General features: G+C 51.3%; 2 pseudogenes; both read left to right on the plus strand.

Moving 5' to 3' along the window:
• Nucleotides 1-26,453: 26,453 nt before the first annotated feature.
• LOC140428877 (uncharacterized) lies at nt 26,454-64,820 on the plus strand (annotated as a pseudogene).
• Nucleotides 64,821-80,880: 16,060 nt separating this feature from the next.
• Nucleotides 80,881-88,144, plus strand: LOC140428878 (nucleosome assembly protein 1-like 1; annotated as a pseudogene).
• Nucleotides 88,145-144,179: the final 56,035 nt, after the last annotated feature.

Here is a 144,179-nt window from a genome sequence, read left to right on the forward strand (position 1 = left end):
CTCAGTTTATTCAATCTCTCCTCATAGCTAATACTCTCCATTCCAGGCAACATCCTGGTAAACCTTTTCTGTACTCTCTCCAAAGCTTCTATGTCCTTCTGGTAGTGCGGTGACCAGAATTGGACACAGTATTCCAAATGTGGCCTAGCCAACGTTCTATATAACTGTAACATAATTTTCGAGCTTTTATCCTCGCATGCCCATCCTATGACTGGGTATCCATTATAGGGGCTAGCACAGTGGGCTAAATGGCTGGCTTGTAATGCAGACCAAGGCAGCAGCGCGGGTTTATTTCCCGTACTGGCCTCCCCAAAGAGGCACCGGAATGCGGCGACTAGGGGCTTTTCACAGTAACTTCATTGAAGCCTACTTGTGACAATAAGCGATTATTATTATCATTATTATTATGAAAGCAAGTATGTCATATGCTTTCTTTACCACCATTTCCACCTGTGCTGCCACTTTTAAGGACCTGTGGACTTGCACGCCCAAATCTCTCTGTGTCTCTATGCTCCTGATGGTTCTGCCATTTATTTTATCGCACCCACTTGAATTGGATCGACCAAAATGCATCACCTCGCATTCGTCTGGGTTAACTTCCATCTGCCATTTCCCTGCCCAATTTTGCAGCCTATCTATATCATGTTCTGTTCTCTGACAATCTTCATCACTATCCGCAACTCCTGCAATCTTAGTACCATCCACAAACTTGCTAATCAGACGAGCTACGTTTTCTTGCAAGCCATTTATATATATATTACAAAGAGCAGAGATCCCAGTACTGATCCCTGTGGAACACAATTAGTTACAGACCTCCATTCGGAAAAACACCCTTCCACTGCTACCCTCTGTATTCTATGGCCAAGCCAGTTCTGGATCCATCCAGCTAGTTCACCCCTAACCCCATGCAATCTAATCTTTTGCACCAGCCTGCCATGAGGAACTTTATCAAATGCTTTACTAAAGGTCATGTAGACAACATCCACAGCCCTTCTCTCGTCAATCATTTTTGTCACCTCAAAAAATTCAATCAAATTAGTGAGACATGACTTCCCTCGTACAAAACCAAGCTGTCTGTCGCTAATAAGACCATTCACTTCCAAATGCGCATAGATCTGGGGTGGGATTCTCCGCCCCACCGTGCCACATTTCTGCACCGACCGGTCGGTGGGATTCTCCGTTACGCCGGCCAGTCAATGAGGTTTCCCATTGTGGGGCAGCCCCACGTCGTCGGGAAAACTCCGGGCGCCAGCATAACGGAGAATCACGCAGGCGGAGAATCCTGGCCCCTATCTCTGAGAATCTTTTCCAACAATTTCACTATCACTGATGCCAAGCTCACTGGCCTGTAATTACCCAGATTATCCTTGCAACCCTTCTTAAATAACGGTACAACATTGCCTATGCTTCAATCCTTTGGGATATCACCTGTGGCCAATGAGGACACGAAGATTTCTGTCAGAGGTCCAGCGACTTCGCCTCTTGTCTCCCTCAGTAATCTGGGACAGATGCCATCTGGCTCTGGGGATTTGTCTACCTTAATGCTTTTTAACACAGCTAACACTTCCTCCCTCATAATAACGACCTGTTCTAAAGTGTTTACACATCCCTCTGAGACACCACCAATCAACATGTCCCTCTCCTTTGTGAATACCGATGCAAAATACTCATTAAGGACATCACCTACTTCCTCTGGTTCCACACATAATTTCCCTCCTTTGTCCTTGAGTGGACCAACTCTTTCTCTAGCTAACCTCTTGGTTCCTAATATACATCTTTAGATTGTGGGGGCGAGACCCAAGCAGACATGGGAAGAATGATCAAACTCCACATGGACAATAACCTGGGACCAGGATGGAACTCGGGTCCTCGGCACCATGAGGCATCAGTGCTAACCACTGCACCACCGTGCCACTCCTAGTGTTCTGGACGGTTTCCTTTTTTGTTTATTCTTAAAGCTGCAGCACTGCTCTCTAGTGCCAGCCAATGTTTAAGCTTTTGAGCTTATTTTAACAGCAGAATGGTTGCCTTTTATCCAAATTCCTTCTTTGTAAATTTGAAGTGGCAGCTCTTGCCCCACAGCGTTCTTTTCTCTATGTTTCTTTTTCAAAACTTTTGAGTCTGCTGGCCAATTTTGCAGGGGATTTTCTGCATCGGTTTTTCCACTTCTTTATTGCGCTGAGCCTCCCGGACCGCTACCTAATCTGCAACGTAAGTACAGGTACTTTTCTGTACTTCACTCACCCTTCTTGTGGATTTTGACCAAGGGGTTTCCCCATATTTTGTTTGTTGCTCAGCCATCTTGTAAATGTCCATGTTTTCTGATTCTACATCACTCAGGGTCTGACAATATCTCAAATGGATACATTCGCCCAACGAGAGGCATTCTGCTGAGTATATTTTTTTTTCTTTTTCTCAGACTTAAAACAGGTTACTCATATGTGCCAGGTCAGAGGATAATTCATCCTCATCGCCAGATGTAATGATGCACTTTAAGAAACCTCATCAGTGAACAGTAAAGGATTTATTTACAAGAGTCTGCAAGAGCAGTAGAATATCTGCAGCTAGTTTTGGAATGTCCCCTGCCTGGGAGGACTCCTTCCCCTGGGGTGATTCCCCACGCTGAGTCCCGATTGGTTCCCGGGGCCAGGTGGCCCTTACTCTGCTGTGTTGAACTTAAAGGGACAATCACCACATCTCACTTCTCACACACTGCTCTGCCTTCTCACCAATAGCTAGCCCATGTCCCTCTCTTTCATTTCAGGTCTTGAAGATGTGGACATATCTCTATCCTTTATGGAAAAGGAGGTTATTCTTTATGGAAAAGGAGGTTACCTTTCTTATAAGCCAGCATCATGCTCACAAGCACCAGTTGAGATACAGGCACCCCATGGATTAGAGGCTAGAGTAAAAGAAGGGGCATCACATAGTAAATCATTGGACAGAAGTGTGCAAGCGCAAGAATGGGGGAATGGAGGGTGGGGCGTTGGGGAGGGTGGGGGGGTGGTGGTGGGGGTGGGGGGGGAGAGAAGGGCCACATCCCATTAATATTTTGCTCCAGAGAGCTCAAACACAGTCTCTGAGGGTGCAGCCTATCGAAAAAAGCTAATGGGTCTATACCAGGAAATGCTGACTGCTGGGCAGCCGACCAATGATCTTGCACTCAATGTTGAAGAGTGTGAAGGAGTCAAGTTTAATTTGTGTGAGAGTTTCAGGCAGAGTATGGAGACTATACTGCTCAACATGAGCCAAGTAGTCACTTCCACCAATATGATGGCATCCACTGGCATCCATGAAGGAGCCCATTAATTTTTAACTTACTGTAAAGTAGTTCTGAAAGGATTTAATTTAAATAAATTTAAGTTAAAATTACAGAGCAGAAACTCATGGTTGCAAAGTTTAATTTATTTTAATATCTCATTATGTATATTTTCAAAGGATGAAAGCTATTTTGAACAAGTTAAACTGAAAACTAAAAATATTTTTTTTCCTCAAGATATAAATCCTCCCCCCACCTATTTTCCATGCCAAGTCTATCTGCTTGGAGCGCATGTATCCTGAAGGCGTAAGTGATAAGGGCCTGGATTCACTCTTCAGGAGAATAATGCTCCTGCCAGCAGAGAATCGGGATTGGTCTCCACTGGCACTGGAAGCGGTGTCCAGGTGTGAGTCTCTCTCCTTTACCATGCAAACTCATGCATGGAGGAGAGCTCACTACATTCCGTTGTTTTCCAGTATTGGACCGCCATTTTGAACGGGCTGCAGCAGGTCCAGCGACAGGCCCCGTTCCCCCTGCTCCCCCACAATACAAATCATGTCCTTCACTGACCAGCAGGGGCATCCACTCCCCACAACAGGAATAACAGGTCACCCCACCACCCCACAGCACACATGCATGAGGGTAACCCAACCCCCTCCACTGACATCCTCCACCCACCCCCCAGACCGCTCCATCAGACCCCTCCATCAGACCCCCCATCAGAAACCCCTCATCAGAGCCCCTCAGCAGAGACCCTCCAACAGAGACCCTCAACTTGTGGGACTCTTATTTTACCTCCTAATAAGAATCAGTAGTCCGGTTGGTGGGAGGTGTCACAAATATGACTTTATTATTGTAGATTACTCACTGGTATACATTTGAATCAGAACTGAATAAAAACTTAGAAACAAAACATCAAACAATACATTAAAATGTCAAGCACAAAACATGGCAAAAAACATAAAGCAAAAAGGGAAATCACTTTAATACAAACAAACAGATAGATTATTCAATAATTCAGGAGCAAAGAACTCGACTATGAGGTCCTTCTTTTAAGGGAATCTTTATCTCTGGTTTAACCCCGCATTTACTTTCAATGGCTTCTAATTCTCAGCTGAGAATTCCTGGTTTGTTCAAATGAATGTCTGTTACTTAGAGGATGATTTGTTTATCAAAAATTGGACCGTACTTGGGATTGACTGGCGCCTATCAAAAGTAGCTTAACATCTGTCGGCACTGTGGTGTTATGCATCACTGTAAATACACAAGGGGTTAATGCAAATACACTAAGACTAAGTAAACACTAGAGGGAGCACAGGAGACACCATGACATGCAGACATACAGCTAATGAACACATAGAATAGGACAAGATCAATGGGCAGTCAAGACACCCAGAGGTGACATTACCACAAGGGGGCTGCCCATATAAAAGGACTGGGCACACATGCTATTTCTCTTTCCATAGGCAATACTCAGAGAGAAGGACAGGGGCAGATCGGAAGCATCACACCCACCGCATGGCTTAGAGCAGGCTGGTTAGTTAGATTGAGTTACTATAGAAAGGAAGGTTCAGACTTGGAGATAGGTTTAACACATTTATTGAACAGTTAACAATTCTCCTACTTGAGTTCGACTCTCCTGCTAACCTTGCTATCGTAACTCAATCTATATAACCAGTCTGCTCTAAGCCATGCGGCTAATGCAACGTAATGCTGTGTGAAATTGAATGGAAGATTTGCATTTCTGGGGGGCTTTCTAATGGAATTTGGGGTAGCCTCAGTTATGCACCAGCCCCCTTGACCCACCATGGGATCCTCTGCATCAGGGCCATACTTGGGAAAATTTATACCAAATTGCGCTGGGAGGATTTCCCGCTATGGAAGTCAGTGCATAATGGTGGGGGGTGGGGGGGGGGGGGACCTCTGGGAATTCCCATCGGGCGAGGCTGGTAGTGCATTGAGGTCGCCAGCGAGGAATCGGAGCATCGCAACGGGCAGGCGACAAACCCTTTTTTCCCTCGACGTTCCATTCTCCACCCTATCAGGATACCGGCACAGGCAATGGAGAATTGACCCCAAGATAATGACCAACCTGCTCAATTCCAGCTATGCCACTTAAGAACCAGTTACTGAGAGATACTCCCTCCAATTATCCATCACCCTTGTCACACAATAACTGACTTTGCGCTATAAAGCCTTGCTGTAGATGAGTCAAATTATGGCAGAAGCCTGTTAACCTTGTAGAGAATGAAGCTTTGTTTTATCCCAGCTAAGCTTTGGTTTGGGCAGTGTGCCATGGGGCAATGTTACCACCCACCAAATTGAAATGGGTTTTAAATTCCAATTTGGTTATTGAATGAGGAGGAAAATGGTGTTGAGGCAGATCAGCCACGATCATATCGGATTGCGGAGCAAGCTCCAGTGATGAATGGTCTATTCGTGCTGTTTCTGATGAATGTGCCTGTTCCTGTAGCAGTTCTGTTTAAGAGTCCACGTGTTCTCTCCAAATCTATTAACTGATCTTGTGCTTGACCTGTACTCCTCCAGTTTCTACAATTAGTATTTTTAAAACTGTGAATTAACAGCTTAAAATAAAGACAATTTGAAGTAAGGTCCAGACCACTTTCAAAAATTTAAAGCAACTATTTTGAGCCAGCATACTTAACAGCTTATTAACAAATGATTACCTCGAACCAGGGCTAAAGATGTTTCCACAAAACCAAAAAACTAAAAGAATAATTTCTAATACTCACATCACCTCCCATGAATATGAAACAATTCTTTCCACTGTCACTGAACAAATCCTGCTGACAGAATGCATTCATGTTAGGCCCCATCTGGATAGGTTGAAGCAAGGAGTATACACTCAGGAGCTAATTCTTGACATTACTTCAGATAATAGGTAATGCTGAGACAGTCAAAACTAATCAGCTCCCTACCAGCCTTTCAGAGAGCAGATTGCTACATTAATACACATTTCATGTTGTTAAACAGCGTGAAATATCAGTTGAAAACCACATGCAAGTTCATTACTGCTGTGTCTTGTGAGACATTAAATTAAAATTCTTGCTGCAGGGAGAATGGGTTGAGGTCAAAGTAATTAATGTCAATCAAATGTATTAATAAAGACAAAAGAGTTAGGGGCCAAGAGTTTCTGCTTTGGCCGCAATTGGCGATTGTACCCGCAATTGTGCTCATTTATGATAACGTGGCGCAGTTTTATTTATACAACTGAAAAGGGGTTTATTACCAAAAAACACTGTGCTTACAAATATAGGCAGAACCATTTCCTAGTTATATTTAGATACAGTCACGAGTAGTTTCTTAGTACCTTTTTTAAAACTATATTCAAAACCTTTTTAAATGTTGAGTATGAGAGTTTTTTTGCCCAGAGAATCAGTAAGAGACTCCTCAACATGACAGAAACTCCCAATGGTGATGAATTTGCCCTTTGGGATGTATTGGATTTGGAGTGGATTTGTTTAATGCCATGTGTACCGAGGTACAGTGAAAAGTATTGTTCTGCGTACAGCTCACACAGATCATTCCGTACATGAAAACAAAATACATAGAGCAAATATAAAATAATCTTCTTCTTTCTTATTGTCACAAGTTGGCTTACATTAACACTGCAATGAAGTTACTGTGAAAATCCCCTCGTCGCCACACTCCGGCGCCTGTTCGGGTACACAACCAACCCTCTTATGGATCAATCTGACTAATACTACACTCCTGTATGCTTCACCCGATGTCTGTGTCTAGGTATATACACTGTGTACCTTGTGTTGCCCTATTATGTTGTATTTTTTATATGATCTGTTTGAGCTGCCTGCAGAAAAATACTTTTCACTGTACCTCGGTACATGTGACAATATCCAATCCAATCCAATGTAAATACATAGACACAAGCATCGGGTGAAGCATACAGGAGTGTAGCACTATTCAGAAGAGAAGCTGTGTGAAGTGATCAGATCAGTCTATAGAGCATTGTTTAGGAGTCTGGTAACAGCGGGGAAGAAGCTGTTTTTGAATCTGTTTGTGCGGTTTTCCCAGATTTTTGTATCTCCTGCCCAAAGGAAGAAGTTGGAAGAGTGAAGAAGCCAGGTGGGAGGTCTTTGATGGTGCTGCCCGCTTTCCCATCGCAGCAGGAGGTGTAGACAAAGTTAATGAATGGGAGGCGAGTTTGTGTGATGGACTGGGCGGTGTTCATCACTCTCTGTAGCTTCTTATTGTCTTGGGCCAAGCAGTTGCCATACCAGGCTGTGATGCAGCCAGATATGACGCTTTCTATGGTGCATCTGTAAACGTTGGTAAGAGTCAATGTGGACATGCCGAATTTCCTTAGTTTACTGAGAAAGTACAGGCGCTGTTGTGCTTTCTTGGTCATAGCGTCGACGTTGGTGGACCAGGACAGAATGTTGGAGATGTGCACACATATGAATTTGAAGCTGTCAACCATCTCCACCTCAGACCCATTCATGCAGACAGGAGTGTGTATGATAAAAGTATATTATTGCGGATGCTCGAATCTGAGAAAATGCTGGAAACGCACAGCAGGTCTGGTAGCATCTGTAGTGTCATGCGAGAGTGCCTTTAAGAACTGTTTAAGCAGTTAAGAAGATGTTTAAGCAATGCACCTAAAAGAAAACAGTGATGTCATAGAGTGGGTGGAACTCAGCTCAGTTCAGCCATTTTGCAGTTTAGTTTTGCAGATTTTGCAGGTTGAAAAGCAGCTTGTTTTGCAGTGAGCTGGAGTTGCTGTGACCTCTGCCATAAAAGACCGTCTCTCTATAATTTGGGTGATTTAAACTCATAATAGTAAAACCTTTAACTTGATGTGATTTTGTTTAAAGGTGTTAAGTCTCTTGGAAGTTTGAAGGAACATTTTAAGGAATTATTTACTGTTGCAATATTTTCTGAGTTATCTTTGAAGTAAGGAGCGTTAAGAGATCCAATGTTTATTTAGATGTTAAGTTGAGTTCATGGAATAAACAGTGTTTTGTGTTTAAAAACCCACGTGTCCATAATTGTAATCCCACACCTAGGGGACAAGCCGTGTGCGAGGAAAAGCAACAAATCCATTAAATGGAGAGATTGATTGAACTCGATGATACATTTTGGGGTTCTGAAAACGCCTCGTCCATAACAATTGGGGGCTCGTCCGGGATAAAAGTCTATCTATTGGATTGGCTTTTGTGAACTTAAAGACAGTGAAGGATTGTTGCTTTTCCGGTGTGGTATTTTAGTTTAAGTGGGGAGAGTGTTGTGTACAATGGCTGTTTCAGAGGCTCAGAAGTTTTTGGGGGTGTGGAATGTCACACGTAGTACTTTACGGACAGAAACGAAAGGCAGACTGTTAGATTTGGCAAGAACTTTGCGTTAACATTACCTGACAAAATGCGAAAAGATGAGGTAATTATGGCAGTGGTTAAGTATGTAAAGTTGCCTGAGATAGAGTTTGACTCATTGGAAATGGCAAAAATTCAGTTGCAAATTAAACAAATGGAACATGAGAAAGAATTAAAGCGGCTGGCATACGAGAGTGAGAGAGAGGAAAAAGAAAGAGAAAGAGAGAGAGAGGAAAAAGAAAAGGAGAAAGAAGAAAGGAGAAAAGAAAGACTAGCCCGAGCGGAACAAAAAGAAAAAGAAAGGGAGATACAGATCAGGGAAAAAGATAAAGAGAGGGAGTTTGAACTTCAGAAAATGGCCATGAAACATGACAATCAGTTAAAATTGGCAGACGCAAAGGGAAACGTACAGTTGGATGATAGTGATGAGGATAGTGAGAAACAGCATCATAGTCAAAGGCTTGGTGGGAATCTATTTAAATATGTCCAAGTATTGCCAAGATTTGACGAGAAGGAAGTGGAAGCCTTTTTCATTTCATTTAAGAAGGTAGCTAAACAAATGAAATGGCCACAGGACATGTGGGTGTTACTGATTCAAACAAAGCTGGTAGGTAGAGCTAGTGAAGTGTTTGCATCACTACCGGAGGAGGTATCTGGAACGTATGAGGAGGTGAAGAAATCCATCTTAAGTGCATATGAGCTAGTGCCTGAAGCTTACAGACAAAGGTTTAGAAATTTAAGGAAAGAATTTGGTCAAACCCACATGGAGTTTGAAAGGCTCAAACAGGGTAATTTTGATAGGCGGATAAGGGCTTTGAAAATAGACCAAATGTCTGAAGCTCTCAGAGAAATTATACTCTTGGAGGAGTTTAAAAATTCAATTCCTGATGTAGTGAGAACTCATGTGGAAGAACAGAGGGTTAAAACTGTGAGATTAGCAGCGGAAATGGCAGATGATTATGAATTAGTTCATAAATCAAAGATTGGTTTCCGACATCAGTTTCAGCCGGTGAGGGATAGAAACTGGGGACATGAGAAATACTCAAGTGGTAAAGGTAAAGGTGATCTGATGGGAGGCAATAAAGAGAGTGTACCTCAGATTAAAAAAGAAATCCAGGAGGGTGGAAAAGAAATGAAAAGTTTCACATGTTTTCACTGTAATAAACTAGGCCATGTAAAGTCACAGTGTTGGTGGTTGAAGAAAAGCACTGGGAAGGCTGATGTGGTAAAACAGGATAAGACAGTGGGGTTTGTTAGAGTGGTAAAGGAAAGCCTAAGGGAAGCGAAGGAGGTGCAAATGATTGTACAGCCTGTTCAAGAAGTAATTGTTAAGAAGGTGCCAGATGTCATTAAAGAATTTACTTGTGTGGGTAAAGTTTACTCATGTGTATCAGGAGGAGCAGGTAAAGAAGTCACAATTGTAAGAGATACAGGGGCTAGTCAATCTTTAATGGTAAAAGATGAGGAATTATGTAGTTTGGGTAGAATGTTGCCAGAAAAGGTGGTGATATGTGGAATTCAGAGTGAGAGGAGTAGCGTTCCATTATATAAGGTAAGGTTGTAAAGTCCAGTGAAGAGTGATGAAGTGGTAGTAGGAGTAATAGATAAACTATCTTGTCCAGGAATACAGTTTACCTTGGGTAATGATATAGCTGGATCGGAGGTGGAAGTGATGCCTTCTGTGGTTGTTAAACCAGTGGAAAATCAGCCAACTGAAGGGTTGAAGGACGAATATCCTGGGATTTTTCCAGATTGTGTAGTAACAAGGTCGCAAAGTCACAGGTTAAGACAAGAGGAGAGATCAAAGAGTGAAGATGAAGTTGAAGTGCAATTATCAGAAACGATTTTTGATCAGATGGTTGAAAAAGAACAAGAACAGGTGGAGGATAAGGCGGATATTTTTAGTTCAGGAAAATTGGCGGAGTTACAGCAGAAAGATGTAGAAATAAAACGGATATATCAGAAAGCATATCCGGAAGGGGAATCTGAGAGTATATCAGAGTGTTCTTACCGTAAAAATTATGTCTTGATGAGAAAATGGAGACCTGTGCATATGCAGGCGGATGAAAAGTGGGCAGAAGTTCATCAAGTAGTGTTGCCGGTAGGGTATAGAAAGGAGGTGTTGCGAGTTGCACATGAGGTACCAGTGGGAGGTCATTTGGGAATAAGGAAAACTCAAGCTAAAATCCAGAAATATTTTAATTGGCCTGGACTACATAAAGATGTAGTTAAATTTTGTCAATCATGTCACACATGTCAAGTGATAGGGAAACCTCAAGCAGTGATAAAACCAGCACCCTTAATACCCATTCCAGCATTTGAGGAACCTTTTACAAGGGTCCTAATCGATTTTGTAGGACCGCTTCCTAAAACAAAAAATGGGAATCAATATCTTTTGATGATAATGGATGTGTCTACTAGGTTTCCAGAGGCCATTCCAGTACGTAATATTACAACTAAAAGGATTGTGGAGGAGTTACTTAAATTCTTTACTAGATATGGATTACCCACAGAAATTCAATCGGATCAAGGAACAAATTTTACTTCAAAGTTATTCAAAGAAGTTATAGATAGCTTAGGAATAAAACAATTTAAATCAACTGCTTACCATCCAGAATCACAGGGAGCATTAGAAAGGTGGCATCAGACATTAAAGACAATGTTGAGGGTGTATTGTCAAGATTATCCCGAGGATTGGGAGAAAGGAATCCCATTTGTATTGTTTGCAATTAGGGATGCACCTAATGAGTCTACCAAATTTAATCCTTTTGAACTAATTTTTGGTCATGAGGTAAGAGGACCACTTAAATTGATTAAGGAAAAATTGGTGGGTGAGAAATCGGAAGTTACACTATTGGATTACGTGTCAAATTTTAGGGAAAGATTAAATAGAGCAGGCGAATTTGCTAGACAATATTTGAAAGTTGCACAAAATGTGATGAAACAGGTAGCGGACAAGAAATCCGAAGTTTGTAGTTTTGCCAGTGGGGATAAAGTTTTAGTGTTGTTACCAGTGGTAGGGGAGCCTTTAAAAGCTAGGTTTTGTGGACCGTATCAGATTGAAAGGAAATTAAGTGAGGTGAATTATGTGGTAAACACACCAAATAGAAGGAAGACTCACCAAGTGTGTCATGTGAATATGCTTAAAAGATACTTTGAAAGGGAAGGAGAGAAAAAGGAGCTTTTAATGATTCTAACTCAAAGTGACGAACCAAATCCAGTTGACTGTGAATTTGACATACCTCAAATTAAATTGGAAAATGAGGATGTTCTTAAAAATTGGGATGAATTGTTAAGTTACCTTCCAGAGGAAAAACAAACTGACCTGAATGAGTTATTGATATCACATGGGCAAGTTTGTAGAGATAAATTGGGAAGTCCTAAAATGGCTGTACATTATGTAGATGTGGGAAATACTGTTCCTATCAAACAACATCCATATAGACTTAACCCTCTAAAATTGTCACAGGTAACAAAGAGATTGAGAGTATGCTTAAAAATGGCATAATTGAAGTGGGTTGCAGCCAATGGAGCTCACCCATAGTGATGGTACCTAAACCAGACGGTACCCAATGGTTGTGTGTGGACTATCGAAAGGTGAATGCAGTTACAAGAACGGACTCTTATCCTGTCCCACCATTGAAGGATTGCATGGAGAAAGTGGGACAATCTGCTTTTATTTTCAACTTCCAGACATGGAAAGAACCTTTAAACCATCGTATGGAGTTCTTTGATCGACTTCAGGTGGCTAGTTTGGTGATGAACCTAGCCTAAAGTGAATTTGGAGAAGCCCGAATCACTTTCCTTGCGGAGTTTCCGATACCCTCAAGATGAAATAATGCGATTTCTTGGCATGAGTGGATTTGATCGAACACTTGTGCAACGGTTTTGTGGCGTGATTACTCCACTGATGGAATTGCTGAAGAAACGTAAAAAATTTCAATGGACAGCGGACTTTCAACAGGCATTTGACTGCCTGAAAGCTGTGATCACCAATGCTCTTGTATTGGAGAATTGCAAGGGACTCTGTGGTCAGATTGAACTGAAGTATCTAATTCTAAAGAGGCTGTTTAGCACAGGGCTAAATCGCTGGCTTTGAAAGCAGACCAAGGCAGGCCAGCAGCACGGTTCAATTCCCGTAACAGCCTCCCTGAACAGGCGCCGGAATGTGGCGACTAGGGGCTTTTCACAGTAACTTCATTTGAAGCCTACTTGTGACAATAAGCGATTTTCATTTTCATTTTCATTCTAAAGAGAATTGCCGAGGAGTAGAGGAACAGATGGATCGTGCAGAGACTTTGTTTAAAGAGACTGTCAATCGAGAAGGATTTTGGTTGGAGGAAGAAGAACAAAGAAAAATGGACTATATTATTATACCTGTTTGCGTGTGTTGTTTTCTTTAGATGAAAATGTATATTTACTGTGTGCAAATCTTAGTGGATGGTGCAAAAGTGAAAAATGAAACCATGTTGAAGTTGATGGTTTATTTTTTTTTCTTGGGGGGAGGTGTCATGCGAGAGTGCCTTTAAGAACTGGATGTTTAAGCAATGTACCTTTAAGAAAACAGTGATGTCATAGAGTGGGTGGAGCTCAGCTCAGTTCAGCCATTTTGAAGTTTAGTTTTGCAGGTTTTGCAGTTTGAAAAGCAGCTTTTGCAGTGAGCTGGAGTTGCTGTGACCTCTGCCATAAAAGACCATCTCTGTATCATTTGGGTGATTTAAACTCATAATAGTAAACCTTTAACCTGATGAGATTTTGTTTAAAGGTGTTAAGTCTCTTGGAAGTTTGAAGGAACATTTTAAGGAATAATTTACTGTTGCAATATTTTCTGAGTTATCTTTGAAGCAAGGGGTGTTAAGAGATCCAATGTGTATTTAAGATGTTAAATTGAGTTCATGGAATAAACAGTGTTTTGTGTTTAAAAACCCACGCGTCCATAATTGTAATCCCACACCTAGGGGACCAGCCGTGTGCTCGGAAAAGCAACAAATCCATTAAAGGTAGAGGTTGGTTGAACTCCATGATACATTTTGGGGTTCTGAAAACGCCTCCCCATAACAGTAGGGAGAGAAAAGCGCTAATGTTTTGAGTCCAGATGACCCTTTGTCAAAGCTATAAGACAGAGAAGGTTGGAAATATTTATAATGTGGAGTGAGAATGAAAGATGAGTCATAGCCACAGAAACCCAGGGAAACAGGGTGCTAATAACCACAGGGACTATGAGGAAAGAGTGCTAATGGCAGTCCCCAGAGAGAACAAAATGTGTGAAAGGCCTAACAGCAGAAAAACTAACATCAGATGGTAAACTGTGACAGATGTAGATGCGGGGGGAGGGGAAGCGGGAAGCAAAGGGGGAAAAGGGTAAGGAAAGGTGGATAAGCTGGGGGGACGTTAGATATATATAAAGAAAGACAAGAGAGAAAGAAATGGTTAAAGACAGTTAAAATGAAATGCGATGTAAACAAATGGGTCGAGGTGGGGAGAGCTAATCATCTGAAGTTGTTGAATTCGATGTTAGATTTCACATCCATGGTGAATAGGATGCGGTTAGGGCCCGAGAACTGGAAGCTGTCAAGTATATGATACTGTGCTTCCTGAGGTCAATGACCAGCTCTTTCGTTTTACTGGCATTGAGGGAGAGATTGTTGTCGTTACACCACTCCACTCGGTTCCCTATCTCCCTCCTGTATCCTGATTCATCATTGTTCGAGACTTGACCCACTATGGTCATGTCATCAGCAAACCTGTAGATGGAGTTGGAGCCAAATTTTGCAACACAGTCGTTTGTGTATAGGGAATATAGTAGGGGGCTAAGTAAGCAGTCTTGCGGGGCCCCAGTATTGAGGACATTGTGGAGGAGGTGTTGTTGTTTATCCCTACTGATTGTGGCCTATGGGTCAGAAAGTCGAGGATGCAATTTTTAAACATTAATAATCTTTATTGTCACAATTAGGCTTATATTAACACTGCAATTAAGTTACTGTGAAAAGCCCCTAGTCGCCACATTCCGGCGCTTGTTCGGGTACACTGAGGGAGAATTCAGAATGTTCAATTCACCGAACAGCACGACTTTCGGGACTTGTGGGAGGAAACCGGAGCACCTGGAGGAAACCCACACACACACAGGGAGAACGTACAGGCTCCACACAGACAGTGACCCAAGCCGGAAATTGAACCTGGGACCCTGGCGCTGTGAAGCAACAGTGCTAACCACTGGTCTACCGTGCCGCGCAGAGTGAGGAGCCAAGTTCTAGATTTTGGACCTTTGATATGAGCTTGGCTGGGATTATGGTGTTGAAGCCGGAGCTGTAGTCAATAAATGGGAGTCTGATGTAGGAGTCCTTGTTGTCGAGATGCTCCAGGAATGAGTGTAAGGCCAGGGAGATGGTGTCTGCTTTGGAATGGTTGTGGCGGTATGCAAATTGCAGTAGTTCTTGGTATTCTGGGTGTATGGAGTTGATGGGCCTCATGACCAACCTCTCAAAGCACTTCATTACGATCAATGTCAAAGCCACCGGACAATAGCCGTTGAGGCACATTGCCTGGTTCTTCTTTGGCACCGGTATGATGATAGTCCTCTTGAAGCAGGTGGGGACCTCGGAACGGAGCAGGGAGTTCTTGAAGCACTACATTACGATCGATATCAAGGCCACCGGACGATAGTCATTGAAGCATGTTGCCTGGTTCTTCTTTGGCCGGTGTGGTAGTCACCACTGATGTATATACTGTATATATAGGATGTCGATGTAGGTGCTTTACGGTAAGGCCCCTGTACTACACGTACGGGGGTAGATCCCTGCCTGCTGGCTCCGCCCAGTAGGTGGAGTATAAATATGTGTGCTCCCAGTACAGCAGCCATTTCATCAGCTGCTGTAGGAGGCCACTCATCTCAGTGTAATAAAGCCTTGATTACATCCTACTCTCGTCTTTGTGTAATTGATCGTGCATCAATTTATTACACTGAGTTTGTCAGAAGATGGACCCCCGCATCAAGCCGGATCGCGTGCAGCTGCATCCTCAAGCAGACAACGCCAAAAAGGACTTTGAACATTGGCTAGCCTGTTTTGAAGCGCACATCGGGTCTGTGCCAGACAAAATTCGAGAAGCACAGATGCTCCAGATCCTTTACACGCGGCTGAGCTCCAAAGTCTTTCCACTTGTCCAGGTCGCGCCGACCTACGCAGAGGCCATGGCGCTACTGAAGGAAAACTACGCTCAGTGGACTAACACACTCTACGTCAGGCACCACCTCTCCACGAGGCGTCAACTTCCCGGTGAGTCGGTGGAAGATTTCTGGCACGCCCTGCTCCCCCTAGTTAGAGACTGTGACTGTCAGGCCGTTTCGGCCACGGAACACCCGAATTTGCTAATGAGAGATGCATTTGTTACGGGCAGAGGGTCTGACTACATCCGCCAGCGCCTCTTAGAGGGGGCCACGCTCGACCTCGCTGCGACCAAAAAACTAGCGCTTTCACTTACGGTCGCATCCTTCAACATTCAGGCCTATGCCCCCGACCGCGTGGCCCACACCCCCTGTGCATCATGGACTCCACAGACGGCCTCCCCATCGTGGACACCATCAGCGACCGCCCTCAACCAATCCCACGCCTGTGCCACGCGGCAACCAACCAACCCTGGGGGGCCCAAATGCTACTTCTGTGGGCTGTCAAAACACCCCCGACAGCGCTCCCCGGCGCGGCGCATGTGGCAAGAAGGGACATTTCGCTGCAGTGTGCCAGGCCTGCTCAATCGCCGCTATTGTCCCGGCACCCCCCCATGTACAGCCAGTGGGTGCCACCATCTTCTCCTCCTAGGACCACGTGCGGCCAGTGAACGCCGCCATCTTGCTTGACTCACAACACGTTTGGGCCGTGGGCGCCGCCATCTTGTTCCTCCCAGGACCAAAGGGCGCCACCATCTTGCTTTCCCCACGACACGTGCGGCCCGTGGTCGCCGCCATCTTACCCGACTCAGGACCCGTGCCCATCGGGCACCTCATCCGGCCGCTCATCGCCCGCAACCGCCAACGACCAGCCGTGTCTCGCCTCGGTCGCGATTGACCAGTCTCGACCACACAACCTCGCGACTGCTCAACTAACGTGAAGGTCAACGGGCACGAGATCTCCTGCCTGCTGGACTCCGGGAGCACTGAGAGCTTCATTCACCCCGATATGGAAAGGCGCTGCTCCCTCGCGGTACACCCCGCTAACCAGAGAATCTCCCTGGCCTCCGGGTCCCACTCCGTGGCGATCCGGGGGCACTGCATCGCCATTCTCACTGTCCAGGGCGTGGAGTTCAGCGGCTTCCGCCTCTACATCCTCCCCAACCTCTGCGCTGCCTTGCAACTCGGCCTGGACTTCCAGTGCAACCTCCAGAGCCTAACCCTGAAATTCGGCGGGCCCCTACCATCCCTTACTGTGTGCAGCCTCGCGACCCTTAAGGTCGACCCACCTTCCCTTTTTGAAGACCTAAGCCCGGATTGCAAACCCGTCGCCACCAGGAGCAGACGGTACAGCGCCCAGGACAGGACCTTCATCAGGCCTGAAGTCCAGCGGCTGCTTCAGGAAGGCATCATCGAGGCCAGCAACAGCCCCTGGAGAGCCCAAGTGGTAGTGGTCAAAACTGGGGAGAAAAACAGTATGGTCGTTGACTACAGTCAGACCATCAATCGGTACACGCAGCTCGACGCGTACCCCCTCCCACGCATATCTGGTATGGTCAATCAGATTGCACAGTATCAGGTCTTCTCGACAGTAGACCTGAAATCTGCCTACCACCAGCTCCCCATCCGCAAGGCAGACCGCCAATACACTGTGTTCGAGGCACATGGCCGCCTTTACCACTTTCTTAGGGTTCCCTTCGGCGTCACAGACCGGGTTTCGGTCTTCAAACGGGAGATGGACCGAATGGTTGACCGGTACGGGCTGCGGGCCACTTTCCCGTTCCTGGACAATGTCACCATCTGCGGCCACGATCAGCCATGACGCCAACCTTCCCAAATTTTTCCACACCGCCACTCTCCTCAATCTCATGTATAACAAGGAGAAGTGTGTGTTCAGCACCAACCGCTTAGTCGTCCTCGGCTATGTGGTCCAGAATGGAGTTCTGGGGCCCGACCCCGATCGCATGCGCCCCCTCGTGGAACTCCCCCTCCCCCACTGCCCCAAGGCCTTCAAACGTTGCCTGGGGTTCTTCTCGTATTACGCCCAGTGTTTCCCAAACTATGCGGACAAGGCCCACCCACTCATTCAATCCACTGTTTTTCCTCTGACGGTCGAGGCTCACCAGGCCTCCAACCGTATCAAGGCCGACATCGACAAGGCCGCGATGCACGCGGTCGACGAGACGTTCCCCTTCCAAGTCAAGAGCGATGCATCAGACGTCGCTCTGGCCGCCACCCTCAACCAGGCAGGCAAGCCCTTGCCATTCTTTTCACGCACCCTCCATGCCTCCGGAATTCGGCACTGCTCCGTCGAAAAAGAGGCCCAGGCCATCGTTGAAGCTGTGCGGCATTGGAGGCATTACCTGGCCGGCAGGTGATTCACTCTCCTCACTGACCAACGGTCAGTTGCCTTCATGTTTAATAACACACAGCGGGGCAAGATCAAAAACAATAAGATCTTGAGGTGGAGGATCGAGCTCTCCACCTACAATTACGAGATTTTGTATCACCCCGGTAGCTCAACGAGCTCCCCGATGCCCTAGCCAGAGGTACATGTGCCAGCGCACAAGTGGACCGACTCCGGACCCTGCACGACGATCTCTGTCATCCAGGGGTCACACGTTTTTGCCATTTCAGCAATCTGCCCTACTCCATCGAGGAAGTCAGGGCGATCAACAGAGACTGCCAGGTCAGCGCGGAGTGTAAACCGCACTTCTACCGGCCAGACCGTGCGCGCCTGGTGAAGGCCTCCCGCCCCTTTGAACGCCTCAGCGTGGACTTCAAACGGCCCCTCCCCTCCACCGACCGCAACACGTATTTTCTCAGTGCGGTCGATGAATATTCCCGATTCCCCTTTGCCGTCCCATGCCCCGACATGACGTCTGCCACCATCATCAAAGCCCTCAACACCATCTTCGCTCTGTTCAGCTTCCCCGCCTACGTCCACAGCGACCGGGGATCCTCATTCATGAACGATGAGCTGCGCCAGTACCTGCTCAACAGGGGCATTGCCTCGAGCAGGACGACCACCTAGAACCTCAGGGGAAACGGGCAGGTGGAGAGGGAGAATGGGACGATCTGGAGGGCCGTCCAGCTGGCCCTAAGGTCCAGAAATCTCCCGGCCTCCCGCTGGCAGGAGGTCCTCTCCAACGCACTTCACTCCATTCGGTCGCTCCCGTGCACCGCGACTAATGAAACCCCCATGAACGTCTCTTTGCCTTCCCCAGGAGGTCCACCTCCTGGGTTTCGGTCCCGACATGGCTGGCAGCTCCGGGACCCGTTCTCCTCCGTAGACACGTTCGACTCCACAAGGCAGACCCGTTGGTTGAGAGGGTACAGCTACTTCACGCCAACCCGCAGTACGCCTACATAGCGTACCCCAACGGCTGTCAAGACACAGTCTCCCTCAGGGACCTGGCACCAGCTGGTTCCACACACATACCCCCCTCCAACCCGGCGCCACCCTCCCTCCCCCCGGTGCACCCCACCGCAATCCCCGCTCCAGGACAATCCGTCCTCCCCTTGCTCACACCCGGGGATGAAGAGGATTTCGACACGCTCCCGGAGTCACTGAAGACCAAGTCGCCGCCGGAGTCACCACCAGCACTGCGGCGCTCTCACCGACAGATCAAGGCACCGGACCGCCTGAATTTGTAATATTATCTGTACTTTTAAAACACAACTTTCTGTATATAGTTCTCCCCATCTCCACCGGACTCATTTTTTAAACAGGGAGTGAATGTGGTAGTCACCACTGATGTATATAATGTATATATAGGATGTTGATATAGGTGCTTTACGGTAAGGCCCCTGTACTACAGGTACGGGGGTAGATCCCTGCCTGCTGGCTCCGCCCAGTAGGCGGAGTATAAATATGTGTGCTCCCAGTACAGCAGCCATTTCGCCAGCTGCTGTAGGAGGCCACACATCTCAGTGTAATAAAGCCTCGATTACATCCTACTCTCGTCTTTGTGTAATTGATTGTGCATCAGCCAGTATGATCGTGGTCCTCTTGAAGCAGCTGGGAACCTCTGAACGGAGTAGGAACTGCAGACAGTTTTGCGAGGGGAGGGGAGGGAGGTGCTGTTTCTAGCCTAATGTTTTTGTAATTAGGGCAGAAGATCATAAAGATTGATTTGTGCTGAGTGTAGTTCACACTTAGAATTCTGGAACCTTTTACACCAGTTACAATTTTCAGACAAGCTGCAGCAAAGCACCAGTGAAACCAATCAGAAATTCTACTCTCAATACAAAACACAGATTAATAAAAGTGAAATACACAGGTTAAAATGTCCGGAGCGATTCTCCGGAAAGTGTGGTAGTGAGCGGGAACTGCCGCAAGCTTCCCGGCGCTCGGTCCAGTGAGGCCCACAATGCTATTCAATGTTAATTGGTCCACTTAACGAGGCCCATGGGCTTCTCACTGCAAATGAAGGCTCACCAGCCAATTCACTGGGACCGCGCTCGCCAGACCCCCGTTAACAAGGTTGATCAGCACTTAAGCTGCACTTGCTCAGCCAGCCCCCAGTCAGCTCACAACAATGCAGCCGAGGAGACCAGCCCCAAGATTCGGGGACGCAGACGTAGGGGCCAGGATTCTGCGATATCGCGGCCAAGTGGTGACGCCGCCATCAAAACCGGGGTGAGCAACGCTGTTGTCAACGGGCCTCCAGGCCCAGGGATTCTCCTCTTCTTCAGGGGCGAGCACGGTGCCAGAGTGCTGTGCGCTGCTCCGGCGCCAAAAGCCAGCGCAGGTCCGTGCATGCGCACGACAGCCGTCTCCGTAAAACATGGCAGAGCCCTACAGGGGCCTGGCGCGGAGGAACATAGGCCCCCCCCCTCCCCGGAGTGAGTGCGCCCGCCGATCGGTATCCCTCGGGGGTGCCACACGGCAGTCAGTGCTGCCTGGGACGAGGTGGCAGCAGCTTTAAGCTCTGGGAGTGTGATCAGGAGGACTGGTCTCCAGTGCCAGAAAAAGGTTAACAACCTACACGAGGCAGCATGTGGACACCAACACGCGCCCCCCCCCCCTCGCCTCCATGAGCATCCACCTCCCTCAACTCTCCATGTATCCCCAACCCCCCCTTCTCCCCACCTCTCCCTTGAACCCCCCCAACCCTTCCTTCGCACACTCCTCCCACCACTTGTGAACCATGCGTGTGGCTAACAATGCCCTCTCTGTGTCTCCACAAGAAAAGCTCTCCCACAACCATCAGGAGAGGGCCCAGACTGTTGGTGGTGTGCCAGACATAAGAATCCTCACCTCCTTCGAGGAATGGGCCCTGGAGGTGAATGGTGTGGCCGAAGACAGGGCGGTCACCCACGCAGAGGTTGGCTGAAACCGCAGAGGTCAGGAACCACTGGGCCCCACCCGGACAACCTGTCAAACATGAGTTGTTGTTATTGCCTCACTGACTGACCCATCCCTCCCACTGACCACATGTCCATTCTCCCGCAGATCCTGCAGCCAATGGTGCCAGCCCATCCCGAGTGGCCCCATCACTCCTGCTTCCCAGGAGACCACCTCGGAGGGGATCTCTGAGGAAGACACGATCGAGGCGTCACAGCTGTCATCCCCACCCTCCACCAGCGCAGATACACGCACCTTGGTGGTAAATGTTAGTGTTCAGGTTTCTGGGGCACAACCTGGTGAGCACCACACAGCTGCTGATGTACATCAGGATATTCAGAGGGCGATGTCAGCCACCCTCCAACAGGTCCATGTAGTGATCTGTACATCTGTACATACATCTGCACATACACCAGGGACTACAGACAGATGTAACAGCCACAGCATCACTAGGGGGCAGCATCAGAGATGGGTATAAAGGGTCCAGTGCAAGGGAGGATCCGCCTCTTTCAGAAGCACAGGGCTAGTGAGTAGCAGCAGACAGAGACAGCTCAGCATAGGCAGTTTACCTTAGCTTCCCTAGTCGTACCTCTTGACTCTATTATATGTAGTTAAGCTCTGGAAACAGAACAAACCCACTGAATAAAGTATTTGTGTTAACTGGAAGTCAACAATCTTTATTCAGACTTAGAGAATAACATATGGTACCAGGTGTGATTTCAGAAAGCTAGCTAGACACCAGCAAGAGAAGAAAAACTTAAACCGGATATTCGACTGTGGAAGACTTTGCAGCAAATGGATCCTCGATGACTAACTGATTCGATGGAACTTGTTGGAACTCCATGGTGGCTGGAAACAACCGGTAATTTAAGTTATAACTGGAAAGTGTTTGAACAGCTGTTCCAAATATTTATTACAGCTAATGATTTAAGCACTGCCTCTGATGCAACAAATATAGCCCTACTACTCTCAACAGGATGGCATGAAGCTGGGTAAATCTATAATTGCTTTAATTATTTAGAAGGTGAGGACAACACCAAAGTAGAAGTTATACTCAAAAAATTTGCTGAACGCTGTAACAGTCAGCCTGGTGAGATGCTGGAAAGATTTAACTCTTGTCAGAGAAACGGAGGGCCCATCTCTGATTTTATTACAAATCTCAAGTTAATACCACAAGGCTGTGATTATGCTGATTTCAGAGACGCTGTGATAATGCATCAATTAATTTCCGGACTATCTGATAAAAATTTGAGTGAAGAACTCTCACAAAATAAGTATCTAACTCTAGAAATCGCTACACGAAAATGCCTTGCTTATGAACAAAAACAAAATCAATACTTTGAGTCTCTATAAACACAGAATCATCATTTAGAAAACAAAATCGGTAAAAATGGCGTGAACACTCACCATGAGGCGGAGGCAGGGTTCAATCGGAGGAAAATGGAGGTTCTGGGCGGCAGCCATCTTGAGAAAGGAGCCACACATGCGCACAGTATAGGAAACTCGGAGTGTGCATGGGGAATCGAGTCCTACGCTTAACATCACGAGCATCATGACGTCAGATTACCAGGACCACACCCACTTAAAAAGGGAATGCACAAAAATGAACAAAAAGACATTTAAAGCTGCAAAACCCAATTTTCTTGCCTCAAAAGACAGAACAAGGCCCGAACTTACACCAGCAGTTGAAAATAACTTTCACAATACCCTGGAACAAGAAGTTAGCACCGCCCTAGAAGATGATATGGTCCTTGTAGACTACGACGCAGACGAAGATTTCATCTTGGGAGGTGGCTACCCCAGTACCATATCCGAACCGCAACTAGAGGTGTTATACCGTGAAGACCCCGACGATGAGTTCTTTGGATTGGGGAATCTTCAGCCCAGCATATATGACATCCCGACTCGTGAGTGCAGGATTATGCTGCCGCCTGACGGCAAGAAACTGAGAATGGTCCACGCACCACGAAGGGTCCCAGCCTCCACACAAGAAGATGATTTGTTCATTGAACATGAAGAGAACGATCACAACTCCGAAACAAAAAGCAGTGATTTGTCCAACGAACAATACACACAATACTGCTCAGACATGGCTGAGTTATTCGGAGATCCTGATCACAGCATCAGCAACATGGTTGAAAAGCTCAATACGACTCTTCTCATAGTAGATGAATCCAATACCAGGGCGCCATGGCAGATCGTCGATGCATGGGATGACAGCAATACCCAAGACGAAGACAACGCCACACATAGAGCACAGAAGGACTCCGTTGAGAGAGCACAGATCGACTCTACAGCGAGAACACTGCACGACTCCACAAAGAGAGCGATGACAGACTCCACAGAGATAGCGATGAAGGACTCCACAAAGAGAACAACACAAGCCTCCACAAACAGAACGACGCAAGCCTTCACAAAGAGAGTGACGCAAGCCTCCACAGACAGCTCGGTGACAGACTCAAAAATGGAAGCAAGCAAACACTCCATAGCGAACGCCATGCATGTACAAGACCATGAAGATCTATCAATCTTATTTGAGCCACCAGAAGAAGACACTGACTGTCTCCCCACTGTATATGAGACAAGTGATGAAGAAATCACAATTCCCATACAGGATGTGCAGGATCACAGCGAGACTGACATATCTCAGCTCGTCTGCACAGAAGCACTCAATAATCAGAGGACAACCACCCATGAGTCCAGAGAGACCACGTCAATTGAAATCTTGAAGATTTTGACTCCAGAAGATGAGCACCAAGAGTCCAGAGAGACCACATCAATAGAAATCTTGAAGATATAGACTCCAGAAGATGAGCACCAAGAGTCCAGAGAGACCACGTCAATAGAAATCTTGAAGATTTTGACTCCAGAAAAGGAGCACCACAACCCACAACAAAATGAAATCGTGAAGATTTTGACTCCAGAAAAGGAGCACAAAGAGATCACAGATAATTCAAGTGAACCAGAAATGACACTAGAAGAGGAGTATCAAATAAGCAAAGAAGAGGAATCGAATCCACCACAAATGACTGATGTCACCAACATCAATGCAACATCAGATCATTCTCACAATTCTCAAGAAGACACGCTCAATGTAGCAGATACCACAAAGGGCACTGACACCAATAACTGTGACAATGACTCAAATCAGCCACATGGCACACTCATTGAGCGCAACAAGAACAACAAAAACCGCAAGAAGCACGGCAGAAACAAGAACAACAACAGCAACAACAAAAACAACATGCAGCGCAACAAGAACGACAAAAGCACCAAGAAGCATCCCAGAAACAACAAGCATGACAAGAAAAAGAACAAGGATAAAAGCGAAAACAAAGAAAACAGAATCAACAAACGCGACAAAAAGAACAACAAGAACGGCAACAACAAGAACGCTAACGAAAACAACCAAGACAGAAACAACAAAAACAACAACAAGAACGACAATGAAAACAACAAAGACAGAAATGACAGAAACAACAACAATGAAACAACTACCTGCATAACATGGTACAACTCTGCACGTGAAGGACAATGCCACAGCACACTGCGAAACAATGACAAGATTACAAACATGCCATGGCATGATAAAGAATCTCACAAATTCACATCTGCTCCAGAGCAAACAAGCAAAACAGCTTTCACGAATGATGACATACAGAATCAATACCACAAACACAGGAACAAACGGCTCATCAGCAAAGCAGCCGAGTCACGGTCCAACATCAACCTAGCTCTGTTATCGTACCGAGCAACCCCATTGAGCTCAGGACTGTCGCCAGCACAAAAGCTCTTCGGCAGAGACATCCGGAAACCCTACCGGCAAAGCAAATCCGAGACCCTCGCAACGCACCGGTTCTCGATGACATGCGGGCACTATGCTCCAAACAAAGACTATACTACGATCAATATGCGATCCCACTCAAGCCACTGACACCATCAGAATCAGAGACCCAGAAGGCGGATGGTCTGAGTCAGCCACGGTGATCAGGCAGGAGGCACCGCGGTCCTACATTGTCAAATCGTCTGCGGGAGTACTTTTTCGCCGTAACCGCCGGGATATATTAGAGATTCGACCTACAATGCCAGTGTTTCCCACACTGGACTTGACCGAGACCATTTGTCCACAGGACGTTCCTCGCCACACAACGCCAGACAGTACGCTTGATGACATCAAACCATCATCCCTACTACCTCCATTAAGATGCTCCAGCAGAGGCCGCAAGGCACCCGACCAGCTAGATTTGTAACGACACTTCAACACACGCACAAGACGAATATGGACATTTCTCACGATGGACTCACAACACAGTTAATTGTTTCTGTATTACTTTTATCATTTTCATAGTGTGCAGATTTGCATATTCTCACCACTTGTTATGTACAGTTTTCTTGAGGTCAGTCTAGAAAACATGTCCAATAAAAGGGGGGGATGTAGTGATCTGTACATCTGTACATACATCTGCACATACACCAGGGACTACAGACAGATGTAACAGCCACAGCATCACTAGGGGGCAGCATCAAGGGCAGGTATAAAGGGTCCAGCCCAAGGGAGGATCCGCCTCTTTCAGAAGCACAGGGCTAGTGAGCAGCAACAGACAGAGACAGCTCAGCATTGGCAGTTTACCTTAGCTTCCCTGGTCATACCTCTTGACTGTATTATATCTAGTTAAGCTCTGGAAACAGAACAAACCCACTGAATAAAGTATTTGTGTTAACTGGACGTCTACAATCTTTATTCAGACTTAGAGAAGAACATAGTCCATAGCCGATTGGAGGAGTGTCAGAGGCTACAGGCGCTTGAGATGTCATTGGCAATGTGTGGCACCGAGGCCAACACTGCTGGTGTTCCACTGCAGTGTTGGTGTCCAAGGTGTCACGCAATTGTGGCGACAATGGCTGAAGGACTCAGTAGAATGTCCAACTCACTGGGGGTCTTCGCCTAGTACCAGGCTGACCTTGATGAGGTTCTGCGGGACATATCCTGCTCTCAGATGGTAATAGCCAAGGCTCTGCAAAGCTTGGCTCAGTCGCAGTGGACATTTACGGGGCATGGCCCAATCAATGGGCCATCTTCGAGGTCGTCAATACGATGGTGCAGACATTGGGGAGCCACCAGGGCTGGCAGAGCCAGATGATGCAGGGGCAGCCGGGGCTTGAACCAGCTGTCCCTCCATCCCAAGGTGGACCTCAGGTCCCTATGGGCACCGACCGGGAGGAGGGGGCGCTAAGTGCCAATCCCATGGTGTGACACCGGTGGCCACCAACTTTCCCGAGTTCAACCCCTCTGATGAGGTTGTGTCTCAGAGTCAGCACACAAGAGAGGGCCGCATGGCTGTGCGTGTGCCGTTGCACATCATCAACATCAGCCAGGGGCATCGAAGGTCAGGAGACAAAGTAAGCAACCGGCTGCCTCAGATGTGCATCCTGGGGAGGAACTTAAACATAGCAGTACAGCCATGAAGGCCAAGCACATCGAGGATTACTGAGGGCACCTGGGAAGTGGGGGGAAGAGGCGTAGGTCAGGGGTGAGGGGGAGGGAGGGAGTGTGGGGGTGAGAGGTGGGGATCAGCATCATCGGGTGAGTGGAGAATTATATAACACATTAAACACAACCAGTGTTACGCCTCTGTCACTTTCTTCTGCAATGCGGGCCGACCTCTGAACCCTTGGCCCATCTCTCCAGGCATCTCTCCCTCGGGCACACCGCGTGCAGGTGATGGTTGTGAGCGAGCACTCAGCAGACAGCAGGGGTCAGACTATGGCATAGATTGAGGAGCGCTGGCACCCAGCTCTTTGTGGGTTATTATCACCCCCCTGCCTTGACAATGACCTGCTAACAGTGTCAATACAATCCCAGCATCCTGGAGTGATGTGACTCAGACCCTGGGGTGTTTGGATGTTGGTGGTTGCTTGTGTGGTGTTGCCCCCCGCAGTCTTCAGGCACAATGTCCAAGCATCACGGTCTCAATGGGATGCTAGGCAATGACTCCCACATGCTACATGGCCCGCCCACCCACGGAAATCCACTTGGGATCTGTGAAGTGCTCACTTAACCACAATTGCCAATTCCCTATCAGCAATACCCTTCAGCCACACGGCCAGAAGCCTCGGCTGTCAGTGGGGATTATGAGTGGTTGGTGGGGCTGACTGGCGGGGACAGGGGTTGCCCCCGGAATGGGTACAGAGTTTGGCATGGTGGTTCTGCATGCGGTTGCCCCCCACCCCACCCCGATTGCCGTGCTACATGGCAGTGGCCACTCATGGACCCGGCCTGCGAAATAGGCCACCTGCACCGGACCACACCCCCACAGTGCCCCCAGCCCTGAATAATGTTCCCCCTGCCCACGGATCAGCCCTTTCCCTTCTCCCGGTCGGTGCCCATAGGGCCCTGAGTTTCACCTTGGGATGGAGGGACAGATGGTTTGAGCTCCGGCCACTGCTACATCATCTGGCTCTGCCAGCCCTGGTGGCAATGCTGGACTGAGTCCACTGCCGTCACGCCGAGTTCTCGACGGGTGAGACCATGAGAGACCCACGCCGTCGGGAACTCGGCCTGTTGGGGGCGGAGCATCGGGGGTCAGGCCTCAGGCAATGACCTGAGGCTATCGTTACAGCGCGAGGCTTTGGAGGGGGTGGAGCATCACAAAAGTAGCACCATCCTTGATTTCATTGGAAATTTAGATTCTCCGGCCGTTCGCCGAACGTGATTTTGCCGTCGGTGACCAGAGAATCCAGCCCCTGGTCTCACTGGAACTCTGACTTCCACACGAGGATTCCCAAACTCGGTCCGCAGGTAATAAATTCAAATGGCTCATTCAATTATTCTAACTAGCAGCTCCCTATTCTCAGAGCAGGCTATTGGACAACCCAACATGGTAAACTGAAAGTAGGCCCATTTCATATTTTTTTAAATTTAACTTGAAGAACACACTTGTGAATCTTCTACCACATAATGCTTTCGCCAAGGATACAGCTCCAGGATTTCCATCTCTCCTTTTGGTATTCCTCTGCCCTGGATCACAATGTGCATTCACGCTTTCACACAATCTCTCAGATATCCAGCCATGCCAACAGAACACCATTGCTTAATAGGCAGTATTAAGATGCCACCAACGTTCTGATTACCAATGTCAATGGAATTTTCCATTATAACCACCCCACACTGTCGCGAAACTCATTGGCAGGGGTGTGCGGCCGACGGGAAAATCGAATTGCAACGACCGGAGAATTTTGGACCTGACCATTCAACCCCGCACAGCCAAGACTATCTTCTCCACTGGTCCAAAGCAGCTTCTAAGCAGCCAGCAATTTCCCCTCCCACCTTCGATTGCTGCTAGCCTTGCAATGGTTTGATCTCCAATGATGATTAATCAGACGAGTTGCCTCTCACTCGTCACCTCGTGTCTGCTTCACAGAATAAAAGCCCGAAGCCCAATATTGGGAAGGCATCAGACCACACCCTTCATTCTCAGCGATCAAACCCTTACATCCAAATACACATCTGTACAAATGTTTAGACCTGTGATTTCAAATACTACCATGGTGGTTTGATAATTTGAATTTAGTTCGAAGAACCTGGAAAGAAAAAGCTGGTATCAGTGAAAGTGATTATCATGCTGTTTATTGTCATAAAAAAACAGCTGGTTTGCTAATATCCTTCATGAATGGTATCCTGTGCTTGTTATGGTGATGCAGGACTTCAGTTCCACAGTAATATGGCTTACTCTTACTCCTTTGAAATGGCACAATAAGGCGCTCATATATATCAAATTGTTACTTCCAGCTGTTCAAGCAGAAAGCCCATCACACCTTCTTAGGGCAACTAGAGTAATCAATAAATACTGGGGACTTGCCAGCGTTACAACATACCGATGATAAATAATATTTTTTTTAAAATAATTTTAGTAGACTTTGGTAGATTGAATCGGGGCACGACCTACTCAGTTGATGGTAGGGTGTTGGGGAAAGCTATAGAACAAAGGGATCTAGGAATATGGTTCATAGCTCCTTGAAAGTGGAGTCACAGATGGACAGGGTGGTGAAGGCGGCATTCGGTATACTTGGTCCCATTGGTCAGAACATTGAATATAGGAGTTGGGACGTCTTGTTGAAATTGTGCAAGGCATTAATTAGTAAGGCCACACTTGGACTACTGTGTACAGTTCTGGTCGCCCTATTATAGAAAGGATATTATTAAACTAGAAAGAGTGCAGAAAAGATTTACTATGATGCTACTGGGACTTGATGGTTTGAGTTATAAGGAGATACTGGATAGAATGGGACTTTTTTCTGTGGAGCGTAAGAGGCTTAGGGGTGATCTTATAGAGGCCTATAAAATAATGAGAAGCATAGATAAGATAGATAGTCAACATCATTTCCCAAAGGTAGAGGAGAATAGAACTAGAGGGCATAGGTTTAAGGTGAGGGGGAAGAGATGCAAAATGGTCCAGAGTGGCAATTTTTTTCACACAGAGGGGATGAGTGTCTGGAGTGAGCTGCCAGAGGCAGTAGTAGAAGCGGGCCCAATTTTATCTTTTAAAAAGCATTTAGACAGTTATATGGGAAAGCTGGGTATAGAAGGATGTGAGCCAAATGCGGGTGATTGGGACTAGCTTAGTGGTAAAAACAGGGTGACATGGACAAGTTGGGTCGAAGAGCCTGTTTTCATGCTGTAAACCTCTATGATGCTATGACTCTATAAATTGGAGTCTGTCTGGCACAATAATTTATATGATGATATAGTAAGTCCTCACTTAAAGATCTGGGGCGAAATTCTCCGGAAACGGCCCGATGTCCGCGACTGGCGCCCAAAACGGCGCAAATCAGACGGGCACCATGCCGCCCCAAAGGTGCGGAATGCTCCGCATCTTTGGGGGCCGAGCCCCAACCTTAAGGGGCTAGGTCGGCACCGGACGAATTTCCGCCCCGCCAGCTGGCGGAAAAGGCCTTTGGTGCCCCGCCAGCTGGCGCGGAAATAACATCTCTGGGCGGCGCATGCCCGGGAGCGTTAGCGGCCGCTGACGGCATTCCCGCGCATGCGCATTGGAGTCTCTTCTGCCTCCGCCATGGTGGAGATCGTGGCGGAGGCGGAAGGGAAAGAGTGCCCCCACGGCACAGGGCCGCCCGCGGATCGGTGAGCCTCGATCGTGGGCCAGGCCACCGTGGGGGCACCCCCCGGGGCCTCATCGCCCCACGCCCCCCCCAGGACCCCGGAGCCCGCCCGCGCCGCCTTGTCCCGCCGGTAAGGTAGGTGGTTTAATCTACGCCGGCGGGACAGGCATTTTAGCGGCGGGACTTCGGCCCATTCGGGCCTGGAGAATCGCGGGGGGGGCCCGCCAACCGGCGCGGCGCGATTCCCGCCCCCGCCGAATAACCGGTGCCGGAGAATTCGGCAACCGGCGGGGGCGGGATTCACGCCAGCCCCCGGCGATTCTCCGACCCGGCGGGGGGTCGGAGAATCTTGCCCCTGGTTGCGTTCCTGAAAATTGTGACTTTATTTGGAACAACTTTAACCGGATCGTGGATTCCCAAAAGAATCAATGTTAAAGCCGGAACTGGCTTCCTTCTGACATTTCTTGCCCAGAAAAAGCAATGTACAAGTTGAAACACTATATCATACATGTGCCTCATTGTACATTCCTAGATGGAATAACTTGCAAAACAAAATAGATCACTGAAGATAACAGAAGATCTCTATTAATATAAATTAGATAACATGAAGTCACACAAAAAAGGCCCTGAGTAATACAGCTCTGTGTCTGACCCACAACACTACTGGAACTCAGCTCAACATTTTCTTTGATTTCCTTTCCCACTCTGTTTCTCACTCTCTCTTTCCTTTCCCACTGTCTATCTTTCCTCTCTCCTTTCTCAATGTCTTTCTCTTTCTCCCTTTTCCCACTGCCTTTTCCTTGTTCTTTTCTCCCTCAGTCTTTCTCTGGCTCTCTATCCCCTTTCCTATCTGTGTGTGTCTCCCTTTCTCCTCTCCCACTGTGGTGAATGTATTATGGCAGCCATTCACCACTGTATTGCATTGTACTATGCTGTTGCCCTTGTGGGCTCCACCTATGGACCATTGTATTGTATTACACTGCATTGTATCATGTTGGTGCCCTTGTGGGCTCCGCTCCCTTTTGGGGGGTATATAGATCTGCTGCCCTGCAGGTGGCTCTCAATGCAGAGCAGTCGCAGGCAGGCACAGTTCTAGCTGATTAAAGCCACTGTTCACTTCAACTCTCCATCTTGTGTGAATTGATGGTCGCATCAATTCAATCAGCTACAACATCGCGATGGAAGCAGCCCTCAAACCTGATTGACTGGAACTCGACCCACAGGCCGCTGAAGCCAAAGGTATTTTGTCGCACTGGCTCCGCTGTTTTGAGGCCTACCTCGCCGCCTCCTCCTCGCCCTCCATCACCGACGAACAGAAGCTGAGCCACCTCCACACCCGGGTGAGCCATCGAATCTCCGTGCAAATCGAGGAAGTGACCACATACACAGACGCGGTCGCGATCCTGAAGCGGCAATACGTGAGGCCGATGAACGAAGTGTTCGCGCGGCATCTCCTCACCACTCGCCGCCAACGCCCCGGGGAATCGCTGGAGGAGTACCTACGTGACCTGAAAGTACTCGCGCGAAGCTGCAACTACGAGCCCGTCACGGCCTAACAACACATGGAACTCGCCATCCGGGACGCCTATGTGGCTGGAGTCCGGTCCAACTACGTCAGACGACGCCTGCTCGAGAAAGGCGCCCTCGACCTAGAAGACTGTAAAACTAGCCACCTCCATAGAAGTAGCGTTTCAGAACCTCAACGCTATCCCCTCCGACCTCCTCGTGGACACCCAACCAGAGAGTACCCCAGGCCTGTGCCACGCGGCTGCCCGCCCAACCCGGGGAGCTACCCTGCTATTTCTGCGGCCAGCACCAGCACCCCAGGCAGCGTTGCCCGGCTTGGAACGCGACGTGTAGCGACTGCGGCAAGAAAGGACACTTTGCCAAAGTTTGCCTGGCCAGGCCCAAGTCCTCCAAATCACAGGCCCGACTCTCAGACTCACAGGCCCGCAGACCCCGCAGCGTGGCTGCGTGTCTGCCGGTTCCGCCCCCTTAGGATGCGTCATCCGCCTCATGTTGTCCGTGGGGGCAGCCATCTTCCACAACATGTGCGACTCACGGGGGCCGCCATCTTGACCGCCGTCCCCCACGCGGCCCTCCATGTGTGACTCATGGGGGCTGCCATCATGGCCGCCATCTTCATCGCCGCCCGACAGGTGCGACCGACAGGGGCCGCCATCTTGGCCACCATCTTCAACGGTGCCCGCCAAGTGCAACCGACGGGGGGCGCCATCTTGGGACCACCCCGCCACCTCCGACCACGTCGGTTATGCGCAACTGGACGCGGTCATCCATGACCAGTCACACCCAAAGCACCTCAGGAACTCCATGATGACCATCTGGGTCAATGGGCACGGAACGCCCTGCCTGTTTGACTCCGGGAGCACGGAGAGCTTCATACATCCAGACACGGGAAGGCGCTGTTCTCTCCAAATCTCCCCCGCATCTCGAACAATCTCCCTCGCTTCCGGATTGCATTCAGTGCAGATCCAGGCGAACCTCGCGATACAGGGCGCCGAGTACGCAAATTTTAATCTATATGTACACCCCGATCTTTGCGCCCCTCTCCTGTTGGGATAGGACTTCCAGTGTAACCTCAGGAGCCTGACCCTGAAGTTCGGCGGGCCCTACCCCCCCCCCCCCACCCTCACCGTATGTAGCCTCGCGACCCTGAAGGTCGACCCTCCCCCGCTCTTCGTGAACCTCACCGCCGACTGTAAACCCGTCGCCACCAGGAGCAGGCGGTACAGCATCCAGGACAGGACTTTTATCAAGTCCAAGGTCCAGCGGCTCATGAGGGAAGGGATCATCGAGGCCAGTAATAGCCCCTGGAGAGCTCAAGTGGTGGTCGTCAGGACCGGGGAAAAGAACCGGACGGTTGTAGACTACAGCCAAACCATAAACCGGTACACGCAACTCGACGCGTGCCCACTTCCCCGGATAGCCGACATGGTGAATCAGATTGCACACTACCGGGTATTCTCCACCACCTGCTCCCAATCCGCCCGGAGGATCGCCACTACATGGCCTTTGAGGCAGACGGCCGCCTCTTCCACTTCCTCCGGGTCCCCTTCGGCGTCACCAACGGGGTCTCGGTCTTCCAAAGAACGATGGACCGAATGGTGGACTAGTACGGGCTGCGGGCCACATTTCCGTACTTGAACAACGTCACCATCTGCGGCCACGACCAGCAGGACCATGCTGCCAACCTCCAGAAGTTTCTCCAAACCGCCCAAGCCCTCGACCTCGCTTATAACAAGGAGAAATGCGTTTCCGCACAACCCGACTGGCCATCCTCGGCTAGATCGTGGAAAACGGAGTCCTAGGGCCCGACCTCGCCCGTATGCGCCCCCTCCTACCACTCCCCCTCCCTCACTGCCCCAAGGCCCTGAAAAGATGCCTCGGGTTCTTTTCCTATTACGCCCTGTGGGTCCACAACTATGTGGACAAAGCCCGCCCACTGATCAAAGCTACCATCTTCCCACTGGCGGCAGAGGCCCGCCTGGCCTTCAGCCGCATCAAGGCTGATATTGCCAAAGCCGCGATGCACGCGGTGGGCGAGTCCACCCCCTTCCAGGTGGAGAGCGACGCGTCAGAGGTCACCCTCGCCGCTACCCTTAATCAGGCAGGCAGGCCCGTAGCCTTTTCCTCCCGTACCCTCAACACCTCCGAGATTCGACACTCCTCAGTCGAAAAAGAAGCTCAAGCCATTGTGGAAACTGTACGACATTGGAGGCACTACCTCGCTGGTAGGAGGTTCAGCCTCGTCACCGACCAAAGGTCGGTAGCCTTCATGTTCGACAACACACAGTGGGGCAAGATCAAGAACAATAAAATCTTGAGGTGGAGGATCGAACTCTCCACCTATAATTACAATATCGTGTATCGTCCTGGGAAGCTCAATGATGCTCTGTCCCGCGGAACGTGCGCCAGCGTGCAAGATGACCGACTCCAGGGCATCCACAATGACCTCTGCCACCCGGGGGTCACCCAACTTCTCCACTACATCAAGGCCCGCAACCTGCCCTACTCCACCGAGGAGGTCAGGGCCATGACCAGGGACTGCCAAATCTGCACGGAGTGTAAGTTGCACTTCTATCGACCGGATAAGGCCCACCTGGTGAAGGCCTTGCCGCCCTTCGAGCGCCTCAGTATTGACTTCAAAGGGCCCCTCCCCTCTACCAACCGCAACGCGTATTTTCTCAACGTCGTTGACAAGTATTCCCACTTCCCCTTTGCAATCCCTTGCCCCGACATAGAACATAGAACATTACAGCGCAGTACCCACTGTCATTAAGGCCCTACATAGTATCTTCACCTTGTTCGGTTTCCCCACTTACGTCCACAGTGACCGGGGCTCCTCATTTATGAGCGATGAGCTGCGTCAGTACCTGCTCGGTAAGGGCGTCGCCTCGAGCAGGACTACCAGTTACGACCCCCGGGGAAACGGACAGGTGGAGAGGGAAAACGCGACGGTATGGAAGGCCGTCCTCCTGGCCCTACGGTCTGGGAGACTCCCAGTTTCCCACTGGCAGGATGTCCTCCCCGACGCGCTCCACTCCATTAGGTCACTTCTTTGCACAGCCACGAACGAGACCCCTCATGACGTCTATTTGTTTTCCCTTGGGCATCCACCTCCGGGGTCTCTCTTCCATCCTGGCTGATGACACTGGGGCCCGTACCCCTCCGAAAACATGTGAGGAGCCATAAGTCCGACCCCTTGGTCGAGAAGGTCCAGCTCCTTCACGTCAACCCCCAGTATGCCTACGTGGCGCACCCCGACGGCCAACTAGATACAGTCTCCCTCCGGGACCTGGCATCGGCAGGATCCCCTATGACGATCACCTACCCCCCCAACCTACACCGAACAGCACCCCCGCCCCTACATGGCCTACAACCCCCCTCCTACACCCCCTCCCCCCCATCGCCGACCTGCAGGGATGAAGCTCCAGAAGAGACGCTCCCGGAGTCAACACCCGTGCCCGCATCGATGAGTTCAACACACGTGCCCGCACCATCGAGTTCAACACCCGTGCCCGCAGCGAAACCAGAGCTCAGGCGATCGCAGCGCACGATCAGGGCGCCGGACAGACTCGACCTGTGAGCCACTTCACCCCTGCTGGACTTCAACTTTTTAACAGGGGTTGAATGTGGTGAATGTATTATGGCAGCCATTCACCACTGTATTGCATTGTACTATGTTGTTGCCCTAGTGGGCTCCACCTATGGACTATTGTATTGTATTACACCGCATTGTATCATGTTGGTGCCCTTGTGGGCTCCGCCCCTGGCTCTTCCCCCTTGGGAGAGGCATATAGGTCTGCTGCCCTGCAGGCGGCTCTCAGTGCAGAGCAGTCACAGGCAGGCACAGTTCTAGCTGATTAAAGCCACTGTTCACTTCAACTCTCCGTCTCATGTGAATTGATGGTCGCATCACTCACATTGTACTCCCTCTCTCTCTTTTCACACTCTGTCACCCTCTCTCCTTTCCGCATCTGTCACTCTCTTTCTTTCTCCTTTCTCACTCCCTCCCTCTCTCCTTTACCAATCTATCTTTTTCTCCTTCCCCACTCTCTGTCTCTCTCTCCAGACCTTGGACACCTTCCTGATAGTCTGCAGGGGCTGGCACTGATTGAGCTGAGCGGGGGGCTTTTTGAGCGGGTGGGGTCACAGATTGAATCAGTGGGGCTCGTTACCCACACTTCACCACACAGTCGACAGCTTCCTGTACTGAGCTGCCATGGTATCTCTCTGAGTGGGGGGGGTGACTGTCCCGGCTGGATTTCTATGTAAGACTCCCTGCCCTGCACTCTTGCTCCTGGATCTCGGACCTTGCTCTCTCCCCACAGCCTCAGCCCTTAAAGGGACAATTAGCCAGTGATTGACAGTTTTATTACTGCAGGGGCAAGTGCTTGGTGGATTGTTTATCTATGTTTCCCTTCATACTTCAATGCATTGCAAATATCCTGCTTTGATGCTGACCACAATGTTTGTAAAAACTTGTGCTATGATTGACAACTCTTCACCACATAAAAAGAAGCTAAGTGCTTTAGGTTGTGAAAAAGAGGAAGTGAAACCACTTAGCTTAACTGTCAATCATTGGCTAATGCATTGTATTGCTGTGTAAAATTGAATGGAAGACGTGCATTTCAAAGGTGGTCAAGGGATTTAAAGTATTTTGAAGTGTACTTGGCATTGGAAAAAAAATCTCTTGACACTTTGTTATAACCTGCCTGCTTACCATTGGCTGGGGACTAATGACAAACCCACAATCCTGTGGGAGTATGAGCTTCCCCAATGAGGGGGGGCGGAGAAACCATTAGTAAACTCCATGTATAAATAAAGCTGGCCAGTTTGGAACCAGCAGGAAGGAGTGTGCAGCAAGGGAAGTTGCTGCTGCTGTTTTATATATATATATATGTTATTGTAAATAAATGTTATTACTTTGTAGCCTTAAAACTCGTGCTGGATTCTTTGTGGCCCTCACAAAACTGGCGACGATTGTTAAAGTGAATAGCTGTCTACCTAGAAATCCCTGGATTTTTGTTGGATACAGGTTGGAAGTTGTTTTCTATTATACCATGCCTCTGTATGGACGTTTGGATGTTTTTGATGCTGCGCTGGAAAGCTGGAACCAGTATGCACAATGGATGCATTACTATTTCCGGGCAAACAATATCACCGAAAACGAGCGCCAGGTGGTCATATTGCTCACCGCCTGCGGCCCGCATACATTTGGGGTGATTAGGAGCCTTACGTATCCAGGTGCGCCGGACACCAAAACGTTTGATGAACTTGTGAATTTAGTGGGGCAACATTTTAACCCAACCCCGTTGACGATAGTCCAGTGTTACCGGTTTAATACTGCTGAGAGGACCCCAGGAGAATCCCTTGCTGACTTTCTATCCAGGCTACGCAGGATTGCGGAGTACTGTGACTATGGTGAGACCTTGTCAGAAATGTTACGCAACCGTTTGGTTTGCGGTATTAACAATGCGGCCACCCAGAGAAAGTTGCTAGCTGAGCCAACATTGACTTTTCAACAGGCCATTCAAATAGTATTGACCGAAGAGAGCACAGAACGAGGAGTGCAGGAGCTACAGGGAATGGAGGTGCATGCCTTGGGGCACAACCCCTTCCATCCGCAAACGTCCCCCCGCACTCCTGCGGTACCTTGGGAGAGGCGACGTCCGGATCGACGCCAGTGGCCATCGGACATTCCTCCCCGAAGGGAGCCTTCTCCAGAACCAATGGATGAGGAGCCATGTCCGTGTCAGACTTGTAGGCGCTGACCCCGTCGCGGACGCCGGTCCTGGGGGCGCCGTCGTTCCGGCCGAAACTGGGACCAGCCCAGGGGCCGTACCTTCCATGTGGATGAACCTGCGGCAACTACTCCTGAGGACGTGGAGACGGAGGACGACTGCCTGCAGCTGCATTGTGTGGCAGCTCCCCGTGTGGCCCCCATTAAGGTGACAGTACTGATCAATGGTCACCCGCTTGAGATGGAGTTGGACACTGGCGCAGCGGTATCCGTGATCGCCCAAAGGACATTCGACCGCATCAAGCAGGGTATACAGACCCTTACATTAACTGACTCACAGGCCAGGTTGTCCACCTACACGGGGGAACCACTGGACATTGCAGGAACTACAATGACCCCTGTTGTTTATGGACGCCAGGAGGGGCGTTTCCCACTTATCGTGGTGCGCGGCCATGGGCCCAGCCTGTTGGGTCGGGACTGGTTGCACCATTTGCGGTTGCAATGGCAGCACATCCTCCAAACAGTTTCTGGAGGGTTGACTGAGGTGCTAGGACGATACCCAGATGTATTCCAGCCCGGTTTGGGGAAAATAAAAGGGGCCGTAGCCCGTATCCAAGTCGAACCAGGAGCCACGCCGCGCTATTTCCGGGCGCGCCCGTGCCTTACGCCTTGCTCGAGAAGGTAGAAGGGGAGCTCACTCGTTTGGAGAGTTTGGGTATTATCAGGCCCGTCCGTTTCGCTGACTGGACAGCACCAATTGTACCCGTAATGAAGCCAGATGCCACAGTTTGCTTGTGTTGCGACTATAAACTTACAGTGAATACGGCTTCCCGACACGACCGATATCCAATGCTTCGCATAGAGGATCTCGACGCGAAGCTTGCAGGCGGACTCTCGTTCACAAAATTAGATATGAGTCACGCCTACCTACAGTTGGAGCTGGACCCTGCCACCCGACCATGTGTAATGATTAATACACACCGGGGCCTGTATGAAATGAAATGAAATGAAAATGAAATGAATATACACGGTTGCCCTTTGGAGTATCCTCTGCCTGCGCTATTTTTCAACTTGTTATGGAGGGCATTTTGGGAGGTTTACCGCATGTCGCTGTCTACTTAGATGACGTTTTGATTACAGGGACGTCGGAGCAGGAACATTTGGAAAATCTGGAGGCTGTCCTTAGACGCCTTTTGGAGGCTGGAGTCCGTTTACGTCGCACAAAGTGCGTATTTTAGGCAAAGGAAGTAGTCTACCGAGGTTATCGGGTGGACTGCGAAGGTTTGCACCCCGTCGCAGAGAAGGTGCGTGCGATTCAACATGCCCCCGCCCCGACTGACACTTCACAGCTTTGTTCTTTTCTCGGTCTCGAAAACTATTACGGGAAGTTCCTCCCCAATCTGGCAACTACGCTGGCCCCGTTGCACCTTCTGCTGATGAAAAATCACACCTGGGTTTGGGGGTCAGCCGCAAGAAAACGCTTTCCGGCGGGTAAAGCAACAATTGTCGTCGTCTGGGTTACTAACCCACTATGATCCTGGAAAGCCTTTGCTCATCACATGTGGTGCATCCCCGTATGATATTGGGGCCGTCCTGTCCCACAAGATGGAGAACGGGGCAGAGCGACCGATTGCTTTCGCCTCCCGCACATTGACTGCAGCGGAGATAAAGTACGTGCAGATCGAGAAGGAGGGCCTGGCAGTGGTTTTTGCGGTGAAACGCTTCCACCAGTACGTGTATGGCAGCCATTTCACTATCATGACTGATCATAAGCCTCTGCTGAGACTTTTCAGAGAGGATAAGCCAATACCGCCCATTTCTTCCGCACGGATCCAGCGCTGGGCTTTGTTGCTTGCTGCATACGAGTATTCTCTGGAGCACAAACCAGGATCGCAGATAGCGAATGCCAACGCACTGAGCCGATTGCCTTTAGCGACCGGCCCCATGTCGACCCCCACGACCGGTGAGGTGGTTGCAACCCTAAATTTTATGGACACCTTGCCTGTCACGGCATCACAGATCCGTGAGTGGACCCAGACGGAGCCAGTCCTGTCAAAGGTTCGGCACATAGTCCTGTATGGTGGGCAGCATAGACAGCTCCCAGGCGAGTTGCGAGCATTTTCCTCCAAGCTTTCAGAATTCAGCGTGGAAGACGGCATCCTCTTGTGGGGGACGCGTGTGATTGTCCCGGAAAAAGGGCAGGAGCTGATACTAAGAGACTTGCACAATGGGCATCCAGGTGTGGCCAAAATGAAAATGTTGGCCCGGAGTTATGTCTGGTGGCCAGGCCTCGACACCGATATTGAGAAGGTGGCCCAAAACTGCTCCATTTGCCAGGAGCATCAGAAGCTTCCGCTACATCACTGGGAATGGCCAGGGCGGCCTTGGGCGCGCTTGCATGCGGATTTCGCAGGCCCTTTTCAAGGATCCATGTCCCTTCTATTAATCGACGCCCAGTCTAAATGGCTAGAGGTGCATAAGATGCTGGGCACAACGTCCTGCGCAACAATTGAGAAGATGCGTTTGTCTTTTAGTACGCATGGCCTCCCCAAGGTGCTGGTCACGGATAATGGCACTCCATTCACGAGTGAGGAGTTTGCGAGGTTCATGAAGATGAACGGCATACGCCATATCCGCACTGCCCCTTACCATCCGGCTTCAAATGGGTTGGCAAGGCACGCAGTGCAGACATTCAAACGAGGCCGAAAGAAGCAGTCTTCCGGATCAATGGACACGAGACTGGCTCGCTTTTTGTTTTCGTATAGGACCACCCCCCATGCGGTGACTGGGGTAGCTCCCGCAGAACTCCTAATGGGCCGGAGACTTCGCACCCGCCTTAGTATGGTTTTCCCGGACATTGGCGCAAAAGTACGCCGCACACAAGAACGGCAGGGACAGGGTTTTTCTCGGCATTGGCCGATTCGGCAGTTTGTGCCCGGTGACCCAGTGTTCGTTCGGAATTTTGCTGGTGGTGCCCAGTGGGTTCCTGGTGTAATCTTTTGCCAAACGGGCCCTATATCTTACCAGGTGCAAGCCCAGGGTCGTCTCCAGCGCAAACATGCAGACCACGTTCGGTCCAGAAGACTATCCCTTCCAAAGATTCCCCGCCCCCGGAGCTCACTGCTACAGCCACAGAGACCAGAGACAATGGAAGGTAGTCCTCACAATCTTCCTCTGGTGCCTCACTCAAAGCCTGCGCAGGTCATTACAGAACCACGCGGAGATAGAGACGCCGAGATGACAGAGGCAGCAGACTCTGACTCCGAGATGGAGACACAGGACGCATCAGAGGGGGAATCCTCGGGCCCACGTGCCGTGGATGTACAACCGTTATGCCGTTCATCACGGAAGCGCCGGTCTCCATCTCGTTACACGCCGCCTGATCCAGCGCCGCGTGCAAATGGTGTCCGGCCTGCGGCAAAACGAGTCTGACGCCCTCCTTCACCAGGGTCTTCGGTGGATTCCTTGGACTTTGGGAGGGAGGGATGTTATAACCTGCCTGCTTACCATTGGCTGGGGACTAATGACAATCCCACAATCCTGTGGGAGTATGAGCTTCCCAAATGAGGGGGGCGGAGAAACCATTGGTAAACTCCATGTATAAATAAAGCTGGCCAGTTTGGAACCAGCAGGAAGGAGTGTGCAGCAAGGGAAGATGCTGCTGCTGTTTTATATATATATATATATATATATATATATATAAATAAATGTTATTACTATGTATCCTTAAAACTCGTGCTGGATTCTTCGGGGCCCTCACAAAACACTTGTAACAGCTGCTGCTTTAAACACAGATGTTAGGCAGCAAATGTTAGGTAAGAGTAAGTGACAATGAGGTGATTTTTCACTCTATTGCCTGGACTGCTCTTCAACTTTCTGGCAGGGGTCACTGATGGGGGGGTCTAACAGGAGAATTTGAAGGGAGGGTCTGATGGGGAATCTAAAGGGGGTCTCTGGGGGGCTGGGGGGTTTGTTGGGGTGATCGGGTCACCCTCATGCATGTGTGCTGCGGGGGTTGCCCTGTTATTCCGTGGTGGGGAGGGGGGATGCCCCTACTTATCAGGGGGGGCAGGATTTGAATTGTGGGTGGGAGGGGGGCCCATCACCGAACATCATTATCGGGCTAACTGCTTGTGGTAGTATGTATTGGGGGTCATGTGGGACTGGAAGCCCTAATGTCATTGGCTGACAGATCCCGGGTCCTGGTTGGCCGTTGACCTCATACTCCGCCCTGAAGGCGAAGTATAAGAAGCCGGTGCCTTCCCCCGCAGGCCAGTTTACTATCGGGCTGCTGGGGAACAGACACGCTTAATAAAGCCTCATCGACTTCACTCTATTCGTCTCACGGAGTCTTTGTGTGCCACACTGCTCAAAATGGCGGCCTGATACCAGGATTTCAACGGGCGAGCTCTCCTCTGTGCATAAATTAGCAGGGCGAAGGAGAGAGTCCCATACACTGGGCTCCGTTTATTGCACCAGCGGAGACCAGTAGCGATTCACCACTGACAGGAGCACGTAGGCTCCTGAACCAAAAATCCTGGCAGTTTTATACATTTTTACAAAACTAAAACTGCCATAAATCATTAATCCTACAATTTTTAAAAATAGTTTGACAAGAAGTGCCGTAATACATTCCATAGACTATTCAGCACAGAGCACAGAAACAGGCCACTCGCCTAACAGTGTTGATCTTCCACACAATCCTCCTTCCACCTCTCTTCATCCAACCATATCCGCTTAACATTCTATTCCTTTCTCCCCCTTCTGTTTATCCAGCTTCCACTTAAACACTCTTTTGTGAAAGAAGTTTCTCTTGAGAAAGACTCATGAATAGTTTCTGATAGTTATGTCCCCTGGTTTTGGACTAAACTGAAAGTCTAAACTTATTTGAGGTTAGTGTAAACAAAAGCAATTTAATTATTTGTTTTTATAAATTCTTTGAGCACCAAGTAAGCATTCATAATAATAATCTTTATTAGTGTCACAAGTAGGCTTACATTAACACAGCAATGAAGTTACTATGGAAAGCCCCTTGTCGCCACACTCCGGCGCCTGTTCAGCTACATGGCGGGAGAATTCAGAATGTCCAATTCACCTAACAGCACGTCTTTCAGGACTTGTGGGAGGAAACTGGAGCGCCCAGAGGAAGCCTACGCAGACACAGGGAGAGCACGCAGACTCCGCACAGACAGTGACCCAAGTCGGGAATCAAACCCGGGTCCCTGGTGCTGTGAAGCAACAGTGCTCACCACTGTGCTACCATGCTGTTATTCCAAGAGTAATAGACATACTACTCCAGAAACTCAAGCACAGAAACCTCGGTTGAGATTCTAGTCAAATTCTGAGGGAGTGCTGCACTGTCGATGGTGCTATCTTTTGGATGAGACAGTAAATGTCTCCTGTTTGCTCTTTCAGATGTATGTGAAAGATCCCAACACCAACATTATATTTATATCATGCCTTTAATAGAATAAAATATCACAAGGCACTTCACAGAAGGGCTATAAAGCAAAATTAGGAATTGAGTCACATAAGGCAATATAGAACAGATGGCTTGAAATTTGGTCAAAAACATAGGTTTGAAGGCGTATCTTAAAGGAAGAAAATGAGACAGAAACACTAAGAGCGGAAATTTCAGAATTTATAGCCTAAGCAGTTGAAGGCACGGGCAATAATAGAGGAGCAATTAACTTCATTGCTCGAGAGGCCAAAATTAAATGAGCACAGATATCTCAGAGAGTTGCGGGTCTGGAGGAAGTTACAGAGACAACTGGAGGACACTTCTGCTTGTCTAGTATAGGGTGTGTGGTGATTGTGCCTTGAAGGGCAACACAGCAGAGTAAGAATCACATGGCTTGGGTGACAAATTGGGACTCAGATTGGGAAATCAGCCCAGGAGCTGGAGTCCTCTCTTAGTCAGTAGGCATGCAGGGGACAAGGTGGAGCCATGCTGGCTGTTGTGCTGTTTTACCGTTCTTATTAATAAATACATTTGTGATTCTAATGAAGTCTGTGAAAGTGCATCTTTACAGGTTTACAGATAAGCAGATTGATAATTTAGCAATAATGGAGGAGTCAGGAGAGGTAGTAGTGAGGTGAGGTGCAGCTGGGTGTCACAGTGTTGATGTGAAAACAAATACGGTGGGTGGGATTCTCTGGCACGCCTGCCTCTTTTCCTGCAGGGCGCACCGCTGCCGGCAGCAAGATCCTCCATTCCGGCAGCTGGCCAATGGGGTGTTCCACGCTGTCGAGAAACCTGCGAGCCCTGCCGGCGAAGCAGAGGATCCCGCCACCGGAGAATCCCGCTGGGTGTTGTTGGATGATGTTGTCGAAGAGAAATAGTGTGGTTGTGGGGTAATGGGAAGGTAATGCAGGGATAGCACCTTGGGGGACATAACGGAAAATTATGCAGGAGCAAGAAGAGATGCAATTGCAAGTGATATTCTGCATGTCATGACACTATTTGAAAGAAGACCAGGGGTTTATTCCCCAGTATTTTGGCCAATATTTATCCGAAATTATCATCACTAAAACACATTGTAGTAGTCACCACTGTTGTATTGTATATACTGCATACGAGGGTATTACGGTAAGGCCCCTGTACTACAGGTACGGGGGTAGATCCCTGCCTGCTGGCTCCGCCCAGTAGGCAGAGTATAAATGTGTGGGCTCTCCGAGCTGCAGCCATTTCGGCAGCAGCTGCGGGAGGCTCCACATCTCTGCCTAATAAAGCCTCGATTACTCTCTACTCTCGTCTCGTCGTAATTGATAGAGCATCACACATTATCTAATTATGACCACATTACTGTTTGTAGGACCTTACAATGCTTAATTGTCATGTTTCCTACATTGATTGTGAAGCTTAGTCACTATTGACAAGTACTTCTTTGACTTTAAAGCACTTTGGGATGTACCAGAATGTGAAAGGTGCATTATGAATGCAAGACTTTCTTTTATTTCACCCTCCTCTTGCTTTTTCCATAATTCGTTGGGAAAGGCGATTTCTTCCCCAGTCCATTTTTGTCCCTTTGCAATGCTGCTCGTTGCAATCCAAACTCCTCAAAGTAGGATGATGTGCAGGTGTATCTATTAGCATTGGTAACTTAGTTTCATATCAGCCATAACAATCTCAGTTTTCCCTAATCCCATCATAAAATGCCAGACGCTGTAATTGGTGCTCCAGGCGGAACTTAATCACAGATCATAGAATTTACAGTGCAGAAGGAGGCCATTCGGCCCATCGAGTCTGCACCGGCTCTTGGAAAGAGCACCCTACCCAAGGTCCACACCTCCACCCTATCCTCATAACCCAGTAACCCCACCCAACACTTAAGGGCAATTTTGGATACTAAGGGCAATTTATCATGGCCAATCCACCTAACCTGCACATCTTTGGACCGTGGGAGGAAACCGGAGCACCTGGAGGAAACCCACGCACACACGGGGAGGATGTGCAGACTCCGCACAGACAGTGACCCAAGCTGGAATCGAACCTGGGACCCTAGAGCTGTGAAGCAATTGTGCTATCCACAATGCTACCGTGCTGCCCTGTAATGACACAGTGATTCTATGAATTCACAATGATATGAATATGACATTTTGGATGAGGCATATTTATTAACAAAGAACTTTTTTTTTAAATTAGATAACTACATTGGTTCTACATTTTACCAGGCTACAGTCCCAACCTCAGCTGGAGGCCAGCAATGTCCCAAAGAAAACAATGGGAGGGAATTTTTGGCCTTTGCCACCAGCGGGATCTTCCAATCCTGCCAAAGTCAATCCCCAGCGCGGGTTCCCGGTGGCAGACAGGCAAACCATTCAAATTGGCATTGACTTCGGTGGGATCGGAAGATTCCGCTGTCGACCAATGGTGAGCCGTCTCCACCAAGAGAAAAGATACCATGGTGGGAAGGAGCTGGACAACTCTGGGCGATGTAAACGGTCATTTCCATTACTTTCCCTGTGGCTAAAGTTGGAAAGTGAAAGAGCCTCTGTAGAATTTCATCATTTTGGTAGCATTTTCCACAATGAGAATCCATTGTCAATTCATTTCTGCTAATTATTTTAGACTAGCGTCAAATACATATAGAAGACCCTATAACATTTTATGGATCAATATTAGTTATCAACCAACTCAGTGAAATTATGTATTCAATCTTTATTTTGGTAATTTGTTTAAATAACTTAAAGACTAAACAGGCTGGGTTTCTTTTCTCCAGGAAACTACAGAACAAGCCATAAGAGATATTTTAGATAATGAAAGGATTTGATAGAATAGAGGAAGTGAAGATAGCTCAACTTGTGAAGGTGGCCAAAACTAGGAGCCATTATTTTAAGATATGTATTTAGATTTGTCAGGTTCTACTTGTGGATCCATGTCCAGTCATGGGTTATTTTGATCCACAGGTAGTGGAATTTAGTCTGGGTCAGTTTTAACGGCAGTCCCACCCCCCCAGCATTGCTCCTCCCCCTGTGGGTTCACAAGGAAGATTTCACTCTTACTCAGGTTAGGTTAGTCACCTGAGAAGGTTCTGAACTCCTTCAGGAGTTGCATTATTCCTTTCTTGCTGGTCAGGGGGTTGGAGATGTAGAGGAGCAGGTCATCTGTGTAGAGTGAAACTCTATGCTCTCTGCCCTCACTTTGGATACCTCTCCACCACTTCACCGCTCTGAGGGTGATCACCAGTGGCTCAATTGTCAGGGCAAACAGCAGCGGGGACGGCGGGCTACCCTGCCTCGTGCCTCTGTGCAGCTAGGAGTATTCAGAGCTAGTGGTGTTTGTCCGTATGCTCGCCATGGGAGCACTTTCATCCAGGAGGTGAACCCTGGCCCAAACCCAAACCGTTCCAGTGCCTCTGTGAGATACCTCCATTTGATCCTGTCGCAGGCCTTTTCTGGGTCCAGGGAGATGATCATGTCTGGTGTTCTCTCCCTGGATGGGGTCTACAAAACCCGTCTGGTCCTCCGCGACCACCTCTGGCAGGCAGCTCTTCAGCCGCCTTGCCAGGGCCATCATCAGGATCATTGTGTCAGTGTTAGGGAGTGAGATGGGTCTGTATGATTCGCACTCATCAGGTCTTTGTCTATTTTGAGGATCAGCCATATTGGGGCCTGAGCCAGTGTTGGTGGCAGAGTTCCGCTTGCTAGTGAGTCTGCAAACATCTCCCCAAGTGAGGAGCCAGTGCTGGCATGTATTTTTTATAGAATTCCGTCGGGAATCCATCCAGCCCCGGAGCCTTCCCCACCTGCATGGAGCTAATACCCTCCATGACTTCCCTCAGTTTTAATTGTGCTTCCAGGCCCTGTCTCCTATCTTCCCCCATGATCGGCATGTCCAGTCCGTCGCAAAACTGCATCAGCTTCGAGTCTCCCTCCGGGGGCTCGGAGATGTACAGTTCTTGGTAGAAGGTTGGGAAGTCTTAGTTTACTTTTTAAATTTCGAGACCCCAATTTTTTTGTTCCAAATAAGGAGCAATTTAGCGTGGCCAATCCACCTACCCTGCACATCTTTGGGTTATAGGGGTTGTGGTAGTACCAGGTATTGCGGTACCTAAGAGGCTGATGACCATTGGTTACACCCAGGAGTCTACCATTGGCTGTTGTAACGTAGCTCCGCCCTGACAGGCGGAGTACACGAAACGGCGCCGTCCCAGCAGCCTTCACTTTCTGTACCGAAGCTGCTGGGGAACAAGTTCTAGTAGATTAAAGCCTTCAGTTATGAAATCACTTCGTCTTGAGTGTAAGTGGTCGTGCATCAATTTAATCTACTAGACTTAAGCTAGAAGGATGGATCTCCGAATCAAACCGGAGTGCCTACAACTCAGCCCCCACGCGGAGAACTCGGCTGCAATATTTAAACACTGGCTGGCGTGCTTTAAAGGCTACCTCGAGACGGCCGGAGGCACGCCCTCAGAAGGACAGAAAATGCATCTTCTGTGCTCAAGGGTCAGCCCTGGGACCTACACCCTGATCGAGGAGGCGGAGAACTATGATGCCGCGATCGAACTGTTAGAAGGACATTATATCCGCCCTGTAAATCAGGTCTACGCACGTCACCTGCTTGCAACTAGATGGCAAAGCCCCGGGGAATCGTTGGAAGATTTCTACCGGGCACGACTGATGCTGGGACAAAACTGTGGCTGCCCGCAAGTTTCGGGGATCGAACACACGGAACTTTTCATCAGGGATGCTTTCGTAGCAGGTATGAGCTCCTCAGATGTCCGCCAAAGACTCCCAGAAAGGGACACCCTGGGACTTAGAGAGGCACGGGCCCTGGCAGGGTCCATGGACGTTGCCTACAAAAACGCGCAATCCTATGCGCCCGACCACGCAGCGACCCCCTGGGCTGCATGGCACCCCACAGCGGCAGCCCCACAGACCTTCCCCCTAACCCCGCAGGCCTGCGATACGAGACGGCCCACTAACGCCACCGGGCCCCGCTGTTTCTTCTGCGGGCAGGCAAATCATCCCCGCCCACGCTGCCCGGCCCGCACCGTCACCTGCAAAGGGTGCGGCAAGAATGGCCACTTTGTGGGGGACTGCCAGGCCCGCGCCATGGCCGCGGTCTCCAGCGTCTCCGGACCGCCGCGGCAATCCCCCCCTTCAGGCCCCGACTGGCCAGCATTCATCGCCACTCCCCTATCCTCGGGCCACGTGCGACCCACGGGCGCGGCCATCTTGCCTCCCAGACACCATGCTGGACGGGTGGGTGCTGCCATTTTGTCCATCACCGCCGCCATCTTCTTCATCCCCGGACACCATGTGCGACCCATGGGTGACGCCATATTGGATGGGGCCCCAGGCCCCCAGCACGGCCGGCTACACGCTGCCCGATCAGAACTCGCAACTGCTTCATCTGGCCTCGGTGACACTGGACCAAAGTCGACCCCGGACACTCGCAACAGCTACAACGACGGTCTTCATCAACGGCCACAAGACGTCTTGCCTGATTGACTCTGGGAGCACGGAAAGCTTTGTTCACCCCGGCGGCATAAGGCACTGTTCACTTGTAACCCAACCTGTAAACCAAAGGATCTCCCTGGCCTCCGGGTCACACTCGGTGGAGATAAGGGGGTTCTGCCTAGCGAACCTCACTGTCCAAGGCAGGAAATGTGACAATTTCCGCCTGTATGTCCTGCCGCACCTCGGCGCGGCTACCCTCCTGGGGTTGGACTTCCAATGCCATTTGCAAAGCCTGACCTTTAGATTCGACGACCCTATACCTCCCCTTACTGTCTGCGGTCTCGCGACCCTTAAGGTCGACCCGCCTTCCCTGTTTGCGAACCTCACCCCGGATTGCAAACCCGTCGTCACCAGGAGCAGGCGGTACAGTGCCCAGGACCGGACCTTCATCAGGTCAGAGGTTTTAAGGCTACTGGGGGAAGGGGTCATCGAAGCGAGCAACAGTCTCTGGAGAGCTCAAGTAGTGGTGGTAAAGACCGGGGAGAAGCATAGGATGGTCATTGATTACAGCCAGACCATCAACAGGTTTACGCAGCTGGACGCGTATCCTCTCCCCCGTATAGCTGACCTGGTAAACAGGATTGCACAATACAAGGTCTTCTCCACGGTGGATCTCAAGTCTGCCTACCACCAGCTACCCCTCCGTAATAGTGACCGCAAGTACACTGCCTTCGAAGCAGATGGGCGGCTCTATCAATTTTTAAGAGTTCCATTGGGTGTCACTAATGGGGTCTCGGTCTTCCAGCGAGAGATGGACCGAATTGTTGACCGGTACGGCTTACGCGCAACGTTCCCGTATCTGGATAACGTCACCATCTGCAGCCATGACCAGCAGGACCACGACACCAACCTCCGCAAATTTCTCCAGACCGCGCAAATCCTTAACCTGACATACAATGAGGATAAATGCATGTTTAGCACCGACCGTCTAGCCATTCTGGGCTACGTAGTGCGAGATGGAGTTATAGGCCCCGACCCTGAGCGCATGCGCCCCCTTATGGAGTTCCCCCTCCCTCACTGCCCCAAGGCCCTGAAGCGCTGCCTTGGGTTTTTCAGCGATTATGCACAGTGGGTCCCCAACTACACAGACAAAGCCCGACACCTAATCCAGTCCACAACCCCCTGTCGACGGAGGCCCGCCAGGCCTTCAGCTGCATCAAAGCAGACATTGCAAAGGTCACGATGCGCACCATCGATGAGTCCATAAGACCATAAGACCATAAGACATAGGAGCGGAAGTAAGGCCATTCGGCCCATCGAGTCCACTCCACCATTCAATCATGGCTGATTTCAAATCCATTTACCCGCTCTCTCACCATAGCCCTTAATTCCTCGAGAAATCAAGAATTTATCAACTTCTGTCTTAAAGACACTCAACGTCCCGGCCTCCACCGCCCTCTGTGGCAATGAATTCCACAGATCCACCACTCTCTGGCTGAAGAAATTTCTCCTCATCTCTGTTCTAAAGTGACTCCCTTTTATTCTAAGGCTGTGCCCCCGGGTCCTAGTCTCCCCTGCTAATGGAAACAACTTCCCTACGTCCACCCTATCTAAGTCCCTCCCTTTCCAGGTCGAGAGTGATGCGTCACCCTCAACCAAGCGGGCAGGCCCGTGGCTTTCTTCTCCCGTACCCTCCATGCTTACGAAATTCGCCATTCCTCGGTCGAAAAAGAGGCACAAGCCATAGTAGAAGCTGTGAGACATTGGAGGCATTACCTGGCCGGCAGGAGATTCACTCTCCTCACGGACCAACGGTCGGTTGCCTTCATGTTCAATAATGCACAGCGGGGCAAGATTAAAAACGACAAGATCTTGCAGTGGAAGATAGAACTCTCCACCTTCAACTACGAGATCTTGTACCATCCGGGGAAGCTAAACGAGCCTCCTGATGCCCTGTCCCGCGGCACTTGTGCCACTGCAAAGAGGGACCGCCTCCGAGCCCTCCACGAGGACCTCTGCCACCCAGGGGTCACTTGTTTCTTCCACTTGTTTTTTTTTAATAATATGTTTATTCAAATTTTTCCAACAATATTTTTATAACAAACAAACCCCCCATAACAAAAAGAAGAAAGAACACAAACATCACAATCAAAAATAATAAACTACTGACACATTGGGTTTCTCCCACATATATTAAACCCCCCATATAACATTCAAAAGTACCCTTGGGGAACCCCCCCCCCCCCCCACCTGCCCAGATACCCCCCCGACAGAGACACACACCCCCCTTCCCCCCCCCGCCCTCCCCCGGGTTGCTGCGGCTGCTGACCTCCTCCTAGCGCTCCGCGAGATAGTCTAGGAACGGTTGCCACCGCCTGAAGAACCCCTGCACAGACCCTCTCAAGGCAAACTTTATCCTCTTCAACTTAATGAACCCTGCCATATCATTTATCCAGGCTTCCACACTGGGGGGCTTTGCGTCCTTCCATAATAGCAAGACCCTCCGCCGGGCTACCAGGGACGCAAAGGCCAGGGTACCGGCCTCTTTCGCCTCCTGCACTCCTGGCTCGTCCATTACCCCAAATAATGCCAACCTCCAACTCGGCTTGACCTGGACTTTCACCACCTTGGACATAGTCCTCGCGAAACCCCTCCAAAACCCCTCCAGTGCCGGGCACGACCAGAACATGTGGACGTGATTCTCCGGGCTTCTCGAGCACCTCCCACATCTACCCGTTTTAAAAAGGCCTTGATAATCACAGTGGGAAAGCACTGGAACACAAAGAGAAACCTCGGGAGGACCATCATTTTAACCGACTGTATCCTGCCCGCTAGCGAGAGTGGCAGCACATCCCATCTTTTGAAATCCTCCTCCATCTGCTCCACCAACCGCGTCAAATTGAGCTTGTGCAGGGCCCCCCAGCTCCCAGCCACCTGGATCCCCAAGTACCGAAAGTTCCTTTCCGCCCTCTTCAATGGTAGGTCGTCTATCCCCCTTCCCTGGTCCCCTGGATGCACCACAAAGAGCTCACTTTTCCCTACGTTGACCTTATAGCCCGTGAAGTCCCCAAACTCCCTTAGGATCTACATGACCTCCACCATCCCCTCCACTGGATCTGCCACATACAGCAACAGGTCGTCCGCATACAGCGACACCCGATGTTCCTCTCCCCCTTGGACCAAACCCCTCCATTTCCTGGACTCCCTTAGTGCCATGGCCAAAGGCTCGATTGCCAATGCAAACAACAAAGGGGACAGGGGGCACCCCTGCCTCGTCCCTCAGTACAGCCGAAAGTACTCCGACCTCCGCCGATTCGTAGCCACACTCGCCACCGGGGCTCTATGTAGGAGCCTGACCCAACTGATAAACCCCTCCCCGAACCCAAACCTCCACAACACTTCCCAAAGATACTCCCACTCCACCCGGTCAAAGGCCTTCTCCGTGTCCATAGCTGCCACTACCTCCGCTTCTCCCTCCACCGATGGCATCATAATCACGTTGAGGAGCCTCCGCACATTAGTGTTTAGCTGCCTGCCCTTTACAAATCCCATCTGGTCCTCATGAATCACCCCAGGGACACAGTCCTCAATTCTCGTAGCCAGCACTTTTGACAGCAACTTAGCATCCACATTGAGGAGCGAGATCGGTCTATACGACCCACATTGCAGTGGGTCCTACCCCCGCTTCAGAATCAGCGAGATCAGCGCCCCAGACATTGTCGGGGGCAGGGTCCCCCCCTCCCTTGCCTCATTGAAAGTCCTCACTAACAACGGGCCTAGCAGGTCCACATATTTCCTATAAAACTCGACCGGGAACCCATCTGGCCCCGGGGCCTTCCCCGCCTGCATGTTCCCCAATCCTTTAACCAGCTCCTTCAACCCAATTGGTGCCCCTAAACCAGCCACCTCCTGCTCCTCCACCCTCGGGAACCTCAGTTGATCCAAAAATCGTTGCATCCCCTCTTCCCCCGCTGGGGGCTCAGATCTGTACAGCTCCTCATAGAAGTCCTTAAATACCTCATTTACTCTCTCCGCACTCCGCACCGTATTCCACCTGCTATCCTTAACTCCACCTATCTCCCTCGCTGCCACCCTCTTACAGATCTGGTGTGCCAGCATCCGGCTCGCCTTCTCCCCATACTCATACGTCGCCCCCTGTGCTTTCCTCCACTGTGCCTCTGCTTTCCCTGTGGTCAACAGGTCAAACTCCGTCTGGAGGCTTCGCCGCTCCCTAAGTAGCCCCTCCTCGGGGGCCTCTGCATATCTCCTGTCCACCCTTAAGATCTCCCCCACCAACCTCTCCCTCTCCCTGCTCTCTCTCTTCTCCCTGTGGGCCCTGATGGAGATTAACTCTCCCCTGACCACCGCCTTCAGCGCCTCCCAGACTACCCCCACCTGCACCTCTCCGTTATCATTGGCCTCCAAGTATCTCTCAATGTACCCCCGCACCCTCCCGCACACCTCCTCATCCGGCAGTAATCTCACATCCAGATGCCACAGCGGGCGCTGGTCCCTGTCCTCTCCTAACTCCAGCTCCACCCAGTGCGGGGCGTGGTCTGAGATGGCTATGGCCGAATACTCCGTTCCTTCCACTTTCGGGATTAGCGCCCTACTCAAAACAAACAAATCTATCCGGGAGTAGGCTCTATGTACATGGGAAAAGAATGAGAATTCCCTGGCCAGGGGCCTAGCAAATCTTCATGGATCCACTCCCCCCAACTGGTCTATAAACCCCCTAAGCACCAGTCTCTTCCCCAGCCTCTTCCCCGTCTTGGATCTGGAGCGATCTAATGCTGAATCCATCACCGTGTTGAAATCCGCACCCATTATCAAGCTTCCTGCCTCCAGGCCCGGAATCCGACCCAGCATGCGCTTCATAAATCCGGCATCATCCCAGTTCGGGGCATATACGTTTACCAGTACCACCCACACCCCCTGCAACCTACCGCTCACCATCACATATCGACCTCCATTATCCACTACAATATTCTTGGCCTCAAACGACACCCGCTTCCCCACTAGTATTGCAACCCCTCAGTTCTTCGCATCCAGTCCCGAATGGAATACCTGTCCTACCCATCCCTTTCATGATCTGACCTGGTCTGCCACCTTCAAATGTGTCTCCTGAAGCATCACCACGTCTGCCTTCAGTCCCTTTTAAGTGCACAAACACTTGGGCCCTCTTAACCGGCCCATTCAGGCCCCTCACATTTCAAGTTATCAGCCGGATTGGGGGGGCTTCTCGCCACACCCCCCTGCCGACGAGCCATCTCCTTTTCTAGGCCAGTCACGTCCCCGCGCCTCCCGCACTCTCCAGTCCCCCAGACGGCGGACCCCCGCTCCGACCACCTCTCCTATTTCCAGTTCCCCATTGGCCAATGCAGCAGCAACCCTATTCCCCCCCCCACCCCCCCCCCCCCTCCCCCGCTAGATGCATATCTAGCTCTTTTGCTCCCCCCATAACACTCCCATAAGTCAGCTGACTCCTGCTGACCCCGGCCTCTCACACCTTCCCATCGACCCCCCCAGTGTGGGAATCCCCCCTCCCCTTCAGTCAGTGTGCGCTCCTCCGACCCCCACCGCCGTCCTTCCCTAGCGCGGGAAAAAGCCCGCGCTTTCCTGAGCCGGCCCCGCCCCCTCTGGCGCAGCTCCTTTTACGGCCTTATCTCAATTCCCCTATCCCCGGGCCTCCCCTCCCTCCAACACCGGCGCCCACACTCTCCCACAGCCTCCCCATCAAATCCCTTCACCCATCCCCATCCAGCACCCAACCAAGCGAACATTCCCAACACGTAGTCAAAACCATCTCTACAGCAGACATCCCCCCCACAATCACAGACCCTCAATTTGAGTCCAACTTTTCAGTCTGTATAAAGCTCCAAGCCTCCTCGGGCGTTTCGAAATAGTGGTGCCGATCTTGGAATGTGACCCACAATCGCGCTGGCTGCAGCATACCGAACCTCACCCCCTTCCGATGGAGAACCGCCTTGGCCCGATTAAAGCCAGCTCTCTTCTTGGCCACCTCTGCACTCCAGTCCTGGTAGATTCGGATCTCCGTGTTCTCCCACCTGCTGCTCCGCTCTTTCTTGGCCCATCTCAAGACACACTCTCTATCCATAATGCGGTGAAACCTCACCACTACAGCCCTTGGCGGCTCGTTGGCCTTGGGTCTCCTTGCCAGGACCTGATGAGCCCCATCTAGCTCCAGGGGGCTCGGGAAGGTTCCCGCGCCCATCAGCGAATTGAGCATCGTGCTCACATATGCCACGGTATCGGGGCCCTCAACTCCTTCAGGGAGACCTAGAATCCGAAGATTCTTCCTCCTCGACCTATTCTCCAGGTCCTCAAATCTTTCCGCCCACCTCTTGTGCAGCGCCTCGTGTGCCTCCACCTTCACCGCCAGGCCCAAGATCTCATCATCGTTCTCCGAGGCTTGTTGTTGCACCACCCAGATCGCCGCCCCCTGGGCCCTCTGGGTCTCCACTAGCTTCTCAATTGCCGCCTTCATTGGCGCCAGCATTTCTGTCTTCAGCTCCTCAAAGCAGCGTTTAAGAAACTCCTGCTGCTCCTGCGACAACTGCGCCCATGCTGCTTGGTCTCCACCCGCCGCCATCTTGCTTTTTCTCCCTCTCACTTTTCGCTGCTCCAAGATCCCTTTTTTCACCGCTCCACTCCTGGTCCAATCCATATACTGTCGGGGGGACCTTGCTGTCACCTTCCCACACTGGAAGCCATCGACCAAGTGCCATTGGGGCCCCTCTAGAGAGCCCTAAAGTCCGTTCCCAGCGGGAGCTGCTGAACGTGCGACCTATTCAGGCATGGCCGCAACCGGAAGTCTGTTTCTTCCACTTCATCAAGACCCGCAACCTGCCCTACTCCATCGAGGAGGTCAGGACAGTCACCAGGGACTGCCAAATCTGCGCAGCGTGCAAACTGCACTTCTACCGGCCAGAGAGGACGCTTCCCGTCCCTTTGAATGCCTCAGCATGGATTTCAAAGTCCCCCTCCCCTCCACCGACCGCAACACGTATTTCCTGAACGTAATTTGCGAGTACTCCCGGTTCCAATTTGCCATCCCCTGCCCAGACATGACCACAACTACAGTCATCAAGGCCCTCCAGGGTATCTTTACACTGTTCGATTTCCCCGCGTACATACACAGAGATAGGGGGTCATCCTTTATGAGCGACGAACTGCGTGAATTCCTGCTCAGCAAGGGCATTGCCTCGAGCAGGACGACCAGTTACAACCCTCGGGGAAACGGACAGGTGGAGAGGGAGAACGGAACGGTCTGGAAGACTGTTCTACTGGCCCTACGGTCCAGGAATCTCCCAGTCTCCCGCTGGCAAGAAGTCCTCCCGATGGCCCTCCACACCATCCGGTCGCTGCTCTGTACAACCACAAATCAGACACTTCATGAACGTCTCCTTGTTTTCCCCAGGAAGTCCTCCTCCGGGACATCGCTCCCAACCTGGTTAGCGACACCCGGACCCATCCTGCTTCGGAAGCACGTGCGGGCGCACAAGTCGGACCCGTTGGTCGAGAGGGTCCACCTGCTGCACGTTAACCCCCAGTACGCCTACGTGGCGTTCCCTGACGGCCGGCAAGATACAGTCTCCCTTCGGGACCTGGCACCCGCCGGAACCCCACGCGCACCCGAACCATTGCTCCCACCCCCACCCCCCACAGCACCTCACTGGAGGGTCAGTACTCCCGCGTCTCCTGCCTAGGCCCGACCACCCACCAACGCCCCCTACAGGCGGCCCCCTCCCTGTCAATCCTTTGCCCCTACAGCGCTGCCTAGGGGTGACGAAGCTGCCAGGGAGGCCGAAACCACGCTCCCGGAGTCGCAACCACCGGGACCCCCACCAGAATCACCGCCAAAGCCCAGACGCTCCAGAAGGACGACCAGGCCACCCAATCGACTGATTGCTTCGCTGTGACTTTAACTGTGAACGAACACTTTGTAAATATCCTCGACAGCACGGTACCTCCATACCTGATCATACCATGTTAAAGGCGACTGTTACCACTGGCCACCACTCCCGCCGGACTCTTTTTTAACAGGGGGTGAATGTGGCAGTACCAGGTATTGCGGTACCTAAGAGGTTGATGACCATTGGTTAGACCCAGGAGTCTACCATTGGCTGTTGTTACGTAGCTCCGCCCTGACAGGCGGAGTATAAGAAACGGTGCCGTCCCAGCAGCCTTCACTTTCTGTACCGAAGCTGATGGGGAACAGGTTCTAGTAGATTAAAGCCTTCAGTTATGAAATCACTTTGTCTTGAGTGTAATTGATCGCGCATCAGGGGTGAGACCAACGCAGACACAGGGAGAATATGCAAACTCCACACGGACACTGGCCTGGGCCCGGGATTGAAATCGGGTCCTCAGTGCCGTGAGGCAGCAGTGTTAACCATTGTGCCACTGAGTCACCCTTGACTTCATTGATTTGTTCTGGTGCTGCGAATGGTTTGCCGCTCCTGTCCTTGAGCTATTTCCCTCATGGCTGACTGCTTTCTCAGCTGATGGGCCAGCAGGTTGGCTTAGTCTCTGGCAGAGCTGGTGCACTTTTCTCCTTGTGGAGAGCAGATCAAAGTCCATTGTAACTTTTTCCTCTCCACCAATAGTTCCCTGGTCGGGGGCAAGGAGTACCGCCAGTCTACCTCCAGTATGGAGTCGACCAACTATTGCCTAGCCACCCTCTCCTTCCTATCCTTGCACGCCTTGAATGCAATAATTTCCCCCATTGTCACCGCCTTCAATGCCTCCCAGAATGTGGAGGGCGAGACTTCCCCATTTTGGTTGCTGGTACGTGTCGATGGCTTGTGATATCTGCTCACAGAATGCCTTACTGGCGAGGAGGGCCGTGTCCAGTTTTATTGGGGGGGGGGGGGGGTTGTGCCTGGCCCGTCTGAAAGCTCACATCCACATAGTGAGGAGCGTGGTTGAAGATTACTATCGCGGAGTACTCCGCTCCCACTATCCCTGGAAGCATCGCTTTCCCCACTAGGAAGAAGTCGAGTCTAATGTCGAGCAAGGAGGGGACATGAGAAGTATTTGGCAGGAAGGATCAAGGAAAACCCAAAAGCTTTCTATAGGTATGTCAGGAATAAGCAAATGACTAGGGACAGAGTAGGACCAGTCAAGGACAGGGATGGGAAGTTGTGTGTAGAGTCTGAAGAGATAGGCGAGATACTAAATGAATATTTTTCGTCAGTATTCAATCAGGAAAAAGATAATGTTGTGGAGGAGAATGCTGAGCTCCAGGTAAATAGATTAGATGGCATTGAGGTACGTAGGGAAGAGGTGTTGGCAATTCTGGACAGGCTGAAAATAGATAAGTCCCCGGGACCTGATGGGATTTATCCTAGGATTCTCTGGGAGGCCAGGGAAGAGATTGCTGGACCATTGGCTTTGATTTTTATGTCATCATTGGATACAGGAATAGTGCCAGAGGACTGGAGGATAGCAAATGTGGTCCCTTTGTTCAAAAAGGGGAGCAGAGACAACCCCGGCAACTATAGACCGGTGAGCCTCACGTCTGTAGTGGGTAAAGTCTTGGAGGGGATTATAAGAGACAAGATTTATAATCATCTAGATAGGAATAATATGATCAGGGATAGTCAGCATGGCTTTGTGAAGGGTAGGTCATGCCTCACAAACATTATCGAGTTCTTTGAGAAGGTGACTGAACAGGTAGACGAGGGTAGAGCAGTTGATGTGGTGTATATGGATTTCAGCAAAGCGTTTGATAAGGTTCCCCACGGTAGGCTATTGCAGAAAATACGGAGGCTGGGGATTGAGGGTGATTTAGAGATGTGGATCAGAAATTGGCTAGCTGAAAGAAGACAGAGGGTGGTGGTTGATGGGAAATGTTCAGAATGGAGTTCAGTTACAAGTGGAGTACCACAAGGATCTGTTCTGGGGCCGTTGCTGTTTGTCATTTTTATCAATGACCTAGAGGAAGGCGCAGAAGGGTGGGTGAGTAAATTTGCAGACGATACTAAAGTCGGTGGTGTTGTCGATAGTGTGGAAGGAAGTAGCAGGTTACAGAGGGATATAGATAAGCTGCAGTGCTGGGCTGAGAGGTGGCAAATGGAGTTTAATGTAGAGAAGTGTGAGGTGATTCACTTTGGAAGGAAAAACAGGAATGTGGAATATTTGGCTAATGGAAAAGTTCTTGAAAGTGTGGATGAGCAGAGGGATCTAGGTGTCCATGTACATAGATCCCTGAAAGTTGCCACCCAGGTTGATAGGGTGGTGAAGAAGGCCTATGGAGTGTTGGCCTTTATTGGTAGAGGGATTGAGTTCCGGAGTCAGGAGGTCATGTTGCAGCTGTACAGAACTCTGGTACGGCCGCATTTGGAGTATTGCGTACAGTTCTGGTCACCGCATTATAGGAAGGACGTGGAAGCTTTGGAACGGGTGCAGAGGAGATTTACCAGGATGTTGCCTGGTATGGAGGGAAAATCTTATGAGGAAAGGCTGATGGACTTGAGGTTGTTTTCGTTAGAGAGAAGAAGGTTAAGAGGAGACTTAATAGAGGCATACAAAATGATCAGAGGGTTAGATAGGGTGGACAGTGAGAGCCTTCTCCCGCGGATGGAAATGGCTAGCACGAGGGGACATAGCCTTAAACTGAGGGGTAATAGATATAGGACAGAGGTCAGGGGTAGGTTCTTTACGCAAAGAGTAGTGAGGCCGTGGAATGCCCTACCTGCTACAGTAGTGAACTCGCCAACATTGAGGGCATTTAAAAGTTTATTGGATAAACATATGGATGATAATGGCATAGTGTAGGTTAGATGGCTTTTGTTTCGGTGCAACATCGTGGGCTGAAGGGCCTGTACTGCGCTGTATTGTTCTATGTTCTATGTTCTAATGTAGACCCTATGGACCTGGGAGAAGGAGAACTCCTTCTCTCTTGGACGCATGAACATCCAGGGGTCCGCTGTCCCCATCTGCACCATGAAGGTGTTCAACTCTCTCGCCATGTTTGATAGTTTCACCAATTCCAGGCTTGGCCTGTCCATCCGTGGGACCTGTACACAGTTAAAGTTCCCCCGCCCCCCCCCCCCCCCCCGCCCCCATAATGAGTCGGTGGGAGTCTAAGTCAGGGATTTCTGCCGTGGTTTTCTTTAAGAATTCCACATTGTCCCAGTTGGGAACATACACATTTACAAGGACCACTGGTGCCCCTTCCAAGACATCACTAACCATGATATACCATCTCCTTGGTCTGTACCCATCTTCGTCACCATGAAAGCTGTCCTCTTGTTGAGCAGTATGTCCACCCCACGAGCCCTCATCCTGTAGCATGATTGGTAAGTCTGTCCCACCCAGCTCTTTCTTACCCTCAGTCGGCCCTTCTACCTCAGGTGCGTCTCTTGGAGACCGTAAGACTTTTCAGGTGGGCGAAGACTCTGAGGCTGGATTCTCCGTTTCAGCAGCTAAGTGCCGGCTGAAAACAGAGCATTTGTGGGCGTTTTATGACTCCAAAATCGGTGCTGAAGCCGCATCGATTCCGGGACTGGTGAGGGGCTAGCAGTGGCACCAAGTGAAACACCCAGCTCCCGTGCCAAAAACAGCCGGAGAATGGCTGGGTCCTTGGCCGTGCATGCGCACTTCGTCAACCTGCAGCAGTCGCACCGGCCGTGAGCGGACCCGACCCGCCAAATGCGACCCCACAGGCCACCTCCTGGACACCCCCCACCAGTCCCCCCAGCCCTCACGGAAGCCCACCCGGCACACGGCATGGATCCAGGCCGAGTGTGACGGCGCTGGACGCAGTCCGCAGCCGACATGCCGGGGACCCGACCACTCAGACCACACGTCAACCGCACAGTTGGGAACTCGGCCCATCGGGGAGGAAGCATTGGGGAAGGGCCTTCCAGTGATGCCCCAATGCCGGTCCAATGGCGTGCACCGCGCAATGCGATGATGCCATTTCAGAAGGGGCGGAGACTTGAAAACCGACGTCAAACCGGTGCCGCCTCCGATTTAGCCATCGGAAGGAATTCTCCACCCAATTGCCAATTACAATATCGGCATGGGGCAACAGAGAATCCCGCCCTTGATCGTTTCACTGGGCCGTTAATTCCTCTGGCGTTCCAGGTGATTATCCTGATTGGGGGTTTCTGTCCCGCGCCCCTCCTGCGGAGTCAAGCATTCTTACTTTGTGGATGCGTCCCTGCACTCACGGGTTTCCCATTCTCCAGGGGCCGTCCAAGATGGCCATTGTTGCCATATTCACCATGTGGATGCGCCCCTGCACTCCGGGGTTTCCCTTTGTTTGGGGGCAATACAAGATGGCCGTTCTTGGTGCTCTTATTTCTGCTCTCCCCATGTGCACTCTTCGTAGCCAGCGTTCTACCTCATCCCCTCCTTCTAACCCCCGATTCTCCCCCTGGGCCAATCTATCCATCATGTCACCCCCTCCCCGTGCCCCTGTGGACCGCCCCTGCTATCCTCCACCCCCCCCCCCCCCCCCCATTGTCTTTATCCCGTCTTCTGCCCTATCTAGAGTTTTATCCCCCTCCTGCAAGGCACCCTCTTCACATTGGGAGCTGTGCTGCGCCCCCCACCCTTCGCCCATGGCTCCCTGTGTTAGCTTGCTCGCTAGTTTGGAGCCCCCCCGGGAGCAATCTTCACCTTACCCTCCTTCCTGGGACTCCTGACAGCCTGAAAACGAGGCAGCTCCAACCCGTACAATTGTCCTTTCTTTTATGAGTTTGTGTTCACTGCTGCTGCTGCCTTCCCAGCCCATGCCTGCGCACAAATTCATCCGCTTTGGCCGGTGCAGTGAAATAATGCTCCTTTCCCGGGAAGGTTGCTCAGAGCTTGGCCGGGTACAGCATCCCAAACTGTAGCTTGTTTTTATATAGGGCTGCCTTGACTGCATTGAAGTCAGCCCATCACTTGGCCAGGTCTGCTCCAATGTCTTGGTACACATGGATTGAGTGTCCCTCCCACTTACAGGACCATGTGTGTCTTGCCGAATTCAGGATCTTCTCCCTGTCCTGGTACCGGTGCAGATTTGAGATGATGGCCCGTGGCTGCTCACCAGTTTTGGCCTCGGCCGGAGTGACCTGTGGCATTTGTCTATCTCTGGCGGTTTGGGGAAGTTGCCATCATCACCAGCTCCTGCGTTAGGAGCTCCATCCACTGGCTAATAAGAGGTTAATCCTGCATGTGCCTCAGCGACCAGGCCTGTTTGGCTGTGACCAGCTCTGTCTCACTCTGCGTGTTCATCGTAATCTTGTTTTCCCTTTCCAGACTCTCGTTGATCCTGCCGTCTCGTCGGCTATTAGAATTATTTGCGGGCATGTCTTGGTAGCTGTGGCGATCTTGGAAGAGGGTCGGTGGGTGGGGGGTTTGCAAGTTGAGTGGCCTATTGCTGGGCTAAAAGTGTCAAATTCAAATTTCCAGGAGGACCGCCAACTTTCCTACATCCACTCAGCACATCCCTGTCACCAGAAGTCTGGCACATTAAAATAAAAACCATATCATCTGTATTTAGCAATTGTTTGAGGGATAAATGTTGGCCACTGAGGGGCCGTATTTAGCCTTCTTTGAATAGTGCCATTGGATCTTTTCCATTCCCCTGGGGGGTCAGCCAGGGCCTCACTTTAATACATATTCAAAAGACAACACATCGGGGCCATTACCTTTACATGCCCTGATTCATGCATTACTGTCGCTCAGCATCATTAAGAATGTAGTTATAACAATAGTTAGCTATTTTGAGCCATGGGACATTAGGCAGCTAATCGTGTGGATTAAACAGCTCAATCAGAGTAACCAGAATATTTAATGAGATGTGCTGTTAACGTGTTTTTGTGCAGCCCTGATATAACTTCTAAAATTGTTAATCATAAATTGACCTTGTATGAGATTGTCCTGTAAGAAGAAGATTGTCTCTGGACAGTTTCACCTCTTCTCTGCCGTCCTCTTTTTACTTTGCTTTTTCTCTCTCTGTATGTTTCGTGGAGTAATAGAATTGCTACAGTGCAGAGGGAGGCCATTCAAGTCCATCAAGTTTGCACTGACCCTCTGAAAGAGCACCCTACCTAAGCCCACTCCCCCCGAACCCCATAATTCCACCTAACTAAGGTGCAATTTACAATGGCCAATCCACCTAACCTGCACATTGTTGGACTGTGGGAAAAAAACGGAGAACCCGGAGGAAACTCACGCAGACACGGGAAGAATGTGCAAACTCCATACCGACAATCACCTAAGGTGGGAATCGATCCCCGCCACTGTGAGGCAGTAGTGTTAACCACTGTGCCAGTGTGCTGCCCCAAATCAAAATGGAGAATGTGGGCACCAACCCCACTACCTCTCACATGCGCTCTACCATTTGAGCTAATTCCCCAAGCTGGTTCTCCTACTTTCCCTCATTCCTGCCTTATATCTTTCCCTTTATCTCACAATAATTGTCTGGCAACTACTGATACATGAAAAAGAATGATAGGAAAATTGAGAGACAGGGCTGGGACGAGATAAGAGTTTCAGAACAGGACAAATGAGGAAATGGGGAACGCTGTTTCATGCATCATCCCAGAAAATGATCAAGCTATGGAATATGTGAATTTTCATTTGTTATGGGCCAGGATTTAGAGAACTCCAAAGTATATCATGGAGATCACCTGACCCATGACTTTTACTAGATTGTGGTATGGGGAGCACATGGCCCACTCTACAGGTGTGGTGCAGCAGAACTCTAAAAGTATTTTTTAAAGCAAAACAATATTTATTCTATGAACTCAGTTAACCTTTTTTAAAACATGTAGTGAGCATCTTAGCAACCATCAATTCAAATACAACCCCCAAAGAATACAACACTCTAAGTAATCCTTAAACTTTCCTTTTAACATCCATAAGACAAAAAAAACCTTTTTACAGAAGCACATCAGGTTTAAATTCTCGACTGAGAGCAGTTATCACTCTGAATTCACCAAATGATCTAGAGATAGTCATTAGATTGCAGAGAGATCAAAATTTCACCTTCTTTGGCTGGCTGCAGCTCCAACACTAAAACGAAACTAAAAAACACAGACACACCCAAACTTTTCCTCAAAGCGAAACTAAAAAGCAGAGCCAAAGCTCAGCTCCACCCACACTCTGATATCACTGCAGCCACTTGAACAGACAAACATTTTGTAAAGTAACATTCCCATGACACTTTATAAAAAGTATGTATATCGAACAAATTACACATCCGCAGTAAGATACAGTGTAGATACACTTCTTAACAAACTAGGTTGAAGCACTAATTAAATGACGAATTGAATTCCATAATTTCTGGTGCTCAAATCTTTCTCCATTAATCCACAATGCTACAGATGGGTGAAGCATTATATCAATTAACACTTATAATTCGGCAGTTTACACAATAAATATTACATAGACTGCTTCAAATTTCCTCCAGGAACAAAGAACAAAGAACAAAGAAATGTACAGCACAGGAACAGGCCCTTCGGCCCTCCAAGCCCGAGCCGACCATGCTGCCCGACTAAACTACAATCTTCTACACTTCCTGGGTCCGTATCCCTCTATTCCCATCCTATTCATGTATTTGTCAAGATGCCCCTTAAATGTCACTATCGTCCCTGCTTCCACCACCTCCTCCGGTAGCGAGTTCCAGGCACCCACTACCCTCTGCGTAAAAAACTTGCCTCGTACATCTGCTCTAAACCTTGCCCCTCTCACCTTAAACCTATGCCCCCTAGTAAGTGACCCCTCCACCCTGGGGAAAAGCCTCTGACTATCCAAACAGGTGCCTGACAAATGTGAACATCAGTATAAAGGTTTACTCACTAAAAGTGATCACTTAAAGCAAGCATTTCACAGCCTAATATCCAGTGTTGCTCTCATTCCCACAGAAAAGAAGTAAGGAAGTTTTGATTGCTAACTTAAAAGTAAATCCAAAGGGCTTCTACAGGCATAGTGATAGTCAAAGGGTTTTCAGAGGAGCAATTTGGGACCAAAATTCAGATGTTGGGTCCATATGATATGAAAAGAAAACCAAAACATTATTATTTTGTCATATTTAAAAATGGACTTTGCTGGACCACAAACAGATGGCTGCTATGTCACATGATTATAGTACAGGCCCTTTTATTCAGGGAGCTACCAATCAGAGTTACAAGATCAAAATAATTATTCTTTCAGCCTATGGAATCTCATACCTCTTGTACAGATTCCTTGTGGTCATTGGTAACAGTCGAAGTGCAAAGAACTGGCGCCCCACCCTGAATTATCACAAAAGCGAGAGATCAAAGCTTGTTATATCAGAAGACACACTAATAACAATCTTGACTCTCTCCTCGGGAGGAACAATGGAACTCTGTCCAGATGCACAGAAACTGATTGCCGAAGAAGTGTCTGGCAATGACCATCTCCAATAAGAGAGGATCTAACCACCACCCCTTTACATTCAATTCAATGGAATCCTCCATTATCAACTTCCTGGGGGTTACCATTGACCAGAAGCTGAATGGGCTAGCCATATAAATACTGTGGGTACAAGGACAGGTCAGATGCTAGGAATCCGGCAGTGAGTAACTCATCTCCTGACTCCCCAAAGCCTGTCCACCATGTACAAGGCGCAAGTCAGGAGTGTGATGGAATACCCCTCACTTGCCTGGATGAATGCAGCTCCAATAACACTCAAGAAGCTCAACACCATCCAGGGCAAAGCACCCCATCCACAAACATTCTATCCCTCTACCACCAATGCACAGTAGCAGCCATGTGTACCATCTACAAGATGCACTACAGGAACTCACCAAGGCCCCTTAAGCAGCACCTTCCAGACCCACAGGACAGCAGATACATGGGAACACCACCACCTGGAAGTTCCCCTCCAAGTCATGCACCATCCTGACTATAAATATATCGCCGTCCCTTCACTGTCGCTGGATCAAAATCCAGGAACTTCCTCCTAACAACACAGTGGCTGTACCTACACCACATTGACTCCAGTGGTTCAAGAAGGCAGTTCACCACCACCTTCTCAAGGGCAATTAATGAAGAGTAACAAATTCTGGCCTAGCCAGTGAAGCCACATCCCACAATAAAGAATTTTTAAAAACATGGGAAAGAGTTTTGTTTAGTAAACTCCTGTTGTGAACAGCAACTCTTCTATTATAAACTACTTCCAGATTCGATGGTGAACCATCAAACTGCGTAATAAGATTCTCTTATCTTTTAATAACTGATTTTAAAATACTGATTGGTTTATCTTCCAAAAGAAACACATATTCCTCTTCTTTGAAATTATTACTGTGCCTTCGATATTACAAGATTCAAAGGGCGCTTATTAGTTTATAGAATTCCATAAATCAAATGAGAAAGCAATTTTTGAAATTGCTGCTAAAGAAAGAAAACTATAATTTCCTTCAATGTTGAACATGAAAAGGTTTGAGAGTATCATAGAATCCCTACAGTGCAGAAGGAGGCCATTCAGCCATCAAGTCTGCACCAACCCTCTGAAAGAGAACCCTACCTAGGACCACGCCCCCACTTGATCCCTGTAGTCCAGTAACCCCGCCTAACTTTAGGACACTAAGGGTCAATTTAGCCAATGCACCTAACCTGCACATCTTTGGACTGTGGGAGGAAACCAGAGCACCAGGAGGAAACCCACACCGACAAGGGGAGAAAATGCGAACTCCACACAGTCACCCAAAACCGGAAATGAACCCGGGTCCCTGGCGTTGTGAGGCAACAGTGTTAACCACTATGCCACCATGCCGCCCTACAATAATAGCCCTCCAGTGACATTGCTCTTAGTCACATAGGGGCACAGGCTGAGGGAACAAGTGGAGGAGAATTCAATACACACAGCAAGCAGAACAAATGGGTGGAAGAATTGGGAGGGAAAGTTGATCTGATTTGAAGCAGGGCCAACCTCCTGGTCTGACAAGTGCGTACAATAAAATCTGAGGTAAAGATTCAGAATAAATGCATTCCTGGAGCCGGCAATGGAGTCCAGAAAGTCTCAGGAATGGAGAATCCTGCCCAGTATGTATAGGAACTCCTGGTTTGGGACTCGGACAATTCATCCAAAATGTTAAGATGTGAAGACTGCAAGGGAGCACAATGCAGCACATTGTTTTACAGTACCTTTGTTTTCCTTATATATTACATTTCAAGTCAAAGTTATCATCGAATATACAGTTCAAAAGGAACTACTTTAAGTTTTGGGAGTTAAATATTGCTCTGAAACCGATAATTCAGTAGCTCGAATAGTCCTATACATTCTTATCTGTATATTCCCAATTTTCATCTCTTCTTTTGTTATCCTAGATCGATGAGCTAGAATGGGAAAACTAGTTTCCGTCACCTGCATTTATTGTGTGAAATGTAAGTTGCAATGATTAAGACAAGGTTTAGTATTGGTCCAGTCAGCATCCTAACTAATGTTCTCAAAGGAAATCCTTTTTGAAATAACAACTGAAACTAGCTATTGTTTTGTTAAAATAATCTTTCACTTGCATCATAAATAAAAGGTAGTCTGCATCCTTTTGATCACGAGCCTGAAACTTATAAACTTACTGACTTTAATTCAATACAAAAATTTACACCTATAATTTTCATAATATCCACTCATGTATATAATGAGATGCAGACAGGCAGTGATTGACACACAGGATAACCAATGAACACACACGACACATAACAACCAATCACCAGACAGGTGTCACCACTATAAAGCACACAGGGCATTAAGACTCTCTCTCTCTCTACAGGACACAGCTACTGAGATAGTAAGAGTGCACAAGCCAGTGAGCACTATCACCATGAGGTAGAGAGTTCGTCTGGTCAAGCCAGTAGGAGGTTATCAGTTAGAGTGAGAGAGTGTCAACTCACAGCAGACTATATACAGCAATCAGGAAGTTCAATAAAACAGTGTTGGACCATCTCCTGTGTCAGAAGCCTGTTTCTAGTTTCACTGCATCCAGTTGCAGTCAACTTGAACCAACTTACTTAACACATCAATAATAATAATCTTTATTGTCACAAGTAGGCTTACATTAACACTGCAATAAAGTTACTGTGAAAAGCCCCTAGTTGCCACATTCCAGCGCCTGATCGGATACACAGAGGGAGAATTCAGAATGTCCAAATTACCTAACAGCACATCTTTCAGGACATGTGGGAGGAAACCGGATCACCCGGAGGAAACCCACACAGACACGGGGAGTGACCCAAGTTGGGAACCAAATCTGGAACCCTGGCGCTGTGAAGCAACAGTGATAACCACTGTGCTACTGTGCCGCCCATAGCACGAGACATCAATATAGAGCCGACTACCAGATTAGAGGTGGATGGATACACAGGCTGGCAAGGTCTACCAAGAACATGGCAGCACTGCATTGGGATATCTCAACATATGTTGGGAGGGGGGGGATGAAGGGGATTTAAGGTTGCACAATTGTGGAGGGGAAATAAGGTTTTATAGCACTGAGGTTTGGTCCCAAGGTTCATCATATGGAGCAGAGCAAAAGTAATGGGAAGGGGGTGTAGCGCACAATGACTTACGAGAGAGACGAGTAGTGATGAAGTCGATGAGGCTTTATTAAGCGAGACTTGTCCCCAGCAGTTCAGCAACAGAATGAAGCGGCGGGGAGAAGCTCAGGTTCTTATACTCCGCCTTCAGGGCGGAGCCAGGAGTCAACAGCCAACCAGGACCCGGGATCTGTCAGCCAATAGCATCACGGCTTCACAATCCCACATGACCCCTAATACATACCACCACATTCACCCCTTGTTAAAAAGGAACCCGGCGGGGTGGTGGTTCGCATGGTGGTAGGGGTTTACAAGGCTGGTCCTGGGAGGAAAATTTTGGGCATGTTACTACAGTTTTAGCCCTACACTGGGCTATGTACAAAGTTTGTGAAACTATTTACAATATTAGTAAGAGAAAAACATTTTTTTTTGTTACAATCCAACAACATTCTTGGTGTCACGCCGATGCCACGAGTCGAGCGGGCGGTCTGGTCTTCCTCGTCGATCGCCTCAGCCCCGGTGGTGGTGCAGGTGCTTGTTCAGGCGTTGTCGTCTCCGGGAGCGTTTCGGTGTTCGTTCCTGTTTCACTCCTGGGCGGGCACGGGAGGAGGACCGATCCTCCCGGGAAGGGGGTGGTCGCGGGGTGCGCCGGTGGTAGGGAGGGGATGATCGGTGTCGGGGGGGTGTGTGTGTTGCCGGCGGACGCCAGGTCCCGCAGGGAGACCGTGTCCTGTCGGCCGTCGGGGTACGTAGGCGTACTGCGGGTTCGCGTGGAGAAGGTGAACCCTCTCGACCAACGGGTCCGATTTGTGCGCCCGCACATGTTTCCGGAGCAAGATGGGTCCTGGGGCCGCCAGCCAGGTCGGCAGTGACGTTCCGGAGGAGGACGTCCTGGGGAAGACAAGGAGGCGCTCATGTGGCGTTTGGTTAGTGGTGGTACACAGCAGCGACCGGATGGAGTGGAGAGCATCCGGGAGTACCTCCTGCCACCGGGAAACTGGGAGATCCCTGGACCGTAGGGCAAGCAGGACGGTCTTCCAGACCGTGCCGTTCTCCCTCTCTACTTGCCCGTTCCCCCGGGGGTTGTAGCTGGTCGTCATGCTCGAGGCTATGCCCTTGCTGAGCAGGAACTGGCGCAGCTCGTCACTCATGAAGGAGGACCCCCTGTCGCTATGGATATATGCGGGGCAACCGAACAGTGTGAATATGGTGCCAAGGGCTTTAATGACTGTGGCCGCTGTCATATCGGGGCAGGAGATGGCGAAGGGGAAACGAGAGTACTCGTCCACCACGTTCAGGAAGTATGCGTTGCGGTCAGTGGAGGGGAGGGGCCCTTTGAAATCCAAACTGAGGCGTTCAAAGGGGCGGGAAGCCTTGGTCAGGTGCGCTCTATCAGGCCTGAAAAAGTGCGGTTTGCACTCTGCGCAGATGTGGCAGTTCCTGGTGACTGTACGGACCTCCTCCACAGAGTAGGGGAGGTTGCGGGACTTTATGAAATGGTAGAACCGAGTGACCCCCGGGTGGCAGAGGTCCTCGTGGAGGGCTTGGAGACAGTCTATTTGTGCGTTGGCACAAGTGCCGCGGGATAGGGCATCGGACGGCTCCTTCAGCTTTCCGGGACGGTACAAGATCTCATAGTTGAAGGTGGAGAGCTCGATCCTCCACCTTAAGATCTTGTCATTTTTAATTTTGCCCCGCTGTGCATTATCGAACATGAAGGCTACCGACTGTTGGTCCGTGAGGAGAGTGAATCTCCTGCCGGCCAGGTAATGCCTCCAATGTCGCACAGCTTCCACTATGGCTTGGGCTTCCTTTTCCACTGAGGAGTGGCGGATTTCTGAGGCGTGGAGGGTTCGGGAGAAAAAGGCCACGGGTCTGCCCGCTTGGTTAAGGGTGGCCGCCAGAGCTACGTCAGATGCGTCGCTCTCGACCTGGAAGGGGAGGGACTCGTCGATGGCGCGCATCGTGGCCTTTGCGATATCCGCTTTGATGCGGCTGAAGGCCTGGCGAGCCTCTGTCGACAGGGGGAAGGTAGTGGTCTGTATTAGCGGGCGGGCCTTGTCTGCATACTGGGGGACCCACTGGGCGTAATATGAAGCGGCGGGGAGACTGCTGGGGACAAGTCTCACTTAATAAATTGTAGCGCGCAATGACATACGAGAGAGTCGAGTAGTGATGAAGTCTTTTGTAAAGGCCCCGAAGAATCCAGCACGAGTTTTAAGGATACAAAATAATAAAGTTTATTTACTATAACAATATATACATAGTCGTAGCAGTAACTTCCCTTGCTACCTTCTCCTTCCTCCTGGTTCCTGGACTGGCCAGCTTATTTATAGTAGGAGTTTCTCCGCCCCCCTCATTGGGGAAGTTCATACTCCCATAGGATTGTGGGATAATCATTAGTCCCCAGCCAATCGTCAGTAGGCAGGTTATAACATCCCTCCCCCCAAAGTCCAAGGAATCTACCGTAGGCCCTGGCGAAGGAAGGCGTCGAACTCGTTTAGCCGCAGGCCGGACGCCATTTGCACGCGGCGCTGGATCAGGCGGCGTATAACGAGACGGAGACCGGCGCTTCCGTGATGAACGGCGCGGTTGTACATCCACGGCCTGTGGACCCGAGGATTCCCCCTCTGATTCATCCTGTGTCTCCATCTCGGAGTCAGAGTCTGCTGCCTCCGTCATGTCAGCGTCTCTGTCCCCATTCGGTCCCGTCATGACCTGCGCAGGCTTTGAGTGAGGCACCAGTGGAAGATTTGGAGGACTACCTTCCCTTGTTTCTGGTCTTTGCCGCTGTTGAACTGAGCTCCGGGGGCGGGGAATCTTTTGCGGGGATGATCTTCTGGACCGGACGTGGTCTACATGTTTTCGCTGGAGACGACCCTGGGCTTGCACTTGGTACGATATAGGGCCCGTTTGGCGAAAGATTACCCCAGGAACCCATTGGGCACCACCAGCAAAATTCCGCACGAATACTGGGTCACCGGGCGCAAACTGCCGAATCGGACGATGCTGAGACAATCCCGGTCCCTGCCGGTCTTGTGTGCGGCGTACTTTTGCGCCAATGTCCGGGAAGACCATACTAAGGCGGGTGCGAAGTCTCCGGCCCATTAGGAGTTCTGCGGGAGCTACCCCAGTCACTGTATGGGGGGTGGTCCTGTACGTAAACAAAAACCGAGCCAGTCTCGTGTCCATTGATCCGGAAGACTGCTTCTTTAGGCCTCTTTTGAATGTTTGCACTGCACGCTCTGCCAACCCATTTGAAGCCGGGTGGTAAAGGGCAGTGCGGATATGGCGGATGCCGTTCATCTTTGTAAACCTAGCAAACTCCTCACTCGTGAATGGAGTGCCATTATCCGTGACCAGCACCTCGGGGAGGCCATGCGTGCTAAATGATAAACGCATTTTTTCAATTGTTGCGCAGGACGTTGTCCCCTGCATCTTATGCACCTCCAGCCATTTGGACTGGGCGTCAATTAGTAGGAGGAACATGGATCCCTGAAAAGGGCCTGCGAAATCTGCATGTAAGCGTGCCCAAGGCCGCCCTGGCCATTCCCAGTGATGTAGGGGCGCGGCCGGCGGAAGCTTCTGATGCTCCTGGCAAATGGAGCAGTTTTGGGCCACCTTCTCAATGTCGGTGTCGAGGCCTGGCCACCAGACATAACTCCGGGCCAACATTTTCATCTTGGTCACGCCCGGATGCCCATTGTGCAAGTCTGATAATATCAGCTCCTGGCCTTTTTCCGGGACAACCACACGCGTCCCCCACAAGAGGATGCCGTCTTCCACGCTGAACTCTGACAGCTTGGAGGAAAATGCCCGTAACTCGCCTGGGAGCTGTCTATGCTGCCCACCATACAGGACTATGTGCCGAACCTTTGACAGGACTGGCTCCGTCTGGGTCCACTCACGGATCTGTGATGCCGTGACAGGCAAGGTGTCCATAAAATTTAGGGTTGCGACCATCTCACCGGTCGTGGGGGTCGACATGGGGCCGGTCGATAAAGGCAATCGGCTCAGTGCGTCGGCATTTGCTATCTGCGTACCTGGTTTGTGCTCCAGAGAATACTCATATGCAGCAAGCAACAAAGCCCAGCGCTGGATCCATGCAGAAGCAATGGGCGGTATCGGCTTATCCTCTCTGAAGAGTCCCAGCAGGGGCTTATGATCAGTCACGATAGTGAAATGGCGGCCGTACACATACTGGTGGAAGCGTTTCACCGCGAAAACCACTGCCAGGCCCTCCTTCTCGATCTGCGCGTACTTCTTCTCCGCTGCAGTCAATGTGCGGGAGGCGAAAGCTATCGGTCGCTCGGCCCCGTTCTCCATCTTGTGGGACAGGACAGCCCCAATACCATACGGGGATGCATCACATGTGACGAGCAAAGGCTTTCCCGGATCATAGTGGGTTAGTAACCCAGATGACGACAATTGTTGCTTTACCCGCCGGAAAGCAGTTTCTTGCGGCTGACCCCAAACCCAGGTGTGATTTTTCTTTAGCAGCAGGTGTAAGGGGGCCAGCGTAGTTGCCAGATTGGGGAGGAACTTCCCGTAATAGTTTACGAGACCGAGAAAAGAACGAAGATGCGAAGTGTCAGTCGGGGTGGGGGCATGTTGAATTGCACGCACCTTCTCTGCGACGGGGTGCAGACCCTCGCGGTCCACCCGATAACCTAGGTAGACTACTTCTTTTGCCTGAAATACGCACTTTGTGTGACGTAAACGGACTCCAGCCTCCGAAAGGCGTTTAAGGACAGCCTCCAGATTTTCCAAATGCTCTTGCTCCGACGTCCCTGTAATCAACACGTCATCTAGGTAGACAGCCACACGTGGTAAACCTCTCAAAATGCCCTCCATAACACGTTGAAAAATTGCGCAGGCAGAGGATACTCCAAAGGGCAACCGTGTATATTCATACAGGCCCCGGTGTGTGTTAATTGTTACATATGGTCGGGAGGCAGGGTCCAGCTCCAACTGCAGGTAGGCGTGACTCATATCTAATTTTGTGAATGAGAGTCCGCCTGCAAGTTTCGCGTAGAGATCCTCTATGCGAGGCATTGGGTATCGGTCGAGTCGGGAAACTGTATTCACTGTAAGTTTATAGTCGCCACACAAGCGAACTGTGGCATCTGGCTTCATTACTGGCACAATTGGTGCTGCCCAGTCAGCAAAACGGACAGGCCTGATAATACCCAAACTCTCCAAACGAGTGAGCTCCCCTTCTACCTTCTCGAGCAAAGCGTAAGGCACTGGGCGCGCCCGGAAATAGCGCGGTGTGGCTCCTGGTTCAACTTGGATACGGGCTACGGCCCCTTTTATTTTCCCCAGACCAGGCTGGAATACCTCTGGGTCTCGTCCTAGCACCTCAGTCAACCCTCCAGAGGATGTGCTGCCATTGCAACCGCAAATGGCGCAACCAGTCCCGACCCAACAGGCTGGGCCCATGGCCACGCACTACGATAAGTGGGAAACGCCCCTCCTGGCGTCCATAGACAACAGGGGTCATTGTAGTTCCTGCAATGTCCAGTGGTTCCCCCGTGTAGGTGGCCAACCTGGCCTGTGAGTCAGTTAGTGTAAGGGTCTGTATACCCTGCTTGATGCGGTCGAATGTCCTCTGGGCGATCACGGAGACCGCTGCGCCAGTATCCAACTCCATCTCCAGCGGGTGGCCATTGACCCGTACTGTCACCTTAATGGGGGCCACACGGGGAGCTGCCACACAATGCAGCTGCAGGCAGTCGTCCTCCGTCTCCACGTCCTCAGGGGTGGTCGCCGCAGGTTCATCCACATGGAAGGTACGGCCTCTGGGCTGGTCCCAGTTACGGCCCCTGGGCTGGTCCCAGTTTCGGTCGGAACGACGGCGCCTCTGGCGTCCCCAGGACCGCCGTCCGCGACGGGGTCGGCGCCTACAAGTCTGACACGGACATGGCTCCTCATCCATTGGCTCTGGAGAAGGCTCCCTTCGGGGAGGAATGTCCGATGGCCACTGGCGTCGGTCTGGTCGTTGCCTCGCCCAAGGTACCGCAGGAGTGCGGGGGGACGTTTTTGGGCGGAAAGGGTTTCGCCCCAAGGCATGCACTTCCATTCCCTGTAGCTCCTGTACTCCTCGCTCTGCGCTCTCTCGGGACAAGACTATTTGTATTGCCTGTTGAAAAGTCAATGTTGGCTCCGCTAACAACTTTCTCTGGGTGGCCGCATTGTTAATACCGCAAACCAAACGGTCGCGTAACATTTCTGACAAGGTCTCACCATAGTCACAGTATTCCGCAATCCCGCGTAGCCTGGATAAAAAATCGGCAAGGGATTCTCCAGGGGTCCTCTCAGCGGTATTAAACCGGTAACGCTGGACTATCGTGGACGGGGTTGGGTTAAAGTGTTGCCCCACTATATTCACAAGTTCGTCAAACGTTTTGGTGTCCGGCGCAGCTGGGTACGTAAGGCTCCTAATCACCCCAAACGTATGCGGCCCGCAGGCGGTGAGCAATATGACCACCTGGCGCTCGTTTTCAGTGATATTGTTTGCCCGGAAATAGTAATGCATCCGTTGTATGTACTGGTTCCAGCTTTCCAGCGCAGCATCAAAAACATCCAAACGTCCGTACAGAGGCATGGTATAATAGAAAACAACTTCCAACCTGTATCCAACAAAAATCCAGGGAGGTGGCTTCAGCAGTGTAGACAGCTATTCACTTTTACCTTCGTCGCCAGTTTTGTAAAGGCCCCGAAGAATCCAGCACGAGTTTTAAGGATACAAAATAATAAAGTTTATTTACTATAACAATATATACATAGTCGTAGCAGTAACTTCCCTTGCTACCTTCTCCTTCCTCCTGGTTCCTGGACTGGCCAGCTTATTTATAGTAGGAGTTTCTCCGCCCCCCTCATTGGGGAAGTTCATACTCCCATAGGATTGTGGGATAATCATTAGTCCCCAGCCAATCGTCAGTAGGCAGGTTATAACAAAGTCGATGAGGCTTTATTAAGCGAGACTTGTCCCCAGCAGTTCAGCAACAGAATGAAGCGGCGGGAAGAACCTCAGGTTCTTATATTCTGCCTTCAGGGCGGAGCCAGGAGTCAACAGCCAACCAGGACCCGGGATCTGTCAGCCAATAGCATCACGGCTTCACAGTCCCACATGACCCCTAATACATACCACCACAGGGGGTAGTTGGGGTTGGAGGAGCTGGGAGGAGCATGCAAAACCTGACTCATGAGGATATTTCTGGCATCTCGCAGTACTATGCAGGAGCAGGTTGATCTGTGGTCTGCCATTACTGGGGATTGTCATCCCACTGGTAACAATGCATTGGGTTGAGGATTCTGGGTCTGTACTCGTTGGTACGGTTGAGGACTGTACTCGTTGGAGTTTAGAAGCATGAGGGGGGATCTTATTGAAACTTACAGGATACTGCGAGGCCTGGATAGAGTGGAGGTGGAGAGGATGTTCCCACTTGTAAGAAAAACTAGAACCAGAGGACACAATCTCAGACTAAAGGGACAATCTTTTAAAACAGAGATGAGGAGGAATTTCTTCAGCCAGAGGGTGGTGAATCTGTGGAACTGTTTGCCGCAGAAGGCTGTGGAGGCCAAATCACTGAGTGACTTTAAGACAGAGATAGATAGGTGCTTGATTAATAAGGGGATCAGGGGTTATGGGGAGAAGGCAGGAGAATGGGGATGAGAAAAATATCAGCTATGATTGAATTCCAGAGCAGCCTCGATGGGCCGAGTGGTCTGATTCTGCTTCTATGTCTTATGGTCTTATGGGTTTCCAGCACCTTGCTTGTTTGTACATTTTGTGAAGTAGATTCCTTGGGCGGGATTCTCCATTGCCTGATGCCAAAATCGCAAAACGCGATTGAGCGGAGACTATGTTCCGATGCTAAAATCGCCACCGATTTGATGGAAAATCGCATTTCTCCGCCACCTCGACAATGGCGTCAATATGGTCCAGGGGGCTTCTGACAGGGTCGGGGGGAATAGCGGGATGGCCAGGAGGTGGGCTGTGGGGTCGGGGTGGACGGGCACAGAACACCATTGCCGCAGCCAACAAGGCAGCCATGCAGCTGCACACACCGTTAACAGGCCACTGTGAACATAGGGCCATGGGCCGTATTGGTGTCCTCCAGACCACCCCCTAGGTGCCCTTTAGTTGCAGCTGACCCATCAGCTGTATGGGTACACTCCAGTACAACCAGTGTGTCTTGTTGGCTGGGGTGAGTGTGTGTGGGGAGTGTAATGTGAAAATGCGGCTACAGCTTGTCAGCCTCCCAAGTGTCAATCACGGACCCGTGAATCCCGCACCATTTTGTATTGGAATCGATTGTGTTCCACTTGGCGCCAGTGTTAGCCCCTCCACCGTCCACGAATCCTGGGCGAAATTCTCCCCCAACGGCGGGATGCCCGCCGACTGGCGCCAAAGCCGGCGCAAATCAGAAGGGCATCGCGCCGGCAAAAAGGTGCGGAAGTCTCCGCATCTTTGGCGGCCTAGCCCCAACATTGAGGGGCTAGGCCGACGCCGGAGGGATTTCCGCCCCGCCAGCTGGCGGAAATGGCGTTTGTTGCCCCGCCAGCTGGCGCGGAAATGCGGCGCATGCGCGGGAGCGTCAGCGGCCGCTGTCAGTTTCCCCGCGCATGCGCGGGAGCGTCAGCGGCCGCCGAAAGTTTCCCGCGCATGCGCAGTGGGGAGAGTCTCTTCTGCCTCCGCCATGGTGGAGGCCGTAGCAGAGGCGGAAGGGAAAGAGTGCCCCCACGGCACAGGCCCGCCTGCGGATCGGTGGGCCCCGATCGCGGGCCAGGCCACCGTGGGGGCACCCCCCGGGGTCAGATCGCCCCGCGCCCCCCCCCAGGACCCCGGAGCCCGCCCACGCTGCCTGGTCCCGCCGGTAAATACCAGGTTTGATTTACGTCGGCGGGACAGGCAATTCCTGGGCGGGACTTCGGCCCATCCGGGCCGGAGAATCCAGCGGGGGGGTCCCGCCAACCGGCGCGGCTGGATTCCCGCCCCCGCCCAATCTCCGGGAGCGGAGACTTCGGCGGGGGCGGGGGCGGGATTCACGGCGGCCAACGGCCATTCTCCGACCCGGCGGGGGGTCAGAGAATGACGCCCCCTGTGTCTGCATCAACCCTTACTCTAAGAAACGGAGAATCCTGTCCCTTAATTCTGCCCTTTCTTGAGAGTTGAGCAATCCCTGCGTCTAGGGATATGGTGAGAAGTGAAGGACCAAAATTTGTACTACTGCCTCGCCTCCAGCCACTTTGACCCACCCTGACCTCTTGCCTGCTTTTGGGATCAGCTGTGGCCAGAAGCCAGTGAACAGTGCTGTACATGGTTTAAGCTGTGTTGAAGTGGGAAGCAAGAGGTCCATTGTCATACCATCAGCTTGCTCATCATACAGAATCGCAGGATGAGGGTAAAAATCTTCTCGATTCTTTTATGAGGTGCTATGGATCTGGAGTTGGCATGGTCTCGCCAATGGACCACGCTTCGGGACATCCTTTCCTACTACCTCATACGCTGCAGGAAAGGATGTCCTGAAGCGTGGTACATTGGCGAGACCATGCAGACGCTGTGACAACAAATGAACGGACATAGCGCGCGACAATCACCAGGCAGGAATGTTCCCTTCCAGTCGGGGAACACTTCAGCAGTCAAGGGCATTCAGCCTCTGATCTCCGGGTAAGCGTTCTCCAAGGCGGCCTTCAGGGCGCGCGACAACGCAGAATCGCCGAGCAGAAACTTATAGCCAAGTTCCGCACACATGAGTGCGGCCTCAACCGGGACCTGGGATTCATGTCGCATTATATTCATCCCCCACCACCTGGCCTACAAAATCCTACCAACTGACTTGGCTTGACACAATTCACACCTCTTTAACTTGGGGTTACCCCATCTCTGGATCTGTAAAGATTTAATCACCTGCTAATGCTCGTATTCCAAGCATTGTCTGGCAACTTTGAATCTGTCTATATATATGTTTCTGGAACATACCTCTTCATTCACCTGAGGAAGGAGCAGCGCTCCGAAAGTTGGTGACATCGAAACAAACCTGTTGGACTTTAACCTGGTGTTGTAAGACTTCTTACTGTGCTCACCCCAGTCCAACGCCGGCATCTCCACATCAATATCCAATGTAGTGATCAGAATTTCCGACTAAACTCCACTCGAAGTTTAGCTACTTGTTTTTCTAATTTTTAATCAGTAAAAATGTCCATCTGTTCATGTGCTATTTATCTCTATTTTAACTGAATCATGAAAATAAATGATTAGTGTTTTTATGAATAAATTGGCATATGTGCACAAGTAAATATGTAAAGTATAATTGTTGTCAAATACTCAGTAAAAGTAAGTGCTTTAATTATCCCCTCTCTCCCGCACATTTAATGAGCCAACCTCTCTCTTCCTAATGAAAAGTGAGCACGCTTTAATGGTTTCCGGTGAGAGTTTACTTCAAGAAAACATCTGAAATTCAGCCTGTTTGCAAATTATAATGGGGGGAGTTGATACATTCTGATGCAGTTCAAGGCAAGGAGATGCTGGGAAACATTTCACATATGCAGGTTACAACATCCTTGGAAGTGCAGGTATAAATGCAATTGGCGACTTCGTTGGGAAAAATAAAACAAAAGGCTTCTGAGAAAAACTGGGGTCTCCACTGTAAAAACTTCAATAGAAGTACTCGAGACACAAGACAATTCTGTTGGCAAATTTGAACACCCTGTGAAGTATGCAACTTCTATATCTAAACGATGTTAGAAACTTTGCTGCAGGTATTTTCTGAAATCGCTGGGGAGAAAAATGCCAAACCTAAACACTCTGCAGTGATTTCATTTGACTCAGTTTCTGATTCTTATTGGCAGATTTTCATTGCTGCTCATAGTTGCTGAATTCTGCTTTGTTCCACTGGAAAGTTTTATACTTCTTGATGGACACAGATTCTGGGCGAGATTCTCCAACCCCCCGCCGGGTCGGAGAATCGCCGGGGGCTGGCGTGAATCCCGCCCCCGCCGGTTGTCGAAGTCTCCGGCACCAGAGATTCGGCGGGGGCAGGAATCGCGCCGCGCCGGTTGGCGGGCCCCCCCGCTCGATTCTCTGGCCCGGATGTGCCGAAGTCCCGCCGCTAAAACACCTGTCCCACCGGCGTAAATTAAACCACCTGCTTTACCGGCGGGACAAGGCAGCGCGGGCGGGCTCCGGGGTCCTGGGGGGGGCGCGGGGCGATCTGGCCTGCGATCGGGGCCCACCGATCCGCGGGCGGGCCTGTGCCGTGGGGGCACTCTTTCCCTTCCGCCTCCGCCACGGTCTCCACCATGGCGGAGGCAGAAGAGACTCCCTCCACTGCGCATGCGCGGGAAACTGTCAGCGGCCGCTGACGCTCCCGCGCATGCGCCGCCCGGAGATGTCATTTCCGCGCCAGCTGGCGGGGCACCAAAGTCCTTTTCCGCCAGCTGGCGGGACGGAAATTCGTCCGGCGCCGACCTAGCCCCTCAATGTTGGGAGCCACCCCATATCCAAAGGCATCCCATCATTCATCGGCCTCCCCAGCAAGTGTTCATGCTGGCGCCGATTAATACTCCTTTTGAAAAATGTGAACCTGGCGAAAGGGCCTCTGTGGGGAGCCGAGGAGGTGAGTAGCCATCTTTGCTCACAGGCAAAGCTTGTCACCCTCATGCTCGGTGGGGTGTGGGGGACCCTCGGCTGGGGGTGGGGGACTCTCCGCAGGGGTGAGCCACCATAGGAGGCTGGGGTAGCAACCAGGGGGCAGCCGCACACGGCACCTCCATGCCAGCCCTGGATCATGTGTGACCATTTCCGAGGCAACCCTTGTCCCTGCCCGTCTGCCCCACCGACCACACATAACCCCCTCCGATTGCTAAGGCCTCTGGCCCTGCGGCTAAAGGCTATTGCTAATCGGGAATTGGCAATCGTGATGACACACAATCCAAGTTGGTTCCTGTGGGTAGGCAGGCCATGTAGCATGTGGGAGGCATTGGGTAACATCCTAAGCAGACCACGATGCCTGGACACTGTGCCTGAACACTGCGGGAGGCAACACCACACACGCAGCAGCCAACATCTGAACACCCAGGGGATGGGACACAGCTCCAGGGACACGTTCACGGCCAGAGGGTGAGTGAGTGCCTCTGGGAGGGGAGATGCCTGGAGAGATTTGCCAAAGCTTTGGAGATCAGTCCGCATTGCGGAAGAAAGTGACAGAGGCATTATACTGGTTGTGCACAAGGGTATTTATTGTGTGTAACAATTCCCCACTCTCCCAATGGTGCTGCCCCCTCCCCCCACCCCCCCCCCCTCCTCACCCCGTACCTACCCCACCCCCCCATTCCCCGGTGCCCTCAGTGATCCTCAATGTGCTTTGCCTTCCCAGCTCTAGATGTGTCCCCAGGACCTCCGACTGCTGTCTTGCCTGGGATTCCTGCCTCCACCTGATGTGCATCAATAGTTGTGTGGTGCTCACCAGATTGTGCCCCAGAAGCCTGACCACTAACATTTCCCACTGAGGTGTGCTGGTGGAGGGTGGGGATAACAGAGGTGATGCATCGATCGTGTCTTCCTCGGAGCTCCCCTCCGAGATCCTGGAAGGCTGGAGAGGGGGCTGTGGTGATATGAATATGCATAGCAATGTATATAGTTGGATGTACAACCTCCGACCAGCAGATGAAGACGGTGATACACCGTGTGACTCCACAGATCACAGGAGTTGGTAGTAAGTCGTACTAGAGAACTGTCACATTAGAAGAAGCTCCAGAAGAATTTAATTATTCATTACCATTTGTATTGTAGTTTGTTAGTTATCTTTCCATGTGTTCATTTTATTAATAAACTATCTTACTCATCAAAGAACTAGATGTTCTGTGTGCATCTTTACCACAGCCACAGCATAGAACATAACATGGTACTAAGAGTGTAGAGCAATTGAAGATAACAATGGAGACGACATGAAGAAAGAAAAAAGAAAATTCTTCCACCTACCTGGTAAACTACAGACAACTGGAACTCAACGCAAGGAAAACTGTGAAGTTAGAGATGGAAGGTCTGAAGGCACCTCACCAGCTTCAAGTCACCGATAATGTAGATGAGAATTGGTGTGTTTTTAAGCAGCAATTCAAACTCTATGTTGCAGCCTTTGGACTGCAGGCACAGCGTATTGCGTTGCTGCTCACGATAGCAGGTTCTCAAGCCATCAAAATTTATAATACCTCCACTTTCAACAGCACGACGGACAGCAAAAGCTTGGATGAAGTAATAAAATACTTTAATCAACATTGTTCCCCAAAGAAAAATGAAACATTCGAGCGTTATATCTTTCGTATTCAGAAGGCAAGTGAATCTTCCAACTTGCAGTTGAAGGCGCAGTCATGCAATGATCCGTGATCAGATAATGTTCGGGATATCAAATGACAAAGTACAGGAGAGGCTATTAAGGGAAGATGAGCTTCAACTAGAAAACACAATCAATATTTGTCATGTCTGCAAGTTAGCTGCACAGAAGATTAGCACACTCAATCTGCAACATTTTGGTGCCAATGTGGAAGAAGACGCCAGCGCCATAAGCATTGTGAAGCAGTTAAATAAGAAATGTCGTCCCAGTGTGGGAGGCTATTTTAAGCGGCCGACCGGGTCCGCCATTTTATGCCAGCGATGTGGCAATCGACATTTGCCATGACAATGTCCAGCATTTGGGAAGGTGTGTTCCACGTTTGGCAGAACAAATCACTTTGCGAGGCAATGTTTTTTATGTCCAACAGTGGACCAAACAGGATCAGTCAACGTGGTTGATCAGGCGTGCATTGAAGACCATTTTTTCGTTAATCTGATTTACACTGAGGACACGATGAGTCCAAATATGCAAAGTGAAGAAGTCTTACTTACCGGTTGCAGCACTAGTGATAGTCATCCTGACTCCATGGAAGACAGATGGGCAATTCCATTGATGATCAATGTCACTTTAATTAAATACAAGCTCGACACGGGAGCAAGGGCCAACTTTATCAGTCTGTTAGATCTGAACAGGCTGAGAGTCAAACCGAGAGTCGTCAATCAAACAAGACTGCAATGGGAGATTGTGACGTTAGGTGCACGTGAGCTTGAAGCATGGGTACACAACAGAAGTCACACCATAACATTTTCCATTGTGGACAAGGAACGGGAGTCCATCATAGGAGCGGACGTGTGTGAGGCCCTGAACCTAGTTGAGCGGCTGTATATTCCAGACAACACTATGACAGAGGATGATTGCAAATGGCAATGAGATAAAGTGGCGCAGTTATCCGATGAGATAAAAGCAAAAGTCAAGGTGGAGAAAGATAAACCAGTTAAAGAGATGGAGGAGCCAATAGAAATTCCAGAATTCTGGTTAACAGTCTTCAGGAATGGACTTCCGGTTGCGGCTATGCGGAGCTAAGCCGCATGAATCGGCAGCTCCCGCGAAGACAGACTTTCGGGCTCGATAGAGAAGTCCCAATGGGATTTTTTACACAGCCAACACGTGGGGAAGAGAGGTGAGAGGTCCCCCACCAACCTGTATGGACCGGACCCGCAGCGAAACGGCCAAAAAAACGGCACTGGAGCAGTGGGAGAAGAAGGGTAAAGTAAACAAAATGGCGATGGCCAGGGACAAAGAAGAGATGCAAGAATTCATTAAGCGCTGCTTCGAGGAGCTGCGTAAGGAGATGGTGGCGCCGATGTTGGCATTAATTGAAGGACTTGGAGCAACCCAGAAAGCCCACGAGGTGAAGATCCAGGAGTTCCAGGACAAAGTGAGTGAGAATGAGGACGAGCTCTTGGGCCTGGCGGTGAAAGTGGAGCGGCACGAGGCGCTACACATGACGTGGGCGGGAAGACTCGAAGACCTGGAGAACAGGTCGAGGAGAAACAATTTGAGGATCCTGGGTCTCCCAGAAGGAGTGGAGGGGGCCGACGCCGCGGCATATGCAGGCATGATGATCGGGGCGCTGATGGGCGTGGAGGCCCCCCCGGGGTTGCTGGAGCTGGAAGGGGCACACCGGGGGCTGGCGAGGAAGCCCAAAGCAAACGAGCCGCCAAGGGCGATCGTGGTGAGATTTCAACGGTTCACAGATAGAGAGAGGGTCCTGAAATGGGCCAAGAAGGAGCGGAGCAGCAAGTGGGACAATGCTGAGATTAGAATATACCCGGACTGGAGCACGGAGGTCGCTAAGCGGAGAGCGGGTTTCAACCGGGCCAAAGCGGTGCTGCATCGGAAAGGAGTGAAATTTGGAATGTTGCAGCCAGCGCGACTGTGGGTCACATATAACGGCCAAAACCACTACTTCGAAACGCCCGAAGAGCGTGGCGTGGACCTTTATGTTAACTGAAAAGTTGGACTCTAATTGAGGGTTTGTGAGGGTGGGGGGTATTTGAGGGTTGAAGTATGATGGCGGTTGTATTTAGGGGGGTAGGCATGCACAGGGAATGTTACATGGGCTGGGGACGAGAGACAAGGCCGCAACAGAAGCTGCGTCAGGGGGGGCGGGGCAGGCTCTGGAAAGCGCGGGGTTTTTCTCCCGCGTGCAGGAAGAAAGGTGGGAGGGGGAGCGTAGGAACATCTATTGATGGGGAGATGCAGGGGCTCGAGTGTTCGCGTACTTGAAGGTACTGAAGGTAGACGTGGCTATGCTCCAAGAGGCACACCTGAAGGTGGCGGACCAGGTTAGGTTAAGAAGGGGATGGGTAGGACAGGTATTTCACTCGGGACTGGACGCGAAAAACAGAGGGGTGACAATTCTGGTGGGAAAACATGTGTCACTTGAGGCCAAGACTATCGTAGCGGACAATGGAGGGAGATACGCGATGGTGAGTGGTAGGTTGCAAGGGACGTGGGTGGTGTTGGTAAATGTATACGCCCCGAACTGGGATGATGCCGGATTTATGAAGCGCATGTTGGGGCGCATCCCGGACCTGGAGGTAGGAGGACTGATAATGGGAGGGGACATCAACACAGTGCTGGACCCAGCACTAGACCGCTCCAGATCAAGGACGGGAAAGAGGCCGGCGGCGGCCAGGGTGCTCAGGGGGTTTATGGACCAGATGGGGGGAGTGGACCCATGGAGGTTCGCAAGACCGCAGGCCAGGGAACTTTCTTTCTTCTCCCACGTGCACAAGGCATACTCCCGGATAGACTTCTTTGTGCTGGGCAGGGCGCTCATCCCGAGGGTGGAGGGGACGGAGTATTCGGCCATAGCCGTTTTGGACCATGTCCCGCACTGGGTGGAAGTGGGGCTGGGAGAGGAGAGGGATCAGCGCCCGCTGTGGCGGTTGGATGTGGGACTGTTGGCAGATGAGGTGGTGTGTGGTAAGGTAAGGGGGTGTATTGAAAGGTACTTGGAGGCCAACGACAACAGGGAGGTGCGAGTGGGGGTGGTATGGGAGGCATTGAAGGCGGTGATCAGGGGAGAGCTAATCTCCATCAGGGCTCATAAGGAGAAGACAGAGGGCATGGAAAGGGAGAGGTTAGTGGGGGAGATTTTGCGAGTGGACAGGAGATACGCAGAGGCCCCGGAGGAAAGATTACTTGGGGAAAGGTGACGGCTCCAGACGGAGTTTGACCTGTTGACCACGGGGAAGGCGGAGGCACAGTGGAGGAAGGCGCAGGGGGCGACCTACGAGTATGGGGAAAAGGCCAGTCGGATGCTGGCACACCAGCTCCGTAAGAGGGCGGCAGAGAGGGAAATAGGGGGAGTCAAAGATGGTGGGGGAGCTATGGTCCAGAGTGCAACGGAAATAAATAAGGTATTTAAGGCCTTCTACGAAGAGCTGTACAGATCCCAGCCCACAGGGGGAGAAGAGGGGATGGGAAGATTCCTGGACCAACTGCGGTTCCCGAGGGTGGAGGACCAAGAGGTGGCTGGTTTGGGGGCACCAATCGGGTTGGAGGAGCTGAGTAAGGGTTTGGGGAGCATGCAGGCGGGGAAGGCCCCGGGGCCGGACGGATTCCCGGTGGAGTTCTATAGAAAGTATGTGGACCTGTTGACCCCGTTACTAGTGAGGACCTTTAACGAGGCAAGAGAGGAGGGAACCCTGCCCCAGACAATGTCGGAGGCGACAATTTCCCTGATCCTGAAGCGAGACAAGGACCCACTGCAATGTGGATCGTACAGGCCGATTTCGCTTCTAAATGTGGACGCTAAGCTATTGGCAAAAGTGCTAGCCACGAGGATTGAGGACTGTGTCCCGGGGGTGATACATGAGGACCAGGCGGGATTTGTAAAGGGCAGGCAATGAAATACGAATGTGCGGCGGCTCTTAAACGTGATAATGATGCCATCGGAGGAGGGAGAGGCGGAGATAGTGGCAGCCATGGACGCGGAAAAGGCCTCTGACCGAGTTGAGTGGGAGTACCTCTGGGAGGTGTTGCGTAGGTTTGGGTTCGGGGGAGGGTTTATTAGCTGGGTTAAGCTCCTTTACAGCGCCCCGGTGGCGAGTGTGGTGACGAACCGGCGGAGGTCGGAGTATTTCGGCTGTACCGAGGAACGAGGCAGGGGTGCCCTTTGTCCCCCCTGTTGTTTGCATTGGCGATCGAACCCTTGGCCATATCACTGAGGGAGTCTAATAAATGGAGGGGGGTGGTCCGCGGGGGGGGGAAGAGCATTGGGTGTCGTGATACGCGGACGACCTGCTGCTGTACGTGGCGGACCCAATGGAGGGGATGGTGGAGGTCATGCAGACTTTGAGGGAGTTTGGGGAGTTTTCGGGCTATAAGCTCAATGTAGGGAAGAGCGAGCTTTTTGTACTACAGGCAGGGGACCAAGCAAGAGGGATAGGGGACCTACCGCTGAGGAGGGCGGAGGAGAGTTTTCGGTATCTAGGGATCCAGATAGCCAGGAGCTGGGGGGCCCTACACAAACTGAATCTGACGAGGTTGGTGGACCAAGTGGAGGTGGACTTCAAAAGATGGGACATGTTGCCGCTCTCGTTGGCGGGTAGAGTGCAGTCGGTAAAACTGGTGGTCCTTCCGAGGTTTTTGTTTGTGTTCCAGTGCCTCCCCATCGTGATCACCAAAGGCTTTTTCAAGAGAGTAGGTAGGAGTATTATGGGGTTTGTGTGGGCGAACAAAACCCCGAGGGTAAGGAGAGGGTACTTGGAGCGCAGTAAGGACCGAGGAGGGCTGGCGCTGCCAAACCTAGGGAGCTACTACTGGATAGCAAACGTGGCGATGATCCGTAAGTGGGTTATGGAGGAGGAGGGGGCAGCATGGAAGAGGATGGAGATGGTGTCCTGCAATGGAAGGAGCTTGGGGGCGCTGGTGACGGCGCTGTTGCCGCTCTCGCCATCAAAGTACACCACGAGCCCGGTGGTGGCGGCAACGATAAGGATCTGGGCCAGTGGAGACGGCGTAGGGGTGCAGTGGAAGCCTTGGTGTGGTCCCTGATCAGGGGTAACCACCGGTTTGTCCCGGGAAGATGGACGGGGGGTTCCAGGGCTGGCACTGGGCGGGGATTAGAAGAATGGGGGACCTGTTCATCGACGGGACATTTGCGAGCCTCGGGGCACTGGAGGAGAAGTTTGAGCTACCCCCGGGAAATGCATTCAGATATATGCAGGTGAGGGCTTTGTGAGGCGACAGGTCAGGGAATTCCCGCTGCTCCCGACACAGGAAATTCACGACAGGGTGATCTCGGGTGTATGGGTCGGGGAGGGCAAGGTTTCGGCAATACACCAAGAGATGAAAGAAGAGGGGGAAGCGCTAGCAGAAGAGTTGAAGGGTAAATGGGAGGAGGGGTTGGGGGAGGAGATCGAGGAAGGTTTGTGGACTGATACCCTGGGTAGGGTCAATTCCTCCTCCTCATGTGCCAGGCTCAGCCTGATACAATTTAAGGTGGTTCACAGAGCGCATTTGACGGGGGCGAGGTTGAGTAGGTTCTTTGGGGTAGAGGACAGATGTGGAAGGTGTTCAGGGAGTCCGGCGAACCATGTCCATATGTTTTGGTCATGCCCGGCACTGGAGGGGTTCTGGAGAGGGGTGGCGGGAGCAATATCTCAGGTGGTGAAAGTCCGGGTCAAGCCAAGCTGAGGGCTAGCAATATTTGGAGTAGTGGACGAGCCGGGAGTGCAGGAGGCGAAAGAGGCCGGCATTCTGGCCTTTGCGTCCCTAGTAGCCCGGCGAAGGATCTTGCTAATGTGGAAGGAGGCAAAGCCCCCTAGCATGGAGGCCTGGACAAACGACATGGCTGGGTTCATAAAGTTGGAAAGGATTAGGTTTGCCTTAAGGGGGTCTGCGCAAGGGTTCTACAGGCAGTGGCAACCGTTCCTAGACTACCTCGCGGAGCGTTAGAGGAAGGTCGGTCAGCAGCAGCAGCAACCCTGGGGGGGGGGGGGGGGGGAGAGGGGAACGAGAGATTGTTTGAGGGGACGGACGAGCGGGGGATAACATGGAGGGTGGGGGAAACTGGCACGAACGGGCGAGAGCCAGTGTATAAAGCTCTGTAAATATATCATCTTACCATGTATATATCTTGCTCAGGGCGATTTTGCATTATTTTGTTACGGGGGGAGGGGGGGTTTATTGTTTGTAAGGGGAAAAAATTGTTTTGTTTTGTTAAAAAACTTTAATAAATATATATATTTTTTAAAAACAGTCTTCAGGAATGTGGATTTACTCAGTGACATAATACGGGAGCATGATGATCCCATTGTAAAGCATTTACAAGACTTAGAGGTGAAATTTTCAGGTCCAGGGCAACCAATGAGTTGTACTCTGGAGTTTAGGTTTGAGCCACATGAGTATTGCACAAATGAAGCAATGACAAAAACATACAAGGTGGAGTCGCAGCCTGATGAGTCAGATTTTTTCATCTTTGATGAACCAGAAATTATAGGATGCACAGGATGCCAGATCAACTGGAAGAAAGGAACAAACATCAGAATGAAAACAATTAAAACGAAGTAGAAGCATAAGGGTTGGCGCAGTGGTAGAATAGTTACGTAAACTGTACCAAATGACTCTTTCTTCAATTTTTGTAGTCCTCCTGCAGTTCCAGCGGATGGGGAACTGGATGAAGGTTCTGCAGCCAGACTCGCTGCTGACTTTGAAATTGGTCCCTTTTACAGGAACACATAATTCCACAAGCAGTGGTATACTTCACAGGAGAAGCTATTGCAGACGATGATGATGATTACAGTGATGGTGATTACGATGAGGGAAATGAAGAAGCAGATGATGAGCCAGAAGAGGAAGGCCATTAAGGTTTATTTGGCATTAGTGACGTGGTGATAACATGTAGCTTCCAATCTGCGCAGGACGACGATGAGTGTGAAAGTTCTGAAATCAGGGGCGTCATTCTCTGACCCCCCAGCGGGTCGGAGAATGGCCGTTGGCCGCTGTGAATCCCGCCCCCGCCGGTTGCCGAAGTCTCCGGTACATGAGATTGGGCGGGGGCGGGAATCGGGCCGCGCCGGTTGGCGGGCCCCCCCGCTCAATTCTCCGGCCCGGATGGGCCGAAGTCCCGCCGAGAAATTGCCTGTCCCGGCGGCGTAAATTAAAGTAGGTATTTACCGGCGGGACAAGGCGGCGTGGGCGGGCTCCGGGGTCCTGGGGGGGGCGCGGGGCGATCTGACCCCGGGGGGTGCCCCCACAGTGGCCTGGCCCGCGATCGGGGCCCACCGATCCGCGGGCGGGCCTGTGCCGTGGGGGCACTCTTTCCCTTCCGCCTCCGCCATGGCCTCCACCATGGCGGAGGCGGAAGAGACTCTCCCCACTGCGCATGCGCGGGAAACTGTCAGCGGCCGCTGACACTCCCGCGCATGCGCCGCCCGGGGATGTCATTTCCGCGCCAGCTGGCGGGGCAACAAAGGCCGTTTCCACCAGCTGGCGGGGCGGAAATCTCTCCGGCGTCGGCCTAGCCCCTCAATGTCGGGGCTCGGCCCCCAAAAATGCGGAGCATTCCGCACCTTTGGGGCGGCGCGATACCCGTCTGATTGGCGCCGTTTTGGGCGCCAGTCGGCGGACATCGCGCCGTTGGGGGAGAATTCCGCCCAGAGTGTGCCGAGGTTGAAAGCGAGATTGCCACAGCAGACAAATTAGCTGAGAGCAAATCAACTGCGAACAGCCAACTGGTAACTGAAGAAATAATCCCCGTTTTGGAGAAATGGCTCCAGAGAAGCACGATGATTTATCCTCTGCCCACAGAATGGTTCCTGCAGTGAATTTCCAAGTACCCGAGGCCAGTCCATCGAAAAACTTGCAGCAAGAACAGATGGATACATTTTCGTGCAGTTCTACAACAACAGGCGAAGTGTGTATCATTATGGCAGATGAGGATGAGCTACTAATTGAGACTAGAACACAAAGTGAAGAAGTAATGCCTAATGTTGAGGACATTGCTACAGCTAAAATACTGGATTGCGAGGGTTTGCACATCATTCCTGAAGTCGCAAACTTGTCTGCAACTGCGAAAGCATCCAAAAGTATTCAGACATTGGATACCTCACCAGTTGATGGGCATGCAGTACAGCGTTCAAACCTCCTCAATCCAGCAAAGGCTTCAGAATCAGCTATTGTGGCAGAAGGGCCAGAATCAGCACCAACAGCAGACGATCCAAAAGCAGCCATTGCAGCAAGGGATCCATAAACAGCTAATCCCTTGGCCGAAACCACTAGCAGGAATGATGCTCTAGGTGCACAGGCAGATGTGATTGTGAACCATACCAACTACGGCGCCAGTCCCTTCGCCACCGGTTGGCGCGGCGCCAACCCCTCTGGCGCCGGCCTAGCCCCCGGAAGTGCGGAGAATTCCGCAACTTCTGGTTGGCCCGACGCCAGAGTGGTTCGTGCTGTTCTTGGCGCCGGCGTCGGGCCAATTCGCCGATTGCGGTGAATCCCGCCCTTGATGTTCTGTGTGCATCTTTACCGCAGGCACAGCACAGAACATAAAGGGGCCACCCGGGATGGGGCTGCTGGAGGACCTGCGGGAGAATGGACATGTGGCCAATGGGAGGGATTGGTCAGTCAGTAAGGCAATAACAACTCACGTTTGACAGGTCCTGCAGGTGGAGCCCGGTGGTTCCTCACCTTTGCAGCTTCTGCCAGCCTCCACGTTGGTGAAGGCTCTGTCCTAGGTCACCCCAGTCCGCACTCCTCGAAGGAGTTGGGGATTCTTATGTCCACCACACTGCCGCCAGTCTGGGCCCTCCCCCGACGGTTGTGGGAGAGCTTTACCTGAGGAGATACAGAGAGGGCATCGTTAGCCATAGTGGTGGGAGGGGGGGTGTACAGGAGGGGTTGGGAGGGTTGAAGGAAGAGAGGGTGGTGGAGGGAAGGTTGGCTATCGAATGGAGAGTTGGGGGGTGGATACTCGCGTGGGGGTGGAAAGCTCTCAGGGGGGCGGGGGGGAGGCGTTGGTGTCTACTCACTTGCACTGCCCAGCACTGGAGGCCAGTCCTCCTGGTCACACTGTGGAGCTTATAGCCCCCACCACCTCGTCTCAGGCAGCACTGGCTGCCTTGTGGCTGACCCTCCGGGACCCTTGGGGGGACAGGATATCCCTCCTGGCCTCCACTGCATCAAGGGGCCTCCCCAGGTCTGCATCCGCGAATCTTACGGCCGGCCTCCTGGGCGCCATTGTTGTGAGTTGGCTGGGATTGGCTATGCAAGAGCTGTTTAAGTGCTGCTCGACCGTGTCAGCAGAGGGCTGGTGAGCGCTGTGCAGGCGAATCAACTGGCGAGCCTTCATTTGTGGCGAGAAGCCCGTGGGCCTCACTAAGTGGACCAATTCAAGTTGAAAAGCATTACCGACCTCGCTGGGCCAAGCGCCAGGAAGCCCACGGCAATTCCCGCTCACTACCACACAGAGAATCGCACCCTCTATGTCAACTTGCAGGTGATTTAGAGCGGTGTTTCTCGGCTCTAAAGACCCCTATTCAATGGCACTTTGACCTTTTTTTTCGTCTTGGCGAAGAATGCCCCAGTAAGGCCACACTTTATTCATTTGTGCAGGAAGACTATCACAGATCGGGGCACCATTTTTAAGGGCACCCTGATCTTTCAAGCCCCCCACCACAGCCTCCAAGCCCTTCCACTTCATCCAACTTACTTCTTCTGTGCTCCTTGAGACTCACCTCACCCCACCTGTTATGGGTAAGGCCCTCCCGAGCCCAACCCCTGGCACAGGCAACCTGATACACAGTCACCTTGGCACTGCCAGCCTAGCACCATGGCAGTGCCAAGGTGTCAGGATGGCAGTGCTAAGGTGCCAGCGGGAGTGCCAGGGTACTACACTGCCCTGCCCCCGACCACCCGGGGGTCTCCGATGCCCTGGGAGTCCCCCCGCCCCACTCCCCAAGTGATGTTACGACTGGTTCATGTTTGTGTCGACCAGTATTAAACGGCGCCCTGGCAGGGTCTCTCAGGCAAGACCGTTAGGTCCCGGGCACCAGGAGAATCTGGCGAATGCATATTTAAATCAGCCTAAAGTCTCATTAAAATATGCATATCTTGATCATGCCCAGTGACGGCAAGATTCAGGTTGAGAAGTCTCACGAGGTTCGGCTGAATCTCACAAGATTCAATGGCCTCGTCGCAACACCACGTCGGGCATGATGGGGCCATAAAATTGCATCCGATAATTTTATAAATAACTTTATCACATGTGATGGCCTTTGACCTGGAAGCAGTAACTGTGAGAATCATAGAAACATAGAATTTACAGTGCAGAAGGAGGCCATTCGGCCCATCGAGTCTGCACCGGCCCTTGGAAAGAGCACCCCACTTAAGCCCATGCCTCCACCGGATCCCCATAACCCAGTAACACAACCTAACCCTTTTGGACACGAAGGGCAATTTATCTTGGCCAATCCACCTAACCTGCACATCTTTGGACTGTGGGCGGAAACCGGAGCACCCGGGGGAAACCCACGCCAGACACGGGGTTAGAACGTGCAGACTTCGCACAGACAGCGACCCAAACCAGGAATCGAACCTGGGACCCTGGAGCTGTGAAGCAACTGTGCTAATCACTGTGCTACCGTGCTGGAACATTTGTAAGTATTTTAAAATGCTGGGAGTATCAGTAATTGTTTTGAAAAATATTTGGAAAGGGTCGTGTCAATTGTAAAGCGATCACATGTAATTTTTGGGTGTGATCTGGTGACCCTTGACCAACATGGAGAAAGTTAAAATAGAATGGTCATGTGGCACTGTTAGCAGAAGAGGATCTCAAAGGAATCACTCAATGCCCAGGGCTACTGCTCCTCGCATCAAACGGTTTATTTCGCCGGTGTGGAGGTGGCATCTGTTAACGTCCCAGACCGTCTCTCCCCTGAACAAAGGAAAACATCCATTCTTATACATTTTTCAAAACAGCTACACAGCCCTTTTTGGCTGGACCTTGTCCAATAATATTGGTTATAGATTACATAATTAGTTATATATCCAATTAAATTTGATATTAAAAGTGGGTTGGTACCTTACCAGCCCCTGACTTCATGAAGATGTCACTCATACTAACTGTTAAAATTATCTCTCCTACCTGCATCGGTGACCTTGGGCTGGCGAGGATGAACAATGGTTCTTGTCCTGTGGACACTGTTTATCACTCCCCTGTGATGTCTCCCTGGCCTCCCATGTCTAATTCAATCATCCTTGTCTCCCTGACTATCTCTGATGTCTGTAATTAAATGATGTTATTTATACCAGTTTGCAACTTAACTCAGTTAATGGTTGTTCAGGAATGTGGCTAATTCAGCTAAAGGCCATTTTGTGTCTTTCGTATTGCTAGCTCAGCTAAACGCCATTTTGTGTAACATCTTTTTAATTGTATGTCTGTCCTTTCTGATATTAGTAATTCGTAGGTTATAATAATAATTGCTTATTGTCACAAGTAGGCTTCAATGAAGTTACTGTGAAAACCACATTCCGATCGCCACATTCCGGCACCTGTTCGGGGAGGCCGGTACGGGAATATAAAATCAGGTTATAAATGAGGTTATAAAATCACATGCATTGTTTATACACTATCTATTCCTACAAATTCCTTCTTATACATGCATCTAAGCCAATCGGTACCTTTTGTCTAAAAACCTTCTTTCTAAATCTGACTTCAACAGGCACAAAGACTTGACAGAGATACAAAGAAGAAATCAGCAATGAATTGAGAAGGATGTTCTGGTAGCACCATGTTACCACGACTGACAGGGGCTAAGAATTGAGAAGGTTTCAGAAAGAAGTTTTCCTAAGGGAAAGGTGCATGAGTAGAACCCTGTTTACATGGAAGCGGCTGCCTGCAGAGAATCAATTAAATCCTTGAAGGAAAGTGATGCACTATCAATTACGATGAGACGAGAGTGGAGAGTAATCAAGGCTTTATTACACAGAGATGTGTGGCCTCCTACAGCTGCTGCTGAAATGGCTGCAGTTCGGAGAGCACACACATTTATACTCTGCCTACTGGGCAGAGCCAGCAGGCAGGGATCTATCCCCGTACCTTTAGTACAGGGGCCTTACCGTAATACCCTTGTATGCAGTGCAGTATATCCAATATAATACAACAGTGGTGACTACCACATTCACCCCCTGTTAAAAATGAATCCAGCGGGGGGGGTGGAAAACTATTTACATACAAGTTGTCATACAAATTTCAGAGAAGGTTACAAATTTAGACGGTCGAGCGCCGTGATCCGTCGTTGGGAGCACCGCAGTGCTGGTGGCAAGTCAGGCGTCGGCTCGGTCGTCGGCGACTCCGGGAGTGTGTCGACATCCTCTTCATCCCCGAGTGGGACCAAGGGGAGGACGGATTGTCCTGGAGCGGGGGCTGTGGCGGGGTGCACTGGGGGAAGGGAGGGTGGCGCCGGGGCAGAGAGGGGGGGGGGAGGACCCAGCTGGTGCCAGGTCCCTGAGGGAGACTGTGTCTTGGCGGCCGTCGGGGTACGCAACATAGGCGTACTGCGGGTTTGCATGGAGTAGCCTCACAACCAACGGGTCCACCTTGTGAAGCCGCACGTGCTTGCGGAGGAGCACTGGCCCTGGCGCTGCCAGCCACGTTGGGAGCAAAACCCCGGAGGTGGACTTCCTGGGGAAGGCAAATAGACGTTCGTGGGGGGTTTCGGTATTCGTCGTGCACAGGAGTGATCGAATGGAGTGAAGTGCGTCAGGGAAGACCTCCTGCCAGCGGGAGGCCGGGAAATTTCTGGACCGTAGGGCCAGCTGGACGGCCCTCCAGACCGTCCAAGTCTCCCGCTCTACCTGCCCGTTTCTCCGGGGGTTGTAGCTGGTCGTCCTGCTCGAGGCAGGTACTGGCGCAGCTCATCGCTCATAAATGAGGTTCCCCGGTCACTGTGGACGTAGGCGGGGAAACCAAACAGAGCGAAGATGGTGTTGAGGGCTTTGATGATGGTGGCAGACGTCATATCGGGGCATGGGATGGCGAAGGGGAATCTGGAATATTCGTCGACCACAGTGAGAAAATACGTGTTGCGGTCGGTGGAGGGGAGGGACCCTTTGAAGTCCATGCTGAGGCGTTCAAAGGGGCGGGAGGCCTTCACCAGGCGGGCACGCTTTGGCCGGTAGAAGTGCGGTTTACACTCCGCGCAGACCTGGCAGTCTCTGGTGACAGCCCTGACTTCCTCGATGGAGTCGGGCAGATTGCGGAACTTAATGAAGTGATAAAAGCGGGTGACCCCCGGGTGACAGAGATCATCATGCAGGGTCCGGAGTCGGTCCATTTGTGCGCTGGCACATGTACCTCGGGACAGGGAATCGGGGGGGCTCGTTGAGCTTACCGGGGCGATACAAAATCTCGTAATTAAAGGTGGAGAGCTCGATCCTCCACCGCAAGATCTTATCATTTTTGATCTTACCCCATTGTGTGTTGTTAAACATGAAGGCAACCGACCGTTGGTCTGTGAGGAGAGTGAATCTCCTGCCAGCCAAGTAATGCCTCCAGTGCTGCACAGCTTCAACGATAGCTTGGGCCTCCTTTTCGAAGGAGGAGTGCCAAATTTCGGAGGCATGGAGGGTGCGGGAAAAGAATGCCACGGGCCTGCCTGCTTGGTTGCGGGTGGCGGCCAGAGCGCTGTCTGATGCATCGCTCTCGACATGGAAGGGGAGCGTCTCGTCGACCGAGTGCATCGCGGCCTTGGCGATGTCGGCCTTGATACGGTTAAAGGCCTGGTGAGCCTCAACCGTCAGTGGGAAACCGGTGGAGTGGATGAGTGGGCGGGCCTTGTCTGCATAGTTAGGGATCCACTGGGCGCAGTACGAAAAGAACCCCAGGTATCATTTGAGGGCCTTGGGGTAGTGGGGAAGGGGGAGATCCATGAGGGGGCGCATGCAATCGGGGTCTGAATCACATAGCCGAGGATGGTCAATCGATTCATGCTGAACACACACTTCTCCTTGTTGTAGGTTAGGTTGAGGAGTTTGGCGGTGTGGAGAAATTTGGAAAGGTTAGCGTCGTGGTCCTGCTGGTCGTGGCCGCAGATGGTGACATTATCCAGGTACGGGAAAGTGGCCCGCAGTCCGTACCGGTCAACCATTCGGTCCATCTCCCGTTGGAAGATCGAGACCCCGTTTGTGACGCCGAAGGGAACCCTAAGGAAATGGTAACGGTGGCCATCCGCTTCAAACGCGGTGTACGGGCGGTCCGCCTTGCGAATGGGGAGCTGGTGGTAGGCAGATTTCAGGTCCACTGTCGAGAAGACCCGGTACTGTGCAATCTGATTGACCACATCAGATATGCGTGGGAGGGGGTACGCGTCAAGCTGCGTGTACCGATTGATGGTCTGACTGTAGTCAACGACCATCCTGTTTTTCTCCCCCGTTTTTACCACTACCACTTGGGCTGTCCAGGGGCTGTTGCTGGCCTCGATGATACCTTCCCGCAGCAGCCGCTGGACCTCAGACCTGATGAAGGTCCTATCCTGGGCGCTGTACCGTCTGCTACTGGTGGCGACGGCTTTGCAATCCAGGGTGAGGTTTGCAAACAGAGAAGGTGAGTCGACCTTAAGGGTCGTGAGGCCGCATACAGTAAGGGGTGGTAGGGGCCCGCCATATTTCAGGGTTAGGCTCTGGAGGTTGCACTGGAAGTCCAGGCCGAGTAGCAAGACAGCACAGAGGTTGGAGAGGACGTAGAGCCTGAAGCCGCTGAACTCTACTCCCTGGATGGGGAGGGTGGTGATGCAGTACCCCCGGATCGCCACGGAGTGGGATCTGGAGGCCAATGAGATTCTTTGGTTAATGGGATGTACCGCGAGGGAGCAGCGCCTTACCGTATCGGGGTGGATGAAGCTCTCAGTGCTCCCAGAGTCCAGAAGGCAGGATATCTCATGCCCGTCGACCTTCACCTTTGTGACGCAGTCGCGAGGTTGTGCGGTCGGGACTGGTCGATCATGACGGAGGCGAGACGCAGCTGGTCGTTGGCGGTTGCAGGCGACGAGCGGCCCAATGAGGTGCCCGATGGGCAGGGGTCCTGAGGTGGGGAAGATGGCGGCGCCCACGGGCCGCATGTGTCCTGAGGCAGGCAAGATGGCAGCGCCCTCAGGCTGCACGTGTCCTGGGGCAGGCAAGATGGCTCCGCCCATTGGTTGTGAGGCAAGCAAGATGGCGGTGCCACGGGCTGCACGTCGTCTGAGGCAAGGAAGGTGGAGGCGCGCACTGGCCGCACGCGGGGGTGCCGGGACAATAACGGCGATTGAGCGGGCCTGGCACACTGCAGCGAAATTTCCTTTCTTGCTGCAGGCCTTGCAGAGCGCGCTCCGCGCCGGGCAGCGCTGCCGGGGGTGTTTTGTCTGTCCACAGAAGTAGCACTTGGGTCCCCCGGGGTTGGTTGGCTGCCACGTGGCGCAGGTGTGGGGTTGGCTGGGGGCGGTCGCTGATGGGGTCCACGATGGGGTGGCCGCTGGCGGGGTCCACGATGCCCAGGAGGGGTGAGCCATGCGGTCGGGGGCATAAGCCTGTACGCTGCGTGAGGCGACTGTGAGCGAGAGCGCTAGTTTCTTGGTCGCCGCGAGGTCAAGCGTAGCCCCTTCTAAGAGGCGCTGGTGGGTGTAGACCCTATGCCCGTAATGAACGTGTCTCTCATTAGCAGGTTAGAATGTTCAGCGATCGAAGCGGCCTGGCAATCACAGTCTCTCACCAGGGCGAGCAGGGCACGCCAGAAATCTTCCACAGACTCACCGGGAAGTTGGTGCCACGTGGACAGGAGGTGCCTGGCATAGATCCTGTTGGTCTGCTGAGCGTAGTTCTCCTTCAGTAGCGCCAGGCCTCTGCGTAGGTAGGCATGTCCTGGGGAAAGACATCGGAGCTCAGCCGCGTGTACAGAATCTGGAGCTACTGTGCTTCTGGGATTGGGTCTGTCGCAGATCCGATGTATGCTTCAAAGCAAGTAGCCAATGTTCGAAGTCCTTTTTGGCGTTGTCTGCTTGAGGATGCAGCTGCAGGCGATCCGGCTTGATGCAGAGATCCATCTTTGTAAAATCTCTGTGTAATAAATTGATGCACGATCAATTACGATGAGACGAGAGTGGAGAGTAATCAAGGCTTTATTACGCAGAGATGTGTGGCCTCCTACAGCTGCTGCCGAAATGGCTGCAGTTCGGAGAGCACACACATTTATACTCCGCCTACTGGGCAGAGCCAGCAGGCAGGGATCTACCCCCGTACCTTTAGTACAGGGGCCTTACCGTAATACCCTCGTATGCAGTGCAGTATATACAATATAATACAACAGTGGTGACTACCACAGAAAGGGACTGTAATTCTCCTCGGGAGAACTATTAAATTGAAACTCAAACCGTCCTGGTGGTGTGGACTGCTGACTGCCTCTGTGAGATGGTCATTGTTGTATTTGCTATTCCATGTATAATTTATAGTTCATACCACCAGCTATGATTTGCCTGTTGATTCATGCTTAATTTGTGTTGATTCCGATTCGTGGTAAAGTTACAAAAAGCAAAATCTTGTCTGATAATATCTTAATTTGGGGTCTTTCGGTAAATGTTGTTATTTTTGGGATTGTTGCACGTTATTGTAAAATATCTATTTTTATGTCTTTATTATTTTCTAAACATTATACCAATATCAGAAATTTCACTTACTGAGCATCAATAACAGGTAGCAAGATTTCGGAAAATTCAAATCTCGGTAATTTAGTGAATTCAGTTTACAGTTTGGCTTTGACATGTTACACGCACGAAATGTGAGCCAATCGACTGTAACTACAATGATGTTTGTGAAGCCAGAGTGTGACATCTACAGTGTCAAAGATAGGGAAGGTAACTTGAACTTTCAGCATAGTAAAACCTTCCAAAGACCCCCCCGCAGAGATCTAATCAAAAAGTAAACAGCAAGCCTAATAAGATACTCAATAGGGTGAAGAAAAAACTTGATTAAAGAAATAGATTTTGAGGGTGTTAACGCTGGGAGATTGGTGAAAAGATGGATGGGTTCTCAAAGGGAATTGCACAGTGCAAAGCCTTGGGTAGTTAGGAGGGTGAAAAAGGAGAGTGCACATGAGGCCAAAATCAAAAAAGAGGAACAAAGTCTGGAGAAAATTGCAGATATTTAAATGACATAATTAGCCAGAAGGCTCGCTCAGCACCTGAAAAGAGGCAGTGAGTGCCTCCAAAAGATTGGGAGCTGATACCGTGTTAGGGCTGCCACTGCATTTCAGAATAGAGCAGGATAGCTCCCCAAAAGGCCAAGAGGTTGAATGAGGTGGATAGCAGCCATGCTCCTGTGGTCTCTGATGTACCATTAATCCACTGCTAGACGATGAGAGCGAGAGAACATAGGCTTTATTACACAAGAACTTGCCTGCCTGAGATCGCTGTAACAACTGAGCGCCACCCCCAGGCGGCCGGTCTATCTACCGTCCGGGGGGGCGGAGCCAGAGGCGGAGCACACCAGGATTCCAGTGCACTACATGGAAAAGGGATTATATTACAGTACTCTACAGACAACTTATTCTGGTGAAGACATTCACCACATTCACCCCCCTGTTAAAAAAATGAAGTTTAGCAGGGGTGAAGTGGGATCATCAAATATTCAGTCTGTCTGGAGGCCGGACTGTTCTATTGGACCTCCCCAGCCCTGGCGGTGTGGCGGGTGCTGCCGACGTGGTCGTTGACTCCGGGAGCGTGTCATCTGGAGCTTCAGTCCGGCATGTCGGCGACGGTTGAGGAGTGGGGGTAGGCAGGGGGGTGGTGGCGAGTGGTAAGGGGGAGGTGGATGGCGGCAGCGTGGGCTCGGGACAGTACAGGAGCCCCCGGGGGGGGGTGTAAAGGGTTGGGGGGTGGTGGTAGGTGGGGGGGGGGGGGGGCGCGTTAGCATGGGATCCAGCAGGGGCCAGGTCCCGGAGGGAGACCATATCTTGCCATCCGTCTTGGTGCGTGACGTAGGCGTATTGGGGGTTGGTGTGCAGCAGCTGGACCCTCTCAACCAGGGGGTTTGTCTTATGGCTCCTCGTATGCTTCCGGAGAAGGACAGGTCCCAGAGTTGTCAGCCAGGATGGAAGCGAGACCCCGGAGATGGACTTCCTGGGGAAGACAAACAAACGGTCATGAGGGGTCTCGTTCGTGGCTGTGCAGAGGAGTGATCTAATGGAGTGGAGGGCTTCGGGGAGGACCTCCTGCCAGCGGGGAATTGGAAGACTTCTAGACCTGAGGGCCAGAAGGACGGCCTTCCATACTGTCGCATTCTCCCTCTCCACCTGCCCGTTTCCCTGCGTGTTATAGGCTCGTAGTCCTGCTCGAGGCGATGCCCTTACTGAGCAGGTACTGACACAGCTCATCGCTCATGAACGACGTGCCCCGGTCGCTGCGGATGTAAGCAGGGAAACCGAACAGGGTGAGGATGCTGTGCACTGCCTTTATAACGGTGGCCGAGGTCATGTTGGGACATGGGATAGCGAAGGGGAAGCAAGAGTATTCGTCGATGATGGTCAGGAAGTATATATTACGGTTGGTGGAAGGGAGGGGCCCTTTGAAGTAGATGCTGAGGCACTCAAAGGGCTGGGCGGCCTTTACCAGGTGGGCCTTGTCTGGCCTTTAGAAGTGCGGCTTGCACTCCGCACAGACATGGCAATCCCTGGTCATGGCCCTGACCTCCTCGGTGGAGTAGGGCAGGTTGCGGGCTTTAATAAAATGGATAAGCCGAGTGACCCCGGGTGACAGAGGTCAATGTGGATAGCCCGAAGTCAGTCGTCTTGCGCGCTGGCGCATGTGCCGCAGGACAGGGCATCTGGGGGCTCGTTGAGCTCACCCGGACGATACTTAATATCGTATGTATAGGTGGAGAGTTCGATTCTCCAGCTCAAGATTTTGTCGTTTTTTATTTTGCCCCATTGTGCGTTGTCGAACATAAAGGCAACCGACCGTTGGTCGGTGACGAGGGTGAACCTCTACCGGCTAGGTAGTGCCTCCAGTGCCACACAACTTCCACAATGGCTTGCGCTTCCTTCTCGACAGCGGAGTGTCGAATCTTGGAGGCATGGAGGGTTCTAGAAAAGAAGGCTACTGGTCTGCCCGCCTGGTTGAGGGTGGCGGCCAGGGCGTCATCCGACGCATCGCTCTCTACCTGGAAAGGGATGGACACGTCCACCCCGTGCATCGCGGCTTTGGCAATATCGGCCTTGATGCGGCTGAAGGCCGAGCGGGCCTCAGCCATCAGGGGGAATATAGTGGCTTTGATAAGCGGGCGGGCTTTGACCGCATAGTTGGGGACCCACTGGGCCTAGTAGGAAAAGAGCCATAGGCAGCGTTTGGGAGCCTTGTGGCTGTGGGGAAAGGGAAGTTCTATGAGGGGGCGCATGCAGTCGGGGTCGGGCCCTAGGGCTCCGTTTTCCATGACATAGCCGAGAATGGCCCGCCAGGTTGTGCGGAAAACGCACTTCTCTTTGTTGTATGTGAGGTTGAGGGATTGGGCAGCCGGAGGAATCTCTGGAGTTTCGCGTCGTGGTTCTGCTGATCATGGCCGCAGATGGTAACATTGTCCAAATATGGGTATATAGCCCGCAACCCGTACTGGTCCACCATTCGGTCCATCGTTCTCTGAAAAACCGAGACCCCATTAGTGATGCCGAAAGGGACCCTGAGGAAGTGGAAGAGTCAGCCAGCTGCTTCAAAGGCAGTGTAGTGGCGCTCTTCCGGGCGGATCGGGAGCTGGTGGTAGGCCGACTTCAGATCTACCGTGGAGAATACCCGTACTGTGCGATCTGGTTGACCATCTCCGCTATGCGGGGGAGGGGGTACGTATCCAGTTGCGTGAACCGGTTAATGGTCTAGCTGTAGTCCACAACCATCCAGTTCTTTTCCCCGGTCCAGACAACAACCACTTGTGCTCTCCAGGGGCTGTTGCTGGCCTCGATGACCCACTTCCTCAAGAGTCGCTGGACTTCTGACTTGATGAAAGCCATGTCTTGCGAACTGTACCGCCTGCTTCTGGTGGCGACGGGCTTACAGTTGGGGGTGGGGTTCGCAAAGAGCGAAGGGGGGGGGCGACCTTAAGGGTCGCGAGGCTACATACAGTGAGGGGGGGGTAGGGGTCCGCCGAACTTTAGCGTCAGGCTTCGGTGACTGCATTGGAAGTCGAGTCCAAGCAGTAGAGGTGTGCAGAGGTGAGGGAGGACATACAGTTTAAAATGGGCGTATTCAGCGCCCTGTACCGCGAGGTTCGCGACACAGTACCCCCGGATCTGTACCGAATGGGATCCGGAGGCGAGGGAGATTGTCTGGGACGTGGGGTAGATGTGGAGGGAGCAGCGCCTTACCGTGTCGGGGTGGACGAAGCTCTCTGTGCTCCCGGAGTCAAAAAGACAGGGGGTCTCGTGCCCATTGACCCGGACGGCCATCATCGAGTTCTTCAGGTGTTTTGGCCGCGACTGGTCGAGGGTGACTGCACCAAGCCGCAGGTAGTCTGCGTGGTCGGAGGCATCGGGGTCGTAAGGTGGCGGCCCCCACGGGTCGCACATGTCGGGCTGGGTCGGAGATGGTGACCAAGATGGCCGCCCCCATCGGTCGCACATGTCGGCTGGTGCTAAAGATGGCAGCCAATATGGCTGCCCCCATGGATCGCACGTGTCGGGCTGAGTTAAAGATGGCGGCCCCCACGAGCTGCACGAGGCAGATGACGCGTCTGAAGGGGGCGGTGCCGGCAAGCACGCAGCCACATTGTGGGGTCTGCGGGCCTGTGATTCAGTGGGTCGGGCTTGGTACGCTTTCAATTTTGGGGCTTTGGATCGGGCCAGACAGGCTCTGGCGAAATGTCCCTTTTTGCCGCAGTCGCTGCACGTCGCGGTGCGGGCTGGGCAACGCTGCCGGGGGTGTTGGCCCTGACCGCAGAAGGAGCAAGGCGGTCCCCCGGGCAGAATGTGCAGCCGCGTGTCACAGGCCTGGGACATAGTCGGGTCTCGTGAAGGCCGCTACTGTGGTGTCCATGAGGGGTTCGCTGGGTCTGCCGGGAATGCGCTGAGGCTCTGGTAGGTCACCTCTAACGAGGAGGCTAGCTTTACCGTGTCCTGTCGGTCCGTGGCCCCGTTTTCCAGCAGTCGCTGCCGGACGTAGTTAGACCGGACCCCAGCCACATAGGTGTCCCGGATCATCAGTTTCATGTGCTCGTCAGCCTTCACATCCTTGTAGTTGCAGTTGTGGGCGGGTAGAGTCAGGTTCTCCAGGTACTCGTCCAGCAATTCCCCGGCGCGAGTTGTGAGGAGGTGCCGCGCAAACACTTCGTTCACAGGCTTCACGAACTGTCTCTTTAGAATCGCAACTGCCACGTCGTACGTGGCTGCGTCCAGAATCGCACCCGGGGTTCGGTGGCTCACCCGGGCGTGGAGGAGGCGCAGCTTGTGGGCATCAGAGGGAGGCGTTGCAGAGGAGTCAAGGTAGGCCTCAAAACAGCGGAGGCAGTGGGAGAAGATTTCCTAAGCTTCTGCTGCTCGTGCGTCGAGTTCCAATTTATCAGGCTTCAGAGCGGCTTCCATAGTGATGTATTTGTGTAATAAATTGATGTACCATTAATCCACTGCTAGACGATGAGACCGAGAGAACATAGGCTTTATTACACAAGAACTTGCCTGCATGAGATCGCTGTAACAAATGAGCCCGGCCCCCAGGCGGCCGGTCTATATACCGTCCAGGGGGACAGAACCCACCAGGGTTCCAATACACTACATGGAAAAGGGATCATATTACAATACTCTACAGACAACTTGGGCAGGATTCTCCGACCCCCCGCCGGGTCGGAGAATCGCCGGAGGCTGGCGTGAATCCCGCCCCCGCCGGTTGCCGAATTCTCCGGCACCGGATATTCGACGGGGGCGGGAATCGTGCCGCGCCAATTGGCGGACCCCCCCCCCCCCCCGGCGATTCTCCGGCCCGGATGGGCCGAAGTCCCGCTGCTGGAATGCCTGTCCCGCCGGCTGGCGGGGCAGAAATCAGTCCTAGCCCCTCAAGGTTAGGGCTCGGCTGCTCAAGATGCGGAGGATTCCGCACCTTTGGGGCAGCACGATGCTGGACTGATTCGCGCCGTTTTTGGCGCGGGTCGGCGGACATCGCGCCGATTGCGGCGAATTCCGCCCTTGATTCTGGTGAATACATTCACCATAGTCCAATTAAAGAAATTTAATTGGACCCACTCCAAACCTGACAGCTGTGTGCTAACGTGTAAAGGACTGTTTGGGCTCACCAGAAAAAAAATAGATAATTGCATTCTGTTCTGGCTAGGCCCCTTAACAAGATTATTAAGGAGCATAAGGAGCCATTAATTGGCTGCAAATGTGTCATCCACTTCCTCCCCACCCCCAGCCCTTTGAAAATGTAACATTGTACCGGAGGCATTGGGAACCCAAGACAACTTCTCAACCACAAGTCCTCCAGCCCATGGTCCTGACCCATGACACGCTGAAAATCTTGACCTATAGGAGTCAGACACACCATGATAGAGCATCTCGTCTATGTTACTGTGGCTCAGTGTTTCAAAGAACAAAGAACAATACAGCACAGGAACAGGGCCGTCGACCCTCCAAGCCTGTACCGGTCATGATACAAACCTTGGCCAAAACCCTCAGCACTTCCTTGTGCCGTATCCCTCTATACCCATCCTACCCATGTGTTTGTCAAGATGCCTTTTGAACACCGTTAATGGATCTGCTTCCACAACCTCCCCTGGCAACGCGTTCCAGGCACTCACCACCCTCTGGGAAAAAAGCCTGCCTTGCACATCTCCTCTAAAGTTTGCCCCACAGACCTTAAACCGATGCCCCCTGGTGACTGACCCCTCCACCCTGGGAAAGAGTGCCTGCCCATCCATTCTATCCATGTCCCTAATAATCTTGTAGGCCTCTATCAGGTCACCCCTCAACCTTGCCTGGGGTTCACAACCTCACCTTCGCCTTTTATTGAACAAGTAGCAAAGAGAGTGAGGGATGGTGAGTTTCCAAGAAGGAAAGTTCAAAGTGTCGGGATAAATGAGCCCCAGGCAAGGACGAGGCAGTGCCATGTCCCAGCAGGAGAGAGAGGTGATGAACTCCAAACGAGGATGGGGCAGTGAACCCCAGGCGAGGGTGAAGCAGTGAACCCCAAGCAAGAGTGTGGCAGAGGACCTCAGGCGAGGGCGATGCAGCGAAAACCAGGCGAGGGTGACATAGTGAACCCCAAGCGAGGGCGAGGAATTGAACCCCAAGCGAGGGTGAGGCAGTGAACCCCAAGCGAGGGTGAAGCAGTGGACCTCATGCGAGGGTGAGGCAGTGAACCCCAGGTGAGGGCGAGGCAGTGAACCCCAGGCAAGTGCAAGGCAGTGAACCCCAGGCGAGGGCGAGGCAGCGAACCCCAGGCAAGTGCAAGGCAACGAACCCCAGGCAAGTGCAAGGCAGTGAACCCCAGGCGAGGGCGAGGCAGTGAACCCCAAGCAAGGGTAAGGCAGTGAACCTCGGGCAAGGGCGAAGCACCAAAACCCAGCTGACGGTGAGGCAGTGAACCCAGGCGAGGGTGAGGCAGTGCACCTCAGGCAAAGACGAGGCAGTGAACCCCAAGCGAGGGTGAGGCAGTGGACCTCTGGCGAAGGCGAGGCAGTGAACCCCAAGCGAGGGTAAGGCAGTGAACCCCAAGTAAATGTGAGGCAGTAAACCCCAGGCGAGGGCAAGGATGTGAGCCCAGGTGAGGGTGAGGCAGTAAACCCCAGGCGAGGGTGAGGAAGTTGACCTCAGGCGAGGGCATGCAGCGGAAACCAGGCGAGGGTGAGATAGTGAACCTCAAGCGAGGGTGAGGAAGTGGACCTCATGCCAGCGTGAGGCAGTGGACCTCAGGCGAGGGTGAGGCAGTGGACCCCAGATGAGAGCTAGTCAGCGGACCCCAAGGGAGGGCAAGCAGCGGACCCTGGGCAAGGGCGAGGCAGCGGACCCCGGGCAAAACAGCGGATCCCAGGGTGGTAGGAGGGGTGGCGGGGGTTTATCCGAGTGGTGGAGAGTGGTGAGGGCGCAGACAATTGTCAAAGAGGGGGAAACTAAAGCTGAGCACAGGATCCCACCAACTGTAAATCTGCCACTGCCACCGAGCTTGGTGTGAAGTGGTTTGAAACTGAGAAACTGGGCTGGCTTAAGCAAGAACACAATTTGACATTGTGTAAATTTACAAGTCATGTAAACCAAGTGCCAGATGTTGTTCAATAAAAGTAAAAGCAAAAGGATAAGACCGGTTCCACAACACACGAGAAAGATCTGGGGATGTATCAAAGTGTAAAATAAAATTCAAGGCAAATAAGATCCGAGGGTATAATATTCATAGGGATAGAGCACAAATCCAATTTCATTATCATGATTATAAAGAGCATTGATTTCAGTCTCACAACCCCTGTGGAAACACGGCAAGTAAATTGATATTTTGAATTTGCTACCTGAGCAATGAGAGTTTGCAGAAACATGAATCTTTACACTGGAGAAAGGTAGCTTAGGGAAAATCATTTGGTATTCAAGAATACAAAAAGACGTATTGAACTGAAATATTACGATGGGTTGGGTTTTGCTGGAGTGGGACATCTCACAGTGTGCATCATTAGCTCAATGATGTGTCCTTCAGCTTGAACTGTTTTTACCCCTAACACAAAGGAGGTGTGAGCCTACAGCAGCATGGCAAAGGTCAACAGGGCATCTGAGCGAGCTGTAAAAGCAGCAGAGTGACTCCTGAACCAATGAGGTTTAATGGTTGAGAAAGCAAAGGAGGGATGGCAAAGGGGAGTTAATTAGAATCAAATCAGGTAAGGAAAGAAATAGAGGAGAACAAAGGTCCGAATAAATGAAAATGAAAAATAGAGACGGAAAGGAAAAATAAAGGAAGAGGAATTCAGTTTAAATTGTTCTCTTTCTGGGCCAGAAAGGTTCCTTTGTATTTCATTAACAATTCATAGAAATGTACGGCACTGTAAGAGGCCATCTGGCCTGTTACGTCAGTGCTGGCAATTATCATGCGGTTAAAGATCAAGGCCAGCAGAAATTTGCGAGAAGTTTAATGAGCAATTAATGTGAATATCTAATAAGGTCTTAAAAATAAAGGGGTGGCGAAGGGCAAAACGCTGTCTGTGTGAACTAACAGCAGAACAGTATAAATCAACAGCACATTCTAGGGATTCACAACTAAAGGCAAGTATTTAATCCCGTGAAAATGCCAGCCGATTTATCCATTAATAACAAGCGTTGTTTACACAGTTATCTTTCCAGTAAGATCTGACGCAATATATTTTGGGAGGAGTTAGAGTGACAGGTGCCGAGACCTCCTAAAATAGAGGTGTGTGTTCAAACTCCTAAAAATATTGGGCGTCATTCTCCGACCCCCCCGCCGGGTCGGAGAATGGCCATTGGCCGCCGTGAATCCCGCCCCCGCCCCCGCCGAAGTCTCCGGTACCGGAGATTGGGCGGGGGGGGGAATCGGGCCGCGCCGGTTGGCGGGAACCCCCGCTCAATTCTCCGGCCCGAATGGGCCGAAGTCCCGCCCAGAAATTGCCTGTCCTGCCGGCGTAAATCAAAGCTGGTATTTACCGGCGGGAGCAGGCGGCGTGGGCGGGCTCCGGGGTCCTGGGGGGGGCGCGGGGCAATCTGACCCCGGGGGGGTGCCCCCACGGTGGCCTGGCCCGCGATCGGGGCCCACCGATCCGCGGGCGGGCCTGTGCCGTGAGGGTACTCTTTCCCTTCCGCCTCCGCCACGGCCTCCACCATGGCGGAGGCAGAAGAGACTCTCCCCACTGCACATGCGCGGGAAACTGTCGGCGGCCGCTGACACTCCCGCGCATGCGCCGCATTTCCGCGCCAGCTGGCAGGGCACCAAACGCCATTTCCGCCAGCTGGCGGGGCAACAAACGCCATCTCCGCCAGCTGGCGGGGCGGAAATCCCTCCGGCGTCGGCCTAGCCCCTCAATGTTGGGGCTTGGCCCCCAAAGATGCGGAGCATTCCGCACCTTTGGGCCGGCACGATGCCCGTCTGATTGGCGCCGTTTTTGGCGCCAGTCGGCGGACATCGCGCCGTTGGGGGAGAATTTCGCCCAATCTAAAAGCTATAGTTTAATTACTATCAAATTTAGAATCCATGAACTCAAATGGAATGTCATGAGTCCCTACATCATCAAATTCGTATTATCTCTATAAGGCAATCCAATTCACTCTTTATACCAAGAGGACCTGCTAGAAAATTCAATATATCAAGACATCAAATTAGCATGGTTTAACAGATTTCTATTTAGTAGAGTATCTAGATGCCAGTCGTTGTACCGATTGAAAAAATCATTCTCTGTAAGAAAACAGTATATCATTTGTAGAACTTAATTTGGTTTTAATGTAAAATCAATGCAGTATTTATTCCATTTTCTATCTTTGCCATGACTTTATTAGACTCAAGTAGAAGGTAGAATTTTCCATTGGGACTACTGAATTCAATCTCTCAAAAGAAGGAAAGAGAAGGGAGATAATGTAGGTGAGTGCACTGGAAGGGGATTAAGGAGCAGCATGTAGACGCATTAATTCCAGCTGCTAAAGAGGACTCCAGGTGTCCAGGGAATTTCAGCGAGTGCTAAACTATTAGTGAAACATATTTATCACTAACCTTGGTGGCTGATAGAACTATCCCCCAGACTCTGGGATCAAAAGTAACAAAACACTTTTGAGGAGATTTAAGTGGAAATAAATTTGCTTAATGCATCAAGAGTATGTTTAGTTCATAACAGACTTTTCAAGAAAACGTCAATTCTTGCCTTGGCGCTGAGTGATGAAGCGGAGCATAGTTAGCAAAAAATACTTACATCTGGTATTAAAAGAAACAAAACCAAAATTGATTGACAGGAGCACTGCAAACTAGAGAGGGATGAAGAAAGTTAAATTGGAGTGAAATATTAACTGGTAAAAAAGATAAAAACAATGGATAATAATAAAATGCAAAATTGACACATCGAAGAATGTCAATGTTTGATCACGGCCCCAGGTCACTGTCCGTGTGGAGTTTGCACATTCTCCTTGTGCCTGCGTGGGTTTCACCCCCACAACCCAAACGTGTGCAGGGTAGGTGGATTGGCCACACTAAATTGTCCCTTAATTGGAAAAAGAAGAATTGGGTACGTATTTATTTATTTTTTAAATGTCAATGAAGAATGTCTCGAAGAATGTCAATGAAGAAAAATGATCGTGGTCATTGAATTTCCATCTTCCTTTTTGTCCAGTATGTAAAATAGAGACACAAAGTCTAGAATCTTCATAGTTTTTAGGTGTTGGCCCATTCTTCAACAATGCGATGTGTGAATTCCATAAGTGGCTCTGAGGTACTTCACCTATGTCCATATTTAATTAGATATTTGCCATAAACTTGATATCTGTGTGTAATCCAAGTGCCAAAATTCACATAATATGCAGCAACCATCTTAACAGATGTTTTGTTTCCAATTTTTTTAATTATTGACTGCAAGTTCATAATAAGATATGCCATAAGTTTCTATAAGAACCTAACAAGGCTAGAGCTAATAAGAGAGATAGACATAAAAAAACACAATAATCGATGAAAAAGAACAAAACGTCAGGAGAGTTAAGAGGAGAACAAACATAAGAGACATCAGAAATATTTTTAATCAACATAGTAGGAATAATTAAGGATGAAGAATGAAACCACTTAATAAGCCTGAGATTGTTGTGGGTGTAAAGGAAATAGCAGATTTGTTTATGTATTTGGTTTCAAGACAAGTGTGAAAGATATCGTCAAAGACTTGAGAGTGAAGATAACGAAGGCTTAATATTTGTTACATGCATTCATAGAATCATAGAATTCCCACAGTGTAGAAGGAGGTCATTCGGCCCATCGGGTCTGCACCAACCCTCTGAAAGGCCACCCTACCTCAGCCCACTCCACCTCCGCCCTATCCCCTTAACCCGACCTAACCTGCACATCCTGGACACGAAGGGGCAATTTAACATGACCAATCCACCTAACCTGCACATCTTTGGACTATGGGAGGAAACTGAAGCACCCGGAGGTAACCCACGCAGACACGGGGAGAAAGTGCAAACTCCACACAGACAGTCACCCAGGTCCCAGCAATGCTAACCACCGTGCCGCCCTTCATTAAAAAAAGAGTTTTTATGTGGCTGAGGGTGTTAAAAATTGAACAGTGACCAAGGACACTTGGTATGCCACCCTGAGTACCGGCTGAAGTCAATGAAGAAGTAAAACTCTATAATGAGCAAAGGGATCTGTGTGAGCAGATACCTAAATGCATAAATAGGTGAATAGATTAAATGAAAAAAGCACTTAGGAAGCATGTGGGATTTGAGTGTTGGGCAGGGGATTATATAAAATGGGGATTAAATGTAAAAGAGATCTTGATAATGCTACAAAATAATGCTTAGGTCACATCTGGAAAGAGTGTAAGATTTGGTCTCATTATGGATAAGGATATAACAACCCTGGAGAAAGTGGCATTGTGATTTACTGGGATGATACCAGACTGTCACAACTAGGATTGTATTTTGTTATTTTATTCATTTAGGATCAGAAAGATCATTAAACCCATATGTACAACTCACATTGAACCTTGAAGATTGACAAAGGTTTTAAAAACTAGGAATGTCAAAGAGAAGTTAAACACCGGTTATTTTCATTGGTGGAAAGAAAGTGTGGTGGCACCAGGGGCTGTGTGCTGGAAGGGTGCTATTTCCCTCATAGTTTCTGAACTCAGTTTCCCCTACCAAGGTGGCCACAGGAACCCACATGAAAGACTAATGAGGAATCAGTGCAACAAGGATCTTGCCTGATCAGCCCATATAAGCTAAGTGCTGAGTCCTGCTAAGAAGCATGAGAGGAGGCTGCTGAGTGCAGAGAATTGCTGTGTGCAGAACTGTGTGTAAAGTCTGGCTCAAGGAAGAGCTAGGTATTTTTCTTTCTGTTTTGGTCAGTGACTGAAGACTTGTAAATAAACATTCACCTTTATATTGTATCTGGATACATGTGACTCATGAACTGAGAGAGCTCTATCCCACCGATCGCAATGCACAGCTCCTGGCAATGTCACAAAAGGATAAAAATAACTTTCCTACACACACCCCTTTTACATTGCCATTTGCAAATTAATCTGAGGCTCGATACCATTTCTCAGTTGGATAAGAGTTACCTAAAATGTATTTTAAATGTGTGTTTAGGTCTTGATAAGTTGTTGCTTTAAACAGACAAAATCACGAACTAAAATCTATAAAATCTAAATATGAGAAAACCAAGAACTATCTTGAGTGCTCGTACATCTGTGAGTTCAAACTTCAATCTTAGTGAAAGATACCATACAATAATAATAATCTTTATTAGTGCCACAAGTAAACTTACATTAACACTGCTATGAAATTACTGTAAAAATTCCCTAGTCGCCACACTCCGGCGCCTGTTCGGGTACACAGAGGGAGAATTCAGAATGTCTAACAAGTCTTTCGGGACTTGTGGGAGGAAACCGGAGCACCCGGAGGAAACCCAAGCAGACACGGGGAGAACGTGCAGACTCTGCACAGACAGCGACCCACGCCGGGAATCGAACCTGGGTCCCTGGCGCTGTGAAGCAACAGTGCTAACCACTGAGCTACCATGCCACCCATCAAGCAGATTGATTGATTGCTTGATTGATTGATATTTATCGTCACATGTACCGAAGTTCAGTGAAAAGTATTTTTCTGTGACCAAGGGAACGTGCACAGTACATACATTGTGGACAAAAGAATAATCGACAGAGTAGCGTTATTAGTAATTTTATATGAAGTGGAAAAGAGTTTTAGTCGGTCAGAACGATGATAAGAGAGAAAAGAAAGGGGCTGGTTGAGAGGGCTCGCAGAGAGTCGCCATGCTTCAGATCCTGGAAACACTACAAATTGCTAAAACTATGCTATCTACCCAATGAGCCAGCATGAGTAATTATTAAAGTTGCAGTGTCACCACGTTATCTCATGGAAAATATGAAAACAGGCAGCACGGTGGGGCAGTGGTTAGCACTGCTGCCTCATGGCACCAAGGCCCCGGGTTTGCTCCCGGCCCCGGATCACTGTCCGTGTGGAGTTTGCACACTCTCCCCGTGTCTGCGTGTGTCTCCCCCCACAACCCAAAGATATGCAGGGTAGGTGAGTTTCGGATGGTCAGCCACAGGGCAGCCAGTGCTGCCTGGGAGGAAGTGGCAGTGGCCGCCAGCTTGGGGAGTGTGACCAGGAGGACTGACACTCGCGCCATAAGAAGGTCAACGACCTCCACGCTAAATTGCCCCTTAATTGAAAAAAATGTTTTTAAAATTCATTTATTTTTATTTTTTTTAAATATATTTTATTCAAAATTTTTGGCCAACCATAACAGTACATTGTGTATCTTTTACACAGTAATATAACACTATAAATAACAATGGCCAGTTTTTTAAACAAGAAATAAATAATATATAAACAACATCAAAATTAAAAAACAAAACTAAATGGCAACTGCCTTGTCCCAAATAAATACTCTCCAAAAATACAATTCAGCAGTCCAGTATACAATTACCTATAACAACAACCTATACATATTATACTTATACACTAACATCCCTGAGAGTCCTTCTGGTTCCTCCCCCCCCCCCCCCACCCACCCCCCCCCCCCCCCCCCCACCCCCGGGCCGCTGCTGCTGTCATCTTCTTTTCCATTCCCTCTATCTTTCTGTGAGGTATTCGACGAACGGTTGCCACCGCCTGGTGAACCCTTGAGCCGATCCCCTTAGGACAAACTTAATCCGTTCCAGCTTTATAAACCCTGCCATGTCATTTATCCAGGTCTCCACACCCGGGGGCTTGGCTTCCTTCCACATCAACAGTATCCTATGCCGGGCTACTAGGGACGCAAAGGCCAAAACATCAGCCTCTTTCGCCTCCTGCACTCCCGGCTCTTCTGCAACCCCGAATATAGCCAACCCCCAGCTTGGTTCGACCTGGACCCCCACCACCTTCGAAAGCACCTTTGTCACCCCCACCCAAAACCCCTGTAGTGCCGGACATGACCAGAACATGTGGGTGTGATTCGCTGGGCTTCTCGAGCATCTCGCACACCTATCCTCTACTCCAAAAAATTTACTGAGCCGTGCTCCAGTCATATGCGCCCTGTGTAACACCTTAAATTGTATCAGGCTTAGCCTGGCACACGAGGACGATGAGTTTACCCTACTTAGGGCATCAGCCCACAGCCCCTCCTCAATCTCCACCCCCAGCTCTTCTTCCCATTTCCCTTTCAGCTCATCTACCATAATCTCCCCCTCGTCCCTCATTTCCCTATATATGTCTGATACCTTACGGTCCCCCACCCATGTCTTTGAGATCACTCTGTCCTGCACCTCCTGCGTCGGGAGCTGCGGGAATTCCCTCACCTGTTGCCTCGCAAAAGCCCTCAGTTGCATATACCGGAATGCATTCCCTTGGGGCAACCCATATTTTTCGGTCAGCGCTCCCAGACTTGCAAACGTCCCATCTACAAACAGATCTCTCAATTGTGTTACTCCTGCTCTTTGCCATGTTCCAAATCCCCCATCCATTCTCCTCGGAGCAAACCTATGGTTATTTCTTATCGGGGACCACACCGAGGCTCCCGTCTTTCCCCTATGCCGTCTCCACTGCCCCCAAATTTTCAGAGTAGCCACCACCACCGGGCTTGTGGTGTATTTCTTCGGTGAGAACGGCAACGGCGCCGTCACCATAGCTTGTAGGCTAATCCCCCTGCAGGACGCCCTCTCCAATCTCTTCCACGCCGCTCCCTCCTCTTCCCCCATCCACTTACATACCATTGAGATATTGGCGGCCCAGTAGTACTCACTTAGGCTCGGTAGTGCCAGCCCCCCCCCCCCCCCCCCCCCTATCCCTACTACGCTGCAAAAATCCCTTCCTCACTCTCGGGGTCTTCCCGGCCCACACAAAACTCATGATACTCTTCTCAATCCTTTTGAAAAAAGCCTTCGTGATCACCACCGGGAGGCACTGAAACACAAAGAGGAATCTCGGGAGGACCACCATTTTAACCGCCTGCACCCTCCCTGCCAGTGACAGGGATACCATGTCCCATCTCTTGAAGACTTCCTCCATCTGTTCCACCAACCGCGTTAAATTTAACCTATGCAATGTGCCCCAATTCTTGGCTATCTGGATCCCCAAGTAGCGAAAGTCCCTTGTTACCTTCCTCAGCGGTAAGTCCTCTATTTCTCTGCTCTGCTCCCCTGGATGCACCACAAACCACTCACTTTTCCCCATGTTCAGTTTATATCCTGAAAATTCTCCAAACTCCCCAAGTATCCGCATTATCTCTGGCATCCCCTCCGCCGGGTCCGCCACATACAACAACAAATCGTCCGCATACAGAGATACCCGGTGTTCTTCTCCTCCCCTGAGCACTCCCCTCCACTTCCTGGAACCCCTCAATGCTATTGCCAGGGGCTCAATCGCCAGTGCAAACAATAATGGAGACAGAGGACATCCCTGCCTCGTCCCTCTATGGAGCCGAAAATACGCAGACCCCCGTCCATTCGTGACCACGCTCGCCATCGGGGCCCTATACAGCAGCTGTACCCATCTAATATACTCATCTCCAAAGCCAAATCTCCTCAACACCTCCCACAAATAATCCCACTCCACTCTATCAAATGCTTTCTCGGCATCCATCGCCACCACTATCTCCGCTTCCCCCTCTGGTGGGGGCATCATCATTACCCCTAGCAGCCTCCGTATATTCGTATTCAGCTGTCTCCCCTTCACAAACCCAGTTTGGTCCTCATGGACCATCCCCGGGACACAATCCTCTATCCTCATTGCCATTACCTTGGCCAGAATCTTAGCATCCACGTTCAGGAGGGAAATAGGCCTATAGGACCCGCATTGCAGCGGGTCTTTTTCCTTCTTTAGGAGAAGCGATATCGTTGCCTCTGACATAGTCGGGGGCAGCTGTCGCCTTTCCCTCGCCTCATTAAAGGTTCTCATCAGTAGCGGGGCGAGCAAGTCCACATATTTCCTATAAAATTCAACTGGGAATCCATCCGGTCCCGGGGCCTTCCCCGCCTGCATGCTCCTAATTCCTTTCACTACTTCCTCCATTTCGATCTGTGCTCCCAGTCCCACCCTCTCCTGCTCCTCCACCTTAGGAAATTCCAGCTGGTCCAGAAAACACATCATTCTCTCCTTCCCATCCGGGGGCTGAGCTTCATATAATCTTTCATAGAATGCCTTGAACACTCCATTCACTCTCTCCGCTCCCCGCTCCATCTCTCCCTCTTCATCCCTCACTCCCCCTATTTCCCTCGCTGCTCCCCTTTTCCTCAATTGGTGGGCCAGCAACCTGCTCGCCTTCTCCCCATATTCGTACTGTACACCCTGTGCCTTCCTCCACTGTGCCTCTGCAGTACCCGTTGTCAGCAAATCAAATTCTACGTGTAGCCTTTGCCTTTCCCTGTACAGTCCCTCCTCCGGTGCCTCCGCATATTGCCTGTCCACCCTCAGAAGTTCTTGCAGCAACCGCTCCCGTTCCCTACTCTCCTGCTTTCCTTTATGTGCCCTGATTGATATCAGCTCCCCTCTAACCACTGCCTTCAGCGCCTCCCAGACCACTCCCACCTGGACCTCCCCATTATCATTGAGTTCCAAGTACTTTTCAATACACCCCCTCACCCTTAGACACACCCCCTCATCCGCCATTAGTCCCATGTCCATTCTCCAGGGTGGACGCCGTTCTTTTTCCTCCCCTATCTCCAAGTCCACCCAGTGTGGAACGTGATCCAAAATAGCTATAGCCGTATACTCCGTCCCCCTCATCTTCGGGATCAACGCCCTTCCCAAAACAAAAAAGTCTATTCGCGAATAAACTTTGTGGACATAGGAGAAAAACGAAAACTCCTTACTCCTAGGTCTGCTAAATCTCCATGGGTCTACTCCTCCCATCTGCTCCATAAAGTCTTTAAGCACTTTGGCTGCTGCCGGCCTCCTTCCAGTCCTGGACCTCGATCTGTCCAGCCCTGGTTCCAGCACCGTGTTAAAATCTCCACCCATTACCAACTTCCCCACCTCTAGGTCTGGGATACGTCCTAACATGCGCCTCATAAAGTTGGCATCATCCCAGTTCGGGGCATATGCGTTCACTAAGACCACCGCCTCCCCCTGTAATTTGCCACTCACCATCACGTATCTGCCCCCACTATCCGCCACTATGGTCTTTGCCTCAAACATTACCCGCTTCCCCACTAGTATAGCCACCCCCCTGTTTTTCGCATCTAGCCCCGAATGAAACACCTGCCCCACCCATCCTTTGCGTAGTCTAACCTGGTCTATCAGTTTCAAATGCGTCTCCTGTAACATAACCACATCTGCCTTAAGTTTCTTAAGGTGTGCAAGTACCCGTGCCCTCTTTATCGGCCCGTTCAGCCCTCTCACATTCCACGTGATCAGCCGGGTTAGGGGGCTCTTTACCCCCCCACACCTTGTCGATTAGCCATCCCCTTTTATCCAGCTCCTCACCCGGTTCCCACGCAGCTGTGTCCCCCCCAGGCGGTGCCCTCCCGCCCTGCCCACCCCACCCCATACCAGCTCCCCCTTCTCCCCAGCAGCAGCGACCCAGTAAATCCCCCCTCCCACCCCCCCCCCCGCTAGATCCCCCACTAGCGTAGTTACACCCCCCATGTTGCTCCCAGAAGTCAGCAAACTCTGGCCGACCTCGGCTTCCCCCCGTGACCTCGGCTCGCACCGTGCGACGCCCCCTCCTTCCTGCTTCCCTATTCCCGCCATAATTATCATAGCGCGGGAACAAAGCCCGCGCTGCCCTTTTGGCCCCGCCCCAAATGGCCAACGCCCCCAGCTCCTCCACCTCCCTTCCTCCCTCCCCCACAACCTGTGGAAGAGAGAAAAGTAACCGGGTCGCAGGATTAACAACGTAAAAATCATCTCTCCCCCCTTTTTTCCCCCTCTTCGCCCCCCATATTCGCCCCACCACTTTGCCTCAAACATTCTTTTTTAATAACCCGCTTATTCCAATTTCTCTTCAACAATAAATGTCCACGCCTCATCCACCGTTTCAAAGTAGTGGTGCTTCCCTTGATATGTGACCCACAGTCTTCCGGCTGCAGCATTCCAAATTTAATCTTCTTTTTATGAAGCACCGCCTTGGCCCGATTAAAGCTCGCCCTCCTTCTCGCCACCTCCGCACTCCAGTCTTGATATACGCGGATCACCGCGTTCTCCCACCTACTGCTCCGAGTTTTCTTTGCCCATCTGAGGACCATCTCTCTGTTCTTAAAACGGAGGAATCTCACCACTATGGCTCTGGGAATTTCTCCTGCTCTCGGTCCTCGCGCCATCACTCGGTATGCTCCCTCCACCTCCAACGGACCCGTCGGGGCCTCCGCTCCCATTAACGAGTGCAGCATCGTGCTCACATATGCCCCGACGTCCGCCCCTTCTGCACCTTCAGGAAGACCAAGAATCCTTAAATTCTTCCTCCTCGCATTATTCTCCAGCACCTCCAGCCTTTCCACACATCGTTTATGGTGTGCCTCGTGCATCTCCGTCTTCACCACCAGGCCCTGTATATCGTCCTCGTTCTCGGCAGCCTTTGCCTTCACGACCCGAAGCTCCCGCTCCTGGGTCTTTTGCTCATCTTTTAGCCCTTCAATCGCCTGTAATATCGGGGCCAACAGCTCCTTCTTCATCTCCTTTTTAAGCTCTTCCACGCAGCGTTTCAAAAACTCGTGTTGTTCAGGGCCCCATATTAAACTGCCACCTTCCGATGCCATCTTGGTTTTTGCTTGCCTTCCTTGCCGCTGCTCTAAAGGATCCACCGCAATCCGGCCACTTTCCTCTCCTTTTTCCATCCGTATCCAGGGGGGATTCCCTTCTGGTTTACCGCACAGTGCTTTTAGCCGTTAAAATTGCCGTTGGGGCTCTTATTAAGAGCCCAAAAGTCCGTTCCACCAGGAGCTGCCGAAACGTGCGACTTAGCTGGTCATCGCCGCACCCGGAAGTCTTAAAATTCATTTAAAGATCAATACAAGGTCAGAACTGAAATGTCTAAAAGTTAAGAAAGTTGTTTCCTTACTGGTTCCATTTGTAAATGAAGCTATTCGTAAGTTCAATCAATTTTAGCTTCTGTAATGTGGAGAGCCAACTGATTACTGCGTTCCTGTTACGTGACAGAATTCAGACATGACAAGAAAGAATGTACTAATAACACGTTCTTAAAATGGAACTCCACGTGAAATCTTTAATAATGGAGGGATTACCACACCATCTCATTGGGAAGTCCTTTACTCTTTTCTTCCTGTAATGAAATTGCACTATATGATGTAAATTATACTACAGTAATATTGTTAATATTTATATTTCTAATAATATCTGCCTATCATCATCAGATTTTAATGGAACACAATTGTTATTGCCTCTCCACAGTGCAGCTGCTTTCTAGTTTAAAAAAGGTGCCAAATTATTTTATTTTATTTCTTCAAAACTGACTTGATCAGTCGGAAGCTAATTTATCGCTTTCATAGGTTAAGATTTACTGAGTTAAGCATTCTCTAAATTCAGCATAAATGAATGGAAAACCATTACTTCTGTGTACCGAAAGGAGAGGAATGGTGTGATGGTGCTAAAATATATCCTTCATGGTGTCAGTAGAAATTAATCAATTGACACAAGGGTGTGAATGGGTACCTGCATGATCACAGCTAAGAATTAATTTGCTACAGTCGGTAATCTGGCAACAGATCATAGATTCAAGAGCACTCATTTCAAGTGACAGTATACATCTATCAATTTACACAGTTTCTGATGGGTTGAAGTATCAAACTAATCAACCAGTATCAAGACAAGCTGTACCTTTGCGCTTGGGAAAATTTGACATGACAAGATTATTAGACATTTCCTATACATATGCATCAGTTTTAATGGAGCATTTTTCCACTGATGCTAGACACGGGCTTTAGCACTGCACAAGTACATGACAATTGGTTAAATTATTGATTTATCTGTTGGTGCGCAATGTTCTTAGGTTTTTAATGTCTATCAAGAGTTTTTTTCACTTATAATTTTCTGTCAAAATTTACCAAACAACTGGCCTTGATTTAATGGAAGAGTTTAGAAGTGTGGTAGCAAGTGGGAACTGCCGTGAGCTTCCCCATGCTCAGCCCGATGAGGCCGTCACCGCCATAAAACTTTAATTGGTCCATTTAACCAGGCCATATGGGCTTCACGCCACAACTGACTGTCCCACCGGCTGGTTCACCGGACCACGCTCACCAGCCCCTGCCGCTAACAAGCAGCATTTAAACCGCCCCTGCACAGTCAACCCAACACAGCTCACATCCATGCCACCGAGGAGAGGACACCCAGGATTCGGGGATGCCGACCTGGCCAAGCTGTTGGACGTGATTGAAATCAGAAGGGATGCTCTGTTCCCCCGAGGGTCTCGGAGGGTCACCAACAGGGCAGCCAGTGCTGCCTGGGAGGAAGTGACAGCGGCCGTCAACTCGGGGAGCATCACCATGGGGATCGGAACCCAGTGCCGCACAAGGTCAACGACCTGCACCGGGCTACACAGGTAGGTTGGCACCGGCCACCTGGCACTGGCACTGACCTCCAATCCCAACCCCCCTGAGCATACGCCTAGCACCGTCCTGCACCGTTCTGTGCCCTGGCCCACCCGTGTCCAGCAATGCCGCACATGCCCCCGCCCCTCCCAAACTCTCCAATTCTTCCACCATACTCCACGTCCCGCCCATACCTTACCATTCCCGCACCTTACCATTTTCGACTCCCTGCGATAAATGACGTGTGCGGCTCACGATGCCCTCTGTGTCCCCGCAGGAGAAGTTGGCCCACAACAGACATGAGAGGGATCAAAGCAGGCGGCGGGATGCCTGGCATGAGAGTCCTCACTCCCTACAGGGATCGGCCCTGGAGGTCGCAAGGGTAGTCAAGGACAGACCTGTCACTGACGTAGAGTTTGCCGTCCGTCGCAGGAGTGAGGTTCCACCGGCCCCCACCCAGATGACCTGTCACACGTGCGTTGTTAATGCCATGCAGAATGACCCTTCTCTCCCACAGACCACATGCCCATTCTCCCGCAGGATCCTCATCCGATGAAGCTGGCCCATCTGGAGTGGTTCCCTCCCCCCCACCCCCCACCTCCCATGAGAACACATCGGAGGGGGCTTCAAGAAGACCACCGTGTTTGCAACACAGCTGTGATCCCCACCCTCCTCCACTACAGAGACACAGACCTCGGTGGCTGAGAGTAGTGGACAGGTTTCTGGAGCATATTCTGGTGAGCACCACACAGCTGCCAATCCACATCAGGGGGAGGAAGGAATGCCCAGGCGAGACAGCAATCGGAGATCTGCTGAATCCCAGGACCTAGCTGGGTCCCAGTCAGATGCTGAGCCTGTGGACCAGGTTTACCTGGATCTGGCGCAGAAGCTAGGGTGCAGGCCGTGAGTTCAAAGGGGGATGTTAGCGACACTCCAACAGGTCCATAGCTGATTGGAGGAGCCCCAGAGGCTATGGCCACTGGCAATGTATGGCACAGAAGCCAACGCTGCTTGGGTGGTGACCGCAGTGGAGAGCCTGGTCAGCAGCATAAGTGGAGGTGTCCAAGACGTGGCCCAGTCAGTGACGGCCATGGCTGAGCATCTCGACAATATGCCCCAGTCGCTACGGAGCACGACTGATGCACAATCAATTACTCTCGAGACAAGGTGAGTCATAACTAATCGGCTTTAATCAGCGAGAACTGTACCCAGCAGCTTCGATACAGAAAGTGAAGGCTGCTGGGACGGCATTGGTTCTTATACCCCGCCTCTCAGGGCGGAGCTATGTACATTAGCCAATGGTAGACTCCTAGGTCTAGCCAATGTGCATCCACCTCTCAGGTACTGCAATACCTGGTATTACCACAATCACCCCCTGTTAAAAAAGAACCCATCGGGGTGATGGCCAGTGTTACTGTCGCCTTTTGCATGGTAGGACCAGGTATTACAGGTACCGTGATGTCGAGGGTAACAGAGAAAGTTTTTATTGTTTTATGGTGCAGCAATCAGACGATCGGGTGGCCTGGTCGTCCTTCTGGGGCGTCTGGGCTTCGGCGATGATCCTGGTGGGGGCCCCGGCGGTTGTGGCTCCAGGAACGTGGTGTCTTCCTCCCTGGCAGCTTCGTCACCCCTAGGCGGCGCTGTTGGGGCGAAAAGTGGGCAGGGGGGAGGGGCGCCTGTAGGGGGCGTCGGTGCCTGTTCGGCGCTGGGTAGGGGCGGCGGCAGTACTGACCCTCCGGTCAGTTGCTGCGGGGAGGGTGGGGGTGGGGGCAATGGTGCGGGTGCGCGTGGGGCTCCGGCGGGCGCCAGGTCTCGAAGGGAGACCGTGTCTTGGCGGCCATCGGGGAAAGCTACGTAGGCGTACTGGGGGTTGGCATGCAGCAGGTGGACCCTCTCGACCAACGGGTCCGACTTGTGCGCCCTCACATGTTTGCGCATCAGGACGGGTCCGGGTGTCGCTAGCCAGGTTGGGAGCGAGGTCCCGGAGGAGGACTTCCTGGGGAAAACAAGGAGACATTCGTGAGGTGCCTGGTTTGTGGTGGTGCAGAGCAGTGACCGAATGGAGTGAAGGGCCACTGGGAGGACTTCTTGCCAGCGGGAGACTGGGAGATTCCTGGACCGAAGGGCCAGCAGGACGGTCTTACAGACCGTTCCGTTCTCCCTCTCTACCTGCCCGTTTCCCCGGGGGTTGTAACTGGTCATCCTGCTGGAGACGATGCCCTTGCTGAGCAGGAATTGACGCAGTTCGTCGCTCATAAAGGAGGACCCCCTATCACTATGTATGTAGGCGGGGAAATCGAACAGTGTAAAAATACCCTGGAGGGCCTTGATGACGGTGGTCGTGGTCATGTCTGGACAGGGGATGGCGAATGGGAACCGGGAGTATTCGTCAATCACGTTCAGGAAATACATGTTGCGGTTGGTGGAGGGGAGGGGGGCCCTTGAAATCCATGCTGAGGTGTTCAAAGGGACGGAAAGCCTTTATCAGATGCGCTCTCTCTGGCCGGTAGAAGTGCGGTTTGCACTGCGCGCAGATCCGGCAGTCCCTGGTGACTGTCCTGACCTCCTCGATGGAGTAGGGCAGGTTGCGGGTCTTAACGAAATGGAAGAAACGAGTGACCCCCAGGTGGCAGAGGTCCTCGTGGAGGGCTCGGAGGCGGTCCACTTGCGCGGTGGCACAAGTGCCGCGGGACAGGGCATCAGGAGGCTCATTCAGCTTCCTGGGACGGTACAAGATCTCGTAATTGTAGGTGGAGAGTTCGATCCTCCACCGCAAGACCTTGTCGTTCTTAATCTTGCCCCGCTGTGCATTATCGAACATGAAGCCCACCGACCGTTGGTCCGTGAGGAGAGTGAATCTCCTGCCGGCCAGGTAATGCCTCCAGTGTCGCACAGCTTCTACTACGGCCTGGGCCTCTTTTTCGACCGAGGAGTGGCGAATTTCGGAAGCATGGAGAGTGCGAGAGAAGAAAGCCACGGGCCTGCCCGCTTGGTTGAGGGTGGCCGCCAGAGCTACGTCGGACGCATCGCTCTCGACCTGGAAGGGGAGGGACTCGTCGATGGCGCGCATCGTGGCTTTTGCGATGTCTGTGTTTGATGCGGCAGAAGGCCTGGCGGGCCTCCGTCGACAGGGGGAAAGTTGTGGACTGGACCAGGGGTCGAGCCTTGTCTGCGTAATTAGGGACCCATTGTTCATAATAGCTAAAGAAGCCAAGGCAGCGCTTTAGGGCCTTGGGGCAGTGAGGGAGGGGGAACTCCATGAGGGGGCGCATGCGATCAGGGTCGGGGCCTATGACTCCATTTCGCACTACGTAGCTTAGGATGGCTAGACGGTCGGTGCTAAACAGGCATTTATCCTTATTGTAGGTCAGATTAAGGATATTCACGGTCTGGAGGAATTATCGGAGGTTGGTGTCGTGGTCGTGCTGCTCATGGCCGCAGATGGTGACGTTATCAAGATACGGGAACGTTGCGCGTAAGCCGTCCCGGTCAACCATTCGGTCCATCTCACGCTGGAAGACCGAGACCCTGTTCGTGACACTGAAGGGAACCCTTAAAAAGTGATAGAGCCGCCCATCTGCTTCGAAGGCAGTGTACTGGCGGTCACCATGACGGAGGGGTAGCTGGTGGTAGGCAGACTTGAGATCCACCATGGAGAAAACCTTGTATTGCACAATCCTGCTTTTACCAGGTCGGCTATACGGGGGAGAGGGTACGCGTCCAGCTGCGTAAACCGGTTGATGGTCTGGCTATAGTCGATGACCATCCTATGTTTCTCCCCGGTCTTTACCACCACTACTTGAGCCCTCCATGGGGCTGTTGCTTGCTTCGATGACCCCTTCCTTCAGCAGCCGTTGGACCTCGGACCAGATGAAGGTCCGGTCCTGGGCACTGTACCGTCTGCGCCTGGTGGCGATGGGTTTGCAATCCGGGGTAAGGTTCGCAAACAGGGAAGGCGGGTCGAGCTTAAGGGTCGCGAGGCCGCAGACAGTAAGGGGAGGTATAGGGCCACTAAATTTAAAGGTCAGGCTTTGTAGGTGGCACTGGAAATCCAGCCCAAGAAGGGTGGCTGAGCAGAGGTGCGGCAGAACGTACAGGCGGAAATTGCGGAATTCCCTGCCTTGGACAGTGAGGTTCGCTCGGCAGAACCCCTTTATCTCCACCGCGTGTGACCCGGAGGCCAGGGAGATCCGTTGGTTTACGGGATGGGTGACAAGAGAACAGCGCCTTATCGTGTCGGGGTGGACAAAGCTTTCCGTGCTCCCGGAGTCGATCAGGCACAACGTCACGTGGCCGTTGATGGCGATCGTTGCGGTGGCTTTCGCTAGCGTCCGGGGCCAACTCTGGTCCAGGGTAACCGAGGCCAGCTGCAGCAAGGGGGAGTTCTGGTCAGGCAGCGTGGAGTCGGCAGTGCTGGGGGCTTGAGGCCCCATCCAAGATGGCGTCAGCCACGGGTCGCACATGGAGTCCGGGGATGCAGAAGATGGCGTCGGCGGGCTTGAGGCCCCATCCAAGATGGCGTCAGCCACGGGTCGCACATGGAGTCCGGGGATGCAGAAGATGGCGTCGGCGAGGGAAAAAATGGCGGCGCCCACCCATCCAGCATGGTGGCCGGGGGGGCAAAATGGCCGCGCCCATGGGTCGCACGTTGCCTGGGGATAGAAGGGCAGCGGTGGGCCTTGGACGGCCGGGACCTGGAACAAAGGCTGCTGATCGTCGCTGGCGACCGCTGCCACGGCGCGGCCCTGGCAGACCGCAATATAGTGGCCTTTCTTGCCGCACCCTTTGCAGGTGGCGGTGCGGGCCGGGCAGCGCGCGCGGGGATGATTCGCCTGGCCGCAGAAGAAGCAGCGTTGGCCAGCGGTGAAGATGGGCCATCTAGCGGCGCAGGCCTACGGGGTTAGCGGGAAAGTCTGGGGTGGCAGCCGCGACGGGGTGCCACGCAGCCCAGGGGGTGCGCTGTGCGTCCAGGAGCAAAAGCCAGTGCGTTTTTGTACGCAACGTCCATGGGCCCTGCCAGGGCCAGTGCCTCAGTGAGGCCCAGTGTGTCCATTTCAAGGAGCCTTCTGCGGATGTTGGGGGAAGTCATACCTGCCACAAAAACGTCCCGAATTAAAAGTTCCGTGTGCTCGTTTCCCGTGACTGCTGGGCAGCCACAGTTCCGGCCTAGCACTAGTAGAGCCCGATAGAAGTCTTCCAGTGTTTCTTCAGGGCGCTGCCTTCTGGTTGCCAGCAGGTCACGGGCATAGACCTGGTTCAGTGGACGGATGTAATGTCCTTCTAGCAGCTCGATAGCTGCAGTATAATTCTCCGCCTCCTCGATCAGAGGGTAGATTGCAGGGCTGACTCGGGAGCGTAGAAGGTGCATTTTCTGCCTTGACGTGGGGTGTCGGTGGCCGTGTCGACGAAGCTCTTAAAACACGCCAGCCAGTGCTTGAAGATAACAGCGGAGTTGTCTGCGTTGGGACTGAGCTGAAGGCACTCCGGCTTGATGCGGAGGTCCATCTTTTCATAAGTAATAGCTGATTAAATTGATGCACAATCAATATGCTATGTACGTTAGCCAATGGTAGGCTCCTAGGTCTAGCCAATGGGCATCCACCTCTCAGGTACTGCAATACCTGGTATTACCACAACGACCCAGTCCCAGGTAGGCATAGCTGAGGCACGGCGGAACATGCCCCAGTCGCAGCTAGGCATTGCTGGGGCACTCCAGAGCATGCCACAGTCACTGAGGTGCATCGCGAAGGGCATCGACACCGTGCTACAGACATTGGGGAGCCGCCAGGGCTGGCAGAGCCCGATGACGCGGGGCAGCCATGGTTCGATCCAGCTATCCCTCCATCCTGAGGTGAACCCCAGGGCCACATGGGCACTGACCGGGAGGAAGGGACGCTGGGTCCCAACCTGGAGCCACCCTACGGAGTGGTGACAGCAGCCATGTGCTCCCCCAAGACCCAGCCCCTTACAGCAGTACATCTCAGAGTCAGTACCCGGAACAGGGTTGCACAGTGAGACATGTGCCACAGGCAAGTGGGCCGGGGCTCTACACCCCCAGGACTGCCAGAGAACACCCGCTGTTGTGGAGGGCACAGCAGACCACCACGAAGCAGGCAACCCTCTGGGGGGTGTACTGCAGGGCCCCACCAGAGTGGTGGAGGCATCGGAACCGTATTTTGAGCAGTCCGATGCACCGCTCAATGACAGCCCGATCGTTGTATCGGGTCTCCGCACCAGTCACCGGCCTACGTACTGGTGTCACTATCCCGGTCCTCAGTGTGTACACCTTGGGCTGGATTCTCTGTTCTGAGACTAAGTGTTGAGGCCGGGGCAGAATTCATGGACTTCCACGATTGCGCCGCACTTGGACCGATTCAGCGAAGTTACGGGGCTAGCACCGGCGCCATGTGGAACACAATCGATTCCAATCAGAAATGGTGCTGGATTGATCGGGTTCGAGATTGACACTGGGGAGGCTGACAAGCCCCATATAAACACTTCACTCCCCACACACACTCATCCCAGCCAACAAGAGGGGAAGGGCTCCATGATTTACGGACGTCGAGTTGGTGACCCTGCTGGACACTGTGGAGGAGAGTCGGGCGACACTATACCCCGGCCCTGGAAGGAGGCTCCCAGCTGGCGCCTTTCGCAATGCCCGGACACGGCTAGCAGAGGCCATCCGCGCCGTGGACAACATCATCCAGACTGGCACAACCTCCTCAGGGCGGCCAGGGTGAGTAGGCAGCACTGTGCCCCCAGCACCAACCCCTGTGCCACACACCCGCGACCCCACATGCCCCCACCCGGAGGGCGGCCGAACACCCACCCTGCGCCACATGTGGGCACCCATACAGGCTGCCATGGCCAGATGCCCTGACCACTGAAGCCAACAGCACCCACCCTGGACATGGTCGTCGGGCCCGAAGAAAGGGAAGCCGCCGGGGTGGAGGTCTGCTGCGGGCGAGGAATTGAGAACCCGCTGAATTGTGGTTCCCTGTGGCACGTGTGTCAATCCCCCCCAATATCACCCTCACCACCACCCCCACACCACCCTCACCCCTACCCTTGCCACTACCCCCACTATACTCACCACCCCCTCACCCCCACCCCCACACCACTCTCACCCCCACCCTATCTCACCCTCACCACCATCCCCATACCACCCTCACCCCTACCCTTGCCACTACCCCCACTATACTCACCACCACCCTCACCCCCACCACCCCCTCACCCCCATCCCCACACCACCCTCACCCCCACCCTCACCTCACCCTCACCCCCACCTCACCCTCACCCCTCCACACTAAGTGAAAGGCAGACATGTTAGCATGGTGCTCCCCCCCTTGCCCAATCAGGTCCACCGGGCTACATGGTGCCCCCGGTTGGCACTGCGGGCCCTTCCCCCTCACGTTCCCCCCCCACCCCCCCCCCCCATCCCTGCAGTCCTGGCCCCGTTGGTGCCTGGCACCGGGGGGGACTCTGGCTCTGGTGCCCATCCCTGTTGCCAGGAGTACCATCGGCTGGTGCTCCCCTTGCCAGCTGAACTCTCCGCGGCCGCGGCCCGGAGCCTACAGTGGGCCACCTGAGGCCACTTGCAGTTGGCGGCTGGATGTGGGGTGCATGGCGGAGGTTTGGGTGCCGTGTGGGGCTCCCATAGGGCCGGTGTCACTCTGCAGAACCAAGGCCAAGGTGGGTGGTCAGTAGGGTACGCTGCAAGATGGCTGACTTGCAGGCCATGGCAACGGCAGTCCGTATCTGAACACTGCCCCAGTCCTGTGGGGGAGTTATCCCGGTCACATGGTCTGTTCTCCCATCACCATCTGCACCCCTGTCCTGACAGGACCCCCAACCATCACAGCCAGCCCAGCCAGTGTCCGACCCGACAGCGCACGGTCGCGCCTCTCCGCATCCTACCACCTCTCTCCCTCATCAACCACAACGCCAGTTTCATGATTTTTAAAAGCATAAGTGAACCACACCATCGGGAATTTAGCCCATTGGAGGTGGAGACTCGTGCATGCCTCGGAGAATACCAGGTTAGGCCCACTTATGATATGCCAACGGCGTTTACTGGACAGGCGTCCAGAATGCATTGACGGCGCTATCGATGTAACGCCGAAGGCACCCGCCGTGATTTTGGCATAGGAACCGATTCTCCACCCAATCTCATTTCCCGATTTCATCACCAGCCGACGGAGAATTCCACCCCTTATTTCCTAAGAGCTAAGCAGCCATCCTGGAGTGGTCCTCAAAGAGGCCGGGGATATCCGACTGCCCCAGGATGTAGCAGTCATGCACACGTGAGGAAGTATGCAGACATGTCAATAATCTTCATGTGGTAGAATTCCTTCCTGTTGATGTAGGTCACTCCCAGATGGCCCAGTGAGTGCAAGGCGACATCCGTTCCATTCACTACCCCCTGGACCCGGGGCACCCTGGCAATGGTGGAGAATCCTGCTTCCCAGGCATCCTGTTGGGCCTGGGCCTTGTCAAAGTTTTCATAGTTCGCTGCCCAGACAAACAGGACATTCGTGACTTCACGTCTACACTTGTGGGCTGTAGCCTGTGGATGCCACACAAGTCCCCGCTCGAACCCTGGAATGATCCTGAGGTATAGAAGTTCAGGGCTGCGGTGACCTTGAAGGCCACTGGGAGCGGGTGTCCTCCTCCTCCACGTGGTGGCAAGTCTGCGAGGGCGTGGCACAGGTGCAGCATGGTATCCTTGTTGAGGCGGAGCCTCCTGCGACACACGCTGTCAGTCAAGTGTTCAAAAGACCAGTGACACCTATACACCTTGGGCTGTCACCGGCCTTCCCTGCTGGGTCCCTCCCTGGCCTGATGGGTGGCCAGGTCCTCAACGTGTGGCGTGGGGCCCTGCACATGGGCTGCCGCCTCAAGCCTCTGTCGACGCTGTACTGCCGCCTTTCTCCAGCGTCTGGCCGCCTGGCCTGCCAGCAGCACCACGATGGCAACATCCACGGGGTCCAAGATATCACCCATCCAGTGTAATATCTGTAAGGAATTGGAGAGGGTGAGAGAGTGACAACCAGTGGTGTCTTTCACCACAGGACCCTCCATTCCCCCACTGCTCCCACCCGCCCCCCCCCCCCCTCCTCCTCCCCCCACCCCTGACATCTGATGTCATGCCCTGCCCATGCATCCCCAGCCGCAGGGGGGCCCCGACTCATGGGATCCCAGACTCTGTCCCCTAGTCACCCACACGGAATGTTACCTGGATCCCTCCCCAGTGCATACACCCACCCTCTGGTCCCCCAAATATCCCCGATGCTGGGGCTCACAACCTGGGTGTTCAGATCTTGGCTGCTGCGTCCATGGTGTTGCCTCCAGCAGTGCTCAGGCACAGTGTCCAGGCATCAGGGTCTGATTGGAGTGCTAGGCAATAACTTCCACATACTACATGGGATGCCTACCCACGGGAATCCACTTGGGAACTGTGAAGTGCTCCTTTAACTACGATTGCCAATTCCCAATTAGCCTCCAGCCGTGCAGCCAGAGGCCTCAGGGGCCAGCCGGAGTTAAGGGTGCTTGGTGAGGCAGACAGGCAGGGTCTCGGGTTGCCCCCGGAATGGGAACACACAATCCAGGGGGTGGCATGGCGCTGATATACCACCCCCCCCTATCTCCCCCCCTCCCCCCCACAAGGCCATGGGCAGGCACCCACCCAGCTCCACACACCCCCCATCACCGATGGTGGGACACCCCAACCTAGCCCAGCTCCCCGGGGGCTCCCCCACTCCTTCCCCCCCCCCCCCGCCAATCATCTGGGCAGCAACCCCAGTGACCCCGGGCTCATTGCTCGGGAACAAAGGTGGCTACTCACCTCCTATGTATTTTCTTTTATTTCCTTTTCTTTTCATGTACTTAATGATCTGTTGAGCTGCTGGCAGAAAAATACTTTTCACTGTACATCGGTACACGTGACAATAAACAAATCCAATCTAATCCTCGGATCCCCACAGCAGACCTTCCACCAGGTTCACGTTTTTAAAAAGGAATACTAATCACCGCCCGCGTGACCAACTTACTGGGGGGGGGGGGGGGGACGTTAGAGGGGTATTGCTCCCGGTAATTGTATAGAAATTGGCTTTAAGTTGTGATTATTGGTTTCTCAACACGTTAAGGCAAGTTCCTGATTTTGTCAACAAGAGCGGGCTGGTTATATCGCAAACCGATCGGCGCCCGGCGCGGTTTTTGTTTTTGGCCTCTCCCGCAACGGCCTCGTCACGCTCTCGCTCGAGACGGTCATTCTGCATGGCAATAACAATGTACGTGTGACAAGTCAACTGGGAGGGAGCCGGTTGTTCCCAACCTCTGCACCGTACGCCAACCTCTACATCGGTGACCGATCTGTCCTCGGCCACCCCTACGACTTCCAGGGCCTGGTCCTCATAGGGGTTGAGGACTCTGATGTCCAGCACTCCGCCGCCCATCTGTACCCTCTCCCATCTGTTGTGGGCCAACATCTCCAGGGGGGACAGAGGGGGCATCGTGGGCCCCAAACTTCGTTCATCGCGGGTGGAGGGGCGGGAGGTGGGGGGTGTTTTGTTATGCTCGTGTCGTAGCATAAGCTGCTTCCTTGATGTGCACTCTGACAAAGGAAGGTTCAGACTTGGAGATAGCTTTAACACGTTTATTAAACTATTAACAATTCTCCTACTTGGATTCGACGCTACTGTTAATCCTGATATGGCTACTCAGACTGACTAACCAGTCTGCTACAATCCACGTGGTCGGAGTGATGCTCAATCAACCCTGTGTCTGTGCTCACTCAGAGTCTCCACTGGAAAGAGGAAGATCATGTGTGCTGTGTCCTTATATATGGGTTGGTGTAATGCCCCCCTGTGGTAGTGTCACCTGTGTGTATCGTGAATGCCGATTGGTCGTGTCCTATCTTACTGACCTATTGGTTGACTGTCTGTGTGTCATGTCTCAGGTGTACCACGTAGGCATATTGGGGGTTAGCATGGAGGAGAAGGACCCGTTCGACCAGGGGATCTGACTTGTGACTCCTCGCATGCTTCCGGAGCAGGACAGGCCCTGGAAACATCAGCCAGGATGGGAGCGAGACCCCTGAGGTGGACTTCCTGGGGAAGACAAACATCCTCTCATGAGGGGTCACATTGGTGGCGGTACACAGGAGCGACCGGATGGAGTGGAGCGCATCAGGAAGGACCTCCTGCCAGCGGGAGACAGGGAGACTTCTAGACCGTAGGGCAAGAAGGACGCCCTTCCAGACTGTTGCATTCTCCCTCTCCACCTGTCCACTTCCCCGAGGGTTGTAGCTGGTAGTCCTGCTTGAGGCGATGCCCTTGCTAAGCATGAACTGATGCAGCTCATCACTCATGAAGGAGGAACCCTGATCGTTATGGGTGTAAGTGGGGAAACCGAACAAGGTGAAGAGGCCATGCAGGGCTTTGCTGACTGTGGCAAAGGTCATGTCAGGGCACGGGATGGTGAAAGGGAAACGTGAGTACTCATCAATGATGTTGAGGAAGTACACATTACGGTCAGTGGAGGGAAGGGGCCCTTTGAAATTGATGCTGAGGGAAGGGGCGGGAGGCCTTTACCAGGTGTGCTTGATCCAGCCAATAGAAGTGCGGTTTGCACTCCGCGCAGACCTGGCAGTCCCTGGTCATGGTCCTGACCTCCTTGATGGAGTGCGGCAGGTTGCGGGCCTTGATAAAATGGAAAACGGGTGACAGAGGTCATTGTGGAGGGCCCGAAGTCGGTCTACTTGTGCGCTGGCACATGTACCACGGCATAGGGCATCTGGGGGCTCATTGAGCTTCCCAGGTCGCTACAAGATATCAGAATTATAGGTGGAGAGTTCGATTCTCCACCTTAGGATCTTGTCATTCTTGATCTTGCCCCGCTGCGTATTGTTAAACATGAAGGCAACCGACCGTTGACCAGTGAGGAGAGTGAATCGCCTGCCGGCCAGGTAATGCCTCCAATGTTGCACAGCTTCCACAATGGCCTGGACCTCCATTTCGACGGAGGAGTGTCGAATTTCAGAGCCCTGGAGGGTACGGGAGAAGAAAGCCATGGGCCTGCCCGCCTGGTTGAGGGTAGCGGCCAAAGCAAAATCAGATGCATCGCTCTCCACTTGGAACGTGGTGGACTCGTCTACTGCGTGCATCGTGGCTTTGCCAATATCTATCTTGATGCGGTTGAAGGCCAGGCGGGCCTCAGCCGTCAGGGGAAAAATGGTGGATTTAATGAGTGGGTGGGCCTTGTCCGCATAATTGGGGACCCACTGGGCATAATAGGAAAAGAACCCCAGGCATCTCTTCAGGGCCTTGGGGCAGTGGGGGAGTGGAAGTTCCAGGAGGGGGGCGCATGCGGTTGGGAGCGGGCCCTAGGACTCCGTTTCCCACAACGTAGCCAAGGATGGCTAGGCGGGTTGTGCGGAAAATGCATTTCTCCTTATTGTATGTTAGGTTAAGGAGCTTGGCGGTGTGGAGGAAATGTTGGAGGTTAGCATCATGGTCCTGCTGGTCATGGCTGCAGATGGTGACATTATCCAGATACGGGAACGTGGCCCGCAGCCCATACTGGTCAACCATTCGATCCATTTCCCTCTGGAAGACCGAGACTCCATTGGTGACGCCGAAGGGGACCCTGAGGAAGTGGTAGAGGCGGCCATCTGCCTCGAAGGCAGTGTATTGGCGGTCCTCCGGGCGGATAGGGAGCTGGTGGTACGCGGACCTCACGTGAATAGTGGAGACTGGTACTGTGCAATCTGATTGACCATGCCAGATGTGCGGGGGAGAGGGTACGCATCGAGCTGCGTGTACCGGTTGAGGGTCTGACTGTAGTCGATGACCATCTGGTGCTTCTCCCCAGTTTTGACGACCACCACTTGGGCTCTCCAGGGGCAGGTACTGGCCTCTATGATCCCTTCCCTCTGGAGTCGCTGGACCTCCGACCTGATAAAGGCCTTGTCCCGAGCACTGTATCGTCTGCTCCTAGTGACGACGGGCTTACAGTCCGGGGTGAGGTTAGCAAAGAGCGGGGGTGGGGTGACCTTAAGGGTCGAGAGGCTACAGACGGTGAGAGGGGGCAGGGGTCCATCAAACCCCAAGGTAAGACTTTTGAGGTGACATTGGAAATCTAGACCTAGTAGTAGGGCAGTATAGAGTTGGGGGAGGACGTAGAGCTTGAAATTGTTGTACTCGATGCCCCATACTATAAGGGTTGTGACACAGTACCCACGGACTTCCACGGAATGTGATTCGGAAGCCAGGGAGATTTTCTGGGTCGCGGGTAAAATTGGGAGGGAGCAGCGCCGTACCGTATCTGGGTAAATGAAACTCTCCGTGCTCCCGGAGTCGAAGAGGCAGGTCCTCTCCTGGCTGTTGATCCGGACGGCCATCATGGATTTAGTGAGGTGATGAGGTCGAGATTGGTCGCGGGTGATGGAGGCGAGCTTCGGAAGGTGGTGGGCTGACCAAGGGTAGCGGAGGCCAGCGTACGATCTGGTGAGCAGGGGTTCCGGGAGGCGACGGGATGATTCCAAGATGGCAGACCCCACAAGTCGCACGTGGCGGGTGGCGTTGAAGATGGCGGCCAAGATGGCGGCCCGCATGGGTCGCACGTGGTGGGTGGCATCGAAGATGGTGGCCAGGATGGCGGCCCGCATGGGTCGCACGTGGCGGGTGGCGTCGAAGATGGGGGTGGTCCCCGCGGGCTACACGCAGCGCTGCTGGGTTTAGAAACAGGTCAGGCCTGGCAGACCTTAGAGAAGTGGCCCTTCTTTCCGCACCCATTGCAGATCGCGCTCCTCGCTGGGCAATGTTGTCTGGGGTGCTTACCCTGGCCACAGAAGTAACATTCCGGAGTTGGCGGGTCACTGCGCGGCACAGGCTTGCGGCGCCCCTGGGTCGGGTGATGGCAGCGCCCATGACGTCCACGAGGGTGCCGCGTGGTCGGAGGTGTAGGCATCCATGTTATGGAAGACCACTTCCAACGAGTGCGAGAGTTGTACTGTATCTTGGAGGTCGAGTGTACCCCCTTCTAGTAGGCGCTGGAGGATGTAATTAGATTTTATGCCTGCGACATAGGCGTCCCGGATCAGCAATTCGGTGTGTTTGACAGCCGATACCGCCTTACAACTGCAGTTCCTGCCGAGTACCCGCAAGGCACTCAGAAATTCAGCTTGCGATTCTCCAGGGCGCAGTCGCCTCGTGGCAAGGAGATGCCTAGCGTACACCTCGTTGACTTCCTTAACATACTGCTCCTTCAACAGCGTTATCGCATCCTCGAACGACGTAGCGTCTATGATAAGAAGGAAAACTTGCGGGCTCACCCGGGAGTTGAGGACTCGCAGCTTGTGGGTCTCAGCGTTGGCGGCGGCGGAGGAATCAATGTAAGATTCGAAGCAGCTTAGCCAGTATTCAAACGTGGCAGTGGCGTTGACTGCTTGGGGTTCCAGCTCCAGGCGATCAGGCTTGAGTGATGGATCCATCTTAAAATTTTAGCTGATTAAATTGATGTACCATCAATGACGACAGACGGGAGTCGGAGGAGTAAACTGTGGCTTTAATCAGCTAAAAGACACCTGCTGACAGCCGGTCCCAGAATGGGGGCAGGGCTGGAGGTTAGCTACCTTTATACTTGAGCCCGAGGGATGGAGCCAGCAGGGACAAACACAGACATGTAACAAACAGTAAGAACAGTAAGTACAATAAGTAAGAACAGTAAGTACAATATAATACAGTGGTTCACCACACTTCACAAAGAGGTTAGATATCTCCTTAAGACAGAATGCGTGTTTCCACTAGGCTGCTGTCATGCCTGCATCCCTCATAGCCACCAGGGCACATGGCAAGGAAAGGTGGGGTAACATGCCATTAACAAAAAGAGTTCCATCATCTGATTTTACCAATGTAACCAAAGCACTGCCCTTCATTATGCGAGGCACTTTGAAACCAATCAATGAAAAGGATGTTATAAGAGTACACGTGCTATTATATTCCCAGATCATATTTAAGTAAAGTCACCAGAGCCCCAGATGAGCATAGGCTGTTTTCCCCTTTGAGGAGGAGAGCTGACTGATGGTGATTAAATCTGAGGGCACCAAACATCAGGCAAGGGACAAGATGGCCGAGCCCTCATGGATAACCGGTATGGGAATTCAACCCCTATTATTGGTGACGCTCCACATCACAAATCAACCATCCAGCCAACTGAGCTAACCAATTTCCCCATCTTTTGGCATATCAGTGCTTAAAGAACAATAAACTGATTCTCCGGCAGAATAATTGTAAACAGCTTGCACTACGTTAAAGAGAAATTATGCTCATATTCAAAAAAACCATCGGGTGTTCATCAAGCCTTCATGTCTCTCAAAATAGTGGTGGAAGATTAACCATATTAAAAATTTTAGGCCTAATACCTTGTGTGGTGTTGGGTGCTCTGATGCACAGATGAACCAACACAGTTGTATTTGGTACAACTCTATTTTATTTCAACTTCTATTTACAATTCGGTCTGGATACTCTGCACGTTGTGTCTCCCTGAGTGTGTAGTGTAACAGGTCTGTCCTTGTCCTGGTCTCCAGCTAATACCCGCCACCAGGTGTCGTGTTTATCCTTTTATACTGTCCCTGTCCTTGTCTGTGATTGGTTGTGGTGTTGTGTGTTCTGATTTGTCTGTTGGTGTGTCTATCATGATGTGTGTGTTTGAATATCATGACATCCCCCCTTTTTTACAAAGATATGTGCCTACTTGGTTATAAATATAATCGTGTCGTGTGTGCATCTAAGAGTGTGTGTGTGTGTTATTTACAGCATGTGCATACGACGTAACTATATACATGGGGCGATGTCGGGTGCGTCATGCTAATGAGGTTGTACCGTAACAAAACATGAATGCAAAATAACCTTGACTAGTGGTCCGGTCAAACGATATCTGGAACGATAAAACACAACAGGTTATAATACAGCAGTGTTTAACGTTTAAACGTATGAGCAGTGTTATAAGTCCAGTCTAATAGGTGTGCGACGAATTCGGGTTGACCGCCTCAAGGGTGGGTCAAGAACCACCGGCTGATGTGCAAGCCTGGCCACGGGTGGCGATGGAAGGGGCATGATCCGTGGCAGCTCCACAAAGTCATCCTTGGGAACCAGTGGAGGATCCGGCGTGTGTGCGCGGTTCAGTTGCGAGCGTGGAAGGCGGCGCAAGGCTCGCCGATTGCGCCTACGCACCAATCCATCCGCCATGCATACCAGGAACGAGGTGGAGTCTTTTTTCTTTTTATGTTTGTGGTGGTGCTGCTGGACGGCATCTTGTTGCCGATGGGTCGTTTCCATTGAAGAGGCACCATCACTAATATCATGCAAGGCGATGAATGTGCCAGATGGTGAAGTCGGCCGAGACCGTGCACGCTGGTTCCGGCCACATGCTGTGCTGGAAGGGCGACTCCGCAGAGAAACGTCGAAGCATGTCACCTTGGAGAGAGAATTGTTGCTCGCATAACGTCTGGCAATGGCGCGAATTGGTGTATCCGTCTTGGACCGCCGGTGCTGGTCGCCACTGCCGACCCAGTGTGACTGCCACGTTATCCATTCCCTGTCGCTGTGGCATCCGCCGTCACCCTGAGCGTGCCATCACCGAGGCTGCGATACTGCCCGTCCGGAGCAAAGTCTGGCGTACGCGAATCAGAGTCGGCGCTTGGCTACTCCCCATCTGGAGTCCGGTCTGCCTTCCGTCGATGCTCCCCGTCCGGAGTCCCAACAGGTTCACTGGAGGCAGCCGAGATTCCCTGAAGCTGCACTTCTGGAGTCGGAACATGCAGGAATGCACCGACCAGTGGAGAGGCTCGAGTCATCAAGGGTGGAAGCGGTGCGGCGCCACCGCAGTTGTCAGTGGTCCCACCGTGATCGTCGAGTGCCTCTGTACGCACTAGGCGAGGTCTGTCACCTTGCACCTTTTGCATGGGAAGTGGGATGCTGTCGTCACTCGTCTCACATCCCGTGGATAGATCCTCATTAGCAGCTTGCTGTTCACTAGGGTTGGGTAAATTGTCAGAGTTTTCATCTGGTGGTGCAAACCATGTCGGTGGACTGTCATTGTCTTGCCGTTGTCCTTCATTTGGGCTTTTCTTCTTTGGAATTTTAAATCTTCCCCCAGACATTGCAGAACCTTGTTTATTACCCTCAAATTCTCCCATATGTATGGTCTCGAATGTAGGATCCAATGTTTCTTTCGACATTATACTATTTTCCAAAGAACATTCCATTTCAATTTTCTTCTCAGTTACCTCATATGTATCTTTGTCTAATGTACATGCCTTCATAGTCTCTGGGTCTGATTTTGCTGGGACTGGCATGGTCACAGTCTCTCTTTTACTGTTCTCAATTGCCCACATTATACTCCCCAGACATAACTGCTTAATCTCTGGGGTTATTGTGGTACAATGGATAATCGGGACGACCTTATCTGCATCTTCACCATTAGTGGAAAGCACACTTGGTTCACTTGAAACTGCTGCGGGTTTTAAGTTCTTTATCTGGCTACTCGATGTCGGTGTCCTCAGGATTCTTGCTCCAATGTTCTGCTCATTTATCAGTGGAGTGTGTATAGGTTCAATGCAATTAATGTTCCCCTCAAGGTTTGAAGAGTCATTACTGACTAACTGCTGGTCTCCGAAGTTGGGACTTTGCGGTGTTGTGTTGAAGGGAGACATTTGTCCCTGCTGTAGGTCTGATTCAGGTTGTGTTATTACCATTAACTGAGGATCAATGTCTTGTCCATTTTTTTTATCCGTACTAAAACACTGGCAATTCTCAGTCTGCTCCTTGCAAGTTAAGCATACAAGTAATTTCTTTAGCAAATCCTCAGCATCCTTCTGTGACCGTGCAGCATTATTACCTCTGTTCGGCTATAATGATCCTGAAGGTCAGCGCATAAACCTTTTTCCTTCGGGCTTGGAAGAGGAGATTCCTTTGGCTTGTCTTCAGTTGGGCTTGAACAGCCATCAGCGCTGTGCCCTTCATTGTAGCATGAGAGACCGTCATGGTCATGCTGCTGTGCAGTGGAGCATGGTAGGCTGTTATAGCCTTCTTGCTGTTCACGTGAGCATGGCAGACTTGCATCGTCTGCCGCTGGTTGGTCAGGAGAGGTTGCTAGAACCTCATGGTCTTGTTCCTGCAAGGACTGCGCATCGGAGTCAATCGTTTCTTCTTTCATGGAGTCTGTCCACGAGCTCGCTGTGGAGGCTTGTGACTCTGGAGTCACTTCTTGTGCATGCAAGGACTGCGCTCTGGAGTCTTACATGTCTTCTTTCATAGTGTCCGGAACGCTGAGCGGAACGTGGACCACGCTCTGTGTGGCAGCAGGGCGCTCTCTGTGGGCTTGCACCGCTCCCTGTCTGTTAATTTCAGGCTGCGGCATCATCCTGCACTGATGAGTTGGGACGTCATATCTGCTGGGTTGAAGATCTTCAAATCCAAAAAATGAATCCGCATCTGCGTCGGATTCAATGTGGGGGTCGCCAATGTGCAACACAAAAGGTTCGTCCGAGTCGTAGTCGTATAGGACCACGGAGCTATCATTGGGCTCGCGAGGTCCAGAAAAAATGTAAAGATCGGTATCAAAGTATTCGAGGTCGGAATCATCGGCTTGTGAGTAGGTAACTGCTTGTTGCAGGGTTCTTCGGAGGTCAAATTCATCTCCTGGGTCAATTTGCGACAATGTGCTGTCATTCCAGGTGAGGGAAGGTTGTTTTACAGCTTTAACAGATTTTTGTTTTTTTGATTTGGGACGTTTCCCTTTTAAATTGGATTTGGGACGTTTCCCCTTTAAATTGGTGCGGTCTGGGGCCTCTGACATCCTGACGCTCGGTATGTAGCACGTAGGAAGCGACTGCGCATGCGCAGATCGCTGTTCCTTTACCGATGGCCGTTTTCTTGACTGCGCTTGCGCAACGTCTCGCGCATGCGCAAACGAAACTTCCGGTTCTGCGCACTGCTCGCGCAACTGTGCTAGCGTGATACCTTTAGCAAGATGGCCACCGACCTCGACCCAACTCTCTCTCAGGCCCGGGATTTCGGCCTCTGGGAATTCGGCCTCCGGGATCCCGGCCACGAGGTGAGTACTGCCGCTTTTCGTACCTTTACTTGCCGATTGGAGTGCATTTTCCTCACAGTACTTGGCGAATTTGTCCAGGACTGCCTGGTAATCGTACCTTTGTTGCCTCCTGAAGAACCTGAACCTTGTGAATATTTCTTTTGCTCTTGCACTGGCGATGGTGAGGAGAAATTCAATTTTTTCATTATCATCCAGGTCTTTGAGTTCAGCTGCCACCAGGAACAATTCAAACGCTTGCCGGAATCGCCGCCAGTTTTCGCGGAGATCGCCGTGGCACTGGAACGGCTGTGGAACCGGGAGCCAATACATCTTGCCTGGGTACTGCTGGTTGTCTCTGTACACTGAGGTATGCCGGCAGGTATCGATCCACTCCTGTACCATGTGGTGTTGGGTGCTCTGATGCACAGATGAACCAACACAGTTGTATTTGGTACAACTCTATTTTATTTCAACTTCTATTTACAATTCGGTCTGGATACTCTGCACGTTGTGTCTCCCTGAGTGTGTAGTGTAACAGGTCTGTCCTTGTCCTGGTCTCCAGCTAATACCCGCCACCAGGTGTCGTGCTTGTCCTTTTATACTGTCCCTGTCCTTGTCTGTGATTGGTTGTGGTGTTGTGTGTTCTGATTTGTCTGTTGGTGTGTCTATCATGATGTGTGTGTTTGAATATCATGACACCTTGTATTAGTAGGGGTTTGTTACAGTATTGTGTTTTCATTTCCCTCATATCGGAAAAACATTTGTGATGGTAACTTGCAGACAAGCTTGAAACCTTGATTCTCACTTTTCAAGAATGTAGATAACATAGATATTTATAAATTCAAATGTATGATTCAGAAACAATAGACTGGATAGAGGTTGTATCTGATGGTTTTTCAAGTCGAAGCATTATTTTGGGAAATTGCTGAACACTAGGTAAGCAAGCAAGCTTTTTTTTACAGCAAATGGAAATGATAAGCAGACTCAACTATTTTCCAACACGTTTGCCCCTCCTAGTGGTCTTTTACAGTAGCAACATTTTGAATGAATTCCTCTGCCAGCTTTAAATTTCCTGCAGAATTCCTTGCATTACCACATACAAAAATGGCATGCCTTATTAAAAGTAAATGAAAAAAGGGGAAGTTATGATACTTGTTAATATTAATATCTTCCAATACATGGAGGAGGTGTCATAAATCTTCTTCTGCGAGCATCACTGTGCATTAAGACATGCAACGCACCAGCACTAAGAAACATATCAACATGGAAGCTGACTAAATGCAAAATTAATCCCCTATCTGTAGGTTTAACTCACATGCACATATAATTAAGATAATTTTGACTTTGGACAAGAGTGTAAATCCAGCGATAGTGGATCAACTTCCAATATTAGTTCCTATTGACTTCAATGGAAAAGAAAATGTGGAGCGGCTGACCAGACACAGCCCATTTTACACTATTGTTCGAAATTCAATTTAGTAGTAACATAGCATTACACAGAGTCAAACAGAACTTTGTTACTGTAAATATCTCACTGAGTTGACACAAGGCCTGAAGGTTTCCTCAAATTCAAGTAGGAGAAAAATAAACAAACTATAATCTACAAATCAAGCTTATTAATAACAAAGGGCAGGAATCTCTGTCCAGGTATGCCCGGATCATGTTCCATGATGGGGTGGAGAATCAGACGTGGCGGGCAAATTGTGATCATCGCCCTCGCAATGCTCCGTCCGCTCCCCCCACCCCCCCTGCCATTGGCGGCATGAACAAGATCCATGATGGGCGCATAACTAAATAGATTCTTAACTTGCGTCTTATTAGCAGGTCTGGCACGCTATCTTCTGGCCTCCCGTAATTCTCCGGTCCCGCGGCCGGGATTCACATGGGAGCAGATCACTTGTAGGATTGCCCCCTTAGCCCACCACGAGGTTCACCACACCAGGGCCACACTGGTAGAGACCATCCGAGGGCCACCCCATCCCCAAGAATGCACTGCCTACCCACATCTCCTCTACCATGCCACCTCACCATGACCCCTGTAATAGGGTGACTCCCACAAGGACATCCTACCGACTGGAATCCCCTCCGCAGACCACCCCCCCCCCCCCCCCCCCCAACACAGACACCCTCCCTCATGTTAGGAGAACATGAAGAGGTTTTTCATCCTCAAAGATGTTCAGAAGGCTAGAAAGGAACAGAGGGAAATATCCTGACTCCAGAAAAGCAGACAGAATCTGCTCTGGCTGCAATTGATGAGGGCCGTTATCAAGGAGGATCTGTGTGAAGAGCCAGCAACCTTCACTCTTTGCCTTGGAGACCTCCAAGATCACCTTGCAGTCCAGAATCCACACCAGGAGCAGGATGAGATGTGCTTGCGTTTCTTCGTCCAAAGGGTGCATTGAGAGCTCTGTGATCAGCAGCCTGAAGGAAGAAGACAGCTCAGGAAAGTCATTGTAATCTGACATATTGAGGATCAGAAAATCCTTTTTATTCCGGATTGCAAGACATGAAGCCCGCTGACAGCGTGGCCTTCCAGTTCTTCCTATCCTATTACATGGAGATCTTGGGGGATAGAGAAGGGGAGAATCTGGACAACCCCTAACTCTGGATGAATTGACTAAGGCCCTCGAGTCATTTGAAAAGAGTAAAACGTCCAGAAGCAACGGCTGACCAGCTGAGCTGAATTCGGCTCTGTGGGATTGGATCGGCCAGACCTGCTGGAAATGTATGAGAGTATGCTTCTGGAGGGCAGCATGTCAGAATCCATGAGGAAAGGCATCATCACCCACATCTACAAACGGAAGGTAGAAAGGGATGAAAATAGAAATTGGCGACCCCTTTCACTGTTTAATGTTGAGTAAAATGTCTGCCCAAGGTCATCACGGGCAGCACGGTAGCATTGTAGATAGCACAATTGCTTCACAGCTCCAGGGTCCCAGGTTCGATTCCGGCTTGGGTCACTGTCTGTGGGGAGTCTGCACATCCTCCCCGTGTGTGCGTGGGTTTCCTCCGGGTCCTCCGGTTTCCTCCCCCAGTCCAAAGATGTGCAGGTTAGGAGGATTGGCCATGCAAAGTTTCCCCTAGTGTCCAAAATTGCCCTTAGTGTTGGGTGGGGTTACCGGGTTATGAGGATCGGGTGGAGGTGTGAGGTTGGGTAGGGTGCTCTTTCCAAGAGCCGGTGCAGACTCGATGGGCCGAATGGCCTCCTTCTGCACTGTAAATGCTCTAAATGCTATGAAATGCTATGATCTATGATCGTGCGGATGGGCTAAGGCTCATCACTATTCATTTAACCTCTTCCCTTTCATCTAAGCCATACATAATTTTTTGTTGCCGAACCTCTTCAAAGAAGCACTGCAGGTCCGCAGTAGGCTCAAATGTGGTGATTTCATTCCACGCGTCCCTTAACTGGGTTACTGTGAGCGGGGTGGTGCAGGTAATCGGGGACCTAAGGCATTCCCTATCCTCCTTTCTGTAGTGACCAGATTCATGGGTGCCGAGGCAGTTTCACTACTCGCTGGGGTTGGCGTGACCTGTGCAGCTGGGCCTGCTGGTGCAGCTGGTGCATTTCTTACTGGGATTGGTGGCAGTTGCTTTTGACTTTCAGTTCTATCTTCATACATCTGCGCGCTTTCCTTTAACTCTGCCCAATCGGCCATCTCTTCCTCCTCTGTCCCTACTGTCCCGAAGGTACACATAAAGCCATTTTGAACTGAAAGTGCGTTTTTCTTATAGACTTCACATAAATTCTCCCACCAAGTTTGTCCAATCTTTCCTGGACCTGACTCAGTATTTGCACAAAAATTCGACCAAAGGGGCCATCCTTTCCCTTTTAAATATTTCCTCAATACATCCTCCCATATGGGGCTCTGCTCTGATTTGTCGACTACTGCGACCTCGGGTTGCGACCGTGGACTCATCACCTTCTCTAACATTTGCGCTGCCATCTCCTCTCTACTTATAATTAGGTCTACAAATTATGAGGGGCATAGACAGAGTGGATAGTCAGAGAATTTTTCCCAGGGTAGAGGGGTCAATTACTAGGGGGCATAGGTTTAAGGTGCGAGAGGCAAGGTTTAGAGGAGATGGACGAGGCAAGTTTTTTACACAGAGGGTAGTGGGTGCCTGGAACACGCTGCCGGAGGAGGTGGTGGAAACAGGGACAGTAGTGATGTTTAAGAGGCATCTTGACAAATACATGAATAGGATGGGATTAGAGACATATGGACCCCGGAAGTGTAGAAGATTTTAGTTTAAACGGGCAGCATGGTCGGCGCAGGCTTGGAGGGCCGAAGGGCCTGTTCCTGAGCTGTACTTTTCTTTGTTCTTTGTTCTTTGTTCTTTGAACAGGGGGAATAAGGAGTTGATTGAACAACGGGTCATCTTAAGGCTATATTCCGGTTCACAATCCCTCTAGAGTTGCATGCAAGTCTGACGAGTTTACCTTACCCTTCCCTGTTAGTTACGCATGCGGTTAGTGCACACTTCCGAAATTCGGTTATTTGGCCAATACGAAACTTGCGCTTGTGCTGTGTTTTCCTTTTCCCAATTTAATTCAAAGTTTTGGGATCTCTCGGAGTAACGACGTCACTTCTAATCGAGTCCCGTCAGAGTCTGCCAGTAACGTTGCCACTTTATTATCAAACCACAAGCAGCGAGTACCTTTCTTGTGTTGACCAAATGACCACACATCCGGTATATTAGTTCAAAGACAGTTTATTAACAAACACAAGACTTATTTCTGTGTGCAATGATACACGCGGCAATGCACTAAACTAGACCTAATAACTAAGATGACCTTTACTTAAGTTCCGGGTGACCAGCTCTGTGCGGGAGATAAGGCCTTTATCTGTGTCCACGTGGGTCAGTTGGAAGTCGTCAGGTTCGTCTCGGCTGGGCTTGCCCTTCAGGTAGCGATCGCGGGTCCTTGAACTTGGCTGGTTGATATGCTGCAATTGGTCGCACAGAGGCCAGTCCAAAAGAGACAGAAATCATGACTGCATTGTCTTTTAACTGGCTTGAGTTTTCCCCACCCATTTTGTGGGCAGCTTCTGGATCACTGTCAATCAATTCCTCAGGGCTCCACACTCTGATTGGTCACATCCAATTAGGGGCTGCCACATCACTTTTCGGGTGGGCAGCCAGTGGCCAATCCTGGGAGGGTTCCGAGCAGGAACTCGGTGCCACCTAGTCTGGAAGATGATGCGATGGACCTGATGGTCCCATTGTTACTTTAATCGCCTTGAATGGCCCATTTGCAGGTGTGAATTCCTGCATACTTCTGGGCTGACGTTTGCAAAGATACATGCTGCAGCTTGTCTGTGTCCCAAACCTGACCACAATTCCCATCAATCTTTGCGGGCGGCCATTTTAGATGGCCACACCACGCTGCTGAGGAATGCTCCAAGTAGTTGGACTGTGCTGTGCCACCTGTCACTCATCGAGAGGTTTATGCAAGAAAACACCTTTGACCACAAGTTACTTGGCAGTGGTTTGCACATGACATCCTACAGACCCTGTGAAAAAAGATGATAGATCCTGTAAGATGGTTCACTGAGCAAACTGTCAAAGTTATTTGGCAGAATGCCCCATCATCAGAACTTTTAAACAAGCACCAAGATAACTTAGCTGGTGGGGGACTTCCGCTGGCGACATATAGGTGAAGGTGCACGTTAGGTAGATCCCACTAGAGCTTTTGTTTTTTGGCCCTTTACATCCAGTTTGGGGTAATTTTGATATGATCGGTCTCCATAAAGTCATGCTAATTAGGGGATGTCGAAAACCCAATGGAACAATACGACAAGAAAAGGAATGAGCGCTAGTCCACCTGAGAGCTCGATACCTTGGTCCTGATAAAGGAGGCTCTTGGAAAGACATCAGCGGTGCAGGAGCATGGTGAGGCATTGAAGGGGGAGGAGGAGGCATTGTTGCAGCACAACGATCAGCTCACGTCAATGAGAGAAGAGCTGTGGAAGGTGGAGGAGAGTAATTATGGGGTGGGAGCCAAAGTGGAGGACCTGGAGAACAGGTCACGATGACAGAATCTTCGGATCATGGTACTGCCTGAGGGGCTGGGGACTGGAAGGCTGGAGGCTGAAGGAGTACTTTGAGTACTTTTTGGAGATATTCGCCAAG

This window comes from Scyliorhinus torazame, chromosome 8 (assembly GCF_047496885.1).
Source record: "Scyliorhinus torazame isolate Kashiwa2021f chromosome 8, sScyTor2.1, whole genome shotgun sequence".
NCBI classification, from domain to species: Eukaryota; Metazoa; Chordata; class Chondrichthyes; order Carcharhiniformes; family Scyliorhinidae; genus Scyliorhinus; species Scyliorhinus torazame.